Source organism: Amborella trichopoda, chromosome 1 (assembly GCF_054954075.1).
Source record: "Amborella trichopoda isolate Santa Cruz 75 chromosome 1, AtrichopodaSantaCruz75HAP2 v2.0, whole genome shotgun sequence".
Classification (NCBI taxonomy): domain Eukaryota; kingdom Viridiplantae; phylum Streptophyta; class Magnoliopsida; order Amborellales; family Amborellaceae; genus Amborella; species Amborella trichopoda.
The window spans coordinates 34402739-34546917 of NC_142336.1; the positions used below are offsets into that span (position 1 = coordinate 34402739).

The window sequence follows — 144179 nt, forward strand, 5'->3', positions numbered from 1 at the left end:
AGTCACCAAGGTCGATCTGACAAAGGGGTAGTAAGGGCTAGACTGACACAGTATCTAGACCAATACGGTGATTAACCTGACACGATAGCAAGATGGGCACGGTAACTCAGACCGGCATGGCGGCAATACTACTCGACGACAAAACCAACACCGACCAGCTTAGCACAATGGCTAGCCTGTCATGACAGCAAGATGGGCACGATAACTCAGACTGGCACGACCGCAATACTGCTCGATGAAGGGACTACCATGACAGTGCTAGTCTTAGCATCCCTTGATCAAATGAAAGAGGAAGAAAGGAAGAAGAGAGAGAATGAAGAATGAAAGGAGAGAAGAGAGAAGAGAGGAGAAATGAGAGAAGAAGAAAATAGAAGAGAAGAGAAGAAAAGAATAGAAAAGAAGTGAATAGGGAAGGAGAGAATAGAAGAGAAGAGAAGAAGAAAGAGAAAAAGGGGGTAGAAGAGAAAAGAAGAGAGAAGAAGAAGAAAAAGAGAAGAGAGAAGAAGAAGAAAAAGAGAAGAGAGAAGAAGAAGAAAAAGAGAAGAGAGAAGAAGAAGAAAAAGAGAAGAGAAGGTAGAAGAAAGGAGAAGAGAGAAGAAGAAAGAAGAAGAGAAGAGAAGAAGAGAAGAAAAGAGAGAGAAAGAAGAAAGGAAGGGAAGAAAGAGGAAAGAAGAATAGAAGAGAAGAAGAAAAGTGAGAAACAAGAGAAGAGAAAGAAAGAGAAGAGAAGAGAGAGAGAAAGAAGAAGAGAGAGAAAGAAGAGAGAGAAGGAAGATGAGAGAGAAAAGAGAGCAGAAAAAGAAGGAAGAAGAGAGAGAAAGAAGATGAAAGAAAAAAATGTGGAAGAGAGAGAAAGGTGGAAGCATGGACAGCGATGGGGTTCCGCCGTCCATGACAAAGGAGACAGAAGAAAGATAAAAGCATGGACGGCGATGGGGTTCCACCGTCCATGACATAGGAGATAGAAAGAGGGAAGAAGCATGGATGGTGATGGGGTTCCACCATCCATGATAGAAGAGAGAGAAACAGAGGAGGAAAGAATAAACATGGATAGCGATAGGTTCTGCCGTACATGACAAGGGAGAGAGAAAGAAATAACATGAACAATGACAAGCTCCGTCGTCTGTGTCAAGGGAGAGAGAGAAAGAAAGAACATGGACGGCTCCATGTCCATAACAAGGGAGAGAGAGAAAGAGAAAATAGGGGTGGTGACATGCCCCACCGTCCATGGCAAGAGAGAGAGGGCAAGAAGAAAGAAGACAAAGGAAGAAATATGCGGGAGTAGAGAGAGAAAGTAGAGAGAAGGAAGAAGAGAGAAAGAAGAAAGAAGAAAGAAGAAAGAGAGGGAAGAGAAACATGGACGGCGATGAGGTTCTGCTATCCATGATGAGAGAGAGTCAGGAGAGAGAGAGAAAAAAAAATACATGCACAGCGATAGGCATTGCCGTGTGTGTTCTAAAGGACCCAGCCATGACCCGACCCGTCAATTTGGCAAAGGGCCCGATTCAATGTCCTTGTCAGGGAATAGGGGAAGAAATGTCACGCACGATGATCGGCATCACCGTGCACGATATGAGGGAGAAGGAACTCTGAGAGAGGCTCTGCCCGCCACTCAGGTTAAGGCCCAGCTCACTATGCATGTTCAAAAGATAAGAAAAAAAAGTGAACATCATGCTCGGTGATGAGCATCATCGTGCATGACTGAAGATGAGAGAAAAAGGAAAGAGTGGAGAGAAATAAGGAAAGACAAAGAAGAGAGAGGAAGAGAGACATAGAAGAGAAAGAAAGTTTAGAGAGAATATGAAAGAGAGAAATGAAAGAAAGGAAAGTAGAGAGAGAAGGAGAGGGAAAAAGAGGCACACATGACAATAGTTACTGACGTGTGTGTTTGAGGCAGAGAGGACAGAGTTATAGAAGAAAAATAAGAGAGAGAAAGAAAGGAGAGGAGAGATACGAGAGAAGATGAGAGAAGAGAGGAGAGGAGAGAGGAGATAAGAAAGAAAACAGAAGGAGAGAGAAAGTTACCTTCACCGAGGGGTACCATACTTTTCTTCTCTCTTCTCTCTCTCTCTCTCTTGGACGTGGCTCTCAATCTCAAAGCTATCTCTCAATTTTTTATTAATCAGAATGAAGGACCTTTACAATGCAGTATAACGAGGAATTTATAGATTTGGACCCACAACATGGGTGAATGCCCAAAATATGACCTAATTGATGATAATTACAATTTATTTGAATTAAAATAAATCCTAAAAATGGGTGCAAAATGACGGTTTTGCCTTGTCCAACAATACATAAAATTCCAAAACAGTCCCTGCTGCACCAATGGAACGTGGGCGATTTTTCTAGGCCAATTTGGGGTTGCTTCGACACCCGTTTGACTAAAAGATGATCACTTTCTTATTAGGCTCGGCATAACCATTGATTTGGTACCAACTTCAAACCACAGATTCGATATTTAAGCCATGATCATGTAACTCAAAATTTGTATGAATTTTGGAAACTTTAGCTCGATAGTGACCTCATTTCTTGATGTATTTCTTTGCTTTCTTTATTGAATTGCACTAATCATGTCGTCACGGTCATGTTGCAACAAACACAGCTCGATTTTGTGCCCGAACGAAGATTTTGCCATCTTGGGTTTTTGGCCGAAATTTGGAATCCACCGGCCAAAATTTGTAGCAACTTCGATGTCCTTGTATGCTGAATCCAACTGGTCATCACCCACGGGGTTCGGACCAGACATAGCCCTAGACCTTACGCACACAATGCAACTGGTTTCCCGTCGATAGGGTACACGAGCGCCCTGATACGGACGCTTGAGTGGGTCGTTTTACTGTTGATTTTCCTGCATCTATCTACACAAATTGCCAACTTATCTCTAGCTTTTTTCCCTACTCGGACGTTGTTATGGGATGTCCCACATATCAAAACTCTTGTCTTGACGAGACGAACATGCTCGCAAAATTTGAGCACGATCCGACTCGTAATGAGGGAGATATGAGTCTTCAAAGTTGCTACTCGTGACTGTGAAAAGCAGTCTCCTTTAATAGAGATTAGTGCAGGGAGGCCGCACGGGAATAGCGTGCGGCTTACTCCTTTTTAATGTTTCACCCATAACTTTGTCTTAAAATGTCTGTTTATGCCGACACTTAGCCCCGAGGGTTTTTCTACCGTGTCGGATCTAATGGTAGTAGTTCCACAGCCTTTTGACGCACTGAAAATAGGGTTCCAGTTACAGGGTCCATTTCAGGGTGCTAGAGGCTGATTTTTTTGAAACTGTTTCTTCGTCTGCACTACCTTAGACATGTGGGATTGCGACAAACTTGGAAGGTTGCCTTTTGGAGTCCTTAGGAACATCTTCACTCATTCTGGGGTAATTCTGAGACTGTCAGGAATTTCACTGTAAATCAAGGCTTTATTGATCAGCTTCTCTTTTATCCCGCATCGAGGACTCAAGGTGCTGAAAGATGTGTTCAAACACCGATGTCTGCACTTAGGAAATCTAGCCCCTCTATCTGCACATCAAAGGGAATACTTAGGTGTTCTGGAGCAACGCCCCCTGGTGTGAACCAAGCGGGATGGATGATAGGAAATCCATGCCTAGAATAGCCTTTGAAAAAATGATTTTGAGAAAGTAGAAAAATGATTTTGAGAAAGTAGGAAAAAAAAAAAGGGACACTGCAGTCCAAGTGTTTCATGCCATGAAAAGGCATGATAATGCCATAAGAAGGAATAAAAAATGGGGGAGAAAAATCCTTCAAAAAAGGAATTAAAGGAAAAACTAATTCCTGGAATTTTTTAGTTAAAAAGACATCAAGAACATATGCCAATTCCTACTCCAGAAAGCAAGTTGAAAAAATTTTTCCAAAAGCAAAAACTTGAAAAACCAATTTACAAAATTATCAAAGAATGACCTGACCAATGTCCTATCTTTATCTGTGAGATAGAAGTGGGAGGAAGAGAATTTTCAGGTTTATCTAAGAATACAAGAAAAGAAGCAAAACACAATGCAGCTTATTTTGCCTTAATGTGATGCAAAATTGTAATAAGGTTAAGTGTGATTTAATCTCTCTCACTATATGTTAGTGGGTAGTTATCCAGTAGGAAGTTATAATTTGTGGGAAGTTATGAATCATGGATAGTTATGAGTTAATTTGTGGGAAGTAGTTATCTAGTAGGAAGTCATAGTTGTAGTGGGGAGTTATCTAGAGAATTTGGGTCACGTAGATGTTTATGGCGAAGTTAGATAACTGTTGTAAAGGCTTATAAATAGGCCCAATATAATGGACATAATGCACGTGCATAGCACTAGTGGAGCATCTGTGAAATGAAAGTGTGCATGATTGGCCTTTTTGAGTTCATAGTTATCTCTCCAAGTCGTTGTTTAGGTACTTGGAAATCTATTACATGACAATCGATTATGAGGAAATATGACATTTCTACCGTTTGGGTATACTTTACTGTAAGGAAATGGAAAGAGATTAACGATATTTTCTAAAAAATCATGAAACACATTAAGCGTGATGAAAGGTGAAAAATCTATTACGCGCTTAACGGATAGTCTTTAGAAATATTTCGCTTGTGTCTCTCTGTCCTATCCCAGCTTAATAAAATGTCAATCCGCCTACTCGATTTGCATAGGTACTCCCTCTCTCTCTAAGCCCGTCACCTCTGTCTTGGACCCTAATAACTGGTTTGTATAAGATGGTCTTTCTCTCCTTAAGCCCCTTCTTCTCATCTGTACTCGTTTCTTTTAAACCCCTTTTATCTTTAAGCGCCTTCCTCTTATCTGGACTTTTTCTTTTTTTTTAAAGCCCCTTACTCTACAATCTACACTTTTTCCATTCTCTCTCTCTTTAGCATATCCATTATCCTTAGCATATCTAATCAATGAGAAATTACACAGCACAATTATAATAAAAATTTTCACCCAACATAAGACATTACACAACACAATTATAATAAAAAAATTTCACCCAACATAATCATCATAACATATTAGTAAAATCTCAATTTGAAATAAGATACCTCTTTAGTTTCCTCCAATACCTCAAAATTTTCCACGGCAATTACCAAACCTTCTAGTTTACTAATCAAACTTCTTCCCATGTTTTAACTTGTTCCATAAATATTTTTAATTTTGTATCATAAATTTATTGCTTATTTGAAATTATATAGATAGACATTTGAAAGACTTCTATAAAAAATAAATAAAAATAAGGCTTATCATTATAAAAACATATTATTCCAATTATATTATTCCAATGATTTATCATATTGAAACCAAAGTCTAATCATGCTATAAGACATGTGATTCCATGTAAGTGCCAAAGGCATGCAAAATAAATAAGAAATTGTATGATAGTGACTTTAAAATGGTACAAGTTGTTATTACAAAATCTTTTTGGAATGGTGATGATGTTATTATTAGAAAATATTTTTGGAATGATGTGATGATGACTTTAATTCCACATTTCAGTGAAATTTTGTAAATAAAAAAATGAAAGAACTGATAGTTTATAGGCAAGTGTTGGTAAACTGTTGGTAATGCATTTCTCATATTTCTTCCAGACGTAGCCAAATAGTAGCCATGTATTTCTCAGGTTGCATCTAAATACTACCCAAACAGTAACAATCTATTTGCAGGCAATATATCATGTAGTAATATATTACTGGCAAACAATATATATCCAGGTATCCAAACAGCCCCTTGATGTTAATCTCTCCAAGAAAAATCGTGTTTTGCAAAAAAGAAAGAGTGTACTTTTTAAAGTAACCGCAGTGGTAAAAGCACACACGCATATTTTAAAATACCAATAATTGTATCAGAGCTTTAAAAAAAAAACCGACAAAGCATAGCTAGAAATCAAGTAACCCTAACAAAGCTCATAGACAGTGTACAGTGGGTGTTTCAATACTGGAAAACCCTCAAAACAATCATCTCGACCTTGAGATGTATCGATATGAGAAAGAAAAAAGAATTTCAAGTCATAAAATAGTACATAATGTTACACATTATCTAAACAGTCTATTTTCAAAAAATTTAATTATTTATAGATCGGCTCAATTTGCACCATTTTTGGAGCTTTGAATTTAATAATTAAGGGTGACAATAAATTTCATGTCCTTGCAAGGCTTTCCAACACCGGAGCGGCATTTTTCGTCATGTTTTAAATATGTGCCTTCCTTTGATTTTTTAAGGTCGACTCTTTATACAAACCTCATTCAAATTTAATTTGCATAAACAAACACCAAAAACCTACAAATTAAGAACTCTGATAAGATGTCACTCTTAAGAAGCCAACATCGAGAGAAGGATACAATGTCACTCTAAAGAAGCCAACTTAGAGACACAAGGAAAACGTTTATACAAGTGCGAGGCTCTAAACAATCAAATTAGAGTGCACCTCAAACTTCATTAGAAGTGGTTGTTTTGATGCTCAAATATCTTCAAATTGATCATCTCGACATCAAGATGCATCGACATGAGAAAAAAAAATGGATTTCAAGTTTCGGAAATTGTGCATCTTGTAAATCTTATAATTAAAGATGAAAATACATTTTAAGGCTATCATAAAGATTTCCAATATTAAAATTACATTCCTAGACACTATTTGAAGATATGCTTCACTTTGATTGTTTAGAACATCGGCTCTATACAAACCGCACCCGGGATACAAAGAGAAGTGCTACATCTATTATTTGTTCAAAATTATCTCAAAAAAACCCAATCCAAAAAGCAAAAAATAAATGAAAAGTCTAGTGTAGTTTGGGTAACTTAAGGGTTTGCTTTTTTATCAATTCATTTTTTTTATTTCGTCAAATAAGTCACTGATGAGTTTGTTTTTTTCTGTCTGATGAATAAAATCAATTCATGGAATTCTAGTAGTGAGTTTATTGAAGACATGAGGCATAAGTAGCCACTACAATCAAATAGGAATTTGATGGAGAGATTAGGTGATGGAAAAATCAAATAGGAATTTGATGGAGAGATTAGGTGATGGAAAAAGTTTATATAAAGTTAGAGGCTCTAGACAATGGCGCACCTCGAAGTTTCAATGTTGAAAAACCCTCAAATCCAATCATCTTGAACTTGAGATACATGGACATAATAGTACATCTTATAATGCATTATCTAGACCGTCAATTTTTAATATTTTAAAGTGGTCATAGATCTACTTGATCTACACTATTTTTAAAACTTTAAATTTTATAGTTATAGATAAAAATAATTTTTAATTCATCATAAAGATTTTTTATACTGAAACGAAATTTTTTTATACTATTTGAAAGTGTGCCTTCCTTTGTAAGCCTTGTATGAACCACACCCTTAGGTGATTAGGGTGATTAGCTGAATGGAAGGAAAGTCTGCTTTATTTGATGGATCTTTTTTGTGTGAGGTATATAACAATACAAAAATATATATTTCATGTAAATAACTAATTGCAACAAATCAGTGATTTAAATACCGGCGATTTGGATCGGCATCCCAATATGGATTGAGAACCTATAGTGACCATGTGAGTTCTGGTTCTGTCAAGGAACTGGGCCAGTTCCCATATGTTTTATTTTTTATTTTGGTTTTCAATTTGTTTATTTTCTTGTCAGCCGATTCTCTCAGTCGGATCACCAATCTGGATTGGTAATTCGCTGATCCGGACCGATTTCCCAATGGCTAGTTCACCAAACCAATCTAGGTGTTTAAACACTGTAACAGACTATTGATTAAAAATAGTCAAAGCGATAACCATTTACTTCCTCAAACTATCCATTTAAAATGATAAAAAAGAATTACAACTTAAAAGGAGTGGCAGTGTAGAATTCCACAATATAAAATTAAAAATTTTCTTTTTTTTCTTTTTATTAATTGCTGAAAATTCTACTTAAAGGTTTCACAAATACAATATATGATGAAAAAGAATTCCAATTTGACAGGAGTGACAATAAAGAATTCCAGGCTATAAAATAAATAAATAAATAAATAAATTTATTAATTGCTAGAAATTCTACTTATAGGTGCCACAATTACAATTAATTCAGCCTATTACAATCTAAGATCTTTATAAACTTATTGCCAAAATAAAATTTATTCAACTAAATACAATACTGAGACTTTAGAAAGCAAAATAAGAATAACACAGTAGAAAATAAAACTAAAATATATAATAAAGGAAGACGTACTGACTTTTGCCTAGGGTTACCCCTCTAAGGCTTAGCATACTCCACAACCCAATCACCTGACCAATGGTGCATTTGAACTTCTAGAACCTATTTGAACTCTCAAATATGAATTGGTAAGCACCTATGTGACACCCTTGCTGAGCTAGAGACCAATAATACAATTAGGGTTTTTCACTAAGAAAACCCCCTTAAAACATGAAGCATACCGCAAAGGCAACTCCCCTAACCTAGGGCTAGGCGTGTCCCTCTTGCACTCTCCTAAACTTGGACATGCCACCCAGAGAGAAACTTACAAAAAGAGGCATGGAGAAAATAGAGAGATGAGAGAGAGGAATGGTGTGATCTCCAAAGGAGGAGAATGGCCCCTTTTATCTAGGCCTCTAGGGCTTAGGTTGTCCAATCATACTAGAAGCTTAACTTGATCTAAATTTATTTAGGTGATATGTGAGGTTAAAGAGAACTTTAAATCTGAGCTATACATCTCCAAGATCAGTCATCATGATCTAGAGTGAATATTTAGGAATCTTTGACATGTCAAAACTTCTCTTAGAATTATCTAGAACAATATAGAATAATTTAAAAATCCTATTCCCTCGCAAAGAAATAATTAGGAATTCAAATTCCCCCCTAAGAGCAAGTTAAATGCACACATAGTGCAAGGGACTGCTCCCTTCATATAGGGTTGCTTCCCAAAATACGTTATCATATATACATGCCGTGTGGAAATGTTTTTGAGGATTTGAACCTCTCTCACAAGCTATTCCTTTGCACACATAAAATTACACAACTCTCCTAGCCTAAAAATGACATTCCTAGCCATCTCTCTAACCTCGATAAGAGATGACCTATAATAAATCATCTACGTTAGTGCCACATGCACATTGTTTTCGATATAACCTGAGCCATAAACCACCTAACCTAAGTCAGTCAATCACAGTACACTCCTACTGAAGTACACAAATTACTATAAAGGATTTTATGTACAAGTTTTCTAAGCCTTTAAAGACCACAAACCCAAAAAACACTCCATAACACAAACAAAATCATGTTAGATTATTATCATGCAGACGAAAACAAACAAATATATACTAGACTCCAGGACATTGATGAACACAACTTAAAGAAATTCTCCATATTATTAATTTAAAGAAGAATCACAAATGGTTCACACAGTTTTCATATGTAACACTGAAATGCTACACACCGCGTGAAATGTAACAATAAAGAACCAAAGAGAATCCAAACAAACCCCAAATCAAAGCTTTTGACAATCACATAGCTCCTAAATGGTTTTCAATGCTATTTCACTTATCAAAAAGAGCTCCTTTATAATAATACTTTCCTGCATAGCATTATTAAAAAACGAAAGAAATTACTTGAGCTCTAAGAATAGAGATGGCACCAGAGCTTACCTTGAGCTTGAGGTGAACAAGCTTTAGTTGAGAAAGCTTATAGAGAGATAATAAAGTGATCAAGATCAGGGAGAGTATACCATACCCATATGACTACTTTCCCCAGCAATTTTGGGAACCGCAGTGCAGTTTGTTAATTTCTTCGCTCTTCCACCCTTTTTTTTGTAGCTCTCACCTTATCAAACAAGTTCAATCTAAAGGATTGGGAAGAGAGAGGAAAATTGGAGGCTTTTCCCTAGAGAGAGAGGATGAAGAGAGGAGAGAAAATGGTGAACGAGGGTGGAGATGGTGGAGGATAGGTGTGTAGATCCTTCACTCATCACTTTGGAGAAAGAGGATATATCTGATACTTTCAAAAGAGATTTGACGATGGTTGTGGGTTCATTCTCACCTCCATCAAATGACTTGTTCGGTCTTTAAAATTGGGTTAAAAGGGCTTGGAGCTTGTCCCATGAGCCGGTGGTTCGAAAGGTAGAAGAGAATCGTTGTGTGTTCATTTTAGCATCTCCCGAAGATGTTTGGAAAGCTATGTAGATACCTATACGACGAGTGTGAGGTAGGCTTTTAACCATCACAGTCTAGAGCTCTTTGATTCATTCATCTTATATTTGTAAATATTTCTGTTGGATTAGATTTTTTGATATTCCGTTGCATTCTTGGACCTTTAATGTTTTTCATAAACTTGGGAATCTCTGTGGTGAGTTTGTTGGTATGAATAGGACGGGTCTTAACAGTGGGGAAATGTCTTTTGCTCGAATGAGAATTAAGAGGAATTATTTATCGCTAAACTAGAAGTCATTAGACTTTATGTTCAAGATGAGGACTTCTTAATCCTAATTCAGATTGAAGGTCAAAAAGCTAATACCAAATCAGTTGAGAGATCATGCCCAATGGTGCATGAGAAAGCTGATTGGGAGGTAGTTGAAACGGAACGGCAGACTGTAGTCAGGAAAGGACGTAGAGATGACAATGATAAAGTTATACTTGGAGAAGGTTCTGTGGAAAAGTTGCAGCGAACAATGGAGTTCAATCCTCGAATGAGTTCCAACCATATATGTGGTGGATGTGATAACGTAAGTTGCAAGGGAGGCAACCTATTCATTCGGTTTCCAAATTCAAAAAGAGGTGGATCCCAACAAGTAGGCAAGATAATTTGGGTGACGGTTCTACAAATTTGAAAAAGATTGAACGACTTGACCGCCCAAGGGGCGTGCTGGGCTCCACAAGTCAAATTAGAAAGGGCAATCTTGGAAATATCTCAAATTGTGATAAAGACAAAGATGGAATGATTGTAGATGATTTGGGGAAAGGGAATTGTCAATCAAATGAAGGTGGGGATATACGTATAGGAGATATTGTTGTCCCTATCAATAGAGTCGCTTTAAGGAGGGTCTTTTGCCCATTTGTTGGAAAATGCAGTTTCGGCCATTTTCTAAGCGTTAACAGGAGTAAAAAGGTAGCCCTTATTTTGTTCTTCCTATTTCGTCTACACAAGGGTATTTCTCTGGTTCTTGCAACTACTTGGTGTGTTAGATATTTTTCGTTCCGAAGGGCAGCTCATATGAGGGCTATACGAGGGTCGAGGGTTCCTATTGAGGACCAAGGGCTGCTTATTATTGTGATTGATGAAGGAGTTGAGCTGATATTGTGCTTTTACAGATGCTTCCGGCAGTTGAGTCATTCACCTTCTCTTCTGAAATGGAAGGAAGTGACTCTGAATGAGAGATTGAACATCCGGCTCTAGGTAACTTGAATGTTGGGATGGTGGGAGAACAAGTCTGCTGGACGCTACGAATCTGCCAGAGGGAGGTGTGGAGGCGTCGGAGGTGGGTATCAGTAATATGATAGGACGTGTGGAGGAGTTGCTGATGAGAATGAGGATGTTGTGCATGTGGCTATGCCTGGAGATGGAGGCGAGATAAGAGAAGAGGGGGAGATAGTAGAGGTTGAAAAGGTTGTGAATAATATTGTGGAGGATGTGGGTGGAGAAGGAGAAAAGGTGGAGCAGGGAGCTCACAGCGGTGTTATTGTGGACCAACCTAAGGAGATAGCTGCTATGTCTAATGACATAGGGATGGCATTCAATGTGCCTATTGCTACAGTATTTGAGGTGATTAAAGAAAGGGTGAAGGAGAAAGAAGAATAAGAAGAGAAAATCTGGTGTGGTGATTAGAAGATGGAGGTGTGGGGGAAGACCTTAATGGAGTTGGTCGGGCTGTGGCAACCCCTACTAGGTTCTCCCTATGACAGGTTGCAAGATGAACATGGAAAGGATGTCGTTGCGGTTGTTGAAACTAATTCATCCTCTTCTAGCTCTAAAGATAGTCTTGGTCTGCTCATGATAGGAGACTGTTCACACCTTAATGAAGATGTGTAGTTGGAATGTTCGTGGACTTTGGAAGGCGAGAAGAAAACGGGAAGTTTTGCTCATGGTCATGTCCCTAAAACCTGACGTTGTGCTACTGTAGGAAACTAAGCTACCAAGTTTGATGGTTAGATCAGTTAAGGATATTTGGGGTGTAGGGCTTGTGGCCTTTGTAGGTGTTGATTCAGTAGGAGTGTATGGCAGGCTGTGGTCCTTGTGCGATCCCACATGTTTTAAATTAGTGGGTTCCTTTTTGACAAAAAGAATATGGATGGTGATTTTGGAGGGGATTTTGGATTGTTTTACTTAGATGTGTTGCAATGTATATGGTCCAAATGCAAATGAATTGAAAGAAGATTTTTTAAATGTTCTATCCAATGTTATTGCAGATGTCAATGTGCCTTTCTGTATTCGTGGAGATTTTAATAGGATTCGATGGCCAGCTGAAATCTCTTATGTTACTTCTCTTAATCAATCTATGAGGCTTTTTAATCAATTCATTTTGAGGCATCAACTAATTGATTTGTCAATTAATGGTGCGCTCTACACTTGGTCGAACAATAGTGTTTATAATCTCATTCAAAGTAAGATTGATTGGTTTTTAATTTCTAGTGAATGAGAGTAGCAATATTTGCTGGCTCGTGTAGTTGCTTTCACCAAATTGTCTCGGATCATATCTCAGTATGTCTACATAGTGAAAATTGTCAATTTGGACCAAAACCTTTTCGGTTAGATCTGGTTTGCTTGGAGGAGAAAGATGTTGTCGACATAATTAAACATACTTGGGAAAATTCTATTATCATTGGATGGTATGGATTTCGTGTGCACAAGAAATTGATTAGCATCAAACATAAGCTAATTCAATGGAAGATAGAAACTAAATTTTAGATCAAGAAAAGGATTCAAGGAAATTTGTTGGAATTGGAGGCAATTGAAGCTCAAATTCAAAATGGGGGGAGCTTTACTAATGATCTTCATGACGAGAATGTGGGTTTGCTAAGCTCTTTCTATGAGAAGCTGAGAGCAGAAGAAATACATTGGCGTCAAAGATCAAGAGTGAAATGGTTGGGAGATGCAGACCTAAACACGAAATATTTTCGTGCAATTGCAAATTCAAGAAGGAGACATGACTTATTTGGAATCTGTTTTAAGGGAGTCATGGAAGGGGATAGATGGCTGGGAACTGAAATTTGTCCATCATTTTCATAATCTATTTATCAAGGAGATGACTCTTTTTCCCACATTGCATGGGCTGAATTTTCAAAGGCTAACGATGGAGGAGGCAAGTTCCCTGGAAGCTTGGGCAACTATAGAGGAAGTCAAAAATCCGGCCTTGACGGATTCCCCCTTAGATTTTTCCAAAAATGTTGGGATGGTATGAAGTTGGACTTGCTGATGATGGTCAATGAATTTCTTCATAGAGGTGTCTTAAACAAGGCAATCAACTCTACTTATGTGGCACTTATTCCAAAAAGTGGATCAATTTCTGGATTTTCAGACATTCGCTTGATTAGTTTGCTAACAAGCATGTATAAGATAATTGCAAAACTTTTGACAAAAAAGGAATAATATCAGAGCACAATCGGTGGTCTGGAAAAATATCTTGCATAACACATTCATGATTAGTTGTTCTAGATGGGAGGTTAGGGATGGTCTTAAAGTTCCTTTCTGGCATGGGAAACGGATTGAGGAAGCTCCATTGAAGTATTCTTTTCCATTGGTATTCAATGCTACTGCTAACCCTATGGCTTATGGCTAAACTTAGTGATATGTTCTGCAGGGAGAGAAGAGCTTGGCATATAACTTGCATTTACAATAGGATTAGTGATGAGTTCATTTCGCATATGACTGAATTGCTTACATGGCCGGAAAGGGTCGACTCCAAGATGAATTGGTGTGGGAGGCTGAATGTGACCAGGTTGCACTGAGGTGAAAAATATATTAATAAAAATTACCCTTGACAGAACCCCAAGGAGGTTGAGCCCCATATTACATTTTCAACACTCACAAGTCAACAAGTGTTATCATAACTCTGTCAAAATCCATTGGTAATTACAATCTTTTCAAAAAAAAATTGATATAGACAATCAAATCAAAGCTCCTTGCTCTATCCTCAATCACAGATTGGCGAGGAGAGGCATCGATTTACCAATTCCAATTTTGCGAAGCCAATAGACTTGGCCAGCCGTCTTCCTATTGCTTTTGCTTGGGCAGCTTTCAGGACGAAATCTTTCTCACACACTAATCAAGCGCACACTCCAAGTGTTGGTATATCAAGCAACATCTTAGCAAATTGCATATTATGATGCCAGTATTGCAACCCCAGGCCATCATCAAGCTCACGCGCATGATAATTACACAAACTTCTCAACAAAACTGCCTGATTAGTTGTATCTAGTTGAGTAAGCATCATCTGTGTATCTCTGATTTACAGATTGCCATGATCCTCGCCAATTCCTTCTATTTGCACCCCTCTCAAATGGGTAACCATAAGGATCTGATGATGCTTGGGAACTATGGCTGCTACTACCTTTCTTTTGAAGATTCCTCATCTCCTCATTATTGTCATACTTTACACGCTGCAAGTAAAAAGCTCTCAAAATAAGTCCATTAATATGATGCATAGAACATGTAAATAATGCATAGCACGTAAGGTATCACGGAGAAGATTGCAAATAATGTATGAGACGTGAATATTTGGTAGCTTCATGGAACGAACTGCAAATACTGCAACAAATATGACGAGCACAGAAAATTGTATGGAACATGATATAATAGGCAGCGATGATCAACAAGACTGCAAATAATACATGAGTATGACTGCAAATAACTCAGATAGCCGCAATGGAGATAACAAGTATAACAGATGTATGGAACATGAAATATTAGGAAGCCATGTTCGATAAGATGACCGATCGCAAACAATGACGGGAATGCCAAATAATGTCTAGCCATGTATGGAACATGAAATATTAGGGAGCCATGATCGATAAGATGACCGATCGCAAACAATGAAGGGAATGCCAAATAATGTGTAGCCATGATGGACATAGAGGATGCAACAAACATATTGAATGAGAACTACTAGGTAGCTGTGAATGACATAATGAATATGAATAGGAGTGTGCAATCTGAACACAGGCCCAATGCCATTGATACTGAAAAAAAGAATAAGCTCAATTTTAGGGGCAGGTTATCACTGAATCATTTATACCCCACAAAAGACAGATTCAATGGAAATAAAAAATTGGTCAACAATAGAGCCTATAGGGAGAAGATAAACCGAAAGTTTCTTTGCATGCACATCTTACATTGAGATTACATTCTGCAAAGTATATTATATTGGCTGGGTTAATCTAGAGCTCATACCGAGATTAGTATGCTCTGCGTCTGCCTAGCTGGTCTAGGATCTCTCGCATCAGAAAACATAGTATGAACTAAAGGTTGATTTTTAGTGTTGATGTTATTCCACTGTCAATACGTTCTTAGTGTTAATATAGCAGGAACTCTGTTGAAAGCAAGAAGGCCGTGGAAGGAGTTCATACCTTGTTAACAGGAAAAAGAAAGTTGGCCTTACCATTTTTCAAAATTTACAGTCAATATAGTAAATTATTTTAAAAAAATTAAATTTAAAATGGCAGAGGATAATGACTCAGATATCTCTTTAGATGGTACCCCTTCAAGTACAAATTTCCATCCAATGTTTTCAAAACAAGATCATCTTTTTGAAATAACCTATACCCCAAGAAAATTTTCTGAAACCAATTCTCAGTTAATTAATCCTTATCATGTTTATGATAAATCTAGCCTAAATTGGACCAAAAGAATCAAAAAGCTGTGTGGAAAAAAAAATCCTGAAGCTATTAAAGAATATGTTCAAGCCTCTTCTTTTGACCAACACCAAATACCTGCTACCCAAGCTGTACAATACATTACCATTACCTTACCCAGTAACCTATTTCCCCAATGGCTTAAAGATGGTTATACTCATATTCATTTTGGAGCCATAAAACTAGCATTGACTTTTTATGGAAGAAAAGGTATGGAAGCGGTTTCCGAATTGCTTTGTTAGATTCCAGATTTTTAGAATATCAACATGCATGTATCGGAACTGTGCAAACAACCTTGAATGCAGGAACCATATTTGTTACCTTTTTCCCAAATTTTAATATCCCAATTAAAGACCCTCATTTAAGTTCTGCCTTTAAAGTCCAGTTACAGATCACAAGAACCAAACAGATTGAAACAGCCATTGTAGCTACACTCCATTATCAATGGTGTATAGACTACAAAACCATGCTTTTGATATAGTTACCCCTTTACCCCCTGAACAAGAAAATACAACCTTGTTTATCAAAGTTGACAATAATTCCCAACCTGTCTGTCATTATATTCCTAGACAAATATCTCGAGAAAGGTTGCTTGAATTGATTCCACCTACATGGGCGACAAATTATGAAACTTTTCAAAATCAAAGTCAACCATTGATGCAATCTGATTCCAGAATGACAAGAATGCCTGATGGAACCGTACAGCTAAGTTTTCAGACCTCAAGAGTCATTGAGAACGAGACTAGAGAAATATTTCCTACTCAATTCCAATGATTGCTTGAAAACGTCCCAGTAGTTGCTTTTGACAAAACAGGAAAGCCAATTTATGAACAAAAAACTTCTAATGGACATAATTGGTTTGACTCCTGTAATTGCTCTTCTTGTCTTGAAGATGATTTGGATGCTCTGCCAAAAACAAAAACTCATCTCAACAAAACCTTCATCAAAGATATATAGAAGGTGATCCATCTGTTGGATTACTTGGAGAAAGTTCAGGAAAATGGGATTATTATGTGACTTATGGTTGTCCAAAATCCAAACACACTGATTCAGAAATCGTCCCTAGTGGATGGGATGATAAAAAGGATCCAAAAAAAAACCATATCCCAGAATGCTTAGCCCTTGATCCTCTAAGCTCAAGTTATGCCTCAAATTTTCCTCCATTACGTGACTATGAAAAACTTCAAGAAAATGAAAAACATGTATGGAAGATAAAGAATCCCAATACTAGAGATGCTACTGGAGCACAAAAGTCCATTTCTCTAGCTGAAGCCAGCCTGAATTGGCAAGCTGAAAATGCTAAGTCTCAGAATTTAGCATTATTTCGAATAGAAGAAAAGCAAAATATTATGTCTTCTCAGTTGCAGGGATTATTTGGCATAATTGTTCAATTAAAAGAAAAAAATCAATTGTTGCATGAAGAATTGATGCAAATTTTGTATACAATGAAAGATATTCATGAACAGTCTTACTTATTGAATCAAAAGGGAAAAGAAAAAGCTTTTTTAGAAAAACAGTTGCAAAGCCTTGAAAAAGATCTTTGGATGAAATCCCAATACCCTCAACACCAATACCAGTCCCAATTCCAACCTTTGTTAGCAAATCCATATACCCAGAACTACCCTACCTTAAGAAGTCCTGATCCCTTTCCACCCACAAGAACCCTTTACCCGCCTACTGGTTTAATTCCTCCCAGACATTATGGTTTTAGGGCATTAAGTTCTTTTGAAGTAGAAAGACGTTTTCCTGAAGAAATGTTCTTTCCCCAATTAAGAAAAAAACCAAATGTATCAATACCCAGTTTACCAAAATCCAATTCCCAGACCCCTAACATCACCACCACCAACAGTTCAACCTCCTACTGATCCCCAATTACCAAAAAAAGAAACCCAAATGTTCCAAAAATCTGATACTGAATCAGATATCGTAGCCTCTTCTGTTCCAACTCATATTCATACCACCTCTAAACCCTTGAATAATATGAGCTCATTTCTCAAAAATTTGACAAAACAGCCTGAAGTTAATCTACAATCTGAAACTCAATCTTCAGATGATATGTCTGATACATCTGAAACTTTTATTGAAGATAATTCTTCTTCTTCCAAGGATTCAGAATCTTTACTAATGATGAATCCTCCAGAACCTCCCCATGAACCTGACCCAGTAATGGAAGAAGATAGCAATCCTCCTGACCACCAAGAACCTCAACCTATCCCTACCTATGATGACTCATCTAAAGGCATTACAATTGATGACATTCCACCATCAAGATGGAATGATAGATTCAGAGAGATTCAAGGATGGATGCATTCAGAAATGCTCAATCCAGCAAATACATTAGCTAGTACAATTTCTAAAGTTAGTGTTAGGCTAAGAGGACGCCTTTTTTATTGTTATATAAGTCTTGGAGAATACAGGCAAACACAGTTGAGAAATAGTCAGTCCATTGTTGAATTTCTTAATTATTTAGTCTCTGAATTCTCAAGCCCAGTGAAACATGAACAAATTGCTGCAAGAGAAGAATTTTTCTAGCTCAAATGTTGTTCTTTTAAGAGACAAGATCTTGAAAAACATTTTTCAAAGATGAATAAGAGATACCATAAGACAGGAGGAATTGATGATGTAAATTTAAAACAATTTTATCTTGAATCCATACCTCCTACTCTTGGTAAAGAAGCAACAAAAACAATGGAAAATCAAGGACTTACAATTCAAAACACCAGTTTTGGTGAATTATATCAATTTGTTCTCCATGCTTTGGAAAGATTGTGCAATCAAGTTGAATTTGTGAAACAAATGGAAAAAAATAAGTATTTATTAAGAAAATCTTGTGATAAACCATATCTCAAGATCAAATGTGATGCAGAAAAACAGTGTGTGTGTCCAACTACTTCGAAAGGCAGCAAGAAGCTTGAACAAAAAAGAAGACAAAAGAAATTCAAAAGATTCAGATATCTTAGAAGGTCAAGATTTCAAGGTTCCAGGCACAAGAAAGGAGATAGATGTTATGTATGTGGAAAGAAAGGGCATTATGCAAAAGACTGCCCTAATCAGAAAAAGAAAAAAAAGATAATGCACTTGCTGTCAAAGGTTTTGGATGAAGAAATTGATGAAGATCTAGAATCTGTATTTTCTCTTGATGATGAGCAAAGTCAAGAGAAATTGCTATCCATTTCTTATTGGCAATGAGGTAATTGAAATAATCAACACACAAATCCCAGAGATAATGTCTCCACAGGAAAATATTTCAGACATAAACAGTTTACCCATCCAGCCTACTCCAATAGCCCTGGTCCAGATACTCCACGAATACTATTCCAAACCTTTGACCATACCAGCATTCTTTGATACAGGGGCATCAGCTAATATCTTAAAACCTGATTTACTACCAAAACAGTTTGGAAAACATGTAACCAGACTTTTAGAGCTGCTAATGGAGAGAAATTTACCATCAACCAGATTAGCAAACCCATTTTGATAACGCTTTTTCCAAAACTAGTTATCCAACATAAACTATTAGGATCCTATTTACCCAATAAAGAACTTTTACTCGGATTTGATGTTTTACATCAAGTAAAACTTCAATGGACTTCCAAAGGACTGCATTATAGGAACCTAACCTTACCCTGGATAGCTTGTATAGATCAACCCTATTCCCTGAAAACCATTCGACAGAAAATTGTGTCAGACTGCTGTGCCAAGTCCCACTCTGAGTTTCTCAAAAAATGTACCAACCCACTTTCGAGAAACCAGAATTTTTATGTTAAACTGCCTTTTAAGAAAAATGAGGACGTAAATCCCACAAAGGCTTCGCACAGAGGTTTAAATCCAAATATTTTGGAACAAGCCAAGCTAGAAATACAAGATTTGATAAAGGAACAATTAATTAAGCCAACTAGTTCTCCTTGGGCTTGTGAAGCTTTTTATGTAAATAAAAGAGAAGAACAAATTCGAGGAAAACTTAGGTTAGTTATCAATTACCAACCCTTGAATGTTTTTCTTGCAGATGATAAATTCCCTTTGCCAAATCAAATTGCACTATTTTCTCAGATTTCTCACGCACACATATTTTCAAAATTTGATTTAAAGTCAGGATTTTGGCAGATGGGAATTCACCCAGGTGACCGTCCTAAAACAGCTTTCTGTTTACCAAATTACCATTTTCAATAGACAGTCATCCCTTTTGGATTGAAAAATGCACCCACATATTTTCAAAAAGTCTTGAGTAACATTTTTGAACCAATCTCAACAAAGGCACTGATATATAGATGACATACTCCTCTTTTCTCCTGATCTTAATAGTCATATTCTCCTGTTAGAGAAATTCCATTCCGTCTGTTGTAAATATGGTATTATGCTCTCTGAAAAGAAATGTGTTTTTGCTACTACAGAAATTGATTTCCTTGGTATGCACTTCCATAATGGAATGTATAAACTTCAACCCCATATAGCAAAACACTTGTTAGAATTTCCAGATAACCTATCTTCTGTAAAGCAAATTCAGCAATTTTTAGGAATTATAAATTATATGTCCCCTTTTATTCCTAAACTCTCTCTCTTCACTAGACCCCTTTATCTTTTACTAAAGAAAAAAGCACCACGATGGACAAGAAAACAAACTGAGTGCGTTCTAGAGCTCAAATGATTATCTCAGAATTTACCTTCTTTGAAAATCCCATCTACAGGAAAACGGACTTTGCAAACAAATGCTTCAGATGAATTTTGGGCATGTATTTTACTTGAAGAAAAGGAAAAAGACAGAATGATTTGTGGATATTAAAGTGGAAAATTCAAGGAATCTGAACTTCATTACCATTCTACTTTTATAGAAATCCTTGCAGTAAAAAGAGGAAGTGAAAATTTTCAATTTCATCTAATAGAACATACTTTTCTTATAGAGATGGACTTGTCAGCTTTTCCAAATATGCTTAAATTCAAAAATAAGATGCTTCCAAACCCACAATTACTCAGATGGGCAAGTTAGTTTTCTCAATGGAATTTTGAGTATAAACATATTTCTAGAAAGAACAATATCTTAGCAGATATATTTTCTCGACAGAAATTTTCAGAAGAAACTGTTCTCCAAGTTGCCCCTTTTATAGGAGCAATAATAAGAATTGATGATGAATCAAAAGATGTTCCTGATGAAATATTTGAGATCATCCTCACCAAGACAATGGAAGCAAGAAATGAGAAATGCATGAAATATTAATCAGAAATCATGGAGAATGTTTTCAAGGAATTCGATGCCATCCTACATATCCATTTTTATCTTTATTTCAAACCAGACATTTTTATAATATGCCAAGGGAAGCTCTTTGTTTCTTCTGGTATCTTACCCAAAACCACCATATTTGTTTTAATTTCCATGTCAGGAAATTATTATCCTATCTCAGACACTGTCATTTCCTACAATGGAACAATTATATCCATCCCAATCCCAAAGCTTTCAACTTTTATAAATTACTTTTAAAGCATTACCATTATGATCAATTGATAGAATCCTTTGGTTATCCACACAAGCCTTATATCATTATAGCCTTCCACCTAGACCTTAGACCACAAATATATCCAAAACATACCTTTTTTACCCAACACCCCCATATCCGGACCATTGGATGGTATGATTCTAATCTCCTAAATTTTTGGATATTTCAAACAGAACTCTGGAAAGAATTAAAAATCCTCATGTGCTACATTAACAGAATCTAGCCATAATGGATTCCTTTGGATGTCTATACAGGAACTACAATATGGAATGATGAGACTCCCCGAAGAGCTGCACTGCTACATGAAGTACATATATGGCATGTTGATCACCCTCCTCCTGTTGAATCACCAACAGATAACTCCAGTGATGATACCTACATTGGACCCTCACATAGCCCTTCCAACCATTCTTCACCAATTATAATTCTGATGGCTTTCCCCTAGACTATGACACTGATTAAAGAATGGAATCACTGTTCAAGATGAGGACGAATCACTGTTCAAGATGAGGACGAATAACTGTTCAAGATGAGGACGAATCGACTTTATATTGTTCATGTCGACCACCTGTGCACTGTTCATCGGCTTTATACCGTTGATGTCGGCCACCTGTCCACTGTTCATCGACTTTATATTGTTCATGTCGGCCACCTGTCCACTGTTCAACTTTTTACTGTTCATAATGGCCACCTGTACAGGCCAGCTTTTTAAATTATTATGGTTTAAAGTTCGGATTTCAAATCCGGTGCCTATAAAGGCCCCTTAGGTTGTTTGTAAAGGCAGAGTGCTGCTTAGAGCCTCTCAGCTTAGTTTCCTGTTATGGTGTGCTTTATCCTTTTGCTTCTGCTTTTGTGTTTGTATGTCTTGCTCACTTATGGTTTATCCTTCATCATACTCTATTATCCTACTCTTTGTAACATCTTTTGTATTTCTTTGTGATTTCTTTGTATCATCTGTATTTCTTTGTATGCACATCTAAACAATATTTTATGTTTCTTTTTTGGAATTTTTGTGCAACTTGTCATGTTTATGCAAACTTTATGGAATTTTTCGCAGAAGGGAAAAGGAAGAGGAGGTTCAAAAGACGAAGAGAACTACTTTGTGACAATTTGTTATCATCAGGATATTATAGGTCAGGTATCTTATCGGGATATTATAGAACACATCTTTTCTATTGGAAATTTATCAGGAGTTTATTGTAAATTTTACTTACTGAACCATACAACGTTTCTTATGGAATAATGTTTAACATGGTTTTTCTATGGTTAACACCTCTCAAAATCCTATACGTTATACATAGAATAGAGTGTGAAATATTAAATTACATTATTTGCTCCTTTCATTTTTCCATGTCTATAAAATGATATGGGCATCTTTCTCATTGTGACAGTACAATTGACATTTTCAATAAAAAACAAATGTATTTTGTTTATAAAGAATTGAGTTTCACTCCATAATTATATCTTTTAGTGAAAATATAAAGTATCCGTTTTCTAATGACAGTGTCATATACTCGTTTTGTAATCAGGGAAGAAAAAAAGGACCAAAAATATAACTTAAGGATTCGCACACCATTCTAAGTATGACGTATAGGATTAAGGGGTCTTTTTATAAAAAAATATCACTTTCGGGCAAAAAATTGTATTTTATAAGTAGCTTAATCATTAAGGGTACATTTCAAATTTTCATGGCAGTTTCGAAGTAGTATCCTGAAACTTCATTGGTATAGGTATTTTTCTCTTTTAGTAAATTTTAAAATATGTCTTTATGATGAGAAAAGCACCACTTTATCTTAACAATTACACTTGCACCGTTGTTTAATAAGCAAGCTTCCCCTAAAAAGTAACATTATTAGAAAAAGAAACCCTGCTTTTGATAAATCCCCCTTTCACAACCCCTTCTAATATTAACTTTTGTATTTTGAAAGATTGTTTAACTATAGAATTATCCTCTCTCTCTCTCTCTCTCTCTCTCTCTCTCTCTCTCTCTCTCTCTCTCGCTCTATATATATATATATATGGGAAATGCTAGCATAGGCCAGTGGGCCTACAGCTACATATGAGCCTAAGACCCAGAATCAATCTGGGTCGATCTAATAGACACGATTGCATTTCGTATTTTAATTTTAATTTTAATTTTTTTCTATAAATCCAAATCACGTGAAATTTTGAGCGCGTGTTCTTTAAAAATAAGAGAATCCAATAAACATATCAAAAAAATATTTCGTGAGAAATAAATTGGCCAAAATACCCATGAAACTTTTCAGGGGTATTTTGATCTGTTTATATCTTGCGAATTATTTTTTTATATTTTTTATAAGTGTCCCTTGATAAGAACAATAGATACCTAAAATTTTACATGATTTGAATTCAAATACAAAATGAGATTGTGTCCATCAGATCGGCCCAAATTTAATCTGGGCCGTTGAGCTCATATGTAACACTGGCCTACACTAGCATTTCCCTATATATATACATATATATATATATATATATATATATATATATATATATATATGTATATATATGTATATATATATATGTATATATATATACATATATATACATATATATATATATAGATATATATACATGTATATATATATATGTATATATAGATATATATATATATATATATATATATATATATATATATCTTATCATCATCATAGCCTTTTTCTCATTAGTTGGGGTCGGCTACACGAATCCTGGTCTGCCATTCTGCTCCATTAAAGGCCATACCCTCAATGAGGCCATAAGTTCCCATATCTTTTCGGACTACTTTCAACCACATCCTTTTGGGCTTGTCCCTTGCCATTTTCAGTCCTTACACTTGAACTAACTTGCACCTCTTAACAGGTGCTATACTTGGTCGGCTTCACACATGGCCAGCCCACCTAAGTCTACGCTCTCTCATCTTATCGCCTATTGGTGCCACACTTAAATTCACTCGAATTGATTCATTTTGAATTATATCCCTTCTTGTTTTGCCACTCATCCATCTCAACATCCTCATCTCTGTTACACTCATTATATGGGTATATTGTTTTTTGTCCGTCCAACATTCAACCCCATAGAGCAAAGTTGATCTCATTTGTCAAATAGAACTTGCCCTTCAGCTTCATTGGTATGCGGCGATCACATAAGATTCCAGTTGCACATCTCCACTTTACCCACCCAACTCTAATTCTGTGTGCGACATCTTCTTCATTCTCTCCATTTTTTAGGATAAACCCAAGATATCGAAAGTGCGATCTTTTTTGTACTTCATGGCCGTCAATCATAACTACTTCCTCGTCTCTATTACTATTATAACTAAACTTGCATTCTATACACTTTGTCTTAGTCCGGCTAATTTTAAAACTTTTGGATTCTAGGGCGTCCATCAAAGTTTTAACTTTGTGTTGACACCGTTTCGGGTCACATCGATCAAAAACTATCATTTGCAAACAACATGCACCACAGTGCCTCATCCTGTAGGTGCCTAATTAAGTCGTCCATAATTAAGACAACGAAGTATGGGCTCAATGTTGACCCTTGATGTAGACCTATTGCCACTGAAAACTCACTTCTCTCCACTAGTTGTTTGTCACTAGTTAGAGCTCCATCATACATATCTCTCTCTCAGTCAATGTAGTGCCTGAAGACTCCTTTGTCAACACCCACCAAATCAAATTTCGAGGTACTCTATCATAAGCTTTCTCTAGGTCAATATATCAAATCTCAAGTACTCTATCACAAGCATTATCTAGATCAATATATATATATATATATATATATATATATATATATAGATATGGGAATTGCTAGCGTAGGACAGTGGGCCTACAGCTACATATGAGCCCAATGGCCCAGATTGAATTTGGGCCGATCCAATGATCACGATTGTATTTCGTATTTTAATTTTAATTTTTTTTTGATAAATCCAAAGCACTTGAAATTTTGGGTGTATGTTCTTTAAAAATAAGAGAATCAAATAAAAATATCAAAAAAATATTTCATGAGAAATACATTGACCAATATACTCCTAAAACTTTTCAGAGATATTTTGGTCAATTTATATCTTGCGAATTAATTTTTAAATATTTTTATTAGATGTTCCTTGATGAGAACAGTAGACGCCTAAAATTTCACATTTATTAAAAAAAAATTAAAATTCAAATACAAAATGAGATCGTGTCTGTCAAATCAGCCCAAATTCAATCTGGGCTGTTAGGCTCATGTGTAGCTACAGGCCTACTTACCTACACTAGCATTTCCATATATATATATATATATATATATATATATATATATATATATATATGGGGAGTATAAATATTTTAAAGTCATCAATGCATGTTAAATTCAATTTTAAGGGATTACTTTAAACCCTTTTGCTCATACAACTTTTTCAATACTTCCATTCCACTTAACTTGATTTCAGTATCATTCAGTTTCTAAGTTAAGATATGCAATATAGATCCTTGTGAAGAGCCCAAGGGCCATCGAACAAAAGATTATCCCTGGATCTACACCGATGTATTGACTTGATAGTGATTCTCAAATATAGCAGAATGTATATTTAGGAATTTGTCCCAAGTTTCCCATTTTAGATTTATTTTTGGTGAATTTATTTGCAATGTTTTTAAATTTAAAATTGGAATCCAATTAATATTGGAAGTTCTTTGTTGTTTTTGTTTTGGTGAATCATATTGAAAATTCTTTTCATAGGAATAGGATCATGGAACCTTAACTTATAATAATAAATTCAATTTACCCAGATAATATTGCAAATATTGCCATGAAAAGTTATCATGATAAACCCTGGTACATTGAATTTAACAGCAATAATTGTCACCAAGGGTACAAACATGTCGCAAAAGAGTTCCTGCCCTAGCATGTTACACAAATATTAGAATTCCTATCTGGTGGTCAACCTTGCTCTTAGAATATGATATAATTTATAAGTTTAGTTTTGAAATCAGACTGGTGATTATAATTTATGATGAGTGAAAGTACATAAAACCCAATGAACTATGGAAAACCATAAGCGACAGGTTATCACCTTCATATTTCAAGGGATATAAGATGATTGGACTATGGTTTCCACTAGTCCATAAGGTTACGTAAAATATCCATTTTTGGCATGTAGATTATCTGCCCATACATGTTCAAGAACAAAACAAGTTCTATATATTTTCCAAACAATAAATGCCGAACCTTTACAGGATCCGAGAGCACTGCATATGCCTCTCCAATCATTTTAAATAGTCTGTCTGCATCCTTGTGGGCCTCATCTGCAACTTCTTTCCAGAGCCTCTCATCTCCATTTTCATTCCTTGCCAAAAATTGACCAGCCTATGACAACACAGCATCATAAATATTTATGGAAGGAAACTAATAAGAGAAGAATTTGAAGAGATTTAAAAGCAAATTTAAGGAGTCAAAGTGAAATATTAAGATTTAAGACCTTATCTGGGTGATGTCTCAATGCTGCTTTTCGATACGCCTTCTTGATCTCTGAAGCTGTGCTAGATGATTCAACCCCCCTGTGTGGATTGACCGAAACAATGTCAGTCCAAGTGAACGAGCTTTTCACATTTGGTTATACAACACACCTAAAAAGACTACAGTGCATCCAAAAAAACCACAACAGCTCATAGCATATGTGGAAACAGCTTTCGACTTGATGTGGATCTTCACTGATCCGTAGAAGAATCAGCAGAAAATAAAACAAAAGAAAGCATTGGGTTCAACATAGCTGTAACTTGCAACAGCGTTCTAGAAAAAAAAGAAACAGCAATAGGGAAAATGCCAGATTGGAAAGGCATAAAAGAAAAAAATTATAAGGATATTCTCCTAAATCAGTTATGAATGATTTTCAGGGAGCTTGTTAGGTGGGCACCATTAGAGCCCATTTGGAGTGGCTTCCAAGATATAAGTATCATATGGAGTCCAAGGTGCTCCCCTTTAGAGCCTATTTCTTCAAGCACACAGAATTTCTATTTCTGAGTTTAGCAGCTGTTCCCAATCAATTATCCAAAATCACCCTTCTCTCAAAATTTCCATTTCTTTTCAGAAGTAAAGAATTTGCTAAACCTGTTTTCACGGGGATGTCAAGGTGGTATCTTGGTAATCAAAACCTCCTTGCTTTTATGTTGAAATATAAAAGTATCCCCTTATCTAAGGAAGCAAATTGTTTCCCTTCAGCTATCAAAATCAATTTGTTATCCGAATGAATGTGAACAATTGGTTTTACTCAGAAATCTCATAACATGAGAACCAAATATTCCACCATGCATCTACAGGAAGCTTTAATAGGCATTAAAGAAGTTGGTGCAAACTATTTCTGTGAGACTCACGATTCAATGAATGAATGTTACCTTTTTCCATAATATCATGAGAGTTGCACTTAAATTGTCTTGTGAAAAGGTTTCCCAGAATGAAACCTCATTTAACTGTCTATTTAAAGGGCTCCAAAAAGATGAGAATTCCAAGAGAAAAAAACAAGGATTTGAGGAAGAAAAAGAGCTAAGAGAATTTCTGGAGAGATCCATAATTTGGGATCAAAAGCAAGATATTTGAAAGGACTGCTACAGTGTATCCTCTGAAACTTTCTTAAATTTCATTGGATCAAAATTATCTGAAATGTCTCATCTCATTCAAGGAAGCTTAGTGAAGCTAAAGCGCTACAAACACAAAGTCTGTGGAATGTAACACAACATCAAAGGTGCATGTAGCAAACTTACATTGACCATATGCATTTGATGAGCACTAGAATATATTCGCATCTACGTGTTACATCACAATCGTTCAATGAACTAAAATACTTCCAAACATGCATGACAACCAAACCTCCAAATAATGTGATAAAATGCGGCATAACTTCTAAGTGCTTGTTTGGATAAACTCGTTATAACTAATAATTCACTATTTCAATAAAATCAATCCTGATAATGAATTATCTGTTGCTTCACAGTGTCCATATTAAAGTTACCTGAGATAAACAAATAAGCAGTTTTACAAATAAATTTCTCTCTTTTTTAAAAGCAGTTTTTACTTTATTCACAGTAATGTGCTGAATCTCACATTTTTGGGCCAGATATTGCTAAAAATAGCTGGAGCTCACCAAAAAAGCTAATTAATTAAATAATATTAAACATATTAAACACAATACAAGATACATACCAAACAACAGACAAGACAATATTATATATAGAATATTAGTTTTATATAAGATAGTCTATTAGATCTAAATTAAAAGTTATCCAAACAGACCCTAATGATGATGCACAAGGTTATAATTGAACTCACAAGATCAGATATAGATCCAATGGAAGTCCTTTTTTGGCTTCTTCTTCTAGTACAGCAAGTCTCCCACGAGCTTGTCTCAGATCATTTAAAATACTTGATCTTCCAGTTTTACCACACCCCTCCTGCTTTTCAAGAAGTGAAATAAGCCTCTTAAGATCATTGATAGCTTGCCCATAATCTCTAATCAGCTCATGTAAGGTGGCTCTTCTAGAAATTGCCTGCAAAGACATTGTCATAGTTATTGCTTAAAAGATTAAGTAAAATATGATGCTTGTGAGTGAATTGCAATGCATGGCAGAAAGAACTGTAATATGCATGAATAGATTGTGAGACTAAACTACACCACATTGAATGCTTTCATAAATATAACAAAAACAACATTTTTAAGCACGACCATTTCAGGCAAGTCATGATAGAAAGTACTGCAACATAAATACAACAGAAACAGCATTGATTGCTTATAACAAACATAATTTTAACAGAAACAACATTTGTTAGGCACGTCCATACACCAAGGCAAGTATTCCATCCACCACTGAATATCAACTTCAAGTATTCAAAAAATTAGATGATAGAAAACAGTAAATATGTCTGCACCACACCTTTGATGCATTTTTCCATAAACATACTGTTCATTCTTTATAGTAATATGGAAAATAACATCATTTAAAAAATAATAGTGACTCCATAGAACAGCCCAAGTGAGCAGTAAGAAAGCATTCAGCATTATGAGTCATATTCAGCACTTTGGCCTTAGCTTCAGACTTAGCTTCAGGTCCCATGTTACCCAACTAAAAAACATTGAACGAAAAAACAGCTCCCCACAAGAGCTGGCAAAAGCTAAAAAATAAAAAATAAAACTGACTTTAATGCCCTTCACTTAATGAATAGTATGATTGCTTAATCTCATGGTCGAATTTCTATAGCATAATTGTTGGGATCGGGAGTGCGAGACCGTGAAAGCATAGAAAACACCTACGGATGAGACTAGAGTGCCATTCGTACAATGTATATATTAGGGATTGTGATCCCAAAAGTTATGGATCGCAATCCCAATTTTTTGGGGATCTCAATCCCAACCTTTTAAGACCTTAATCCCAACCTTTGAAGGATCTTGCTCTCAACTATAAAAAGTATCTATAATGGAGAACTATATGCTCTTGAAAGTATGGACCCCTTTATTTATAGTCAGCAAGCAACGCAACTATATTAAAAGTACAGTTGCATTACTAGCTGACTTTAAATAAAAAAAATCATCAATTTGGTTGTTATCTTGGCCTTTAAGAAAATCCCCTTACAATGAGGATCTAGATCTCTAATAGTGGGGATCGGAATCCCAAAATTTAAAAATCGAGCTCCCTTATAGATTGTTTTCCAGGAGTGTTCAGACAAGATTCAGATCGTCACCTAGGTAAGGGGATCCCCACAACTATGTTCTATAGCACTAGCTCACAGCTTAAAAACTACTAAAAAAACCGATCCAGGCGAATTTGTTGGAGAAAATGATTTTTTTAGGAGAAAGGAAATACGACGAATACGCACAGATCTATCTCAAGAAAGAAAAATGGTTGTTAGATTCAAGCCTTGAATTTGTTTAACACCAAACTTTGTAGAGGCCTAGATCTACAAATGAACAATTTGAAAATCAAAATTTAATTTTAAAATTCTAAAGAAATACATTCTCTAGGTTCTTTTTTATTTTTTCCTTTTTTTTATAAGATTATTCACCAAGTTCAAGAGAATTTATGTGCAAAATTTGTTGCCAAGCAAATCCCTCTAAAAAGGATTTTTTAAGAGTTTTTGAGCCATGAGCTAATGAGCTAATGCTACAAAAATTAGCTTATAGGAGTATGCAAGTATTCCCCATACACTTCATAATCATGCACAAACTAATTGAGATGCAAGTATTCCCCCATACACTTTATAATCATGCACAACTAATAGAGATGACGAGGGATATATCATTCTTTCATCTAGTGTTATCGTTAACAATAGAAAAGATGCATTTGGATGGTATTCCCAGCCTCAAAATAATGCACATATGGTACTCCCTCAACAAATTAAACGATATACTCATCCCTTCCTCTCCCACTGGTAGAGTGGTTGCATAGGCATTTCTAATAACTTAGGTGTCGTCAATCATAATCTGGTTGACACATAATCACGCCACATGACTATGACAGCAGGATTCCTTTTTGGTACCCGAAGAGAAAATCCTCGATTACATTCCAAAATAACAATGAACGAAACATGGCATTGAAAAATGTCAATATAGCCTCGGAACTGCCAATAGCCATAATGTTATATAACATTTCATGGTAAATCAGAGACATACTTTTGAAACGAAAAATATCATACACCATATCATGGTATATGGCAAGACTTAACTAGGCACCTGTAGGATGAGGTACCGCAGTGCATGTTGTCCGCAGATGATATAGTTTTGATCGATAAGACCCGAAATAGCATCAACGCAAAGTTAGAACTTTGGAAGGATAATCTAGAATCCCAAGGTTTTAAAATTAGCCAGGCCAAGACAGAGTATATAGAATACAAGTTTTGTAGTAATAGGAGTAGAAACCGGGAAGCAGTTAAGATTGACAGCCATGAAGTACAAAAAACACCGCACTTTCGATACCTTGGGTAGATAATCCAGAAAAATGGAAAGGAGAATGAGGAAGATGTCACATAGAATTAGAGCTGGGTGGGCAAAGTGGAGATGTGCAACTGGAATTTTATGTGATTGTTGCATAACAAGGAAGCTGAAGGGTAAGTTCTATAAGACAACTGTAAGACCAGCTTTACTTTATAGGCAGAGTGTAGCGGAGATGAGGTTGTTGAGATGGATGAGTGGCAAGATAAGAAGGGATAGAATCCGAAATGAATCCATTCGGGAAAGTTTAGTTGTGGCACCAATAGGCGCGATAAGATGAAAGAGAGTAGACTCAGGTGGGCTGACCATGTGTGGTGTCGATCTAGTACAGCACATGTTAGGAGGTGCGAGTTAGTTCAAGTGGAAGTATTGAATAGGGAAAGGGTTAGGCCCAAAAGGACATGGTTGGAAGTAGTCTGAAAAGATATGGGGACGTATGGCCTCACTGAGGGTATGGCCTTAAATAAAGCAGAATGGCAAATCAGGAGTCATGTAGCCGATCCCAAGTAATTGGGAGAAGGCTATGATGATGATCATGGTATATGGAAAAACCAGAGCTTTAGCATCTATTCTCATCGACAACTGGCAGACATCATAGAATGATCTAGTATAAAGTCAGCCATTGTAGATTAGCAGACAGAGGGTGGTTGGCTTATCTATACACTCTTTTACGAAACCTTTTCAGAAATTGATTTTTTTTGCTAAATAATGGTTGTTGCATAGTTGAACAGCTATTATTTACCCAAACAACAAATTAAATTTAAGTCTTAAATAATGAAAAGATGCCACTTCATTAGAAAATAGATGTTATTTAATACATATTTCAAAAGCCTTACAAAACAACAGCCTTCATTCCCATTTTAATGCACAAACAAGGCATCTCTTTCCTTTTCTTATCCATTTTGTTTTGTATAGTGGCCTTTAATTGTTCAAAGCAACGTTCATGCTACAAAGCAGCAAAAAAAGCCCTGGTAGGTAGAATGGCATTATGACATTTTGATGATTTCAAAATCTTGATTGCAATTATTAGACATACAGTTACCAAGCAAATAAAAATAAACAATATTGATGAGAACAGTTCCCCCCATGTAACTTCTAGTAACCCAGAATCCCATTATGAATACATTGGACCCAGATTGTAAGAGAAGACTCTTGTAATCTGTTACCTAACATAGCATATATCATCACAAAAAATGCTCAAATTTGCCCCTCAAGGAAAAAAAGCCATGATCTACACAATACATTTCATCTTCTTTCTTACACACCTTTGCATAATTTGCATCAAGAGCTATTGCGAGGGTGCAATCTGCTACAGCATCCGTAATGTTTCCTAAAATTTGATGGGCAGCTGCACGATTGCAAAAGCAAATGGCTGCAAAAGGGTGTGATTCAACAGTGCATGCCAAAGCAGCACCATAATGTTCAACTGCTTCGGCATGCTTCCCTGATTGAAATGATTCATTCCCTGCAGCCTGCACCATAAAGCAGATTGAGAGGTCATATAATCATGCAGATTTTTTTTTAATAACAGTAATCATGCAGAAATCCATATACAAAATTAAAGGAAATCATATAAAACATCATAAAGCAAACAAATCATTGATTGTAAACATAATCTCGTAAACAGTTAGGTCAGGTTAATGTTGATTTGTTTGCCAGACAAGTCAGTCATTTTATTTATTTTCATACCAATGATATGAAATGAGATTTAAAAGCTCAACTGAAAGTTGGTTGTATTTTGGAATTGAAATTTATGGGTATCAGGGGAGAAAAGGGAAGAACTCAAATCCAATCTAAGAAAATTGATTTGACATCAACAAGGACAGTGAGAAGCAACACTTGGAATTAAAGGTTGCTCATCGATTATTTCTTTAAGAACATACATTTCATAATAAAGCATATGAGACATTTATATTAGTAATCCTCTCTTCGGGATTCGTCAGAATATACTTTATAATAAATGTCATTTACATATGTATGTAGACATCTTATTCATTTAAATAAGTTGAACAAAATTACATGTCTACATGCACGCATGGGTGCACACACACACACACAGATACATATTTCCATATTCATATGCATGTATGCAAGTTGTGTACTGGTAATTGTCATATTATATATGATTGTGTGCGCACATGTATCTACATCTCTAAAACGCCCAGATTCAGATACAGACACAGACAAGGATATAGAGAGCATGGATTGCAATCTAGGACACAGATACAAATATAATTATCCATGTGGCACATACGTAGATACACATTCTAACTTGTCTAATTAAACATACAAATACAATATCTATATTTTATTCATGTTATATCCATGTTCTTATTTTACTCAAATCATATGTATTACTGTTATATCATATTACATTTACAAAAATATATGCATCATAATACATGTAGTTTTAATCCCATAAATCACTTCTAAAAGTCATGGAAAATGGTGAGAGGGCACTCCCTAGTTCACCTTTTACGAATTTGTAAATTTTAAAATCCCCTCCCATGGGCCCACCCTCAACACATGCAATTCTACCTCATCATGCGCATTTTCTTAGCCTGACGGTTGAATGGGGAACAATTTATAAAAGCTGCACATCTCCTAAACTTTCGATTTGGAACGAATCTCTCTCTCTCTCTCTCTCTCTCTCTCTCTCCAACAAAGATAATGCCAAGAGTGGGCGAACAACATACAAAGTTACTCATTATCATCATCAATCATCATCATCATCATCGTTTTAGCCTTTTCCCATTTAATTGGGGTCGGCTACATGAATCCTGGTTCTCCATATTGCTTTATTAAAGGCCATATCCTCAATGTGAGGCCAAAAGTCCCCATTTCTTTTCGAATCCAACCACATTCTTTTGGGCATACTCCTTGCCTTTTTCAATCTTTCCACTTGAACTAACTCGCACCTCCTAACAGGTGTTGGACATGGTCGACGCCACACACCAGTCCAACTATGTCTACTCTCTCTCATATTATCGCCTATTGGTACCACGCCTAAATTCTCAGTATTCCATGAGAACAAAGCATATTGAAGTGTGTCATTTTATTTGGGAGAAAGTATTAAGTGATATCAACTCCTTATTTGCTGTTGGAGGATCAGCAGGCTAATATATTCACCAAGGCTTTTGATCAAAACCAGACTTGGATAATTTTTTCTAGGCATTGTGATAATTATGCTCGAGCTTGAGAGGGAGTGTCGAAGATCAGTTCACTTAGGTATGTGCATTGTTTGTGGGCGAATAGGGCATTCTTGTCCTTTTTTTATATACTTAAGGACACTAGTATAATGAATAAGCGAATTAAGGGCATAATTTATAAAGACTACAGAGAAGGCTGTGGAGGCTAAGCCACCCTAATGGGACTCCGACTGCCTCCAGCCACCTCTCTCCATCTTCTTGCCTTCTCTCTCCCACTTTCTTTGCCTCTCTAACTTTTCTCTCAGTTCTTCCTCTCAGCACTCTCTTCCTTCTCATTGATATTATACTTCTAACAAGCATCAACAAGAATTTTGTTGTGGCCAAAATTAATAAACCAAGTGAAAATGAAGTCTGATAACAATTAAACAGCATATTGATATTAAATAATAAATGGGAAAATTAGAAACATGGAAAAGACATGAGGGAATACCTTATGACGTAATAGTTCCTGTATAGTGATGATGAGTGCACTCACAGATTCTAAACTCCTGCTACTACACCAGGACAGTTTTATTTGCATTAGATACGCATAAAAGAGCATCATCATATTCAAATCCACAAGAAGATAGATGAAAAAAATTTCGGAACAAGTATTAGTTACTTTTCAGAACTCGCTTGCTGGTGTTTTTGCAGCAAATCAAGTGCCTCCTCGAGTTTTCCCAAATGAAAGTATGATTTGGAAATCATGTGCCACCGCCAAAGCCGTACAGATACACTTTTTCTGCTTGCAGAATCATCCACACTTTTCTGGTCACCTTCAACACTAACAAAGGGAAAATTCCTCTCTGCAGAATCAAGAGTTTGCTCACAAAATTGAATTACATCCTCATACTTCCGCATCTGAGACATGCCAACATTACGTACTCTTAGAATCTGAATTTAATCTTTTCAAGTAAATGAAAGTAACATTTTTATATGCACTGACCAGCAATAACATTTAACGGGAGAATTTAATCTCAGTAATCAGAGAAGCATAACAAAGTATTAGACTAGTACAGAAATGTAACAATCAGCAAGAATCACAAACCAGGAAAAGGGCATCTGCCTTCATTTCAATCAAGCACTCAGAGTACGAACTTAGTGACAATGCATTGCTAATAACAGCCAATGCAGTTGCAGCATCTTTAGATGTTCTCGTCTGTAGAAGTTCGGCAGAACGGTCCATGTACTCAACCACTTGCTGCCAGACAGAAGAAGCACAAATTAAACCCCAAGTCAAAACTAGACCACCACCCAAGAAAGAGAAACAGCCGCAAAAAGGAATATCTTTTAAACTCCAGGCTGTAATATCAAGGAAAATCGAACAAGAAACATTCACAGCAACAACAGAACCTTAAAGCAGTTCTTTCAACATGACAGTCAGAAACCAACATGGTCAAGCATGAAGAAGGACAAACATGAAATTAGTTCAGCAATCTGGAGGCAGTTCAAAAATCTAGGCTTGTAATACATAACCCCATAACAAATTAGAAATCAAATCGTATCACCACCAGATGAACCTAGACACTCCTACTTTCTTTTGGTCTAGCATGCATACCAAGACATGGGAATGAGACGAGATCTGCACATGTCAGATAATCTTATTGCTTATTAGGATGTATCCACACTTTTTATAGAAGTGTCTTGCATCTCATTATCAGCAATGGTATTTAGACTGGACTGCTCCCTGTTGGTTCACCAATTGGTCAATTTAAAAATTAAATATAATGGAGAAAAGTATAAAGGGAATGTAAAGGGAAAAGGACAAAACAAAAAAAATAAATAAATAAATAAGAAACTTCTTAAAAAATAGAAATAAATATAATCCAAAACATGAAGCAATAAGTCAAATAGATTCAATATTCTACTCATTTAACAAAGAGAAATATCAAATATGTAAAAAATAATTCAACTAAATGTTGAAGGCATAAAATAAAAGTCCACAATCAACAGTGGCATAAATCTTTAAAGCCCTTGAAATTTAAAAAACGAAAATGCTAAAAAGATGCACAAAACCGAATTTTTCTTATTTATTCTTATTTTCACAAACCAAAACAAAAAATAAAATAAAATAAAAATAAATCACACACACTAGCTTGGGGATTGAATATTTCATCGTTTTGGCAGGACTTTTGCTCTACGACAGTTTTTTTGTTGCGAGAGAAAAAAATCACCAAAAGCCCTTCTCTCTCACTAAAAGTGTTGTTCTTTTTCTTGAAAATGGTGACTATATATTACTATGTAGTAATGAACTCCAAAGGTTCTCACTTCTCACAAGCAGTGGAAGGAGCGCAGCCCACAAGCCCGGCTCTTGTACAAAAAAATTGCTTTGGGATACGGGTGCAAGAAAGGTATAAGGAGAGAGGTTAAGGAAGGAAGGAAGGACGAGAGGGAGGAACAGTAAGACTTCAACAGGAAGAGAGATGAGGTAAGGGCGAAAGAGAAGTGCGGGAAGAGGTTAAGAGAAGGAGAAAAGTGACAAAGAACATGAGGAGAGAAGGCAACCAACATGTTTGGGTGCACTGTACAGATAATAAAAGCTTAAAAAGAGAAAGAAAGAGAGACAGGGGAGACGGCATCAGCATGATGAGTACATGTGTCAAAAAAGGGAAAAGGTCACCCACAAGCCCAATGCTCAGCAACTCAAGTCTAGTGTAAGAGGGGGAGAGAAGTGATAGAGAACTTGAAGTGAAGGCAACCCACGTGCTTGGGTATTCCATACAAATTATAAAAGCTAAGAAAGAAATAAAGAAAGAGAGGAGAAAAAGCACGCATATGACGAGTGTGTGTCAAAAAAAAAAAAAGGGTGGAAGCAACTATGAGAGGGGTGCTTGGCCAAAATGGGGAGGTAGAAGGGGGCAACCCACAACTCGGGTGCTCAGAGTCAAGGCAAAATTGTGTCCAAAAGCCCATTAATGAAAAGGATGTGCCTGTAAAAGTCAAAGGGAAAACAAAGGGAAGAATGGGAGGAAGACAGACTTGGACAGTGAGTGGGAAAGTATAAAGGGGAGAGGAGGGAGATAAATGGATCGAGGTAAGAGAGGGAGAAGAGGTGGAAAGGAGGAGAGAAGACACTAAAATCTGGCCAAGATGTTAAAAAACAAAAATTCATGAGATCGTCAGGGACCTGAGATGGCAGCACCCTCCTTTGCTAAAGCAATGGCCTCCACATTCGCCTCCCACCAAATATGGCAAAAGCGGACTACAAGCCGCCTGCACAAATGAAAATATGGTTAAAAACTAGGAGCAAGACACTAAGGACAATAAGTGCTCTTGTTGGCCCAAAGAACGATATGACATTATCTCCTTCTGCAATAAGTTTCTCCCCATAGATATGGTAAAACCTAGAGAGACATTCGAGCAAGGTGCTGGCCTCAGCCCAAGTGGAGTCACAGGTGCCACGGAAGCAAGTACAGGAGGAAATAGTATTTCCATAACAGTCTATGAAGATTCCCCAAAATCGTATGGTCCCAAATTTCCTAATGAGCAACCGTCAAAATTTAATTTGAGGGTATCCTGGTTGAGGGTATGCCTTAGGGAAGAGCAAGAGAGCTTTGGAGTTTAAATTTGATTATGTCTAGTGTTCGCAAAATCGAACCGCAACGGTTAACCGGACATGGGGCCGAAAGCAGTTTAATCGACCTAACTGGTAAAACCAGCCAATTCAACCATTCTAACCAGGCAAGTCCTGAGCGATCAAAAAAGTGTTGAAAAAAATAAAAAAGATACAAAAAATCTACTAAAATAAAAAAAACATATAAAGAATGATTAAAACAAAACACATTCAAATGAACTTGAAATTGTGATTTTCCTAGTGGAAGAGCTTACTACCTCTCCATGGGTGAGATAAGAGTTCAACCCTCGAGTATTACTTTTTACCTTCTAATATTCGGTTTGGTGTTAGGACGCCCACCTAGGCGCAGAGGTGCCTTAGAGCCGCCTAGGCAGCTTGATGGATCCCCTGGCCCGAAAAAAGTCCTCGACCAAGGGCTCCAAGTGTTTGATGATGCGCCTCTCTCCCTTTCACACACACAAACACTGACCCATGTGCTCTCTATCTCTCTACCAAAAGAAAAAGAGACAACAACCTTCAAGTGTTCGATATGAGGCCTCTTTCTCACATACATATGGACCCATATGCTCTCTCTCTCTCTCTCTCTCTCTCTCTCTCTCTCTCTCTCTCTCTCTCTCTCTCTCTCATATAAGAAAAATAAGACCTCCAAGTATTCGAAGACTCCACTTTCTCTCATGAACACATATGCTCTCTCTCTAATAAAGAAGACAACTTCAAGCGTTCAATGCGAGGCCTCTCCCTCTCTACACACACATGAGGACCCATATGCTCTTTCTTTCTGTACATAAAAAAAAGACAAGAGTCTATGAGTTATGATGCGAGTTCCCTCTCTCTCTCTCTCTCTCTCTCTCTCTCTCTCTCTCTCTCTTGGACTCATATGCTCCCGCTCTACATATATGAAGATGAAGCGAAAGATAAGTGTTTGATGTGAGGCCTCTCTCTCACACTTACACACACATGGATGCATATGCTCTCTCTTTTTCTTCATGCAAGAAGATGAAGAAGAAAAAGAAGACCTTCAAGTGTTTTCAGCGAGCCCTCTCTCCTTCTCTACCATATAAGAAGAAAAAAAGGGAGAATACAGCCCTCTATCCATCTCACGCTTCCACATGGACATCTACTTTCTCTCTCTCTCTCTCTTTCCATATATCACCCCCCCTTCTCTGCTTTAGGGCTGCCCTAGTATTTTGACCCCGCCTAGGTGGCCGTATCCGCTTATCGGGACACAATATGATATCCTATTCACATTTCTCATACATGTAAGTATCACTCATGCCGTAGTAGATTTTATCATGACTCTTTGAAAGGTCATGTGTACCAAACTTAGGGCTACGAATTCATTTTTTATAGCCTCAATTTTTTATCTCAAAAATTGAGCTCAACAAAGATGTTTATTAGCCATGGGATTTGAACCCTCAAACCCGCTATATTAATGTTCACTTGATCGTGTAAACCATTGCACTTTGTTGATGATCAGTGTTGTTTAGATTCGACCTGACCACTTGGCTTTGACTTGGAACTGATGAATCGCTCTGGCTTATCCTATCTGGTCTAGCCCCTAGATTGAAGGCCTAGTCCATTGGTCCAATACTAAACCATCTGGTCCCTCTGGAGGTAAAAAGTGTCTTTTTTTATATTTCTTTTTTAGGGTTTTTAATACAAAGGTTTTTAAGGGTTTTTTTTTTTTGTCTGTTATGGTTTGTGTAGGAAATTGTGGTAACATGAAAGGTTAGTGTGTTTTTTTTTTTTCGTCTGTTATGGCTTGTGTAGGAGATTGTGTTAACATGAAAGGTTAGTGGTTTTTTTTTTTTTTTTTTTTTTTTTTTTTTTTTCCTGGAAACCAAATCAAATTTTGATTACCTTTGTTGTTCTAGGTGGTTGTCTTTCCAAGTCTTTGGTTGTGCAGGTTTGAGATTATTGAAAGATATCCATCCCCTCAAAAATAATTTCAAACTCTAGGGCTGAAGTATTCTTCAAATTTCAATTTCGTTAAGAAATCCTACCTCTTTGAAATTCAAGCCCGAGGCTTCCCTATCGCCCTCTTTTGTTGATTATGGGAGGCTATTCTTCCTAATTTCTTGCCTTTTTGAAGTGAGATCCATCACCACGGTGGCTAGCCCAGCAGCTTCACTCTATTTGCAAGCCACCCACAAGGTTCGTTCCCCTTCTTCCACCAAGCCACTTTCCCTTCGGACCCGCCCATTCTATGAGCAAAGAGAGCCGCTTACGCTCACCACCTTCTGCAACTCTCCTTCACTCAATGAGCTAAGCCGCTATCACTCTCACCCGAACTGAGCACACCTCCGGCGGGAATGAGCCAACCCCATGGGAATGGACTGGTTAACCCCACCTGCAACCACCCATCTCCATCCCCTAGAACCCAAAGGGCTATTGCATCGCTCCTTTATGAAATTCAATAGTTATTAGCTTTTCTTCAATCCTAAAGCTCCCCATACATCCATAATTATTAATAGAGATACCCACCACCTGCATCACTTTAATCCCTAAAAGTAGAGGGAGGCAATGATTTCAAAGATTTTTGTCCAATAAGCCTTCTAAATTCCTCCTATAAGATCCTTATGAAAGTCTTAACCACTACGCTCAAGTCAGTCCTTAGTACCATCATCTCTCCCAACCAAAGTGGTTTTCTGCAAAACTGCCAAATTCTTGATGATGTTCATATAGCGTATGATGTCCTTCATTATAGAAACCTTACCAAAACCCCTAGTTTGATTCTCAATTCAGACTAGGAGAAGACCTACGACCATGTCGACTGGGGTGTCCTTGACTAGGTCTTGGCCAAGATGGGCTTTTGCTAGATACATGGATGTATTTCCTCTGCCTCCTTCATCCTTTTTAATGGCTACCTTGAGGGCCATTTATCCTTTTTAAGGGGTCTTCACCAAAGAGCCCCATTTTGCCATTCCTCTTTGCCATTGTCACAGAAGTCTACAGCAGGTCCCTTGTAAGGTTGTACCAATCGGATCTACTCTTTAACTTCAAATATTTCAAACTTTGTGAAGCACTTTGTTGCCTCCAATATGCAAATGACACCCTTGTTTTCTATAATGCTTTGTACTCTGAAGTTGACAACCTTTGGTTCTTCCTTCACTGCTTCGAGTTGTCCACAAGGACGAAAGTCAATCTAGCCAAATATAAGCTCTTTGGTATTGGGTTTCTCTTTGATGCCCTTTTGATTTCGAATCTACATGATGTGGACTTGACACCTTGCCCGCCAAATATCTTGGCCTTCCTCCGTGTAGTGAAAAACCCCTCAAACTAGAACATGCTATCAAACAAATCCAATGCAAGCTGCCGCTGTGGAAACATTGTTTCCTCTCCCTTGGATGCCGGATTACCCTCATTCGCACTGATTGCAAAGCAGCCAAAGATATTTTTCTCACAGATGTCAAAAATCTGGTTTCCAAACAAATCTTTGCGCGTTGGCAAGCAATTCTTTCTTCCTTTGAATTTGAGGTGGAACACATCAAAGGAAACACTAATTTCCTTCTTGATTTTCTCACTCGTGAATTTTTGCAAGGGGGACAAAGACAGGAATAACAGAGATCGCCGTATAATAATTCATACAAATACAAATACGAGTAAAACAAACGAAGTAGTCCCTTTAAATATGGGAAAAGGGAAAGAAATAGTCCCATCTTCATCTGGAAGCCCTCTTATACACTCTCCTATTACTCCCAACCACCTCATAACGTGGCAAGCTCCTAGCCCAGCTAGAACTCCAGCATCGGAAAAATCAATATTTATAGAGACCACTTTCTTATCAGATTCAGTAATAGAAGATGAACATATGGACATGGATCCAGTTAATTTGGCCAACCTACATTTAATAAACCATATGAGCCCTTCCAATAATAATAAGACTAGAGAATGGTACAAGGCCATTCTGCTTGAAACCGGCTCGATAACCCTAGTACATTTTTGTCAAAAGAATACAAATACCATTGCTTATTCTAAGTTCCAAATAAGGAAAATCATTTCCTATAAAGAATGGGGATTGGACCCCACAAGGAGCAGAAAGCTCAATGCACCAGAATTCAATAACAAATATTACAGGTATTCTGAGTACATAGACGCTTGGAACAGGGTATTCTATCTCCAAAACAATACTAATTCCCATACTTGGTTTATACAAATAAAACTTCCATTAGTCTCTGAACTTCCAAATTGGTTCAAAATATGGTTCCAAATTTGGGGATCTGGATCTGATATATTACCACAAAAAATACTGCTTTCTCAACAAAAGTTTGCTGAATACAATAATAAAAACCCCAAGCTTGATATGCATCTATACTTCATGGCTTTTTACCAAATCCCATGGATAATGAAATGGACATATGCAATAACTGATGACTATACCCAAAATTGGGAATATATTCCTAAACTAGGAAAACAAGTTTACATTAAACGGTGGGCGTATATGAGAATAAAGTTGTAGACCCTGAGAATATAAAATTAAGAAAAATTTCTACTCCAGTCCAAGAGAAAAAGGAAGATCATTTTTCTGAATACCTAAATAAAATGAAGCAGCAAAACCCAACTGCTTATAAAGAAGAATTAAAAAGAAAGTTACTACAAATGTTTGAAGAAGAAGCTGAAGCAATGTCAACTTCAACAAATGAGGAAGATCTTACCCCTAAAGGAGAAGATTGCGCGCTTATACTACCACAAATCGACTTTCCATAAAAGCCAGTTAGCCCGAATAAAAGCCCAAAAAGTCGCCAGCTGCTACTACTTATCTGCCACCTGTCCATAGTTACTATTCTACCGACACATAATACCAAAAAGTTATTGTTTCAGATTCCACCATACTACCACCTGTCAGACTCACCGACAGAAGTTACTATTCCAGATGCCACCATACTACCACCTGTCAGACCCACAGACAGAAGTTACTGTTCCAGATGCCGCCATACTTCCACTTGTCAAAATCATCGACAAAGGTTGTTCCCAGATGCCGCCGTACTACAGTGGCACCTTTTAGTCATCTCCAACCACTGTGCCTTACCTTTTAGTCATCTCCAACCACCGTGCCTCGCCTTTTGGTCACCTCCAACTACTGTGCCTGCCTTTTGAGCTGGCACTCTAATAATTGAGCCGAGGATTTCTACATCTATAAAAGGAAGTCATTCCTTGGAAGGGAGGCATCCGGAGTGTGCCTAACTCTTCTCTTCTCTTCTTCTCTGCTCTTCTCTAAGCTTTTCCTCTTCGAGTTACTCATCTTCCTTTGTGCCGTAACTCCTGTAAGTTTTTATGTTTTCTATCTCTTGGTCATTCTTGTCTGTTTATTGTTCTATAACTCAGAGTGCCCCTACTCTGTTTGGTTAGCGTCTCAGAGCATTCCTGCTCTATCCGTTTAATCTTTTCATAACCTCTCTTCTCTAAAACCATCTGTTCTTCTTTAAGTCCTTTCTAAACATCTCTGAGCACTGCTTCTCTTCTTTCTCTCTTTGACAAAAATACTATTCACTCTGATAACTCTGCCAATCTTACTCTATCTCGTTTATTTTTCATTTTAAAAAGCCTGTATATCGGGTGGTGTTCATAAAGCCACACCGACTTTGAGTGATTGTGAGGATTGTATGTGTGATTGTAATTTTGATAGCTTGCCGAGTCAATGTCCTGAGGAGTGGAAGCTCTTCACCAGTCTTTGTATTTGTAGAATGTAAGTACTCTTTTATATTCTAATGATAGTTTGTTTCAATGCAATTAAAGTTCATTGTTAGTATAAAAGTTACTATTATAAATTGGATTGTTATTGATATTTCTTTTCCATTATTATTATTTCTGATAATTGCCTGTCTTTACATTAGATTTATCAAGCCATTATTATCAATATAAGCTCTAAAATAACTTCAAAAATAGATCTTGGGTGTTATGGTATCCAATCTACTTCATTTCCCTCTTCATCATGCTTTTTTCAGTTGTCGATAGCCTTGATCGCCGCATGGAATCTTTCTTGTGTTGAGTGATATCTCCGAGTGCAAAATACACCTCGTCGCCTGAGACATGTGTCAACCTAAATCTTCTGGGGTTCTTGGCATATGTAATCTTAGAAACATGAACCTAACGTTGTTAAGAAAATGAAGGCGGTGGTTTGCCAACCACCAGCAAAGCTGGAGAGAGTTTCTGCTTCACGAGTATGGGTTTGATCATAACAGTTGGTTTCCCTTTAGAAGACCTAATCAACACTCTTTTGGGATTTACACAAGTATCTACTCTTGGCATTAACAGTTATTGGCTTTCACTAGGGTCAAGGCAAATCGTAGAGAGAGGTCAATATGTGAAAAGGTGAAGGTGGCCCAAATACCTAGGCGCCCTAAGGTGTTGGGGGGCAATAGGGGCAGGGGAGCAGGGGCATGTATAGGGGTGTGGTGTGTGTGTGTGCATGAGCGCATGCACGAGACCTTGAATCAAACACCTAAAAATCATCCTTTTTTTTCTTATCTTATAAAGTGTGAGAGATGTTGACGAAATGGAGATGTGCTTTTGGAGTCTTATGTGATCGTCACATATCAATGAAACTAAAGGGGAAGTTCTATAGGACGGTTGTAAGACCAGTCACGCTTTATAGGACGAATGTTGGGCGGTCAAAAAATAACATATTCATAAAATTAGTGTAGATGAAATGAGGATGTTGAGATGTATAAGTGGTAAGATAAGAAAGAATAGAATTCATGATAAATACATTCGAGCGAACTTAGGGGTGGCTCTAATAGGCGATAAAATGATGGGAAGTTGACTTTGGTGGTCTAGTCAAGTGTAGCGTCGACCTAAAACAACACTAGTTAGGAGGGGTGATTTCGTTCAAGTAGAAGGCTTTAAAAGGGTAAGGGGAAGGACCCAAAGAACATAGATGGAAGTAGTGAGAAAAGATATAATGGCTTATAGTCTAATTGAGGGTATCGCCCTTGATAGAGCAGAATGGCGCAACAAGATTCGTGTAGCGGACAAATAGTTGGAATAAAGCTCGTATGATGATGATATATGGATTGTGAGAGAGCATATGGGCCCGTGTGTGAGAGTGGTTTCACATTAAACACTTGGAGGACATGTTCATCTTTTTCTTCTTCTCATGTCTAGAGAGGTAGAATATGAGTCTGTGAGAGAGGGGGAGCCTTGTATCGTACACTTCGGGGTAAACTTCTTCTTTTTCTTCTTCTTATATGTAGGGAGATTATATGGGTCCATTTGTGTGTTTGTGCTTGAGAGAGAGAGAGAGAGAGAGAGAGAGACTTGGAGCCATATTATTTTTGTTCTTTTTCTTTTTATATATTGAGAGATAGCACATGGGCTTATGTGCAAGAGTAGGGCCTTAACCATTTTTAAATGCTTTAACTATTTTTTTTTAAGGAGGTTTACATTTTGTTTTGTTTTTAAGGGGTAGCGTTAGGCACAAGGGGTTTTTGGGGTTAGAGTGCCCCTCCACTCTACCCCCCCCCCCCCCCCCCCCCCCCCCCTCTCTCCCTTCTTCTTTTAAGGAAAGGGAGAGAGGGGATGGGGGATGGGGGTTGGGGGTTGTGGGGGGGGGGGGGGAGGAGAGAGTGTACTTTGTTGCCCTTGGCCGTGGCTTTTTTCTGAGCTCAGCCAAGTTACATCCAAGCGACGCCCATGCGCCCTCTTTAAAGCGAGCACCTAGTTGGCGCCTAGGAGCACATCCTCCTAGGCAGCAAGGCAGCCGAATTTTTCAACCTTGATGGAGATAGAATATCTTTTTGGTCATATTCTTGGATAGGTTGCAAGCATCGTAAAAATTATGTGGCCAAAAATATTCCTTGTAGCAAGTCTTTAGGATATCACTTTCAACTGTGTAACAGAAGACCTAATTGCCCTCCTTAACGTGCTCTAAACCTCTTTTTCTCCCAAACAGGACATGAAGAGTCATTGGACTCATTCCCCTTTAGGGAACTTCAGTATCCTGTTTCAACCAACCGTGCCTCCCTTTAAAACAAAGTTTGGATCTCCCCTTTCCCACCAACGTCTTGGCCTTTAGTTGGGTAGCGCTATTCACAACCGTAAACCTCACCATTGACTAGTTCCAAGAAAGAGTTTTCCTCTTGCAGATCATTGTCGCATGCACTTTGAAACTGAGGAATCCATTCTCTCATTTTCCTACATTGTAGTGTAGCCTCTTTCTATGGGACTTGACCCTTAAGGACTTCAATTGTAGAGGTTGCTGTAACCTCAATCTTTTTGGCGTCTAACTGCAAACCTTTGAAGCATCTTGCCAAATTGGAATTTGTCTCACATTGGTCAGACATAATCCATGTTGGAAAAACCGGGCGATCTAACCAGTAACCGCCCAATTAGATCGGAACCAGCCATTGGCCTGTTCCGGTTTCGGGTGGTTTTGGTGTTGAGCCCGTATTTAAAAAAAAATGTATATAAAATCCCAAAAATAATCCAAACTTTATTACATAAATTACTTATTGTTAAACTAAAATTTATGTGACTTCTCCTCTAAACTTTGGAGTAAAATATTGCAACTACAATTTAAATAAATTACTTATTGTTAAACTAGAATTTATATGTGACTTCTCCTTTGAACTTTGGGGCAAAATATTGCAACTCTTTGGCATCGAATGGGTCACCCATCCTTCTGTCAAAGCGCTCATCGCTTATGATCTACATTCTCAATGACCGAAGGCTACAAGAGTCTTGTGGAAAGCAACCTTAGCGGCAACTATATGGACCATTTGGGTGGAAAGAAACAAAAGAATCTTCCAAGGTTCAAAACTACAAGTCTCAACACTCCTGCACAAGGTAACTTCCATGGTCACATTCTGGGCCTCGAAGCACAAGGTATACTCAGGCATACCAAGGAGTTTGTTCTTCTCTCAGTGGAAAAATATCCTCTACCACCAACCGCGACAGCCACAAAGAACCAACAATTGGCTACCACCCCAAAAGGAATCATTAAGCTAAATTTCGATGGTTGCTCCCTCAGGAATCCTGGCTCGGCAAGGGCTGGGGGGGTCTTTAGAGACCATCAGTATAAAGTACTCCTTACATTCTCAGAGCATCTTGGCATCAAGGATGCACATGACGCAGAAGCCTTGGCCCTCCTACAAGGCCTGAAAAGGTTCAACCGTTCCTGAGGCTTACACCTCATCATAGAAGGAGATTCAAAAAACGTTCGCTCGGGGGCAAGTAGGACTACCTCTCCACACGATGGTACCTAACCACTATCTTTGATGAAATGGACCATATTTGCAGGGATATGGACGTCTCTTGGAGGCATATAGGGAGGACATCCAAGGACTTCGCAGATCTCTTGGCGAAAGAGGGAGCTAGTATGCGAGTAGAAGATCAAGCCGGGGTCGACTCCTTTTTTGCACAGGACCTTTGGTACAGCTCATCAACATAGAGTATAAGCTGGCAATTTTAGGCCTTCTGTAATTTTTGTAATTTTTGAAAGCTTCATGTAAATCCTTGAATTCGGGAGGAATCTATAAGCCCTTTTTGCATATGATACGCTGATGGTTTTTACCGAGCCACCCCTAGCGGGTGAACTAACTCGGACTTACCAATACTTGTACTTATCTCTTTCAGTAATACAATGTTAACTCTTTCAAAAAAAAAAAAAAATAAGAAATTTTATATGGATGTATCTTCCCATACCGACTTTTTTTGGCAAAGCACTTGACGATCTTAGTACATGTTAGACACCCACACGAGTGTCGGTGTCCATGTAACACTGCTTATCAAACAGATGACAACCAAGTGTTCGCAATATCATACAACAAACTCACCACAGAATAGTAGTCTATACTCTATAGGAGGACTAATTTCAGCAGAAAATGATAACCAACAATAGATTCCTACTAGATCTAAGGTTTGGGCTAAAGGTAGAGATGCCCCACCTGACAAGTAAGTTTCAGTTTGTATCGTTCCCTATAATGTCATTGTTAGGGTAAAATTCCCATTTACAATGTCAAACAAGTGACACTTCACACCTATTGCTGCATCAAAGTGAATGTTGAAATAGACCACAGAAACACCGTATCATCATGCCTCGCAATTTAATCTATAAAAGTCAGGAATGGAGACTCTTGAGGTACTACAAATCTTATTTCATTGAGCTAAGAAAAAAGTGCTCACCTGGTAACAGCATAGAAAAGGCTTCCATAACCCACTTGTCATCTCCATATATACGTAGGGATATCTCTTGCTGCCAGGGTTTTTTTGTGACAGAAGAGGCAATACTTGAAAATGCTACTTTTCCAAAATGGCCTATAGTCCTATGCAACTGTTTGAGGTAAATTTTAAATAAAACTTGCAGTTCAACATGTAAGTTTTTTGGAAAAAGAGATAACACTCCAAAGAATTTATCCTAGGCCACTAAAAATGCTCGAATAAATTTAGCATACTGACTTTCCTTAACGTATTATTTCTTTTTGCTACATAATTTCCATTGCACTGCAAATTACTACCTGTAGGAAACTTTATACTTTCTTTTCAATTTGGAAAGATTGTAAGTTTCAGTATCCGGCTCATTTTCTTCCAAGGTACTAAGTTTAAGAAACCAGAAGCTAATACCCATGTTTATTCCTACATGCAGCACGTAAAGGATAAATCAAATCATAAATCCAGCAGACATTGAGGTTCCAGTGGATAACATAAATGTAGGAATCCTAGAAATATCTCCCCTAGTGGCCCAAACTTAAATTGCAATTTCTAGCTTTCAATAAAACTTTTGCTACTTATCATAAAGAAAGAAAAAACAATCCTGGAAATTACTTGAAGATATAAAAAGAGCCTATCATTCACCATCTCAAACCAAGAAAACACAAACAAGGAATGCTACAAGAAATAGCTAATATATTTAATACCTGAGCCTTTTGCAGGCCATCAGAAGCTTCTGCTAAAACTTTATTATCTTGACCCAAATCATTTCCAAACTGCAAGCACTTTTTAAACCATGCCAATGCATCATCAATTTCCCCAAGTGCAAGATGACAGCTGTGAATAACAAAGATAGAAAATGAAATAAACAAACCATACTAACAATACTTCAAAACATGCAATAATACATCGCTGGAACAACTTTGATACATAGAAAGTATCAAGGCTTTCATCATTGGCATCCTAAAACAAACAATAGGTAATAGTTCCAACCAAAACATCAGCTTCAATCTAGCACAAACACTAGTACAATTAAAACCAATGCAACCATTTCTTGATACAAAATTAATGGCTGGATGAATATTTCAAGGAAGTTGTCATACAAGGTAAAACGCACATTTGGAATATCCATTTCTAACACAAATCTCAAGTCGAAGGAAAACTGTGGCAGGAGCTTTGAGACACCAAACTTAGTAATTTACTTAAAGTACACAACTGCATCTTTTTGTAGTGGATCTAGAGTTCTTCACTAGCTCCAAATAACAGGCTTCTAAACGACAGAAACATCTTGTTCTACCACAGTTGCTGGAAGCACGAGAGATCAGAAGCGTTTTAGGAATTGGAAGTGCGGAATCACAAGCAGCTAGAAGATTCCTACGGTAGGAAGTATTGTATGTACAATACATATTGCAGGAATCGAGATTCCTACTTTCAGGAATTGCATTCCAACCCACAGCCATTGGGACTGGGAGCAGATGCGAAAGCTGGAGCGGGAGCCTAGGATTGACCCATGACTGAAGTTCCCTACCTTGGGAAAGCTTGAGAGCGCTGTTTAAGCAGCACGCTCAGGAGTCGCTTGATATATCTACTATATTGGAATGCTTGAGGAACACCATATGTATGTATGTATGTATGTATGTATGTATGTATACATATATATGGTCAGATTTGTATAAGGGGCCCATCATATACCATACAGATAAGGCACGCCTCTAATTTTGCCAGAAGATCCAGTTTGGTGTGGAAACCCTATAATGGCTTGAAAATTCATGTTCTACCCCAATTATGAAATTTAAATCCCAAAAAAAGGTGCATATCGAGTAGATCTATAAACATTTGAAAATCTTGAAAATAAATGATCTAGATAATTTGTTACATGATGCACTATTTTTGGGACTTGAAATTCTTTTTTTCCTTTGCATCCATACATCTCGAGATCTATAAACATTGGAAGGTTTTTTTACCTTCAATCCACTCTTTTCTACTAGATTTTTGAGCTGCACCTTAATTCTATTAGTATAAGGTTGCAACCTTATATGAACTATATATATATATATATATATATATATATATATATATATATATATATACACACACACACACACACATACAATGAGATCATTTACCTTTGGTACAAGGTGATCACAATTAATCTTGACCATTGGATGCGAAATTGGATGGTTGCATTTGTTCCAGTGGTTTAAAAAGCGGATAGGGCACCTCAAAAACCATCCAAATCGATGAATCGGCGTTTCAGATCGGGAATCAGTCAGATTCGGCCTTAAAAAAATTCCAAAAAAAATATTAAAAATCATTATAAATGTTGTTTTTTAGGAATCCAATAAAATATGGCGGTACTACACTCAAAACTTACATTTTTTTTATCAATATACGAATATTGAGATGTTATTTCCCTGCATGAATAAATTTAAAATTTGTCTTATAATATCATCTATTTTTTTAAAAAAATTATTTACAGCTATAATAAAAATAATACATTATATAATTTATAATGTAAATAAATAAATACATGAAATACAAGATTTGGTTATCAATGTATAATTATTAATAATAAACAAAGGTGTGACCCTTATAAATAAATCTACAAAGTATAGAATTTAGAAACGTAAATTTGTAATTATATTATAATAAAATTACAAAAATATATAACTATCATACTTGCAATGTGGGATAATTGACAAAGCAATTTTAAAATAGATTTTAAAGTGGTTTGGGCTAGTGTTATTTTTTTTATTTTAAAATGTCTCATAAACTAGTAATTTTTTTAATGGACAATAAACTAGTATTAATATTATTTCTTGTTGTTCTAATATCCTATGAGTTAGTACTATTTTTTTCTTTTTAATCTCTATTAACGAATAACTTAATGCCTAGTATCTAATAAAAGGGTTATTGTTTATAGCAAAAGCTTAATTTAATTTTAAGAATAGACATTAATACAATAGAGTGAACAGGCAAAAAGCATTTGCCCCACATCAAAACGATGAAGGAGCACTTCACCGTATAAAACACATGGCACAAGTCTGCATAGCATAAGGCATGCAACTTGAGTTATCAAGGGCATGGTGCAAAGCTATATGTGGCAAGGCCACCTAGCGTAAAAGACGGTGGACATGCAAGAAACTGTCAGCGTTGTCAGTTTTGTTCACGTGTAACGATGCCAAAAAGCCAGGAGTGCAAAAGAAACCCAGATTTCCAAAAAAAAAGAGTAGAACCACCAGGTATTACCGATACCCGATCTGGAGCGGTATCACCGATACTCGATCCGGATCACCCGATTCCAGATCGGATCGATGATTTTTTAAACACTGATTATACTATTGACCATGCACAAACTTCAAAAGAAATATTTTCGAACTTTGTGAAACACCCAAGCTATCAGATTTCTCATTGGATGGCTATAAATAAATGCGACCTCCTTGTAGTAAAGGTAAATGGTTTCATTGTATACAATCCCAATATATTATTTAAATATATATATATATATGGAAAGGTTGGCATTAGCCCACTAGCTAACAGCTACAATGTCATCCAATGGCCTAGATTGAATCTGGGCGCGATGCATTGGTCACGATTGCATTTTGTATTTGAATTTTAATTTTTTTCTACAAATCCAAATCACTTGAAATTTTGAACGTTTATTCTTGAATAATAGTAGAATCTAAAACATATATAAAAAAATAAATTAACAAAAATTCCCCCAAAACTTTTCAGGGGTATTTTGGTCAATTTATATTTTGCAAGTTATTTTTTAATATTTTTATTAAGTGCACCTTGATGAGAAGAATAAACACCTAAAATTTCAAGTCATTTGGATTTGTAAAAAAAAATGAAAATTCAAATACAAAATGAGGTGACCGTCAAATTGGCCAAGATTAAGTTTGGACCGTTGGCTAACATTGTAGTTGTTAACTAGTGGGATAACGCCAGCCTATAGAAGTGAATTCAAAATTTGAGAAATGTATAATCTAAATTTTTTAATCCAGTTTTAGCATTTATTACACATGCACAATGAGAATTCTATAGCTTGAATGACCCATTAAAAATTGAGAAAAATGAAATTGAGGGGCCATGATAAGAACCGAACTTAGGAATCATCCAAGTCCCTAACTAGATGAGACAAAGCAATCTGTTATAGCAAGAACTTCCTGGTTCTAGACAACACTCGCAATTCCCTTCTTCGAGACTATCTAGGAGCAAGGAGTCCCCTAGGTCCGAGCTGACTCGGGCGATTTCGATTCCGTTCACCAATTTTCAACCACTTATCCAAATCGCGATTATGAAAACAAAAAACAAGAATCGTCTAAAGTAGTAATTAGCTAGAACGTTGAAGAAAAAAAGAAAAACACAGCACAAAATACAAAACATCGATTTCAAAATTAAAAAACTTTTAAAACTTCTCTTAAGAACCATGATCTTGCCCCATTTTCAGTAGGGTCGTGATCCTCCAAAGCAATCAAAATCCCCTTTAGTCAGGGATTGAGATCCTTACAAGATAGGGATGAAACTCCCTTGATGGCAGGAGCGAGCACTACTCAGGCTTTGGCTCCAAGATCGTCAAAGGGATGCTATGAAATCTAAAGGTTTTAAAACTAGCCGAACAAAGGCAAAATATCTGGAATGCAAGTTTAATAACATGGTTAGAAATAAGATGGTAGTTAAGATTGATGGCGAAGAAGTACCTAAAAGAGCTTATTTTCGATCTTTGGGGTCAATAATCCTTGAAAATAGAGAAATTGTGGAAGATGTCACACGTAGAATTACAACTGGGTGGGCAAATTAGAGATATGCTTCCAGAGTTTTATGTGATCGATGCATACCAATGAAATTGAAGGGAAGTTTTATAGGACGGCTATAATACCAGCCAAGTTTTGTAGAACGGAATGGTGGGCGGTCAAGAAACAATATATCCATAAAATAAGGGTAGCTAAGATAAAGATGTTGAGATGGATGAGTAGCAAGACAAAAAAAGGATAGAATTCTGAATCTATACATTTGAAGGAAATTAGGGGTGGCTCAATAGAAGATAAAATGAGGTAATATAGACTTAGGTGGGCTGGCCATATACAATTTCGAACTAGAAAAGCACTAGTTAGCACTGGTCAGCATCACTTTTCATAATATACATCTCATGTTAGTAATCAAAATAATGATAATTATAAAAACAATGACGCAAGTGAGCAATAATTTACCACGGATAAGCAAATTCATACTTTTCATCAGGAGTCCTAATATTGAACAAGATAACCATTAGCATTCCAAATCATGTATGACGACCTCAAGCTCATAACTGATCCACATCATAATCTCCAAGAAATGTTCCTCAACTTTGTAGAAAGTGCTAGAGGGGAGTGGGCACCACGCTTGAATGGCTAGGGTCTTGATAATTGCAGCCCCACACTTTCTTAGGTTCCCGGTCCCCCACGTGGAAGGTAATCAAGAAGAAAATACAGAAGGCAATAGCAAAATGATTTAATGACATTGTGATTCCATTCAATGCAATAATTAGCGCAGTGCTGATTTTCAGGGGCCTGAGTCCCGATTTTTCATGAGCTTTTAGGGCATGCATGAAGGAGGGGGTGGCTAAGTATGAAATATTTCTTGATGAGCATAAGACCATGTTGTGAAGGATTGGAGTAACCATTATGTCAAACGGCTGGTACGATGGAAAGGGAGGACCATAATGAAGTTTGATATATTGTGCAAGAGACATAGTCTTCCACTCTAGTGTATATGCCACCAACAAAATCAAGAATAGAAAGCTTGGTATTTATGATGCTTGATAATGTAGTTGAAGCGATTGCAAAGGAAAATTCAGCCCAAGTGATTGTAGACAATGTAAGGCATTACACTAAAGTAGGGAACCCTTGCAGAACTCACTATACATACCTCATGTTCGAAGCAATCCACAAACTGAAGCAAGTGAAGAACTATGTTAAGAAAGGGTAAACAACAAAAATTTAATATACAACCACTCATACATCCTTAGCATAATGAGGCAACACTATGGAAGGGCATCCTTAGCATAATGAGGCATTTGGTTTGGCACGGTTGCACAACTCACTATGCAGACCTCATGTTGGAAGCAATCCACAAACTGAAGCAAGTGAAGAACTACGTTAAGCAAGGGTCAACAACAAAAATTTAATATACAACCACTCATACATCCTTAGCATAATGAGACAACACTATGGAAGGGAACTAATAAGGCCAGCAGTCACTAGGGCAATCTCATATTTGCAATAGGGAATCAAGAAGATGGTAGCAACTGAGGTTTGGGTTTATGAACCTATCTCAAAGGCTCAACCCACAAGAGAAGTCGAAGAGACCATTAGTAGCCGTAGGTTATGGGATAAGTTTAAGCAAAATGTTATTACAACCGTCCCACTTGTAGTAGTCCTCAAGTTGGTTGATTATGATGTCAAGATAGCTATGTGATTCCTCTTTGAAGCATTGAACTGTCCAAAGCAGGCCATACAAGCGCATTGCAAATACCACAAGAAAGTTTAGAACATCATCAATGAAAGTGGGCCAACAAACTACAATGCCAAATCCGTACAGCAGGTAACTTTCAATTTCAAGGTTCAATACTATAGATATATCTCAATTTGCTATTTATGTGCTTGTAGGTTGCAGCCCATCAGACCTGGTCATTGACGTTACAATTATATCAATATATCCAGGTTTCTTGTGGGACCCCACATGCCACTATCAACCAGGTAAGAACCAAGACCCTAAGAGCATGGAAGTGGGGAAGTTTCGCAATAGAAGATTAAAGCAAGATGAGGACACACAAATTAATGTTTCAAAAGAGGTAAACTTTCTATTTAAATGTGAACTGAGTGATGGATCTTTGACTTGCTATAGTTTGTAAATTGAAAAAGTGCATTTTGTTCTTTTAGCTTGCTTTCTATATGGATGCACAAAGCAAATCTGAGTCAAATCTCGCAAGAAGAAAACGTGCACAACTAGACCAAGGTCAGCTTTCAAACTCCCATAAATAATAACTCATCATACTAGAACTATTATATGTGATTGTAGATCTTATTTTGACTAATTCATTTTCTCCCTTTTTCGAGCAAGTCGGACGGAAGGATATACATGAAGGCGACACCCCTCACTTCAAAAAGGATTGCAATTATGATCCTCAACAATACTTATTCCACCACAAGGTGTTATAAAAACTAGAGTACATTGCAATGTATCTACACGTCAAGGGGAGGCTTCACAAATTTGTGTTGGTGCACTACAATCGAAATCCAAGGAAGATCCAAATGAGAAAGGAAAGGCATGATTACTATCCAAACAATTTGAAAACATATTTGAAGAAGTATTGTAAAAGGGCAAAGGGTAGGCCCAAAAGGATGTGGTTGGAAGTAGTCCGACAAGATATGGGGACATATAGCCGCCTTGAGGGTCTGGCCTTAAATAGAGCAGAATGGCAGACCAGGATTCGTGTAGCCGACCCCAATTAATTGGGACAATACCATGATGATGATGATGATGATGATGATAATGATGATGATGATGATGATTTGAGGAAGTATTGTAGAGGAATAAGTAGTCGAAAGCTAAGGACCAGTCATCAACAACAGGATCCTTCAACAACACGCTAGTCCAGAACTAGAGGAGGGCAAGAAGAGGTGTCCCAAGGAGACTCGACAACAGGCACAAAGTAGACGAAGATGATGAGCAAGATGATGAGGTCAATGCTAAGGAGACGAGCAAGAAGCCCAAAGTATTGGTGTAAGCATGAAGGCTAGAATCATAGTTGTTGGACACGCCCGAGATTCCTAATCATTTTAGGAATCGAAATCGCGAAATCATGGTTGGCTAGAAGATTTAAGTTTTCATAATCGACGTCCATACAAGGGGATTGCAGGAAATAAGATTTCTACTTTATAGTAATCGAGATTAGTCTCAAATGGAATCAAGATCCTTACATATATAGAATCCACTTATACAGATTCCATCCTCTTTGGAATCGAGTTTCTAACCTTTTTGGGATCGACCTGTATGGAATCGAGAACTTGATATATGGAATCGAGATTCTGATATCTTTGCATCGAGTTTTAATTTGACACTTCTCATAGGTTCTGCATTGTTTATTTGTAGTTCATGACCATTTGTTTGTGGTTCTAATTTGTTAGAAAGAGTATCATTACATATAGAATCCAAATTCAACAAATTTAGAATCAAGATTCAACAATTGCGAAATCGAGACTCAAAAAATATTAGAATTGTTTTTCTACAAGTGTTGAAATCGAGATTCCTAAATCACGCAAACCTAGTAGCTTGGAGCCAGGGTTTAGCAAAGAATAAGATAGGGAAGATCCAAAAATAAAGAAAGATTCAAAAACCAAAGATAAAAAAAGATCACTTGCTGCTCTAGGATTCTAAATAAAAGTCCATAGCAAGATCACCCATTATGCTTGAGTACATCTCTTATATAAAAAAACCCTAAACGAGACTTAATCCTAGCCATCTATCTAATCTAATCATGCACTTTATTGTAACAGACTCTAAGTGAATTAAAAGACATAAAAGTATCTAGATATTATTATTTATACCCCTAAGTGAATAAAAAGACTCAAAAAATAAATAAAAGACATAAAAGGATCGACTCAATGACTAATTTGCCCTTCTGTGGTTCCTCTTGTAAACTTCAAGCTTCTCTCTCTTGTCTAGATGCTCGAGAGCAGTATTCTAAGCTGCATCAGCCCCCCCTTCTAAAAAAGAATTCGCCCTCGAATTCAGTAGCTCGTCGTCAGAGGTATCACCAAGATACAAAATAACGGAAGTGTCAATATGGCCAGGAAGCTTCAATTTATAGGCATTGACATTAATCTTATGCAGCACTTCACATGGTCCAATCTTGCGTTGGCTCAACTTATGATATTCCCCAACTGGAAACTTATCCTTAGTCAAGATTGCCCACACAAAATCTCCAGGCGATGCTTGTCAGCTACTGTCTTATATTTGGCATCATACTCCATGAGTTTTTGAATGCTCAATTCCAATGAATCGTCTTCAACAAAAAACACAGTCACATGTTTTGGACCAAATAAAATATTATATACATCGCAACCTCTCAATAAAACATGAGAAATTAATAAGGGAAAATAAGTTTCCCAATAAGAAGCTTCATTCTGCCATGGTACATAATTTACTACATCGCCCCCATCAAGAGCATACTTCCTTGTCCAAACAAGGGAAGCCCATTTAGTGCAACATACCATTCAAGAGATAACCCATCTTGTCCATAGATTCCTACTAACTCAAATCCATGATGTACAAGGCCATGTATGGCAGGAATGCTATACGCATACTGACTTGCATGCCAACAATATGGACAATACTTAACTATCATCAACAATAGTGCATGATTTACATGTCCATCAACGAGGAATATGCACTTTTCCCCAATTTTGACAAGATCTAATTCAAGAAACCAGAGAGAAATGTGTTCCAAATTACTGCATCTCTCAAAGAAACTTTATCCATTATGTACATGTTTTGTCCACTTGGAAAATTGTAACATTTCTAGTAGATATGCATAGTATTATTGTCCATGAACATACCTAAGATATCTCGCTTACAAACTTTAAAATGGGTTAAGATGAATGCATTGCAGCCATGAACTCCTTCTATTTGAACTTGGTGAGTTATTGTTGGCGCTCTCAGCATAATAACCCCCCTCTTCACCATCATAAACATCGTCACGACCACTATCTTCCTAGCCAATAGCATGTTCTGCATTGAAGATAGGACCTTGTTCTTTCTTTTCATCAAATGTAGGTTCACCAACTTCTTCATCATAAATTGATTCTTCCACCAAACTTGAATCCTCATAAGGGTATGATTGAATCCTCTTCATCAACCGGCATATCGTAGATGGGATCCACTTCGAAAGAATGTTTGTTGTCCTCATCCAAAAGTTCGGGATCTCAACCTTGGGACTAGTTTCCCACCTCCTAGTGTCCCTATTCGTACGATCCACTACCTCTCTCCTCGGAGCCTGATCATGGAAAGGATTTATGAATTCATATCTGCCTCGATCTCATACTCCTGCTTCCATCTATGCCAAACGTACAACTAAGTTTCCACCAATCTCCTCAGATTCGCAATCCCTTGTTGCGAACTACCATCAAAGGCTTCTATCGTTGTTTTTTTTCCTCGTTTCCTCTGTGTGGAGGCATGTTTGTTGATCTAGGGCACAAAATCTATGCTACACTAAGTATCCTACAATACCGTCTTTACTGATCGCCGGGCTTTGATACCAACCTAGCCCGGATCTGGTAGCTTGGAGCTAGGGTTTAGCTAAGAAGACGATAGGGAAGATCCAAAACTAGAGAAAGATTAAAAACTGGAGATAAAAGAAAGCACACTTGCTGCTCTACGGTCTTAAATAAAGTCCATGACAAGATCATCCACAATGCTTGAGTACATCCCTCATATAAGAAACCCTTAACAAGACTTAATCATGGCCATCCATCTAATCTAATCATGGCCCTTTATTATAAAAGACTTCAAGTGAATAAAAAGACATAAGAAACTCTACAAATTACTATTTATGCCCCTAAGTGAACAAAAAGACTCAAGAAATAAATGAAAAAATATAAAAGGTTAGACTCAATGACTAATTTACCCTTTTGTAGTCCTCTTGTAAACTTTAAGCTTATCTCTCTTGTCTAGATACTTGAAAGCAGTATTCTAGGCTGCATTACAAATAAAGAATCCAGATTCATGACGTCATAGAAATGGATTTCGTGAATCGGGATTCCAAATCAGAATCGCAACCTTTGGTGAGACATTTCGATAACTATGGTTGGAATAGCCATGGCAAAATTGAATTAAGCGCCATCCATCCCATAACAAAAATTGGGGGAATCACCACTACTAAGAAACCCAAGGTGATTTTGACCCTCTAAGGCATTCTTATTAACTGTAAAGTGCATACCGATGTTAAAGATTGGAATGCCTCTTGTTTCTTTGTATCTCTCTGACTCTCTGTGGGACAATGACTATGAGACTCACACTACTACTATATGTATGTACCTTATGTGTATGACTGTTGTAATGGAACTTCGATTTGTTTATATTTATTACATAATATAAAGTTGAACTTGGATATTGATGGGAGTTTTTTTTTCTGAATTATTCCTACTTTTCAAAGATTTTCGTGGGCGACTATCCCAACTCAGACCACACTCGGCAAGTCCACTTGGAACTTGCTGAGCTAACTTGCTTTGAGCACCTGGTGAGGCTCAGACCAGATCAGGAGGGAGTCCGAGTTTTGAGCAGGTTTAAACTACACCACAAGGATTCCAAATTGAAGTAACAAACAATCAATCGACAATTGTATTTTATTTTTACAAGTTCCATCTAACCAAAAATTCAAGGGAAACAATATGATCCATAAGAATAGAAAAGACATAAGTTTTTCAATCTTCTAGACAGAACACACTTGGCACGTTGAACCAAAACAAAGCATCACCCAAATAATTCTGTGAATAACTAAATCAGGCATAATTTCAAAGAAGATGAGAACTTGATTTGAAGAACTCCTTACTTTGCAGCTCTAATTTGAGCTTTCAAGAAGTTCTTATCCATGGCAATGGCCTTTGAACAATCCATAAGCGCTTCTCTCACCCTACCAAGAGCCATTCGGGTCGCAGCACGGTTGCTATAGCACAGCATTAATGCCCTGATGCACGCTGTGGACATTTCCTTTGGAGGAATGCTATTCGCCCCACGTGAGTAGTAGTCTTCAGCCTTATGTAAATCTCCATTTGCATAAGCTTGATTACCCCTGATTACATGAAATCAAATATCCTTACTGACAATGAGGGAAACCCCCAATTTTCCGGATGATAGAAAGATTCGACAGATATTTCATAATCATATGAAAGTGCAAATAGCCGACCCCAATTAATTGGGAAAGGCTAAAATGATGATGATGATGATATGAAAGAGTAAATCTAGGAAAAACAAAGAGAAGCTGATTTCAAACAAGAAGAATCAGAAGCTACTAAACAATGGACTCACCTAAGTCGCCACTTCTCACAAAGTTCCTGTAATTCAGCAGCTTGGGCAGTGGAAGGTCGGTTCACTGTCTGAGTAGGAATAGCAAAGGTCATAGATTTTCCTGCACCTCTATCACCACGTGGCATAAAATCTTGCTGTGCTTCCTGTTTTGACGAAGAAATTGCATTGCCTTTTGACTCTTCTGCCACTCCTTGAACCCCAGCTGATCGACCAAGGAATACATCGCCTTTTTCAAATAGCCCAGCTCCCTGCATCCCACTGCTAGCAAGTGGGAAGGGCTGGATAGAAGGGGAAGCAGGGTGAAACATGGGATTCTGATTGAGAGCATGTGGTTCAACTTTCAAGCGGTGCTTCTTCCTAAAATGGTGCCTTGCTGATGACAATGGAGTTTGCGTCGGGGACGATGCAACAAAGGTAAAATCAGTCTTCTTGGTCTCTTCCAATTTTAAAGAAAAGCTAAACTCTTTATCACCCTTGGCCTCGGTCTTTTCTACTCTTTCTCTCAGACACCCATCAGTTTCAGAAGCAGCAGCACTAGTAACATCCTTGATATCCACCTTTTCAAGTTTGGCTCTTAAAGCCTCATCTTCAGGCTTTGGAGGAAAACCTTGATCATCTTCAGAACTGCTCGACTCAGAACAATGATTGGAACCCTCCTTACTAACAGTTTGTACCTCACCTTCATTGATATACAAGTTTCTAGTTGCAGAACTGAGAATTTCAACCTTTCCATCTATAAAATCCGACTTTCGCATAGGTGGAATCCGATCAGCAGTACCCAAGTGGAAAGAAGAATCAGATGCAACTGACGATCCTCTCGAGCTTTCATTTGCTGAAAGAGTTTCTCGATACGGAGAGAAGTCCATTGGTGAATAACTTTCTGAAGCTTCAGGCTCTAAAGATGCTTGGCCAGGTGTTTCCCTAGACCCAGTTTGTCCAAGATGCTTTGGAGCATGGTGCCTAACATTTTCCTTCTTTTTTCGATTCCTTATACTCTTGGATGGTGTGCCCACATTGGCATTGAATTCAAACTTTGGTGGTAGGCTTGAAGATGGAAAGTCATCATCAAATTTTGGAGCATCATTTTGGAGAGGAGTTTCTCCCTGTTTTGCTCCCATTGAGCCAGCAATGGTTGCATCCACCCCTCCAAGAAAGCCTGAAAAACTAAAGTGGGTAGCTCCCTCCGACCTTTCTTGATTAATTGATGTGAAAGAAGCTCCAGATGATGATGATGATGAATGCAGAGAAGGTGGAACAAATGCACATTGCCCAACAGATGATGATGGCGACAAAAATGATGATTGTATAGGAGGAACAAATGTTCCATTCTCAACATCCTCTTTCGAACGATTAGCTGTGCTTGGTTTCACACCTGACTCCCCCATTTGAAAAATGAAAGACATTGGAACAGCCACTTTGGCTTCTGTTAAGCCACCAAATGCCGCACTTGTCGGGGTTGTTGAGTTGGTATCTTCATTCGAAGCTCTGGACTGAGAATTTGCACTCTCCCTAACCTGTGAATTCTGAGTACTACGCAACACATGGCGCCTTCTTGTGCCGGCGAAAGCACGAGCTGTCCTCTGTGATCTACCAGAAAAAGAAGCTTCATTTTCAGAGCTCTTGCCATTACCCAAATGCATCTTCTTCATCTCATCTTGAAGAGTAGATCGCTTGCTGTTGCCATTGAAGTTCTCAGTTAAACCCAAGCCTTTTCCCCCATTTGTTCCAAATGTGAAACCATTCCTTTCAAAGCTTTTGTCAACTTTAAAGCTGAGCTCTGGGCCTTTGTTGTTAGTAGTCTCGGTCTCAATCTTCAACTTCCTCAGTTTATCAGGGAGCATAGATGGCTCATTTTGACTAAAAGAACCCGTTGATGTCCCTTGAAAAGAAAATAATTTAGCCTCACTTCCACCCCCAAAACTAAAATTTTTCCTCTCATGAATATTTTCTGTAGACTCAGTAGAAGTTTTCTCACCATTAATGGTGAGACCATGGTCTTTAGCACCCAAATCATCCTTTGAATAAGACTTGCCAGTTAAGCCCGACGAGAAAGGGTTCCAGCCATGGATACAATCCTGCACGCTCTGTGCTTGCTCACCAAAACGAAATTCCTTTACATTACCATTGCTGGTTCCCACAAATCTAAACCCATCAGAAGAATCAGCATTACCCAACTGACCAGACTTACCATTGTCCCCAAATTTCCCAGAAAAAACCCCTGGTCGATCAGAATCCATTGTAAAACAAGGGCTAGGTCCAGTTCCTCTAAAAGAACCAGAACTCTCTGCATGTTTAAAGGGATTAAAGGCCCCTGAATTCTCTTTACCATCTGAACCAGAAGACAAAGACCCCAAAACTGGAGGCCTTCCTTTTCCTGAAATCAAATGCCTCCTGGACTTTGCAAGCCGAGGCCTCCATCGAAGCCCTGATTGATCGTTCCTCAAATCCGACTGCCCTAATTTTCCATTAAAAGAAGATGACGTTGCAGAATTTTTAAAGAATGCATTATCTGGATTCTCCCTAGAAGCACCGGACTGTGAATCCATGGCACCATTCCTAAAACCCATGGATTCAAAGAAAGAAGAAGAAGCAGAAGAAGTTGAAGAAGAGAGAGAGGACGAATCAAAGGGAAGGTTTGAAGGAGGGTTTTTGGCGTTCTGAGAAGTACCTCTTCGAAAATCAGGGAAAGAGAAAGGAGAAGGATTGGCCTGATGAGAGCTCGAAGCTTTGGTTTCCATTTGAGGCTTGGCTGAAACTCTGAAATTTAGCATGGCCGACATTACGGCGAAGTCCTCATCAATTACAGGTCGCTTTTCCAGCTTCCCGTTCTCGATCACTCGCCAGGAAATAGTGGGATCGGAAGAAGAGAGAGAAAGAGAGACTGTATTAATAGATAGCGGTTTGGATAGATTTCTAAACGATTCAAGATTCAAGAACAAGACATTTTCTAGAGAGAGAAAGGGTTTAGGGTTTTGTGTGGAAGAGAGAGATGGCCGGCCTCAATGGATTTGCAGACGGACGAAAACCAGAGGGAGGAATCGGAGGAGAGAGAAAGGGTTTTCTTTTTATTTTGATACGAGGAGGAGCTCGGAGGTTACCTTACACTACATGTTTTCTCTCTCTCTATTAAACTGAGGGTTTCTCTGCTTCACATATGCACTCAGTTTGAAAAAATAGGGAGACAAGGTGAACGTTAGAAGGAAACTTATGCCCTAAATGCATTGTTTTGGTAACAAAATTTGAGTAGGTGAATTTATACGTGTAAATGAATTGCCAAAAGATATTCTAACCCTGCCGGAGTAGAATGTACAACTACTCCCGCGGATAAAACCTCATCTACCGTTAGTTTTAGGTCCTCAAATTTTAGAGATTAATGCTTTCAACCTATACATTAACCTCAATGTCTCGAGATTAAAAAAAGACTATTAATTTTTTAGATAGTAAGATCTAAGTGTTAGAAAACTTAAATAGCAATTTTTTTCTTTTAAGAATAATCATCTAATAATTCTTAAAGAGTGCGGTTTGTATAGAGCTAAGGCTCTAAATAATCAAATTAGAGCTCACCCTCAAATAGTATCGAGAAATATGGTTTTAATACTAAAAATCTTTGTAATAGCCTTAAACTCTATTTCATCTTTAATTATAAAATTTAAAGTTTCACAAACACTGCAGATCAAGCAGGTCTATAAAAACTTAAAAATTGACAGTCAAAAAATGTATTGCAAGATGCACTATTTTTAAAATTTAAAATCTATTTTGTCTCATGTACATGCTTCTTGAGGTCGAGATGATCAATTTAACCATATTTAAGCATCAAAACAACCTCTTTTAATAAAAACTTTTAAGTGCATTCTAATTTAATTATTTAGAGCCTCGTACTTATATTAACCTTTTTTCATCCTTAAATGGCTCCAAAAATTTAAGATATTCCACTATAAATCTTTTCACCGAGGGAGTATAAGTAAACTATACTCTCGAAAGAGCCTAGTTGTAAAAGTGTAAATAGTGTTGAAGGTTAGAACTGAAATATTAGGCCCCTACGTCATTATTGTGTTGTTGTTTGTGTCCTTGTGGCAGTAGAAGCTGAGTTGTCTCTCTCACTTGCTTCCACGAATCCAAAACTCAGCACATTTGAAGAAGTTGGGTGTTGATCTAGGACATTTAAAACTTTAATATACTTTTTTCCCTTAAAATGTAAAATTTTGTGGAATTAATTTTATTTTATAAAATTGACCGCGGTGTAATGGAGAAATCTGACTGGAAATCAAATTTCGAATGATAAAAACAATGATATTTGACTTAAAATGAGGAAAACAATTATGGACAGAAATATTTTTCAATCCTAAAATTTTGATCCAAATGTGAGAAATGTGCCAACTCTACTGAAAAATATATCTGAAAATGTATTTCTAAATACCCAAACGACCCCTAAGTTTATAAGAAGCTCAAATTATTAGCTACCAACACCTTTCACTATCTCATCAGCCTAAAGTTTCAAAGCGATAACTAATTCAACAAAATTAAGATGGAATAATAAATTTAAGGTAAATTTTAAAAGTCTTTTTAGTAATTTTTTAGCTTTTCAATTTCTTTTGCATTGAGAATATTTTCAAAAGATTAAAATTATGGATACCCCTCCCACACAAAATAGTTTTCTTACTTATTAAAAAGAGTACGCTATATGCTACAAATGAACTTTTATTATGGTGATTTGCATGCATCGATTTTAGGTTCAAATTTGAGGAGATTGTAATCTCTTGTTCTCTATCAATCATGACTATTTTAAGATATTTATAGGGAAAGCTTTTTATGTTCCCCTACAACATAGAAGTTCTATCCTTCCCCTTATCCAACCGTCCATTTTTTAATGGAAAGCTAAGATTTCCCCAATCACACGTCTCTATACTATTTTTTTTTTATTTTTTTTTTCTATAAATTATTTTGACACCAAATTTGGGACTTCAATTCCTCTATTAAACTTGCACTAACAAAAATTATAAAAAAAAAAATATTTTAGCATCAAAGCATGATCGTTGATATAAGTCCCCGATTTTTTTTTCTATTATTACCAACCAATACTACTAGATTGATGATATGCAGCATGATAATTGTCGGTATTATTTTGATATGAAATGTTGGGTTTCCTCGTATTTCAGGATTTTTTTCTTAGGTCCAATAATTTAACGTATCTTGAAAGTATGCCCTAAGCATTATTTTCTATTTTTTTGTGTACGCATTATTTTTGTACTTTTTGTTGTTGAAAAAAATATCCATGAGGCATTATTTGCACATGATAATTAAGAAACTTCTAATAATCCATTAGTAATTATTTATGATAATGTAAGTAGCTCTCGAACTTTTTACTTTTCTAATTATTGCCAATTTGATTTTGGTTCTCTCCTAGACTATATAGATGGAAGTCTGAAAGAAATCTTTGTAGCATTATTTTGTTTTCTTATTGTAACATTTAATCCCAAAATATTTGGTCCACAAATTTTATTTTGAAGAACTTTTTGTTTGATTCCTTCTGATAAATTTTCATACCCTAAATTATTATTACTGATTGGTTCCTTCTAAGACTGTTGTTATTTGCTATTATTTGGTGTTTCATTTAAGAAGTACATGGATTATGATGTTTTCTTAGTCAAAGACAAGAAGATTTGTTTTGATAATGTAAGTAGCTTTGTATCTTATTTTATTATTATTATTATTACCCTAAATGATAGATCAACTTGAATCCCAAACACCTTATTGAAAAATGTGTTTGGTGATTTTATATTTATAGCTTCTTCATGAAAGATGTTATTATGAGATTCTTGGATTCTTATTGCTGATTTTGTACTTTGGATTTGAGAATACGCTTCGATCTGCGTATATGTTTTATTTTGAAACTATTCTTGAAGCACCTATATTTTTGTGTATCATGAAAGCATGAGGTTTCTTATTGCTAATTTATATTTTTGGCTCTCATAGGGCGTGTTTGATAACAGGAAGCAAGAACATGAACTGAAAATTGGAAGTTACTGAAGAACTGTAAATTAGAAGTTACTTAATAAGTTAATGGTTTCTGTGTTTGGGAAGTTAAGAAGTTCATAGTTTCTGTGTTTGATAACTGATATATGATAAATATCTTATATTTATATTTACATAGATAATAATTTAAATAGAAATATATAATATTATAACATACTATAATATATTATTTACTGTATTTTATATTTATTTTTAATATATATATATATATATATATATATATATATATATATATATATATATATATATATATATATATATATATATATATATATATATATATATATATATATATATATATATCATGGACAAAATAAAAAAGTTCCCTTTTCAAGTTCCATGGTTTACCACTGAACTTTACTCAAGCCTAAAAGGTGGAAACTTTAACAGTAAAAGGGAGTTCTCAAATTATCTTCTACTTTTTATCAAACACATAACATGAATAGTAATAGGTAAAGTTCTTCTTCCTCTTCTAACTTCCTGTTATCAAACGCGCCCATAGTGTAGAATCTCCTATTAGTTTCATGAAGGCATGAGGCTCTCACATTTTCAGTTATTTATTACCATAAAAAACTGATGATAGCTTTTTTAGGGCATGTTTTTGTGCCATTAATTGTAATAGGGCTTAATTGCATGTTTTCTAAATGATTTTTACCAAGAACTGGCCGAAGGCATACGCTGTGTCCTTAGATTCCTACATTGCTCACAGGACAAAATAACCATATATCACAGAAGAAGGACAAATAGGTACACATCTTCAAAATCATATTCTTTGTTTATCATGTTGGTTAATCATATTTGTTTTAATATTTGAGATTACAAATTTCATTTCAGGAATAGGCTAAGGCCCTCAGGATTGATGAGAATGACATTGCACTAAGTTTATGGCCTTTAACTAACGATGCTCAAATTGACTTAGTCACGAGATCAGGGCAGTATCCTCTAATCATGGTTGCTATGACTCACCACGACCGTGGCACATTGGCTATTATTGTTGAGAGGTGGCACTCAAAGACGAACATCGGGTACTTCAATATAAATGTCAGAGAGATGCCTACTCTTGAAGATGCATGAGGAATTCTCTGGTTAAGGGTGACAAGTGTACTTGTAGCTTTTAGGAGAATGGACAACTATGGAGAATTTATAGAATAGATGCTAGGAGAGTTGCTAGAAGGTACTAACTATTATGTTATTCAACTGACTTGGTTGAGGAAGGAGTTTAATCAGCTACCATAGAACTGTAATCGGCGTACCCTGTAACGACACACCCATGCCTACCTCCTGTATCTAGTCAGCTGCACAATCTTTGCAAATTCCACAGATGGTACGGTGTGCATTATATTTGCAAGGTTTTTAGGATATTGACGTTGTTGGTCAGTATGCATGGAGTGCAGCTGCCCTAGCTTATTTGTTTCAATCCTTGTCAAAGATTATTCATCTTGATGACCAACACCTAAGTGGATCCGCCCTTATTTTGCTAGTAAAGTTATTATTTAAATGTTTTGATAGATATTTGGTTGTAATACTTCTTTTTTTATGCATGCATTCTAGTGTTGGGCGTACAAGAACTTCAAATTGTTGCGCCCAATACGCAAAGACATCCAGGCATGGCTCCCTAGATTCCTCAAGTGGGCCCCTCCTAGAGCATGGGATAACGCTCACAAATTCCATCTCGTGGAGCACCAAGAAACCAATAATACACAGATAAATGATGTTGGTATAAAAAAAGTTTTCACTGACCTTGTTTACTTAAGTTTCAATAAATTTTTGGTAGAGGTTATTTACTCTAAATTTTTCTCTTTTTTTGTGATAGGTCATATGGATTCCATATGATGATTTTCTTGATTTAAGAGTAGAATCTTAGGAGGACAAAGCGTATGACCTTCAGGTTCGGGAGACTGCTTTGTGTTGTACATTTCTCATTTGTGAACACATTTGTAAGAGGTACATGTATCGTGTACTCCGACAGTTTGGACTCCACCAAGGGACACCAGCAGATCCCTTGCAGTGGGAGAGGAGGGAAAGAAAGGGGAAGAGGCCTGAGATTTGGGAAGATGTGCTTCAAGCTCAAATAGATATGTGGCATAACAAGCTAGAGTATATATGTGAGGCAGAAGATGACATGTTTAATGGGAAGCCAACACAAGAATGCATCGAGTGTTACGCGTCAAGGTCTAAGCTCCTATATCCATAACCCATATAGACCATGTCTTGCAATATTCACGCCTCAAGGTTATCATGACGAGGATAGAATGGTATGACTAAGTTTAAAACTTTCACTTTGTTATTCTCATATTGATCTACTTGTAAGGGTCTTTAGAAGTCTCACTGGTCTATTTTCATATGACTTGATGCAACCGATGGAACATTGGCTATGCAACAAAACTTGTACATGAAGGTTACAGCTTAAGGAATTGGGACCTGATTGGGGAAGCATTAGAAGTATTGAGATTATAATATCCAAACATAGGTCCTCAAGATGTTGGGCCGCATGCAGGGGAGACGATGAGTGGGGATGAGGAGTCATTTGAAGAAATAGAGGTGGATTATAGATATGAGGAGAGAGAAGATAGGGTTCCAGTATGCGAGAGTTCTCGACCATATGAGGGGCTGAGTAATATACAACTTATCCCCACACTAGCTCATCCAGAGGAGCCTAGATGGCAGCTACGCCCTCACGTGATTAGAAAGGAAGATAGTAGCTCAAATACAGTATAATTTGAGCTACAACAGTGGGGTCAGAAGTGCAAGCCATGATGCAAGCGTCCTCAATAATTTGTATAGTTTATTATTTGTTGGTCAAGTAGTTATTGTAATGACGCCAATAGTGCATGTAGTGTATAGATTCTAGTAAATGTTAAACTCTTGTGTGCCCAGTAAATTTGAACTTTGTTTATGTTGTTATCTCAATTTTTGTGTAGCTTTTGTCGTCACTGAAGTAGTGCATCCATGAATGTCTTTTGGCTTTTTTATTCTTGATACCTCAATTTATATGAACATTGATTTTATTTTGACATCATACTTGGAGCAATTTTATATTAGAAGAAGTCATTGTGGAATTATATATGCCTTTCAAATTGCAGAACGACCCTTTGTTGAGCTACCATATCTTTTTGATGTGTGGGTGTGTTTTTGAGAGAGAGAGAGAGAGAGAGAGAGAGAACGACTCAAATTGCAGAATGGCTCATTGCCTTCTAGACATGCTATTGTTCATCTCTATGACCGATGTTACTATCTAATAAATATCAAATTATGGAAAATTCAAGCATCGCGATAGTCAAAATAATGTGATATATTCCATGAGCATCAAGACACTTTAAAGACCATGGGGCTTAAAGTTCTAGTAACTTAGAGCATCACAGTGTTTAAAGTGTCGTGATGCTTAAGGAAGTCATCACGATACCCTTCAAACCGTGATGCTTGAAAAGTTATTGGATTTTTCAAGTATCATGGTTTTTAAAGTACCGTGATGAGACCCTTTAGCATTATTGTTATTCCCAAAAAATTTAATAAATAAAATCGATAAACAACTTACTCGGATTTGTCTTTAAATCACACAAGGGACTTAAGGTTCTATACCAAAACCTATAAACCAAGCCATTCGGTGACAATTACCTTAAGAGTCATTTTTGGTGAATCTGATTCACCATTTTTCCATCCTTCTTAATATTTTATTCTCTTATGGGATTAACCTCTTTTTATAGAGAACCATTTGGTTTGTAACTCTTACATTCATAGTCTAAAGGAGTTGAAATCCAAGTATAACTTTTGCCTTAATTCCCTTAAGTGTAGCTAATTAGGATAAACAAGTTGTCACCAAATTATTAATCCTATGTAATGAGCTAAACATGTCATTAGTCCGCTAATGACTCACATAATAGGATGTCATCCAAGTATTCTTACAATTTAAGAAAAGATATTTTGAAATTAAATAATTTTGTACGTCTATAACATAGAAAAATAATTTTTACAAGGAATCCAAACACACAACTAGGTTTTCCCTCCAATGACACTGGGTTTTACCTCCAGTGCAACATCCTATAAAAGCTCCGAAATGGATCCCATTATATGGCATTGTCTCAAGGTAACCACATGAGATTTCACATATATTATACAATATGGTTTTTATAGCATTATTGAAAAATAAATTCTCGAGAGAAAAGGGCCTCAAAAGCCCCATTTCCAACATCTACCACTCGGCCTGAAGGCCCTTTAATATCTTGTCCATGATGTTGCCTCATGCTTTCCTCATGGCCTGAAGGCTCTTTGACTTCTTGTACATGGTATTGTGTCACAGCCCCACTTTGCTCCCTTGTCCGGAGGGCAATAGGGTGCGAGATCGTAATCAAAGGTAGTGAATGCCACTCAGGTGGGAGTGCGCTCAACACTTTTTAATAAGACCGAATCAAAGCAAACCACGAAAAAAAGGCAAACTCCAATCACAACCATACATAAAGTTGGATAAACAGAAACCCAATTATATATACAATATCCATAGTATTACAAATTACCAAAGGCACCAAGGGCCCAACAATAAAAAAATACATAACTTCACAACAAAACAACTATATGGCCACTTGCCATCAGACACCTATAGTCAAAAGGAAGTATCTTCGTCAAGTGTGCGTCTTCAACCGCTAGTCGCGATCACCCAACTGTCCGTCCTCGATCCACGAGCTATCTCTCTCTTGAGAAAGCACAACAACAACAAAAATCTACATACACATCTCAACCTCGCTTGCTAACAGTTGGGGACCTCCATGGCGATCTCCAAAAGGCCAAACAAGCTCAGAAAATGGCTAAAATCTTCGATGAAAAATTATTCACTAGATTGCAAGCAACTCCATGGTTGTGAAGCTTGGTGATATCCTTGACATAGGAGGAGAAGAGTTCAAGCTCCTTTATTTGTTAGAAAAAATCAAGAATTCAAGAATTCAAGAATCGGGATGCCTGATTTTCTATGGGAATTAAAATAAAAAACCTTTGTAAAGGATTGGAAACGCAAATTAGCATTTTTAATGGAGTACCAAAAAATTACACATATGGAATTAGGGCTAGAATAGCTGTTTTGAGTCTTAGAGGCCCAATTTCTAGTGTTTTTGGCTGATAACCCTACTATTTTAATGGTGGGTGGCTCTATTTTTGTTCATGGTAGGATCCTCCCTAAGGATGGAGTTCCGGGAACGTAGGGATCACAATTATAAAATTATGGGAGTAGGGATCTAATTTGTTCGAGAACGCGTTCCGTGGGACAGTGGGAGCGAGATCCATGCGGTAGCGGAAGCGAGCTCCATTGTGAATAGGATCGAGAATCCTAAAAATAAGAATAAGCTCCTAAAAAGTTGAGAACGGGTTTCGGACGAGATCCCGGCCATGAAGCGTTAGAGCTGGGTCCCGGAGCGGGAGAGCCACCCTAGTTGGGTGTTCCCGGTAACTATGAGCCAAACTCCAACCACAACCATACATAAAGTTGGATAAACAAAAACCAAATTATATACAATATCTAGAGTATTACAAAGTGTCCAAGGCACCAAGGGCCCAACAACAAAAAAATACATAGATTCACAACAAAACATCTATATGGCCAACTGCCATCAAACACCTACAGTCGAAAGGAAGTCTCTTTATCAAGTGCGGGTCTTCAACCATCAGTCGTGATCACCCAACTGTCTGTCCTCGACCCGTGAGCTATCACCTTACATTTAAGAAAGTCAAAGGAATGAGCTATAAAGCCCAGTAAGTTGATCAAAGCCCCATCCATTCCTGGCTAAACGCTGTCATTTACAACCATCCCCAAGATTCATACAGGTTTCATAACATGGCATCATATATCTCAATTTCATTAATAGTGTGTCGTGAGTGATTTCTTTCATGGTGAAGTGAGTACGAAATCAGATATCATATATCCCATGAGCTAACAGTCCATCAAAACTTTTCCATTAAAATAACAGATCAATAAATTTAGACAAACATATATTAACTATATGCAATCCTAATGTCGCCTACGACCAAAGTAGAAGCCCTATCAATTAGGCCAAGTCAATCCCATCGCTTAAGACTTCTACCATTTTTCAAGAGGGAAGATAATGACAAATGGATGACCCATTTTGTAATGTCTTCATGCACACATACACAATCCCCAATACATTTTAGGGTGTTTGATAGGCAGAGGCCTTGCAAGACACGACCCTCTCCTTATGCCATTCAGGCAAGAGAGCGTTACACTACCACTGGGTGACACAATACATAATGCTCATATGGATTTGGGGGGCACAACCCACCCAAATATTCATATTCACATCTTAACTCTCGTCCTATCATGGGGAGTCAGGGAAAAATCTCAACTGTCGGTACAACTTTCTTATCATATCACATTACATTACACTACCAACGGATGACCCATTGCGTAGTGCCTTATATTTTTTCCGTGGCATGTCTGATTACAACTATGCATATTCGTTATCACATAGGTATGTCTTATTAAAACCATACACATTCATCATCTCATAGGCATATTTGATTGCAACCATGCACATTTAATATTTCAAAAGCATTTAGTATTTTATAAACATTCATCATTTCATAAGCATGTCTTATTACAACAATGCATATTCAATATTTCATAAGAATTCACTATTTCATGGGCATGTCTTATTTCAACCATGCATAGTCAATAATTCATAAGTCTTCACTAATTCATAAGCATGTCTTATTTCAACCATGCATAGTTAATAATTCATAAGCATTCACTAATTCATAACCATGTCTTATTACAACCATGCTTCTTCAACATGTCATGAGCATTCACTATTTCAAGGGCATGTCTTATTTCTACCATAAGAGAGTAAAACCTTCAGTATGATTGCCCCTTAGATAAATGGGCATATCCATAGAGAATTTTGTCATGGTTCCGAAGCTATTTTGAAAATAGACTCACTCATCTTTCATTTAAAAGTGGTTTGGCCTTAATTAGAGATATATTCATCAGTAAACAGTTCCAATTAAAAATATAAAACAGTCCTAAAAAATAGCAGGAATTTTAGTGTGATAGTCTCGTAGAAAATTGGGAATAACTTCCAATCCACAGAGAATTTGGTCATGGCTCCAGAACCATTTTAAAATAAACTCACTTATCTTTCATTTAAAAGTAGTTTGCCCTCAATCGGAGATATATTCATCAGTGAACAGTTCCAATTAAAAACATATAATAGTCTTGAAAAATAGCAGGAATGTCAATGTGACAGCCTCTTAGAAAATTTGGGCATAACTTCCAATTCACATAGAATTTGGTCATGGTTCAAAAACCATTTTGAAAATAGACTCACTCATGTTTCATTTAAAAAATAGTTTGGCCTCAATAAAAGATATATTGGTCAGTGAACAATTCCAATTAAAAACATGCAAGGTTCTTGGAAATTCATTTCAAAGTTTTAGCATACTTCAAAGAATAACTGATAACTTCCCAACCAAATAGGGATTAACACAAGGTCTTTTCCATCTTAAAATGGATTCACAGGGGCGCTTTCCTACCAAATTTCATAACCAATAGGTATGTGTTCAAGATTCAAATTATCACACAAATAAGAGTCACAGTTCTGGAAAAACAGGGCACGCAATATAGCATAATTTCCTCAATATACATCCACCCCATATTTACAATTACATTCACATACATACTTGGATTTCATACTAAGAAATCAAACAAAATGCTAGGTCTACTTATATGTACCCAAAAGAACTCCAAGTTCCTCACACAAGTTCCCCTCAAATGGCAAGTTTCCAAGGATGGCCAAGCTTAAGGTTCTAAGTGTTTGAAAGGGAGGTCGTGAGTGAGAGAGAGCAAAACTCTTGAGGGGGGTTTTTAAGGGGGGGTTATATAAGCAAAGAGAAGGAGGCAGCAAGCAGGTGCCATGCAAGGGGCTACAAGTGGCATCCAAGTGACTTACAGTAACATACAAGTGGCGTACATGTACCACATGGTACTCATAGAAGTTCCATAGACGGCCCTATACATTCACTCTCAGTCGGCAACAACGTACACGGTGGTGACGCACACGGCAGTGACGCACGGCGGTGACACACACAGCAGTGACATGCACGATGGTGACACGTACGATAGTGACGCGCACAACAGTGACGTGCACAGCGGTGCCCTCGTCATGCACGATGGCGTCACTTACACGCAAGACGGCTTATAGGCACAACGACATCCCTTGCACACACGACAGTGTCACTGCACGCATGGTGGAATCCCTTACACACACGGTGGTGTTACTTGCACGCACGATGATTTATACGCATGACGACATCCCTTGCACATACGACGATGTCACTACTTAATGCCGAAAAAGTCTGGGTCCTCACACATTGCCTCATGCTTTCTACATGGGATTTCAATATACCCACCAATTGCTTAAGGAGGGGTTATATAATCAATTATTATATCTTCATATTCCACTACATCTTGCATATGGTAGTACCTCCTGCGAATGTGTTTGGATTTAGAGTTTATTTTTTAATCATTGATAATGACATTGGCTACTTGATTATCACATAACATGTTTATAGGCTCATTTTTAATGCATTCCAACTTTAAATCCATGATGAAATCTCTTAGCTTAATAGCCTCTTATGATCCTGAACTGCAAGCCACATATTCTCCTTCCATGGTTGACAAAGCAACACAATGTTGTTTGTGACTGCACCATGATACAGCACATCCACCAAGTGTGAAAATGAAACTCGAAGTGGATTTACTATTATTATAAGCGCCACTCCAATCTGCATCAAAGTAGCCATGAGGCCCAAGGGAAGAACATTGATAGTGCAACTTGTATTTCTTTGTTCCTTGGATATATCTTAATATCCCTTTTCACTGCTTGCCAATGTATCATTTTGGGGATTTCTTTGATACCTGCTAGCAAGTCCAACAACAAAATATAGATCTGGCATAATGCATGACACAACATAATTAATGCACCCATTTGCTTGAGTATATGGAACATTTCTCATATCATCATTATCATTAGTAGGACATAAATCAATGAATAATTTAACTGCTTTATCAACAAAGGTGGAGACCGGCTTGCATAAATTCATTTTAAACTTTTTAATAACAAATTCTAAATAACGCTCTTGAGATAAGCTGAGCATTCTATTTGATCTATCTCTTGTAGTTTCAATTCCTAAAACATATGATGCGACCCCATTTATTTCATTTCAAAATTAGATTTCAACTATGATTTTTTCATTAATCACATCCATGTCATTTCCAGTAATTAAAATATCATCTACATATAAAGACAATATCACTATCTTACTCCCACTAATCTTAATACAAATACAATGATTGCTTTCATTAGAAACAAAACCAAGTTTCATAATAGCATCATGAAATCTTAAATACCATTGTCTAGAAGATTGTTTCAATCCATATAGTGACTTGATTAATTTGTACACTTTATTTTCTGTGTATTAATAATGTATCCTTCCGGTTGTGACATGTATATCTCTTCATTTAAATTTTCATTGAGAAATGCAGTTTTAACATCCATTTAAAACAATTCTAAGTCAAGATTAGTCACAATAGACATCAAAATTATAATAGAAGTAAATCTTACTATAGGACAAAAAGCATCAACAAAATCTATACCTTTATTTTGGTTATACCCTTTAGCAACAAATCATGCTTTATATTTATCTATACTACCATCAACCTTGAGTTTTCTTTTTAAAATCCATTTACAACCAATAGGTTTTCTCCCATTAGGCAAATCTACTAACTCTCATGCATAGTTTTTAGTTATAGAATCCATTTCTTCATTCATGGCATTAGTCCAACAATTATATTCATCAGAATTAAAACCTTCTTTATAATTAGAAGATTGATGAGTATCTTGACAAACAAAGTTATAGTATTGATCTAAAGTGTCCATGCAAATAAAACTTTGATATGGTTCTAGATGATATGTTGCTCTTCTAATCCTAGAACTTCTCCTAGGTTCACTGTCATCTACAAAAGTAGGTTCAAATATATCACTCCCACTATCCATGTAGTTATCAAGGTTTTCTATATTAGGTTCATAATTTTATTTGTTTTCATTGACCTTTTTGTTTTTATCTAATTCATGTATATCTATGAGAGTAGGTTTACCTATTTTCATATGTTCTTCTAAGAAATGTGTATCTCTATATTCAATCAAAGATTTGTGCTCATGGTCATAAAACCTATAACCCTTAGAGGTGTCAAAGTACTCTATGAATGAGCATTTTCTAGTTTGCCTGCAAGTTAGATCTCTCATGGCTCGGGATAAGTACATGAGCATTATAACTTCAAAATTTTAAATGATCCAATCGAGATTTACGTCCATACCTCATAAGGTGTTTTCTCTACAGATTTTAAGGGAACTCAATTTAATATATATATATATATATATATATATATATATATATATATAGATATAGATATAGCAGTATGCAATGCTTCACCCCAAAATATTGAGGACAAGTTGGCATGACTCATCATTGATCATAAAATTTCCATAAGAGTTTGGTTACACCTTTTGACAGCACTGTTTTGTGAGGTACTTGGGGCATGGTCTTATGATGTATTATCCCATTTTCTTTACAAAAAATATCAAATAAATTAGAACAATATTCCCCCTTGGTCCGTTTTAAGGATTTTAATTCTTTTATCTAATTGATTTTCAACTTCTAATTTAAATTCTTTGAATATTTCAAGTGCATCAGATTTTTTACTACGCGGATAGATATAACCAAAACAAGAATAATCAACCATGAATGAAATAAAATTTTCCAAACCCCGATGTGTTTTTACATTAAGTGGCCCAGAAATATCAGAATGAATAATAGACTATGAATCATAAGATATAGTTGTCTTACTAAAGGGTTTTCTACTCATTTTACCAGATAAGCATGGTTCACAATTTTTAAAATCTAAATTTGTCATTTTAGGAATCAAGTCATCATTAACAAGTCTAGAAACTCTAGTTCTACTAATATGACCCAAACGCATCTGCCACAAAAAAGAAGTTTAATCATCACACACATTCAAGTAAGCAAAAGATGAAAAATCATTTATTTTATCAAACAAATACATATCCACTCGAACTTTCCTCTATACAATGACTTTCCTATTAATCTCAATTGCCCTTGAAACAAACTTCATATCCCATAGCATCAAGCCTCCTAACCAAAAACAAGTTATAACGCATGAAATGAGCATAAAGAGTATCAGAAAGGAGCAAAAAATTTCTATTTGGGATGGCTAATTTATAAGTGCCAATACTCAATACATCAGAATTAGAATCATTGCTCATATAGATGACATGTTACTCAGCTTTAAGCTCTTTAACTTCCACAAAGCCCTCTCTAGACATGGATATGTGCTTAGCAGCCCTGGAATCCATCTACTAATTATCAATAGACATATTAGCTATCCCCTTGGGTCTATTGTGTATAGGCTTCTTGTTTTTAATTTCAAAATTTTGCCTTTTATTAGTGTTCTAAGGTTGACAAGGTTTTTATTAGAGACATTTTGAGGGTTTTGAGTTTGGGCAATGCAAAGTGCATCAACCCTCCTTGAAGATCTACGATTTCCTTTAGATTTTAATTCAATAGCAAGATTTTGAAGTGTAAGATCCTTGCAGTTTAAAGATAAAGTAGTCACAACAAATTCCCAAGAACTAGGCAAACTATTCAGTATAGTTAAAACTTGTTGTTGATCATTCAAAGCATAACTGATACTAATAAGTTGTTTGCCCAGCAATATCATTTTCCTAACATGTTCAACTACAGAGTTGTTGTCCTTCGTCTTAAAAGAATAGTACTCTTGAGTCAATACTCTTAAATTACTCATTAAAATCACCCCAAATTGTATCTCCAATTCATCATAAATATCTTTATCACTTTAATTCATCAAAGTTCAATAATAATTCATTATTCATGTTTATCAAAATTATGTTTTTACACTTCTTCTTCTTTTTCCCTAATATAAGCTGATTTTTCTGCCCTATTGCAAACATCAATAGGATCAGTAGGAACTTTAGTTGAAATTATATGATCTAAATTTTCATGCTCTAAGATCAAAGCCAATCTTATTCTCCACATATTATAATTTGCCAATTGAGTCTTTCTATCTTCAATTCTAGCTTTTGATCCATGAATAATAATAAAAAAATACAAACCAAGTAAAGTAAATATGCTTTTTATTTATGATATTATTGGACAATAGTATGGACTATCAAGAAATATCCCTCAAGAAAATTTAGAGCATTTGGTGATATGAACCCTCAATGTGTTCCACCCCTCTCAACAGATGAATATCATATTGTAAGCAATAACATTATCAAGATTTCTAGAGGAAAAAAATTCTCTCTCTATATTTTAATATAGAGAAGAACGATAACAACAAAATGGGTGATCCCAAAATGGATCAAAACAGCAATAAATAATTTTTTTTTGGATATATGAGAACAATAGAGGAGAATATTGTGTATTATCTCATAAAGGGGGAAAATATTGATTGAAAGACTTATCTTGGTATAATGATTTAGGGCATCTATAAATAATGCTCAACAATGGCCCAATATAACAAGGTAAACAAAAAATTCATACCTGTTAGAGAAAGATTTTGAATTTGCAGCTTGTAGATGTCCCGATCTCGACTGGAGAAATTATGAATAGGTTGAAATGTCCCAGGCAAACCACCCGGATATTTTAAACCATTCACCCAACCTGAGCCTTGTACGTAAACCTAGCATCCCCGATGGGATCAAAAGCACCAAGATGCGAGACAAGGCAGACAGACTTAGGATCACCTGACTTAGAAGCATTTTCAGAAGTGAAGGCTCTAGTGTTGCCCCAATGGCCGCCAAAACCCTACCTAGAACCCGAAGACAAGGCATCAAAGGCACCTTAGTCAAAAGGTAGGCAGTCAGGAAGGATAAAAGTTTGGTGGCATTCCTTGTGGCGCTAACGCCACTCCAAAGGTCACCAGACCCAAGGCCCCTCATGAGCATCCAGAACGACCAGAAGTCTAGTGATATTGTCAATATCGTCAGCTCCATTTCAAAATTCACTAGACCCGAAGACCTCCAACAGACGAGAAACAACTTGGCTAACGAGACTGAGGAGACACACTAACGTGTTAGATTGTACTGGTAGACATGCTAGGGTCGTACTAACATGTCAAATGTTAGTATGGACCGTGGCTGTCAAAATGTGATAAACCGAGGATCAGAGACAATAAAACCAGAGCAGTGTGGCAACTAGTGTTTGGCAACACTACAAAATTCGTCGACACCATTCAGAACAGCTTCAAGCTGTGATTGGTCCATCAAAACCATATCAGAATCACCAAAAAGTGACACATGTCCAAACAAGAAGCTGAAGGCAATCGAAAGGCCACTGGTGCAATTACTAATGGCGTCAGATACTGATTGGGCTGTATCAACCATATTAAAGAGCAATTAATACTTGATGACCATCATTAATACAACATTACTGATGTGGCGCTGATCCAAGTGTCGTCGACACCACTCAAAATGTCGCTAGAACTTTGGTGGTCTGATAGTCACACAAAATTGACTTACAGGCTGTGCAGGGTATGTCTTGCCTATAAATACCTCCTTTTGCCTTGGGTTAAAGGTCCGGGTCTTTAAAATTTTTTAGCCTAAGCTATTTCCAGGTGTTCAAGATTTTTTAGCCTAAGCTATGTCCGAGCTTCCTTAATCTTGAGCCTAGACTATGTTCAAAACTCCTTGTTCTTGAGTTCAAGCTTAAGGTTGTGTGAGAAAGCCCCAAGGTGAGCCCCTTTGAGCAACCCCCAATCTCTCCTAAACGCTTGAATCCAAAACTAAGCTTCTAACTCTTTCAAGCTACCCTACCAAACTGAAGACGATCCAGATAATATGAATTTTCAGGCCTTCTTCCTCCTATTTCTACATGCCTCATTAAAAACCAAAAGTTTTGGATTGACTTTGTAGTTATTCGATTTGAATCAACACCGACTATGGGTGTCGGGCTAGGGGGTCCGGCCTAGACCTTCATTTTCTATTTTATTTCCTTTTATCGTTTACATTTATTTTCTTTTAGTCATATTTATGTGTGTTTCTCTATTTTTCCTTTATTTCTGTTTATTTATGCTTATTCTATCTTACCCATTTTCTACCATTTTTTTTTTTTAAAAAAGGAATCTCCTTTTCAAACCCCTTTAAAAACCTTCTTGTTAAGTTCCAAGGCTGAAATAGGAGAGAAGCTGGCATTGCCGGCGCTCCGAGAGGGATTAGGTCTAATGGTCCGACTCTGCTCGGAACATAATTTGACGAGACCCATTCTCTTTTAACTCTTCAATTTGTTTGCACGGGAAACCATGACGGGATAGAAGTCCCTTACCTGTGTTTCTAGTATAAACACAACCATCATAATGAATTTTGGCAACAAAGAAAAAGTCATCTAGTAACAGTCGCCCGTTGAAGAAAAACAATCGTCTGTTGGAGAGGAAAAAAAAAACAGGCATCCGTTGGAAAGAAAAAAAATCTAACTCCCCTCTCTCCTCTTCCTACTATTTTCCATCTTGAATGGTAACGATCTCTTGATTGGTGATTTGCCAAAAAATTTGGGGAGAAACTCTCCTCTGCAATGAAATTTTAGAGAGAGGAAGGGAGTAGTAGGTATTCCTTTTCTTTTTCTTTTTTTTTTTCCACGGGATTTATGGATATGGATCGGGTATGATCCCTTATAAGTCTAAAAAAGGGGGTATTATAGAATGGGCGAAAATGCCCTTATAAAGACTTTTGATAACTAGGCAATAAATTGGAATATGATAATTTGCTATGGGCATTACAAAGAAATCAGTATAGAAATAGTAAAAAGACCCCAAAAAATAGCCTCGATTTTTATTTTTTATTTTTATTTTATTAGCACAAAAAAATGTTGTGTGTATAGATCTTTCTAACAAGAGATCAATGAAAACAAAGCAATAATAATAATATAGACAATAATAATTAAGAAAAATGATCCAACAAGTTACACATGAGAGTAAGTGTAACAATCTGGCTCTGATACCATTGTTAGTTTCAAAAAATATTTAATAAAAAAATAAATAAAATCGATAAATAAATTACTCAAATTTGTCTTTAAATCACACGAAGGACTTAAGGTTCCATACTAAAACCTATATACCAAGCCATCAGGTGACAGGCTACCTTGAGAGTCCTATTTGGTAAATCTCATTCATCCATTTTCCATCCTTTTCTATAGTTTATTCTCTTGAGGGGTTAACCTCTTTTTATAGAAAACTATTTGGTTTGTAACTCTCATATTTATGGTCTATATAGTTGAGATCCAATTATAGCTCATGCCTTAATTCCCTTAAGTGTAGCTAATTAGGATTAACAAGTTGTCACCAAATTGTTAATCCTATATAATGAGCTAAATATGTTATTAGTCCACTAATGACTTACATAATAGGATGTCATCCAAGCATTCCTACAATTTGAGAAAAGATATTTAAAAATTAAATAATTTTGTACATCCATAACATAGAAAAATAATTCTTATAAGGATTCCAAACACATCACTGGGTTTTTTTCCCTCCAGTGACACTAGCTTTTTTCTAGTGCAACATCTTGTAAAAGCTCCAAAATAGATCATAGTAAATGGCATTACCTCATGTCAATCACATGGGATTTCACCTATACTATACAATATGACTTTTGTACCATTATTGAAAAACAAATTCCTTGGAGAAAAAAGCCTGAAAGGCAACATTTCCAAAAATTATGGTACTTTAAATATCGTGATGCCTAAATTTCCAATAACTCTTGAACATCACGGTATTTAAAGTGTCGTAATGCTTAGAGGTCATGATGCTCAAGGGACTCGTCACGGTATCCTTCAAACCGTGATGCATGAAAAGCTATTGGATTTTTCAATCATCATGGTTTGAAGGGTACCGTGATGACACCCTTAAGCAACACGACACTTTAAACACCGTGATGCTCTAAGTTACTGAAAATTTAAGCATCAAGGTCTTTGAAGCGTCGTGATGCTAAGAGAATACATCACAGAATTTTAACAATCATGATATTTGAAATTTCCAAAATTTAAGATCTTTCTCAGATCTAGAAGGCAAAAGGGACCACACCAACACAGTCCAAGATATTGACTTAGCAATGTTAAACACAAGGTACCAGTCCCCTACCTAAGAACCTAATAACCTAGTGAGAGAGAGAGAGAGAGTAACGACTACAAAACGTAAATTAGATGTCACAAAACTATTTACAAGGCACCTAACATCAAAATAACATTTAAATTTCAAACACGCCGCAAAAGGCATATCAACAGGCACTACGGACCTCTTTACATCATGAAATGTTTTGAAACATAAATTAAGAAACAAAAAGGTATATCAACTGGCACTACTGGCCTTTTATACTATATGCATTTCATAGAGTTGATTTGCATGTCTTCCGGCATGGCCTATGACCCCACAATACTTAAACTTAAAGATGTTATATCTCTTTGTACTCTGTTTGTCTGTATCATTTCTTTGGACGACTCGTGGTTTGCGTTGCGGTTGGAGGCAATAATGTTGTATAGACAATCACTGGCAACTTAAGTCCATCAGGCACATAGTTGAAGGGAAGAGAATGTGCTCTACGGTAGATATCCACTATGAAAAAAACACCTCAAAACTCTATAAAATAGTGATGCCTATGATCTATAACAAAAATCGCATGACTACACGACAATCCACTAACCTGCCACACCCGACCGTTACATGTATATGTCGCTGGATTAATAATATATTTTTTATCTGCATGGATCTTATACATACCACCATGTACCCATAGGCTTGTATGAATGAATCTTGACTTCTTCCTCCTCTTATTCATTATCTCTTGGGCTTTTGGGATAAGCACCCCTCTTCGTTCTAAGGACTTGGCCATCTTGTTAGAAAATTTGCCCATGAGACCCTTATGCATTCAAGGAGCTTAATGACGGGCTTCTCCCTAGCCTTTAATATCCACTTGTTAAATGATTCGGGGATGTTCAATGTCAGATGATTCTATCTACATCCTGAAAGTATGCATGTGCCCAATAATGTGTAGGCGGTTTTATGATCCATTCATAAGGCTCAGCATTTGCGATCTTAATCTTGGACATGTACTCAAACTTTGATTCAGTCAATGCACTAAAAGAATTGTTAAATAAAAAGTTAATAAATTCTATAGCAAACTTCTTGTTTGGCTAATCTCGATGGACTGTTTTTTAGCAGTGTTGGTAGTCGATATTTCGTAGAGTCCAACTTAATAGGTCCGTTTGATAAGTACATAGCAATGGGAGCAAGCTCTTCCAACATATTTGCGTCATCATTGCCAATACGTACCATATTCATGTTACTTGAAAATTCTGGGTCAATATACCTAGTAGTTATAGTAATTTGGGCATAATTTGTTACTTTTGACACGAGAACCTTTATTTGGTCGAAGGAATCAGTCTGCCTAAAAAATGTAACCTTCAAGTCCCCACCATAATAGAAAAGACGTCCATTATTAGAACTCCTCTTGAAAGAACCACTAAAATATAAAGCGATTTTCCCTCTATCTTCACCCGTTATTGGAGCATGCAAGCCTAATCACAGCTAAGATATCCAATTTCAGATGGAAATAAATATGAAATGAAAATATTTGAAATCAATAACACATTGTAAGAGAGCAATGCAAGTATAAAAGTTTGAAAATATTTATACATAATGCAGAGGAAGCATTACAGAGGGACATTAGATTGCAATACAGACACATGTCTAAAACTCATTTGTGCAATATTTTAAATGAAAAAAAATCCAATGGCCAACCCAACTGCATCAAGTATTATGGAAAAAAACTACATAATATTTTATACAAAATATTGTCATCGCACATCCAAGATAATATAATTAAATGCTTGACGATTTTGAGGACATAATTGTAAAATGATGTTGGTGTGTATATTTGGCGCTCACAGATTGGGAAATAGCTCTTATGGACTTTGTTCAGAGATTGAGGAGTAGAAGAATAGGATAACAAATGGATGAGAGGTTAGAGAGAGAGAGAGAGAGAGAGAGAGAGAGAGAGAGAGAGAGAGAGAGAGAGAGAGAGAGAGAGAGAGAGAGAGAGAGTGTGTGTGTGTGATGGATGGGAGTATAGGGTTTTGGGAAGGAGAAAAGCATGTGAATGTTGTTTAGAAATAATCATAGGTGATTTATAACACTATCTAATACCATAAAGCGCTTTAAGTACAATGATATTTCTCATGAACGTCACGGTATACTAAGTATCGTGATATGCCTTGTGGTCATTATGACATTTTAAGTGCCGTGATACCTTTCATGGCTATTACAGCATTTTAAGTGCCGTGACGGTTCAAAATAGTAAGATCATCATGGCATTGAGTATACCATGATGCCTTCACGGTCATACGACTACCGTGAAGGCTATTTTTGGCTAAAATAAGGCAAAAAGTGAAAAAATGGCAGGAATGAGGTTTTGGAAAGTATGAGATTTTTTTATTCTAATAAGCCAAAAATTAAGGTATATTTTTTATAATTCCCCAATTTTCATTTTGCAACATATTTGTTTATGTCTATTTTTTAGACTTGTATGAGAAATGCCAAAAATAAGCCATTGAGTCCATTTAATCTCTCTACAAAATAAAGGGAAACTATAAAAAAATATCTCTATTTTTCCTCAAAATTAAAAAGTACCATAATTTAAAAAAGATTACCTCCTTACCCAATTTTTCATTTTTTTTATAACCAAAATGCCCTCTATATACTATAGGCACCAACTTGGGTGCCCAAGGTACTTCCCTCATGTCGTGATGCACCATCACAATCAAATTAGGGTCGTGATTCATATTCACAACTCCAAGAGGCACATGATGGGCAAAGATGTAGTTGTTTGGGCATCATGCCCTGTTAGTGTTGTGAAATGCATTTTGGGTTAAAAAAAAAATGAAATTTGGCTATAGGTGTAATTTTATAAAAATGAGGGCTTTTGAAATTTTAGAAAAAATCGAGCCATTTTTTTTTTATAATTTCCTCAAAATAAAACATTTTTTTATTTGACTCACATTAAATGCTAATTGTAGTCCAAACTTGCCCGTAGTGTTCAAAAAGTTCATTTAAAACTTTTTCTTTTTTCTAAGGTAAAAAAAAAGAAAACCATAAACATGACAATAGTTTCACCTCGCTAAAGTGGAATGGACTAAATAAGTTGGAATCAATCCGCTAAAGGTCCTACAATTGAAACATCACCCGATAAAATATTATCCCTAACGCTCTGAGGATTCAACAAGAGCAACTACTGAAACCTATCTTCTCTATCAAATTGCCCAACCTTGTCAAACACCTGTAGGTGGTGCTTATCGTATATAAAAATAAATAAAATATAAAAGGTGAGGTTTATATAAGCTACAAACTTATTTAAAGAAGTAAGATTGAAATGTTTCACACCGTTTATTTTAGCTGGTAGTTAGATTTAACATACTTTTTAAGATAATGTCAAAAAGTGGGACATATTTTGAGATAAAATTAAATCTACAAACTCTACAAATAAAGTTGTAATCTTATTCATATTTTTCCAAATTAAGTTGTAAACTTATTCAAAATTTTCCAAATTAAGTTTTTTATTTTCAAATTTCCTAATTAATAAATTTCATGTGCACATATACTATGTTGTGGGAGCATACTATTTATATACTCCCTCAAGCAAACAACTCCTTGGGTGGATTTTTTGAATCTAATTTTTTGGGAACGAACTAAAACTCACTAGATGATTATTTCCAAAAGATAAAATTTTAACTTTATATTTACTAACACTTAAATCTCACTCTTAAAAATGAGATTTGGAATTGGAATGGTTTATAAATAGATCATTTACTTTTAGTGCAAGGAGGTCACAAATCGCAGTTATCCGCTAGATTTCAAATAAAGAGGTTGTATGGGTGTCATTGACTATACTCAAAGTTCAAAATGAATATCTCAAACTTCACAACACACCTCAAACCATCTAATTTGGTATCTAATGGCCAAGAGAAATTGTGATATTGTTGTAATAAAATAAATTGTTATGTTAGAGTACTCATATATATGAGTATTCCATTAAAGCACTCAATGTTTGGACACTTGATATTTTTATCTCACCATGTAGTAACTTTTTTTTATCCAAAGATATTTTAGGTAATTAATTATGAGCAAAATAAAAATTTGTGATAGAAAGAGAAACATTCATTAACTAATACATGAGCTGTGACATCAACCACATGGAACAATCGTTGCTTCTTAACCACAATTAAAATACCACTAGTTACTTATATAAGTACCTATCCTATCCCTCCTAGTGACAAAATGCCTTACTCAAAAAATTTTGTATGACAAATTAAGGTACAATGAGTGTTCATAAAGTGTTGAGTAAATTAAGAAAATAATACTTATATATATATATATATATATATATATATATATATATATATATATATATATATATATATATATATATATATATATATATATATGCATCGCCCAATATTCCCCGATAATAAATGGTCTCAATGTATACAATCCCTTTGGAATTTTTCTCGTTTTTAGTAGGTTAATGATGCTACACCTCAATAATTTGGGATCCAGAAAATTATCCTAAATTGAATTTCACTGGAGGGAGTAAATGGACAGTATACTCCCGCGGGAGCATGAAATCTTTTGACTCCGGAGGGAGCACAGTATCCTTAAAATTTCAAAAGGATATATCTGTCATTTCTCGATTTTATTAGACTGCGTGAGCTCTGAAGGGTTGCTTGGCGTTACCGTTTCAATTGTGTAAATTACTGGTTTTTATGGATCTCGATATCCGTTTCTGGAATCTGGACTAGGGTTAGGATCAGGGCACAAAGCTCGAACTGAGTTTGCATGGGTTTATGCTCATTTTGAATTTACTCACTGAAGCTCTCTGTAAATCTTGAGGGACCATTATTAGGTTGACTGCACGAAGTATTGTGAGCTGGGGCTCTTTTTCATCAGAATGAAGCGAAGATATGAACATGGTGCTTCAACTCCTCTTCCTTCAAATTCAAAACCTCGAATCAGCTATCATGATGGTCTGTGCCCTAATTCTATACAGAATAAGCTTTGGGAAAATCTTGATTTCTTTGTAGAGCTAAAAAACTTTATCCAGAATTAAAACTTCCTCTCTCTCGAAATTTGAAAATTTTCTTGATTAGAAGCTGTAATTCAGGAGCTTCAGTTCAAATCGCTGCTCAATTTTATGTTTTCTTAGTATTATCCTTAGATTTTGGATGAAATTGCCGAAAAGAAAATGGAAAATATCTGAGACTCTTCTCAGATAAAAGAAAAACCAATTTATCCTGGAACTATGCTTTCGTTCCAGCTGAAATTGTGTATGCAGTGCCTTAGATTCGAAATTCAATTCCGCTTGAATTACAAAAATGCTGCATATAACAATGGTGTTTCATTTATTTTTATATTTCATCTCTTGGAATTTTTTGCTTTCTAATCTTACATGTATTTGTCTTTGTAGATGAAAATAGGTTCTCAGAAGATGAGAACACAAAGGATCTGGCAAGGAAAGTTGCAGAACATTATAGTGCGCGGACGAATCAAACACTTGAAGAGCGGGAAGCGAGTCCTATTATTCATTTGAAGAAGCTCAATAACTGGGTATGCTCAAAATTATCTGTTTTGTTATTATTTTTTATTGCTTTTTTTGTGGTTTTTAGTAATACCTTCTAAGGTTTTGGTCGTCTATTGTGGATTATCAGTTGGACTTTCAAAGTAATCATAAAAGTCAGTATTTTTTACTCTGGCACGTAGCTGAAAGTTTGTTTCATTCCCACTCAATTTACCTTAGCTGAAGTTTTGAAAATTTTCAAAACCAACTGTTGTGCAGGAATTGCTCTCCATATTCTCTTCATTCCCACTCAATTTATCTTAGCTGAAGTTTTGAAAATTTTCAAAACCAACTGTTGTGGGAATTGCTCTCCATACTCTCTTCATTCCCACTCAATTTATGTTAGCTGAAGTTTTGAAAATTTTCAAAACCAACTGTTGTGCAGTAATTGCTTTCCATATTCTCTTCATATATTCATTGCCAGTTAAATTGCACTTGTTGTAAAATCGGGATAACCTAATCCCCCCTTTTGAGCAAATCGGGATATCTCAATTCTCAAATCCCACTAGACGTAGTAAGCACACACCACAATGATTTCAACACTCAAATAACATGTCCAAAATGCAATAACAAGTGCAATATAATTGGAAAAAATATAAAAACAATAAAACATGCAATATGGGAAATCTTCAAAGCACAACACAAATGAAAGTAGAGAGGGACACACACATATATGTGGTTCACTCAAGATGGGCCGCGTTCACGGGCAAGACGACAAATATATATTCACTATCAAGAGGAAAACTTACAAGATTGGGGTTATGTAGAGTTACCTCATACAATCTCAAGGAAAGCTCAAACAAAAAAACTTCCTATCATAAAACCACCTACAATCGACTCCTTTCTTCGATTCACTGATGCCGCGAAGAAATGTCGACAAAATGGCCCAAGATGAGCCCCAAATGGTGGTGTTAGGGTAAAAAACCCCCAATTTTCAACCCCAAGCTTCTCTCTCTACAACTTCCCTCTCTCCCTCGCTCACCCATGTTTCTCTCTCTCAAAAAAACCCTTTTTATGGGCCTCCATTAAAAAGACTTATTTTAGTGACAAAAATACCCTTTAACAAGGGGGAGAATACCATAAGGTGTGATTTTTTTTTGCATCACATCCCAAAAATATCCACCTTGAAGCAAAATCACACCCATTCCTTGCCAACCCCTCACTTTTTTCCTTTCTTGAAACCTAGAGAAGTAAGAATCCATTCAAACTTTTCTATTTGGATGGGCTTCATAAGCATATCCGCAAGGTTGTCTTCGGTCTTGATCTTGATCAATCGAATCCTTCCATCTTCAACAATTTGCCGGATATAGTGATATTGAACCACTATGTGCTTGACCTCTTGTGGTGAACTGGGTTATTGGCCAAATGGATAGCACTCATATTGTCACATAATAGTTCCATGGGCTTGCACATAATGCCCATCTCACCTATAAACCCTTGAAGCCACACAACTTCTTTTGATGCTGCTGTTGCCGCCATGTAATCGATTTCCGTAGTTGACAATGCTACCGTGTCTTGGAGCCTTGACATCTAACTTACCGGTCCATTTGCAAACCGAAAAACAAATACGGTAGTCGACCTACCTCTATCAAAATCATCGATAAAATTTGCATTGACAAAACCTTGCATTTGGGTTAAGTCCTTGTCAAATGTGATTGTATAACTAGTTGTGCCTCTTAAGTACCAAAGCATCCTTTTTGTTGCTTCCCACTGAACATTTCTGGGGTTTGCCATAAACTGACTTAGAACACCAACTGCATGCGCGATATTCAGTCTTATACATACCATGGCAAACATTAAACTTCCAATCGCATTTGCATAAGGAACCTTAGCCATGCTGCTTCTTTCTTCTTCCGTCTTTGGATTTTACATTGAAGAAAATTTAAAGTGAGGCACTAGGGGTGTCTTCATCAGCTTTGCATCTTTCATACCAAATTTTTCAAGTACCCTTTCTATGTAACCCTTTTGAGATAATGACAAAATTCCATTTTGTCTATCCCTTTCAATTTCAATCCCAAGGATTTACCTTGCCGGACCGAGATCTTTCATCTCAAATCTTTTGCTCAAAGAAGTCTTGAGCTCATCAATTTTTGTCTTATCTTTGCACACCAAAGCATGTCATCCACATATAAGACTAAAATCAAGTATATACCATCATCAAAGAACTTTAAATAGATGCAATGATCATACTTACTTCTTGTGTACCCAAAGCTCATCATGAACATATCAAATGTTCTATATCATTGTCTTGATGCTTGCTTGAGCCCACACAAGGACTTCTTCAATTTGCACACAAGTCCTTCTTTGCCCTTCTTTATGAAGCCTTCCGGTTCTTGCATGTACACTTCCTCTTCAAGTTCTCCATGCAAAAAAGCCGTCTTCACATCCATTTGCTCAAGCTTTAAATCATGCATAGCAACTAATCCAAGCACCAAGCGAATTTAGACCAACTTGACTACCGATGCAAAAAATTCATCAAAGTCAATGCCTTGTTTTTGCGAAAAACCTTTTGCCACCAATCTTGCCTTATATCTTTCAAGCTTGCCATCAAGCCCCTTCTTTATCTTGAACATCCATTTACAACCAACGACCTTTCTTCCTTTTGGTAGCTCCACAAAATCCCAAGTCTTGTTTTTTTGAAGGGTCAAGATCTCTTCTTCCATAGCTCTTTTCCAATGCTTGGTACCATTGCTATTAATAGCTTCACGGAATGATGTTGGCTCTTCATTTTTGGCTATCAAAGCATGCAAAGTATTTGGATCCACATAATCTTTGTGCCACTCGAGTGCATGAGTTTCTCTAGTAGAGTGCTTATGTGCCAAAGGCGTAAGTTCATCATGATGGCCATGTGGTTCTTCATCTTGACTTCCTAGTTCTTCATGCTCTTCACTATGATCAATGGGTATATTCTCATAAGGCATAGTTGTACTTAGTGGAAGTATTTTAGGGTTGCTTTCAAAGTCTTTGTTCTCTTGTTGCACTTCTTGACCATTGTCCATCATCATCATCCCTTTTGTTAATACCTTGGATTCATCAAAATGCACATCACGACTAGTGATGATTTTTTGGGTACTTGGATCCCATAGTCGGTACCCCTTCACACCCTTGCTATAACCTACAAAGATGCACTTCTTTGACCTTGGATCCAATTTGTTCCTTTGACAACTTGGAATAAGTGCATATGCATCACAACAAATTTTTTTTAAATTGGAGTAGTCACTCGGAGTTCCATATCATACCTCATTAGGAGTTTTGCTTCCCAATGTTATCGAAGGTGATCGGTTGATAAGATAACAAGCCATTGATACGGCTTTTGCCCATAATTCTTGTTCTAGGCCGGCATTGTTTAACATGCACCTTGCACGCTCCTTCAAAGTGCGATTCATCTTCTCGGTCATACCATTTTGTTGAGGATTGTAGGCATTTGTGTAATGCCTCGTAATTCCGTTGGTCTTCCAAAAATTTTTGAACTCCTTTGATACAAACTCTGCACCATTATTGGTCCAAAGAACTTTGATGTGATGCCCCGTAGATTTTTCAACTTCGGTTTTAAAATTCTTGAATGCACGAAACACATCACTTTTGGACTTGAGAGTTTTGATCCAGACCTTTCTTGAGAAGTCATCAACAAATGAAACAAAATATAATGCACCGCCATAAGATGTAGTTGGTGAAGGGCCCCATACATATGAGTGAATGTAATCAAGTTTGCACTTGCTTGTATGCTTCCCGGCCTTGAAAGTTTGTTTATGTTGTTTCCCATAGACACAATGCTCACAAAATTCGGATCCATCAACTTTAAGTGTAGGAATAAAATTCCTCTTCATTAAGACCTCCATACCCTTATCACTCATATACCCCAATCTTCTACTCCATAGGCGAAATGGAATTTCCTCACCTTCGACCACGGAATTCATTTCATCATTTATTATTGTGCTTTTCAATAACTTGTACAAGCTCCCAACTAGGACTCCTTTCATCACAATTAGAGCCCCTTTTGATACTTTGATTACTCCACCTTGACCGGTGGACTTATAACCTTTCGAATCTAGGGAAGAGAGGGAAATCAAACTCTTTTTTAGTTCCGGCACATGCCTAACATCCTAATTGCCTGAATAGTCCCGTCAAATATCCTTAGCCGAACCGAACCCATTCCAACCACCTTGTTAGTGAAATTATTACCCATGGACACCGATCCTCTTTCACATGACTCATATGAGTCAAACCATGATCTATGTGGGCACATGTGATGGGTGGCTCTACTATTAAGTATCCAATTTTGATAGAATATTGAATTATATGCCACCATCAATACTTCATCTTCAATGAACCTGGATGTAGACTCTTCAACTTGATTTGCTTCATTTTTGGATTCACTTGGTTTTTCGCGTCCCGTATTAGGAGCTTTGGAAGAATTCACTCCATTTCTTTTAAAACAATTCTTCCTTATATGACTGGGCTTCTCACAATGCCAACACACATTCTTGTTATTGGGCCCTCTAGATTTTGATCGAAATCTTGAATTACTTCTTGAATGATTCCTCAATAAATCACCTCGTTCATTCGATCGACCTCTTGCCACAAGAACTTCCATCTTCGATTTTATCGAACTTCCCAAATATGCATTCTTTCGAAGTTCATCGGCAAGTAGGGCACTACACGTCGAGCCCAAATCAAGAGAATCCTCTTTACTACAACTCAATATAGTAATAAGGTTATCATAGGATTCTGGTTATGAACAAAGTAAGGTGACTGCCTTATCTTCATCGTCCATTCTCGCACCAATACTCTCAAGTTGACAAATGATGCTATTAAACTCATTCAAGTGTTGCGACACATTTGCACCTTCTTTCATTATCAAGGAATACAATTTCCTTTTTAAGAAAATTCGATTTGTTAGAGATTTTGTTTGATGCAAACTTTCCAATTTTTCCCACAAATCTTTTGCCGTCTTTTCGCCAACAATATTAAACAAAACTTAATTCGCTAAACACAAGCAAATAGTGGCCCGTGCCTTCATATCGAGTTCGTCCCATTCATCATCGGTCATATTGATCAGTTTTTTATCTTTTCGAAGTAATGCTTTGTGTTGCCCTTGATGTACTAATAATTCTTGCATTAATTTTCGATTTTCAAAATTGTCTTTCCCATTAAACTTTTCCACCTCAAACTTGTGAGATGCCATTTTTTCAAAAATACTGCATTAATTCCTTAAGCTCTGATACCACTTGTTGTAAAATCGGGATAATCCAATCACCCCTTTTGAGCAAATCAGGATATCTCAAATCCCACTAGATGTAGTGAGCACTGCACCACAATGATTTCAACACTCAAATAACATGCCCAAGATGCATTAATAAGTGCAATATAATTGGAAAAATATAAAAACAATAAAACATGCAATATGGGAAATGTTCAAAGCACAACGCAAATGAAAGTAGAGAGGGATACACACATATACGTGGTTCACCAAGATGGGCTACGTCCACAGGCAAGACGGCAAAGATGTATTCACTATCAAGAGGAAAACTTACAAGATTGGGTTTATGTAGAGTTACCTCATACAATTTCAAGGAAAACTCAAACAAAAGAAGTTCCTACCACAAAACCACCCACAATCGACTCCTTTCTTCGATTCACCGTTGCCGCGAAGAAATGCCGACAAAATGGCCTAAGATGAGCCCCAAATGTTGGTGCTAGGGTTTTGTTGCAAAAAACCCCCAATTTCCAACCCCAAGCTTATCTCTTTACAACTTCCCTTTCTCCCTTACTCACCCATGTTTTTCTAAAAACCCCTTTTATGGGCCTCCACTAAAAAGGCTTATTTTAGTGACAAAAATACCCTTTAACAAGAGGGAGAATACCATAGCGTGTTATTTTTTTTGCATCACATCCCAACATCACTTATGCTGGTTATTATAACCTAACTAGGTTGGCATATGTATACCTGGATTGCCATGCATTCTATTTAATTAATTATAGTGAATTTTATTTTATCACATAGGTTGTTCTTTCCTGCTGTTTGGTTTCTGTGAATTTCGTGGATTCATAATGCATATGGTATATGTGATTGTGAATAATATCAACATTGCAGATCTATTATTCCATCACCAAGTTGACACTTATCTTATTGCTCTGGACCTTTATCATAACAGATTAAAAGTGTCCTTATTCAACTATATGCACGTCGAGGAGATGCTGTTCTAGATATGGGTTGTGGAAAGGTATATTGACATGTTCGGTGATGTGGTGCTATTGTGTAATAGCTAGTCGATAGACCAAATATAAAATTTTAGCCAAATGAAGTTTATTTCTTGCCCCAAATACTGCAGCCCTCAGTGTCAATGGAAACCTAACAGTTAATGTTATTTTAAGGAAAATTTACTTTTTCTAACAATTACTTTCAGTTGAAGTGTCTGTGTGGTCTTACATATTTCACTTAAAGGGTATAATTCCATATTTGCACTAGATTGTATCATTTGTCTTCTAATTAATCTTCAATTGATTACCAGGGTGGAGATCTAATCAAATGGGACAAGGCCCAGATTGGATACTATGTTGGGATAGATATGGCCGAAGGCTCGGTAAGCGGAATCTTTTGATTATTCCTTCATTTGATTAAGCATGTGGAGTGTTCTATGCTGGCTTGCCTTTTTTTTTGGACACATGTATCTTTCCCTGGTGAGGAAGAAAAGGTATATATAGGAAAAGTATACAAAGAGACCATTTACTAGGTCACAATCACTCTTGTCCGTCAGATTTTAAATCGGGTGGTTGTAAGTATGTTATTGATTAGACTCAAAGTTCAAAACATAATTTATCTATTATTTTCCTGCCCACCATTTTTTCTGCGACTGAGATCGAGTGCATGATGTATGCTATTTACTTGGGGTCTTGTTTCTTTCTTTTGCTAATTTGATTTTGGTTCGGGTTTTGTGATCTGCTTCTTCTGGTTAATTTTATGAGTCACCATGTTTCCCAGGTGGCAAATTCAAGTTATGCATGCTACATTTTGATGATATTTTCCTTTTAGTGTTTCAATACATGTTACAGTGGGGCACTAAAATTAGACTTTCTTATTTGCTAGTCTCATTGATGCATCATCTCACCGTGCTTCTTATTTCATTTTTCCTTTTTTTCATTCTCTCACTACATTTTTCTTCAGATTGAGGACTGTAGGACACGCTACAATGGTGAGGCTGATGCCCGTAGGAAGAAATTTACATTTCCAGCACGCCTTTTATGTGGAGATTGCTTTGAGGTTAATAACATAATTTTCCTGAGTTGGGACCATTGCTTTCACTATTTACGAATTTGGTGAATGTTCTGTTGGATAACTCTCTTTATCATTTAAATTGTTGATTGATGTTGATTTAAATTCACTAAAGATCTGTTTTGGAAGATATCATTAAAAAGTATTGATAGATTTCAAAAAGGGAAATTAATTAAAATGCACCAAAGGGATGAGCTATTTAACATTTCACACATTTTATTTGATTTAATTTTTCAAGAGTCCCATCAAAATACAGCTTATCATGAGTTAGAAATGGAATAGTTGAAAAAGGGTAAAATGTTAAATAGTTGATAAGTTAGGTGTATTTTGATAAATTTCTCTTTCAAAAATTAGTTGTGCTTCACATTCTTAAATGATTGGCATAGTTTCCATTGTTTGCTTTTGTCCTAGTTTGTTTTTAATTTTGCAAGGCAGAAATAAATTGTAGTAAATGCCTATGCAGTTGATATTGTATTGTAGTTTGTGATTCCCTTTTGAGGCTTTGGGGTCAGTTTGTAACCTAATCATGTTTGCAAAGTCACCGGTAGCTCCATATGCAAAAATAGATTTTACAAGTGGTAAACAGAATATTTCTTTTTTTCCTCCACCAACAAAAAATCAAACCTTTTTCATGTCCACTGATATTTATTTGAGCATTGGCCACAAGTCAGCCTACACCTAACAAAACAGTGTAGTGTATGTTGTGGTGGATTCCACCCTGCCCCTTAGTCTCTGTCGAAGTTGTGGATTTGTATTCCCTCTAAAATAGCATCTAATGGTCATAGTCTCATAGTCATTGTGAGGCTGATTGGAACTTTAAGCTAATTAGGGCTAACTTCACAATATTCATACACCTCAACAAAAGGTTTTTGATAATGATGCACCTAGAGACAGGTTCTGAATTAGATGATGTATTTTCATTTCCAGTATTATAATGCATTCATGATTTATTTTGGTGTCATCAAATGTGGTCCATTTGACAAGGGGATCTGGTTTAGCAAGGGAGGGATTGAGTATAAAGATCAAAGAGATTGAGAATTGAGTAAATTGATATTGTGAAAAGATCATTTTTGGGTGGATTCCCTTGCAGACCTTAAGAGAGGGTATATTCTCTCAACCTTTTATTTTTTTTATTTTTATTTTTATTGTTCCTGCATCAGTTGGTATCAAAGCAATTTAGGTCTAGAGAGAGCAAGTTAGACCTAAAGAGATTTGTTTTTGCAATGCCACCAAAAGCTAATCAAGCTAATCCTACTGATGCTCCTGCTATGGATGATCGTCGGGGACAAGCTATAGAAAATTTGACTAAAGCACTAGAGGATGTTCGAACTGAAGTACGCGAGATGAATAAGGGGATGCAACGGTTGGATCAGAGGTTACAACGGTTGGAGAACAGAACAATGTTCATTATGAAAAAGGTGCTCGCCGCCACATTGATCATGCACCAGTAATTCCACGACAAACCCATGGTGTTGATTTCAAGCGTAACGAAGAAATTTATAGGCCAAATCTGCGTCCTATAGAGCGACCATGAGATTTTGATATTAAAATCGATCACCCAAAATTTCATGGTCAAGGGTGTTCATCGATTGTATATGGTGCTTCTTTTGAGCTGACCCATTCCTAGATAAGAATAATCATAATCAGCCCAAGCTCGTATTCAACAATTACTCTTGAAACACAGCCGCAGGCAAATAGTCTTACATTAGTCTTGAAGAAATTGAAGAAAAGGTGCTGAGGCGTATGGTGGGATTACATCACCAATTAGCAGATGGTGATTGGCTTGAAGCTCGAGGTCGAGCTTTTTTCAACCCCGAGAGAATGATGTAGATAAAAATTCAAAAAAAATAATTAAAAAAAGAATTTAATTTAATTTATTATTTTTTAAATGGGTTATAGGTGTGGCATGAATGCTTTTGTTAGGGGTTTGGATAAGCTATCTCTTAGTTGGTTTTAAAGAGATAAGTTAGGCATAGGTGGATTTTTCAGGATATACACTTGGGGTACCCTAGGCTTATCGAAAATGTCCTACCTTTATGAGCTTACAATCTAGGAAGAGATTTTTATGGTGAATCCCTAAAGATTCACGTGATAAAGGAATAGGGAGATGAAGAGAGAAAAAATAGGGAGGGAGAGGAAAACATTGAAGAGAGAGAGAGAGTTATTGTATTGTGGGTTTTTTTTTTTATTTGTTTATGTTTTTCCTAAGTGTATTTAAAGGGGAGAACCCCTCATTGTAAAAGATCAGAGGGATTGAAAATTGAGTAAATTGATCTTGTGAAAATATCGTTTTTGGGGTGGATTCCTTTGCAGACCTTGAGAGAGGGTATATTTTCTCAACTTTTTTTTATTTTTTTATTTATTTATTTTTTATTGTTCCCGTATTATTTTCTCTCTGCATCATTAATTTATTGGGTGGGGTACCCTTACAAAGCCCTGACTATGTAGCGAAAAACATTTGCAAAAAAGAAATTAGAATTTTGAGTGAAAAATTAATTGCAGCTTGAAATGATCTCTAACATGCGCTTCAGTTGTAGTGTAAACAAAGTTGTGAAGCCAGTCCATATAGCTAGCTGAAACAAATCCAAAGATCGTTTTACTTATCGAAGAAAAAAATATTTTAGATGGCAAAGCTATGGGTCCTGTGACCAAGCAAAGCGTTTCTGCGAAAAGCGGTGTTGATCTCTCTGCACCGGTTGCTACACTTGATTGTGACCCATAAAATTTCCAAAAAAAAAGAAAAGAAAAGGTAAACCATCGACTTTTTTTTTAAAGAAGTATTAAGACTCATGGAGTGAAACGGTTCATTGTGGACTTATTTTTCACAAATACTTGGATTCCTATTCTCATACATTTTCTGTTGCACTATGGTAATATTTGTCTTGCATGTATGGTTATTAGGTACCTTTGGATAGAGTTTTGGAAGATGATGCACCATTTGATATATGCAGTTGTCAGGTGAGTTGTTTTTAGCATTACCAAAAACTCTGGATATTTTTGGTTGCATTTCAAAAGGCATTCGTGTGGGTGGGATAACTTATACATCATTTGTTTTTTTGCAAGTAAAAGCTTCTTTAGTTTTAAGGAAATTTCAAATCAGATATGTACTTATTTTAGTATCAAGAGATTATAATGAATGTCTTATACATCTTAGATGTAGCACGATATTGTAAATAGACACAGACATCAATAAATAGAACTTGATTGGAATGGTTTTAAATCGTGATCTTGTTTGGACATGGAAGAATGAGGGCATTGTATGCAGCTTTCTAGTATGAGAGGCATGGTTGGTGAATATTTTATCTACTCATCCCCTCTCTTTGATGTTTGTTGTGTCAAGTGGCAATTTGGACCTTATAGTCCTTGGTAACTGAATCCTAGATACTTCTGGTCTTGGTTTGACCATAGTTGCTTGAAGCGCTTGTGGGATGCAAGCACGCTTCTGAAGTGGAAGCTTCAAGTGAAGCGCAAATGGAGCATGTATGGAGTAATGTGAAGCCTGTGGGAAAGGAACAACACGTGAAATGCTTGTGAAATAAATGTGAAAACACGTGTCATATGTATATGAAATATGGGTGAAACCAGCGAACGAAAATTCGGCTGCCTTGCGGCCTAGACGACCATTTTTCCAAATCACCTAAGCGTGGACTAGGCGCTATGCTCTAGGCGGTCCATTTAGGCGCCCGTCTATGCGGCCTAAAAAGCGGGCACCTAGGCGTTGCCTTGACCTGCACCTTCATTTAGCTGAATTACTACCCCTAACAGCCTTCATATACATAGCAAAACATGTGATGGCAATTTATTGGTAAACCAAATAATAATTAATAAATATATGGAAGGATTGACTTTTTATACTACTTGGCAAAAAAACTTTTGTATGTAACAGTAACCATGAGTAGCTATCTTCCATTTCCTCCATATCTCAATTCTCAATTAGCTATGGAAGCTTTTATTAACTTTGGGAATCTCTTATTTTTGGTTTCGCTACGTCCCTCTCTCTCTCTCTTTCTCTCTCTCTCTCTCTCTCTCTTTCACTCTGTCTCAAGTGCACTGTTCCTTCATGTTGTATTGGTACTTTGGTAGTTCTCCCTTCTCCCTTCCTATAGTATATTTCCCCTTCATATTATTACAAGTTATTCAACTCCTTTCGTCAGTTGTAAATCCAAATGTCTTGAAGTGCAACTTAGGTTGGAAAATATAGGAATCATCCAGGCCGCTTTTGTGTTTGGGCACCTGCCTAGGCGGCTTAGACCCTTGACCGCCTAGACGATCGCATCTGCTTTCTTGAACATTGGGTGAAACATATGGGAAACAATTGTGAAACAAAAGGAATTGATTGGCATTTTATCTTTTTCGAGTATTTTGCCCTTAACTCTCAAACATGATCTTTGATTGAGGTGTTTCTTGAACCATTGGAAAGTATGAAATTCTCTACGCCTTGGAGTATGTTTGAGCCCATTATGGAGAAAGGATAAGTTACACTGTTAGAGGGAGGAGATAGACGATATGCTAAGATGACCTACCACCTTCAATACATGTGTGTGTGTGTGCATATGTAATTTGATTTGCTCGAAATACCATGATAAATAATGTAGTAAATAAGAAAATGAATGAGAAAATATGACTATATCATGCTATTAGACATTTATTTAGTGGAATGACTATAGCATTTATGTAATATCTTATAATAGTGCATAAACTTTTGATACTTCAAATTGAATAATGTAAAGTGGATATTGTTTTAATTATAATTAATTCAATTTTGATTATATTTAATACTCACACAATAATTCAATTGAGATTATATAATTGATATTATTAATTAAGTATTCTATTATAAGTTATAATAATGATAATTTTGTTAATAATAATATATGATCACTTAATTACTTATATGAGTGGAGCACATTCATATAAGTAATTATATTAATATTAGTTACAAACCTACAATTGTATCGCTAATATTGTTAATAATATTTATTTATAAAATATATGTCTATGATAATAAGTTTGACTTAAAGACTTCTATCAATAGAGAAACTAATTATAATCATATTAATTGTTAATCATGAATAAAATTATTGATTAATATAAAATTATAATGGTTACAATGATTTAGGGGAAATTCACATATAAAATTATAACTGTCACATTAATTTTTTTTTTTTTTAAATTTGTTTTTTTTGGTGTATAATGTTGGACATACCAATTTTATGCTCAATCTGATAGAAAAAGAGATAAAATTAAAATGCACTTTCCTTGATTGTAAAATATGAAATACATTGGACTATTATTTAAATATAAAAAATAAAAAATAAAACAGGATTCATTGTTTGGGTATAACCTAACCTAGACTTTGTCATTCTACATTCTTGAGAAAGCCTATTTCTTACTCAAGTGATGCAGATAAGGACTAGATCTAGAATAAGTGTTGAACCTGCACAATTCAATTTAATACTTCGGCATTCTTCTAAAAAGTCAGGAATAACTTTTGAAATGACCCTCAGTCTCCATCTTTGACCTTTAGTTGCACTTTTGACATTCATCTACCCTTGACAAGACCCTTTGGTGAATTTACACCCTTTTACGAGGTTCTCTAGTGAATCCAATCCTCATTCCATTATGTTCTGGTGAATACTTTCTCTTGTCACAAATTCTTTGTTATTGCCCAATATACTCATTTTCTCACGCTCCAGTGCATAGAAAATACATAAATTTCCCTTTTTACTCATCTCAAAACATGTTGTTGACAAAAATTACTCTTTGCTGTCCTTTTCATGAGGTCCGGAGAACTGTGATTGCATTTCGGATAGAAACAACTTTATACTTGCAGGAGGGGCGAAGTGGAAATATAAGCCCAAGTCACTCCTGATGGAAATAGTATATCCTTCTCGAATGTTATGCTGGATAAGGAATATACAACGCATGTTCAATACGGGATGACAAGACCACGTGTCATTACAAAAAGTGGACACGAAGACCAATATGCACACTATACGGCAACTACTGGACACGATCGTAATTGTTAATCATAGGTGTTCAATGGTTATAAATAGATCACAAACAAAGCAAATGAGACAGACAGATGCACACAAGAGTGCATGAGATGCATGGTAGTAAAGTAAACGAAAGACCCCTTTGGCATACAAAGGAGGTATCCTGTGTTATATTCATCTATAGTCGATTAAACAAAGGTTTTTCGCTTCTCCATTGTATGAGACAGTGAATGTCGTTAACAATGTGTTCACAGGTGCCTTGGAATTGCTTGACCCAAAAAAAAAAAAACGCTCAACACGGATATGCTTTGTTAGAGTGATTGTTTGAAGTTCCCTTGGGTTGTTTTGTGTTTATTATCGTATAAAGTGTAAGATTGCTGCAAACATTAATATGCAAATTTCCCATAATTTTATTAGTTAATGAAATTAAAACATCTACTTTAATAATTACAATTGATTGAATACTATTGTAGCATAATTTTAATAATTAATTAATAATATTATAGAATTGTCACAATTCAAATGAATGAAAATGAAAACTAATAATGTTACAATAAGCTATAATTAATAATATTATATAATATAATAATAAGCAGTATAAAAAATAATAATATTGTAATAAATAGTCTATTCTTATTAATATTTGTATTCTAGTTGATTTATTATATATCAATAGTATTAGAACAATTTTTTAATATGGTATACATTATGTTTACTACAATAATTGTACTATTTTTATAAATATATAATTATGGTAATATGTGTAATGATAAGTGGATAAATGAGGGGGGGTTAGAGAGATAGAGTATAGGAGAGATAATGATTAAAGATAAAAATAAAAATAGCTAGAAAACTGGCAGAAATGAAATAAATTAAAAATCAATAAGATAAAATCGATATTGGAAAGGACATTTTCTGCAAAAATGAAAGGGGTCCCCTTCTTGCTTAATATGTAATCAAGTATGATAATATGTGTTATTATTGATGAACAATACTATGTAATTGTTATAATTTTCTACTAACTAGAATTTTTTATTATAATGCTAATTTGACTTTTTACTATACATTACATTTGTTATAATAATTGATTGATTTTGTTAACTATTTCCTCAGAAAAAAAAAAGTCGATTGCTTTTTTTGTAAATGGGAGAGGGTTAGAGATAGAGTTGGTGTCTATGAGAATAGTGACTAAAGATAAATATAAAATTAGATAAAAATACAAAATTGAAGTAAATTAAAAATCAATAAGACAAAATAGGATTGAAAAGGACACCTGTCGCAAGAATAAATGATGTCCTCTTCTCGCAAGAATGTATATGCATATGCATTTGTTTATGTATATGTATGTATATGGGGTGGGGTGGGGTGGAGAGAGAGAGAGAGAGAGAGAGAGAGAGAGAGAGAGAGAGAGATGGTAATCATAGTTCTAGAGAAAGACTGAAAGCACAATATGTTAAGACCTAATGCTTTTACACTCCATCTTGTTTAACTTATATACTCTTGTTCAATTTATACATGGAAAAGATTATTTTGTGTCCCTGTATGTATGAGTCCAGATATGGTTTTCATGGATTTAAGATTTAAACCACATTTGAAGTCACTCTAAATGCACTTCCGCTTTAGATCGATGATTCAATGGCTTGAAAATAAAATAGTGCAGATCTGATGATCTGTAATTGACTAAAATGAATGGTCTAGAAAAGAAGTTTGAGATAGACTATTTTAAGGTTCGAAGTCCTTTTATTTATTTAGATTCATGATCATAGCGGTCGAGATTATCAACTTGTGAAACTTTGGATTCAAAATCCATCTCTAAGATGGATTTTGGAAGAGCATTTGAATCTTAGGCTGCCACACCAAAACCCTACTGTTTTTGTACTCTGTCCAAACAATTATAATCTGCCTGTTTATGCTCTCACCCTCTCACCCCTGTACTCTGAGCACCCGTTTTTTGGGCTGCCATTTTTACCACACTTTGTGGTCTTGTGCATTTTCTTTCTGTTTAACAAGTTAACCAGTTTAAAGAGAAAAAAAATTCTAATCTGCTCCAGGAATCTGTCTGGAAAAGGTCCCCTACATGTTCTTTCCACTTCTCTATTTGTTTCTTATATGCTCTCAGAATGCTTCCTAAGAGTTTTCCCCACATGTTCCTCAATGCGTTTCTCTAATGCTTTGTAATCATTTACCCGTTTCTTGTTTCTCCTAACCTTTTTGAGTTCTGTTTATTGCCTCCATATTTCGCTTCGCTTCTCACTCTGATTTCTCATCATTGTAACCAGGATTTCACCCTCTTGTAGACTTATCAAACAGTTAAGTTTTCCACCTTGTTCTGGAAGCTCAGTTCAAATTTTTGCTTTGGGACAAATGCAAACATGAAAGAACCACATCAATATAAAAATAGAGCTGGCATTCAATATCTGTGGGGATTTATGCATCTGGCTTATGGTTAAGGTATTGAAAACTGCAACAAAAGACAACAGTCTCGAACCCCACAGATGACCTACAAAAGCCGAGCTCCAACTTTTTACTTACAAATGCCTTAGGGGAAAGATGGATCACGGATATTGGTGATTTCTTGTGATGTGGTGGTGTTTGAAGACCTTGTCAATGAAAGGATCTGAAGGTGGCATGGGACATATAGTAGTCCTAATCAAATATTATTAACTAGAAGCTATTGGTGAGCAATTTAAAACAAGGACCAGACTGGGGGGTCAAGCACAAAAAACGATATTCAGTAGTTCTTAGAGTTGGAAATGTGGAAAGGGACTCCAAAATGGTTCACTTTCCTGTCTGACCCTGATGATTTCTTTCTAGGAAAACATAGGCAATTTTATAAGGTTATGGTCTTTTTCTGTGTTCTAGTGGTGCCCAATCATTAACTGATATTGGATTATTGATTTGATGTTGCTTATAATGCAATCCAGATTAACCAGTTTGGTAGTCGACTCTGTTGGTAGTTGCAATGCAGATTAACCAGAATTGATTTTCTTTCTCTCGTGTCTCTTGATGGACTTAAGGAGGCTGAATAGTTAGGACCAGTGGTTTAAAAAAAGGATCGGTGCCCCGGATCGGGCACCCCAAAAACCCATCCGGATCGGTGAATGGGCGATCCGGATCGGGGGTTGGCTGAATCGGTCGGATTAAGCCTTAAAAAAAATCCAAAAAAATTATTAAAATTCATTATAAATGTTTTTTTTAAGAATTAAATAAGAAATGGGGGTACTACATTATTAACTATCATGTTATTTCATCAATATGCGAATATTGAGATGTTCGTTCCCTGTCGTCAAATATTTATTAAAATTTAACTAGAGACAATATTATATATTGGAATTAGAATTATTGGTATGTGTTTTATTATTTTATCATCATTTTACCATACAAATAAAAATAAATTTTAAATTTTCCTTATAATACCATCTAATTTAAAAATCTAAAAATTTAACAATAAATTAGGAGAATCGGACAAATCAGAAAATTGTCTCAAAATATTTTTTAAAAAATAATTATGAATATTTAAAAATAGTGTTCTTTTAGTTTCTAAAAGACATTAGAAGTGATGCATTATGTATTCTCATTACTTTGTAAAAATAGATGAACATTGTGACACTGTTTTCCTGTCTGGATGCCTGTATAATTATTAATTATAATATTATAATAAACATGATTTCAAAATTATTAGAAAACAATTCCATTTCTTTTCTTTTTTTTGGGTAAGTAATTCCATTTCGTAGGATTAAAAAAAAAAATAGAACCCCTTATAAACATTAATATGATGATATTAAAACAAAAAAAAATTACCCTAAAAAAATAGAAAAAATAAAGATAATACAGTTAAGAAAATAAAAAAGTGGCTTGTTCATTGCTTGACATTGCCACAATCCAATCATGTTTATTTATGTGACAAAAAAAAAAAAATTGTATCAATTAGAAGTACTAGCTAGAGAAAAAATGGCATTAGTCTTCCATTGCACATGAAAAGCAAGTAGGGATAGTCCCACATCCGACGATTAATTCCCTAAATAGCCATATAAAACTTGATCTGTTAGCCCATAGATAAAGTGTTGTGCTCATTATGGTGGTGGCTTGTAGGTACTAGGTACTAGGTACTTGTGGTAGACATGTAAGAAATTCATATTAAAATAATGTAGACATTGGCTCATTACGGTGGTGGTTTGTAGGTACTAGGTACTTGTGGTAGACGTGTAAGAAATTTATATTAAAATAATGTAAATGGTGGCTGCAGGTATGTATTAGAAAAGGAAAATTTTACATTAAAATAATATAAAAAATCCGGTTCTTCTGAATCCCGATATATTACTAGATCCGGATCGCTTTGGATGATATCCGATCTGGATCTGGTGATTTCGATCCAGATCGGCGATTTTTCAAACACTGGTTAGGACTAAACAAATGCATGTTTATGCAAATAACCCTCAACCAAATAAAAAATAAAAAATGCCTAAACTACCCTTCCTTACTTTTACTTTACCCACACCTCTCTCTCCTCTATCCCACAAAAATATGGGCTCCGGCACTGTGTAAGTGCGTTCCAGCAGTAGGGCTCCGGCATTATGTAAAGTGTGGTCCGACAGTAGGGCTCCGGCATTGTGTAAAGTGTGGTCCAACAGTAGGGCTCCAACACTGTGTAAAGTGCGGTCTGGCAGTAGGTCTCTGACACTGTGTAAGTGCGGTCTGGCAGTTGCAAAGGGCGGTCCGGTAGTTTCAAAGGGCGGTGTGGCAGTAGATGTTACTGGATTCCAGGGCTCTGACACTATGTAAAGGGTGGTTCGGCAGTACTTAGTTTCGGTCCAGTAGTTGTCTTATGGCGGTTTGGCACTTGTGCGCTTTGGCAATGTGCTACTGGGGTCCAAAAGTTAACGTCTAATCTGGCTAAAATGATTTTTTGTACCGGGAAGGGCATTTCCGTCTAAAAAAAATGAACATTTTCCTTTGGGGGGGCATTTGCATAGAAAGTTTGTTTTGGGAAAAAAAGCGAGAGAAAAAGTTAGGTTGGGGGTAAGTTGAATAAAAAGTGTGATCTTGGTTGTTTTTTGTAATTTTTCCAAAAAAAAAAGGATACATGTCTAGGACAAATTTTTCCTTCCAAATAGAAATGTGAAGGACAAGCCTAGGATTTCTGTATTTGATCTAAAATGTGCTATACTTCAAGCCTACTTAGTTCTGCATGTCCTCTGGAATTTTGAAACCACTTGAAGCCGACTTAATATATCCATTAGTTGCAAAGCCATCCATAATGCTTAACTTTCTGACTTAGTATCAAAATAAAATTTGAGGTACACACGGTGATGTTAGTAAGTAGTAGGAACAGAAAAAGTTAGTCATTAGAAGTAATTACAGGGCCACTGATAGGAACAGAACACGTTACAATGTCCCTATGTTATAATACTGGACTGTCATTCATAGATTGCTCTTCAGTTTATCTAATTAGTCCAAAGCAAATTCTGTTTATGTGATAAGCATTGAGCAGTTCAATTCATTTTCTAGATAATTGACATCTGGTCCGTTACAACATTTGTGAATTTCGATGTGATACTTTTTCTGAGTCATTTGGATCCAAATTTTGCAGTTTGCCTTGCATTACTCATGGCAGACTGAGGCACGTGCCCGAAGAGCCTTGGAAAATGTAGCTTCCTTACTTCGTCCCGGAGGCATTTTTATTGGAACAATGCCAGATGCCAATGTTCTCATCCAAAAGCTTCGCAATGGTACAATTTATTACTGTGTTTGTCAGTCCTTTTCTTTATTTAAACTCTTATTTTTGGGAGCAATTATGAAAAAAGTTCTGAATTTGGATTGGAATTATACAGTAATTCCAAAAAGAAATTTTTTTCCAAGTTTTTTTTACCTCATGTATATACATTTCTGTCATTATATAATTTCCTTGGCTTGTGCGCTAGTCCAACTCTTTGAATATTTGGGATACACATTGCTTTAATAAGTAGAAAAGTCTAATAAAATAATGGAGCTCTCTCACATTTAGTGGACAATTACTACTAGAGGGCTGTGTTATGAAGATTCTCATACGAGGAATTCGTTTTATTATCCATGTAGGCACATTGATGCGACACGTGTCTAATTACATTACTCCTTTATTGTTTCATGTTGGGGATCATCATGTCATTTGATGTACCTGATGGGTATTTATTTCAATTAAGTTATGATCTCTAATTTCTAAATTTGTGTGACGAAAACATGCATGCATTTTCTCTAATGGATTGGGACAAGCTTACACTTCGGAATTTCCATCAGATCTGTTTCATTGATTTGAAACGCCAATGGTTTTCTATATTATTTTTTTTTGGTTTTAACCATTAACCGGTCTCCTTGCTTGTTGCTTGGCCAAGAAGGCCTCCATCAGATCTGTTTCATTGATTTGAAATGCCTATGGTTTTCTATATTTTTTTCTGGTTTCAACCATTATGCAGTCTCCTTGCTTGTTCTGAACTTAATTATGTGTTTTATTTAGATGGTATATTGATTGGTTCAACTTATGAATTCCCTTTTTGTCATGCTTTCCCAGTTGAAGGGCTAACATTTGGCAACAGTGTGTATTCTATTTCTTTTAATGAGGCACACAGTCAAAAGGTGAAGATTCTAATTTGCACATCCTACTGTTTGAGATCCTTGGTTCTCTGTCTCATTGCCTGTAATGACTTCTTTATATCAATTTGCCAACATAAATGCTGACGTCATCTTTTTCTTCTTTGCTGACTACAGAAATTCGATTCTTCAAAGCCCTTTGGCATCCAATACACGTTTCACCTAGAGGTAATTTAGTGCAATGCGTCATTATGATATGTTGAATTTTTATTATTTACTTCTCATAGATCAGAAAATGTGTGCATCCAGTTGCATAACAGTGCGGAAAAGTGATATACACAAATGTCATCAGAAAATGAGATAAAGTGCCCTCTCTCTCTCTTACTCCAAAAATTTTATGCTCTCTCTCACTTGTCCAAAAAAATTGCTCTCTCTCTCTCTATCTCTCTCTATTTCTCTCTCTCATACAGATCTCAGACATACACAGGCTTGGACGCACACACGTACTCACACACTTCTATGTGAACTAAGAAATTGAGATATCTTGTGTTTGAAATATTCTTGGATTAACCACAAACTTCTATGATGTCTTAGTCATTTATTTTTAAAAAGTGGTTAACTATGATATTTTATACATGCACATGTGGATGCTCATTTGTATTCACAGTTTTCCACTAGTATATGAATTAGGAACTTGTTATACTTTTTGTTTGAATATCTTGGATTAACTAATGGGAATATATTTAGAAAGGCCCTAGCCGTAGGCGGCCGACCAGTCGTGGTGCATGGAAAGCCTGCAGATTCGCAGATTCGTCATCTCTACCTCGATGAACATGGATCTGAAAATAATTTTTTTGAAAAAAATTGATTTCAAGCCCTAAAAGGGGTTCATCTTGCTATACATTTTCTGGACAATCAATTGCAAGTCTTCATAGATTCACCAGATCTGCACAATTTGGAGCTCCAAGTTCTATAGCTGGGCAAAAATGGATTTTCAGGCTATTAGCCTATTTTCCAGTGTGGCAACTGGTCTTTCCAGCGATTTGGGCTCGGCCTTACAGAAGATTCACCCTTGACTAATTCTCATTAAAGTTGTGTCCTTAACTGATTCTCATTGAAGTACCTTGGATTAACAAAGAGCTTTTATGATCTTCAGGTGATTTCCCTGTGCTTAGAAATTGTGCTTAATAGTGCAAAAATGAGGTAAAAGTGATCATGACGACAACCTCAAGAGATAAGCTAGTACCAACATGTGGGTTTAGATTGACATGTGAGTGGAATATAACCCCAGAACTGGGCTGGCAAGTTCAATAGGCAAGGGGCTGTTAAGGGGGAGGTTCCTCCCACAGGGTCTCATCCATTGGACCTCGATACCGTAGATGAGTTCTTTGCCGGTTCTGCTAATCCACAAGCCCATGTCATGAACAATTGAAATGAAGGATTACTTGAAAGGGTGTGGTTGTGCTGTTAATATACAATGCATTGTGGACATCTGTTACACCTAATACCATATTAGAGAATTGCTTGTGATGTTGAGGAATGATGCTAAAGAATTCTTTAAATGAAAAAAAATGGAAAGTTTATTATATTCCAATGGACTTTGGAAAACTATAGTCCACTAGAGTCATCATCAGCCAATGAAATGACTGACAGTGATGGAGAGAGCAGTACCCACCATTAGGGTCAGGTCCTCTCTGGTGGTACCCTCTCTCTTCATCACTGTTCATTTCAATGGACGGCGATGATCTAGTGGACTAGATTTTTCCAGAAACTGTTGGACTAGCCTAACAATGTATTTTATGCATGTGTTTAGAGAACCATATGATTTTATTGATTATTTCTAAGGATGTAATGGATTTGTAGATGGATTCTATTGGCTTGTTAAAGAAAATGAAATGGAATTTAGTCAGAATTTACTTGAGGTAATTGAGAAATCTCAAAACTTAAAAGGATAGAGGGGCTTCTCACAGAAATTGAGGTAAAAGTAAAGTTTCACTAGGATTCCATAATGCGTTTGGTTCTGTAGCCAAGCATCTATAATGTATTTGTTATGCTCTGGAATTTTAGGACAGAAACAGTTCGCTTGATGGTTCAAACTACCAGTTTAAGTGGAATGTTTTAGCATTGATTTCCAGATGAAGCATGTTGCCACCTGAAATGCTTCATATTCTGTGAAATTCAGCTTTATTTGATGTATCATTAGGGGTGTTTGGAAACCGGTTTACCTAATACAAAAGGTAATTCTATTAGAAATAAAGGCCAGTCAAGTTTAAATGGATGTAAATGAGTCAAGTCATATCAAGTTGCATGTTGGATTACTTGAAAACCAAACTGCAGTGGATGTTCTCTGTTACTGCACTATTTTATGTACATTGTGGTTTTGCCATCATTAATGTTTACTAGCCAAATCTACTTTGCATATGAGTTAATATCTGCATATTGGTTGAATTTTTGGATCTAATAGAGGATCACATTTGAGTTGGGACAGAGATTTATCATTTGCTAATCGAGAGTACATTTCATTGCAGGATGCAGTTGATTGCCCAGAATGTATTGTTCCCTTCCGCATTTTCAAATCATTAGCAGATGAGGTGCATCAAATTACTTTATTATGTTAATCTGCTCCCCTTTCTTTCTGTTCTTTAAATTTTGTCTTTATTTCTTATATATGTTTTATCTGTATTGACATGTGTCATTAGGTCACCTTTAATATTATCCACCAAAAGGATGCTCCTTGGGGAGATCTGTTAGGTCTCTGGTAGTAAATTTTTGTCTATCCTGAACTGTATTAGTGCCCTCTAGTTAAGAAAGTCCTTGCTTAAATTTTGACGACTTACAAGAGTATCTATATCACCCCTAATTATGTCCAATGGGCGAAACCAGATCAAATTTGAGGAATTTTGTATTGTTGTTCGGTTCTTTTTATGGCACGTTGCTTTTTCTTGCACGTGATTTTTTAAAAATTTCTGTTAAATTTACCCGCAGATTTTTTTGCTCATTTGCATATTTTGCCATCATTCTTTTGAATCATCTGAGAATATCATCTAAGCTTTATATGTCATCAGCAACTATATAATGAAGAAGTTTATATAAGGTGTCAATCTTATACTATAAAAGTATGGCCCACCTCAAGAACACACCAGAAAAATTTGTTTCAATGCTGGAAAATCCTCCAATTGATCATTTCCATCTTGGAATGTATGGATGTGAAAAAAACAGGATTTGAGGTCTTAAAAAAGTGCTTCTTGGAACACATTATTTGGTCCGTTTATTTTCAAGTCTTTTAAGTGTTTATAGATTTGCTCTGTATGCCCCATTTTTGGAGCTTTAAATTTCATAATTATGTTTGGAAGTAGATTTTCCGGCAGGGTTTGGAGGTTCATGTAACCTTTGTCTGTTTAAGGTTGATGCCTTCTCTAAACCAAAACCATTATATAATCACCATTGTAATATCCATTCCGATACTTTGTTATCACTAATCGTCTTTTATATTTTTTATTTATCCTTTACGCTAGCATATTTGAGATTCAGCTTCCGTCTTCTCAATTTGGCAGATAAACTTGTTGAATAGAAGATTTTTCTTAAAGAAACAACATTTTGTTTTTCCTTGCCAACAACCTTGCTATGCATAATTTTGCATATAGTGTGTCCCTAGCTCTCTCTTGAAGTCGTGTCTTTTGTGACATCTGATGAGAATTGTTTGTGGTGTCCAATGCAGTATGGTTTAGAGCTTCTTCTAGTGAAGAATTCCCATGAATTTGTGGATGAATACTTGAAGAAGCTGGAATTTGTTGACTTGATGCGCAGATTGGGGGCCTTGGGTGATGGAAAAAATAATCACAGTAAGTCAATAATATGTATTTTTTTGGCGATTACCTTTATTCAGGGAAACATAAGGAATATCTAAAAGAAAATACGAAAAGTTACCAAAGTAAGAAAAACTGTGTACTGAATTCAGGGGAATAAAAGGAATTTCTAAAAGAAAATACAAAAAGTTACCTAAGTAAGAAAAAATAAAAAGATTTCTTTTTTTGAGGGAATCATCAGGGGACTATGAGTAATATCTAAAATAAAAAGGACAAAATCTGACGTTTAAGTTTGTTTGGTTTTATTTTCAAATGTGTTCTACTTAGATTTTGGAGAAAGCGATAACTTATTTTATTCTTTATTTATATTTAAACTGAAGCTCTCCCTTTAAAAAACTACAGAAAACACCATGATATAAAAGGACTTTATCTCCCAACATTGTTAAGGGAATTTCTAGACATCCCCCTTGTTGCTAATTGCACCTTATATGTCACATCATTGCTTGGTTTTCAAGTAACTTGAACATAAAGATGGTTCTATTTACTGCATCTATCCTTTTCACAAAATCTTATTTTCATGGCACATTATAAGATTGAAGAAAATGGAGATTATTACAACCATGCTATCTTATTTGGAGTTAATGTTGCTATGTTTACGGGTAATAATGAAACAAAGTATCTTCTACTGTAGTTTTCACAATCATCTATTATATTTCTGGGCCATTTTTATGCAGGCACGATATCAGAGGACGAATGGGAGGTAGCTTACCTATACCTGGTATTTGTTTTTAAAAAGGTAATTCACGAACCTGCCCAGATCATGAAAAACTAAACTGTTTTTTAATGTGTATGAGCTTAGTTAATACTAAAAGAAAATATTCTTGGTGTCGGTTATGATAAAGATGAACTCCCCCCCCTTCCTTTTTCTCTCTGCTCACACGTTTCAGCACATGTATGGATGTATGAGAAAGATGTCTATTAGTTTAGTTTGAGCACATGTATGGATGTATGAGAAAGACGTCTATTAGTTTAGTAAAGAGAGATTCATCTAGAGAGAGAGAGAGAGAGAGAGAGAGAGAGAGAGAGAGAGGGAGGTAGTTTCGGAGAGCAGTGTGTGTATAGAGATATTCATTAGTTTAGCGAAGGACTCTTTGTTTTGTATATATGAGGGAGAGGGATTTCTGAGATTGGTAAGAGATCTTTCGTTTGTTTTGTGTACATGAGGGAGAGGGATTTCTGAGTTTGGTAAGGGGTCTTTCGTTTGTTTTGTATACATGAGGGAGAGGGATTTCTTAGTTTTTGTTTGTTTTGTATACATGAGGGAGAGGGATTTCTTAGTTGGGAAAGGAATTTTTGTTTGCGCATGCGCAGGCAAGAGAGAGAGTCTCAATATGTTGAGAAAGTCAATATTTGGGAGTGGTTTATTAATCAAGTTTTGTATTTGCGGAAAGTCAATATTTTAAAGTGGTTTATGCATCAAGCTTTTGTATTCGCAGAAAGGCAATATTTTAGTGTGGATTATGCATCAAGCTTTGTGTTTGCAGCGTGGGCAGCCAGACACACAACAGAGAAGCAAGGGAAACAAAGGAAGAAACGGTCTAACACAAATCTCAAAATCAGACATCATGTTCATTAAAACTGACAGATGAGCTAAAGAGTGAATCCTCTCTCTCTACACCTTTTGATCACACATGCAAGCCACCTAGATGAGAGGTCGAAGGCTGCTCTTCCCTGAAAAAGGTCAGGATGACCTCTTCAATCCATCCATTTTGTGAAATTCACTTTTTTAGAGATAGTGAAATTCATTGTAGCGTAAGCACTCTTTCCCTACAGAGCAGAGCATAATATTTTTTCTACTTTCATGTAATGCTTTTATTTATAGAGGAATGATGCAAAATATTGTCACGTTGAATTTGGTTGTGGATGTAAAAAGTTGTCTTGAGAAAGTGTGCGATTGGGCATGTCACTTCAAAGTCTCTGGGTTTATGAATCATAATGAACTTCCCCTAAAACTTTTTTTCTAAAAAGTTCTCTTGAGAAAAGGTTTGTATAGAACCGAGGCTCTAAACAATTAAAGTAAAGCGCTCCTTCAAATAGTGCCGAGAAAGGTGGTTTTAATATATGAAATTTTTGTGATAGCTTTAAAATGTATTTTCATTTTTAATTATAAAATTTAAAGCTTAAAAAATAGTGTAGATCGAGCATATCTATGAAAACTTGAGAATCTTGAAAATTGACGGTTTAAAAATGCATTACAAGATGCACTATTTTCAAAACTTGAAATACATTTTTTTCTCATGTTTATGCTGACGATCAATTTGGGGATATTTGGGCATCAAAACAACCTCTTCTATTGAAATTTTTGAGGTGGGCTCTAATTAGATTGTTTAGAGCCTCGGCACTGTATAAACTTTTTCCTTTTATTTATTTATGGTCTACTTGCCAAAATTGTTCCAATTACTGCATATTTCACAGTAGAGGTAGGTGTCACAACAGGTGTGATTTTGGAAGAAATAATAAGCATCTTTAAATACAATGTGTGGTTTCTATAAGATTGCAACCTTAAACAATCCAAATAGGTCGCATTTCTAAATTTTATCATAATATGTAATTTTAGTGTAATTGTTTTTAGGATTATATCAAAATCTATTTTCGTATTTAATTTTCATATTTAATTATAAAATTTTAAACTCTGAAAATAGTTAAGATCAAGTAGACTTTTAAACATATAAAAATCTTGAAAATGCAACTTATTTGGATTGTTGCATAATTTATAAATAGTTGAGGGCGAATTTGGAGGGCGAATGCCTGTAAATAGTTGAGCCAACTCATAATTTGGAGAATAGAGAATCTTGAAATTTAGAGGGCGAATGCCTGTAAATAGTTGAGCCAACTTAAATTTCAAGATTCTCTAAACATAATTTCTCCCAACTCATAATTTCAAGATTCTCTAAATTTATGTTGCAACCTTAAATTTTAAATAATAGGATTTGGAGGGCGAATGCCTGTAAATAGTAGAGCCAACAGACTCATCACAACCTTAATTACAAAAGGCGAAAAAAAAAATTGAAAACGTTGAGCATAAAGCCATGGCTTTTAAAGGCTGGACCTGATATTTTGCCAGAAAATACAATTTTGGCGCCATAAAACTCTCAAATTAATCAACCCCATTTAGGCCCTATTGGATACGGAAAAAAAAGAGTTCATGCATTAGAAGTAGTGTATCTTGTAGCACATTATTTGGACCATACATTTCAAATACACATTCATATAGAGCACATGTATACAACCCAACCACTTTAACTTTGATTAGGGTACATGGGCCACAATCCTTTTATGTCGGTATCCCAACTAAAACCATCCAAAAAAATAAGAAAAGAAGAAAGAAATCACAAAGCACTTAACCAACGAGTACATGCAATAGCCAACTTCCACAGAGCACTCATGTGTAAGGATGGCAACGAGCCGGGCTTGGGCCAGGTCAGTCCTGGCCTTAGCTTGACTCTTGTCCCCATAAAGCAGGCACAAGCCCGGTCCTCGCTAGGCCTTGCAAAAAACAAATGAAAAAAAAAAAGAAAACACAAGAAATAAAAGAGGGCCCGGTAGAGCCAAGGCGGGTCGGCCTTGGTCCTAGCCCAGCCTTCAGGCCACCGTTTGTGGCCCAGATGTACTTTTTCAGGCCGGGCCAGGCCACCCAACCCATTGCCAACCCTACTCACATGTTCCGGAGATGCATATCGGATGCCCACTCACAAAGCAACCGAAATGTTTTCTTGCATAGGTCCGTCCAATGCTTTCAATCTCCCGACTCCAAATCCATCTCCATCGTATACAAATAGAAAAATGTTTATATATGGGTGTGATGTTTATATAAAAATTAAGGCACGCCTAAATAATTCATTAGAAGAGGTTGTTTTGATGCTCAAAATTTCTCAAATTAATCATCTCGTCCTCATGATGTATGGACATGAGAAAAAATATAGATTTTAAGTATCTTGTAATCTTGTAATGCATTATCTAGACCGTCAATTTTTAAGGTATTCAATCAAATATTCATAAATGTGCTCAATGTACACTATTTTTGAAGTTTTAAATTTTATAATTGGAGATGAAAATAAATTTTGAGTGAGAAACTATCTCAAAAATTTTTAGAGAGAGAAACGATCTCAACTTTTAAGTTTTAGTGAGAAAAACTATCTCAAAATTTTTAGAAAGAGAAACGATCTCAAATTTTAAGTTGGATTGGCTTAATCAAGTTGTATTTTCCAAAGATTACCTGAAAATTCTTAAAAGAGAAACTATGCAATATTTTATGTTTTATAGAGAGAATGGCCTGGGCCTTGGCGGTAGTATTGCCAAGCCTCATGGTGAGGTCACCATCTTTCCCGTTAGTACTGTGGAATAAATTTTGAAAAGTACGAGTCCGGTTCGACTCGGGATTCAGCACCTGATTCCATCATAATATGTGAAATCGCCCTTGTCTAGAGAGAATAGAGTGGAAAGTGCGAGTCCGGTTCGACTCGAGAATCGGCACCTGATTCCATCACAATATGTGAAATCGCCCATGTCTTAAGAGAACCGGGCGGGTTCGTAGTGATAACTTGACGAGTCGCTACAGTGACATGGGAGATTTCAAAGTGTTTATAGAGAACCAAGCAGGTTCGTAACGATAACTTGGTGAGTCGGTACAATGACACAGTGACATGGGAGATTTCAAAGTGTTTAAAGAGAATCGGCTGGGTTCGTAGCGATAACTTGGTGAGTCGGTACAGTGACACGGGCGATTTCGTCAGAGGCGATTTCAAAGGTTAGGGGTAAAGTCTGAAATTTTTTTAAAATTCAAGGGCATATTTGTTGCCACACATCAGGCACGCATGTGTCTTAATCCTGCTAAGTAACCAACGCAATGTCGAAAGCATTTATACAATGCAGTTTTAGATTAAATCTTCGATGTGAGATAATTCCCACATGGGTGCAAAATGATTATAATGTTTATACGGTAACCAAAAGCACATTATTTTTTCGTGGTGCAGTTGGTTATGACTCTCAAAATCTTCTTGGACGTCTCATCTTCGAGCCCCTTGGGTGCCATCCAACTCTTTTTTCTTCCCTTGGGTGCCATCCAACTCCGTTTTCTTCCTCTACGAGGAAGAAAACGGCCCCAACTCCTTTTTCTTCCTTGTATTTTGTAGGATAAATACAATTCTTTTTTTAAAAATAATAATCACCCCTTATAATTTTGGCAATAAGATCACTCACAGATGGTCTTATTACAAACAATAGAAATTCCAAAAAAAATAAATCTCAACTACTTGATGCCATTCATACAACCTAATACTGTGCTTGAGAATATAAAATAAAAGAACTTAACAAATAAAAAGAAAAGATGCCAGAGATTACCTCAACAGGGCTATTTACACCCCACACTTAGTCACCACATCCAATGGCGCAGGATCTGTGATCTAGCTTCAATCTAAAACCGGGATAACTGATTTCGGCCAAACTAGAAAATCACCCCTTAAAGACTCTACTAAAACTTTAACCCCAAAAATTAACTTAGATCTAGAGAACTAGATCATTAGCAGATGGTCTTATTACAAACAATAGAAATTCCAAAAAAAATAAATCTCAACTACTTGATGCCATTCATATAACCTAATACTATGCTTGAGAATATAAAATAAAAGAACTTAACAAATAAAAAGAAAAGATGCCAGAGATTACCTCAATCAGGCTTTTTACACCCCACACCGAGTCATCACATCCAATGGCACGAGATCTGTGGTCTAGCTTCAATCTCGAACCGGGATAGTTGATTTTGGCCAGACTAGATGATCACCCCTTAAAAACTCTGCTAAAACTTTAACTCCCAAATTAACTTAGATCTAGAGAGGAGAGAAAGTACCACTTAAAATTTACAGAGAGCGAATTAGAGAGAGAAAGATGGAAGAGTGGAAAGATGGAAGAGTGGAAAGATGGAGGAGTGAGAGTGGAAAGATGTAGGAGAGAGAGAAAGATGGAGGAGAGAGAGTGGAAAGATGGAGGAGAGAGGTCAGAGAGATGTTATGAGAGAGAGAGAGAGGTTGTGTTGAGATTGGGGTGAGATCACACCTATTTATAGTGGATTGCATACCACACTAGCTTTATTGAACCAACCTAGTATTTTCCTATGACCCACAGTCCAAGTAGGGGCTCATTAGCGGGTTACCAAAGTCAAGTCGAAGAATCAAGGAGTCGCAATCCCAGTCTGTGGATTACAGGTCTTCCCCTAGAGATGAATCACGGTCACCGTGACTTGATGCGACCACAGCTTTATGGTGCATAGGGGTATCTCTCGCACATGCATACACTTCACCCAAAGGTGGATATCTGGCTTTCCTGAATGATAAGTCAATAAGCGTGCTGTGTGATGGAACATGGATGAGGTTTTGGTCCCGTCTCAGTAAGCCTACTATCATACACAAGTGTCACACAGTCCCTCGGCTCACTCATCTAAGCATAAGCTCCGACCTCATCAAGGGCTAACCCAAAACCCTCCTCGATTAATTATTTATGCCCAAGTACCTTGAGTTTTCCAGCCGTCTGGCCTAGATCGAGAAGCACAGTCCGATATAAGCAAACATCATTTGCTTAGTATGGTCCGCTAGGGACTACACTCCTACGGAGTTTATGTTTCACTATAAAAGTATTTCAATACACACTCATAAGGCCTTTAAAGGCCACATAAACCCAACATCTCCCACTTAGCCTTTGAAGGCATTACATTCTCTCATCCCCATCTCTCTCACATGTTTTACAAAAACATTGGGGATAACTCCCTCAGTCAGAGGGTCTGCAATAATCAAATCTATAGATATGTCGATGATCTCTTTCAATCTCACCTCATTTCTCAGGTGATAAAAATAAGGCTTAATATGCTTGGAGTTCTCGTGAAACTAAGGCTCCTTAGAGACACAAATAGCCGCAGTGTTGTAGAAAATTCGCACCGCCTCACAACGTACATGATGAAAATTAAGTTGATTAAGAAACTTTTTAATCCACATGGCCTCCTTGGCTGCTAGACAACATGCCACATACTTGAATTCCATGGTGGACAAGGCCACAATATCGTGTTTCTTTGACTTCCAAGAAAGCGCACCCCCTCCAAGCATAAACACATACCCAGATGTAGACTTTGGATCATCTGTATCCGTGAGATAGGTTGTATCTGAATATTCATCTATTGCTATTTTAGTTCCCCCCTTATATGTGAGCGTATAGTTCATGGTCTCCTTTAAATATCTGAGAATTCTTTTTACAGCTTTCCAATGCTTATCTCCTGGATTACTTTGGAAACGGCTTACCTGCCTTATGACGAAGCACAAGTCAGGCCTTGTTCCCGTCATGGCATATATAAGAGACCCAACTGCGCTCCTGTATGACACTCTCTCCATGGCTCTTATATCTATCTCTTCGGTATGACACATATTATTACTAAGTTTCGTCTTTTTGTCAATTGGGGTGAACATGGGCTTACCCATACTGATATCAAACTTTTTCAGAATCCTCTTACAGTAGGTTTCCTGGGAAAGTTGGATAGTCTTTTCTCTCTTGTTTCTTATTATCTTGATGCCCAACACATGTAAAGCTTCTTCAAGATCTTTCATATCGAAGTGTTGTGTAAGGAAATTTTTCGTCTCCACTACTAGGGCAATTGAGCTACTAACAATTAACATATTATCTACATATAACGATATAAAGACCACATCACTCCCCCTGACATTTTGATATATGCAATAATCCTCATTATTTGTAGAGAGCATTGCAAGAGCAAGGGTCTCCTGAAATTTTATGTACCACTGTCGCGATGCTTGTTTCATGCCATAAAGGGATTTATTAAGTTTGCATACTAGGTTCTCTTTCCCTTTCTCCTCAATCCCTCAGGTTGGGTCATGTAAATTTCTTCTTCTAAATCCCATTTAGAAAGGCTGTTTTGACATCCAGTTGATGAACCTCAAAATCAAAATGGGCTGCTATAGCTATAAGGATTCAGATGGATGGAAATTTGGCAACAGGGGAAAAAGTTTCCTCATAATCTATTCCTTATTTCTGGGTGAAATCCTTTGCAACCAACCTAGCTTTATATTTTTCTATTTTCCCTTCAGAGTTCAACTTTTCCTTGAAAATCTACTTACAACCAATGACCTTACGTTTTTTAGGTAGAGGTATTAATTCCCATACATGGTTTTGGTTAATGGAAGCATACTCATCTTTCATGGCTTCTACCCAGTATTCCCTTTCAGGATAGGTCAAGGCTTCTCGATGATTTCTAGGTTCCGAACCTGGATATTCCCCAACCTTATCAAAATGTTCTCCAAGGTAGACAAAATGTTTTAGGCAAAGATGTGCTCTACTGACTCGGTTACTTCATCTTGGTTCAGGTCAAGATTTAGTTGCGATAAATCTCTCTTATAATTTTGAAGAATCCCATCCCTTTTTAATCTTTCCATTCGTTTGATATTAATGCGTCCTAACCTCATATGTCATATGATAGCATTTAATTCATTAAGGGACGAGACATAACCAACGTTCTCTTTTATTTCAATAGTAAATAGCCTGTCTACAAGTCGTCCAGTCATGATATCATCTTTCCCCTTCTTGACGACCACTTTCTCTCTAATGAAAGTGGTTATGAATCAAGCCATAGACATCTTAGGAACAGAAACCAAACACTTCCTCATATCAGGAGTATAAAATGCTTGCTTTAGGATCAAGGTGCTTCCACTCTTCAGTTTCAGCTCAAATCTCCAACTCCAAGTACATCTGTCTTCTGATTTCCTCTCATATAAATATGCTGCTGTTCTCGCCCCATGGGAGTGAATGAACAGTAACCTTCGTTGGTGTTTGTGACATGGGCCGTAGCCCCCTAGTCAAAACACCAAGAAGCTCCCTTGGAGTCAGCTAGTATGGACTCGAAAACCACAAATGCTAATTCCTTGTTAGTTCCGCTAGATTTGTTGAACCGACAACTATCGGCTATATGACCCACCTTCTTGCAAATAAAACAAGCTCAAGTCTCTCTCTTTGCTCCCTTATTTCCAAAATCTCTTTTTTTGAAATATCTTTTCTTCTCAAAAGTATTTCTTTCATTTCCTTTCTTAAATTTAAAAGATGGTTGAGATTTTACCATATGCATAGCATCCCTTGGGGTTTCCTTGAATTCCTCATTTCTTCTTCAGATTTGATAGTCGTGATGAGTTCCTCTAATTTTGGTGCCTTTCTTCTAGTAGAGATGGAAGATATGAAAGTCTCCCATGAATTAGGAAGAAAATTCATTAAATGAATCACTTGCATAGATTCATTGGGCTTCATGCCTGTATCTTCCAACTCTCTAACTAACGCACGAAACACGGGTACATGATCTGCAAACTTGTTACCTTCTACCATTTTTAAATCATTGTACCTTCTCATAGCCATAGTTTGCTTCATGAGAGAGGATTCAACATACTCTCTTTCAAGTTTATCAAAAATCTCACTTGCAGTATAGATTGATTCGTACTCAAAAGGATACGAGTTAGTCATGGCATATAAAAGAATGTGCTTACATCTCAAGTTCCTCTTCTTCCAATTGGCGTACTCATCTTTGATTATTTGAGATGAGTCGTTAGTTGGATGACGAGGTCGGTCCTCAAATAATACCTCATGCAAGTTTTCTTCAAAGCGCACAAATTTGATTTTTTTTTTCCATGAGGTAAAGTTGGCCCCATCAAACCTTTTGGTTTTCAGGATCTCAGAGATGAAGGTACAAGCAGCCATATATTTCTATTCTCAAGCAAAAATAAGAAAAGACTCTTAATGGCAAGAAAGTAAAATTAGCTCTGATATCAATGAAAGAAATACTTATGTGATCTTTTGCCGGGGAAATACAATTTTTTTTTTTTTTAAAATAATAATCACCCTTTATAATTTTGGCAATAAGATCACTCATAGATGGTCTTATTACAAACAATATAAATTCCAAAAAAAATAAATCTCAACTACTTGATGCCATTCATACAACCTAATACTGTGCTTGAGAATATAAAATAAAAGAACTTAACAAATAAAAAGAAAAGATGCCAGAGATTATCTCAACCGGGCTTTTTACACCCCACACAGAGTCACCACATCCAATGACGCGGGATCTATGGCCTAGCTTCAATCTCGAACCGAGATAGCAGATTTCAGCCAAACTAGATAATCACCCCTTAAAAACTCTAATAAAACTTTAACCCCCAAAATTAACTTAGATCTAAAGAAGAAAGAAAATACCACTTAAAATTTGAAGAGAGCAAATTATTGAGAGAAAGATGGAGGAGAGAGAGGTTATGGGAGAGAGAGAGAGAAAGGTTTCTTTAGGGTTTTTCCATAGTTTGCCTCTTTCATGAGATATCTAGACCATTGATCAAGGTGACTTGTGGGGTGAGAGATCCGAGTCATCTATTCCATAGATAGGCCATCAACATTATGGAAGGTGCTTGGACTATTATCCCCTTTTTCTTAAACCATTTTCCCATTAATATATTTTAAATAAAATAAATATCATGCATTCTATAAAATTGCACGATCCATGTCACATATGGCATAAAGATATGTCAAATAATATCAAGCAAATAAATACTACCAAATATAAATAAGATAAGATCCATATCAATTCAAATTGACCATATCTGTTTAAAACAAACTTGCTACAAAATAGATAAAGCCATGGTCAATATATCCCTTCCAAAATTTGACCACATGCCACAAATCAAACTAACCTTATCTTAAAAGCAAACAAGAGAATCCAAAGAGGGTGGGGCGTGCCACCCTTTTGTGGCACATGTGGGCCCCTACCCACATGCCACATGGTGGGCCCATATGCACTATAGGCCCCCATGGAATTTTATATAAAAAAAATATTATTTTTAAAATTGGATAAAATAATTTAAACTATACATTTGAATTTTTATAACTTTGTAAGAACAATAACTGTATTTTTTTAAGTCCAAAAATCACAAATAAAATATTGAGAGATTAATAAAAATTCAAATAATAAAACTAAAATTATTTCAATAATAAAATGAACACAATTAAATTAATATGATGGAAAAATGATTCATATGGTTTTACGAATCCAATCTATAATAACGGGGTACTTCACCTTCAACTGTGGACTACAGACCACATTAGTTTATCGAACTAACCCAATATTTTCTTATGACTCACAGTCCAAGCAAGAGCTCATTAGCGAATTACCAAAGTCAGGTCGATGAATCAAGGGGTCGCAATCCCAGTATGTGGATTATAGGTCATCCCCTAGAGACGAGTCAATGTTACCACGACCTGATGCGACCACAGCTCTATAGTGCATAGGGGTATCTCTCGCATATGCATATGCTTCACCCAAAGGTGAATATATGAATTTTTCGAACGATATATCAATATGGATACCGTGTGATGGAACATTGATGAGGTTTTGGTCCCCGTCTCAGTGGCCTACCATCACACACAAAGGTTACATAGTCCCTCGACTCACTCATCTAGGTATAAGCTTCGACCTCATTAAGGGCTAATCCAAAAATAGGTAATATAACAAGTATCTCTTATCAAAAAATAAAATAAAAAGTACAAAAAAATAAAAGGTACTTTGATAGCACCATTTTCTTATTTTTGTTATAAAATAAAGAAAGAAAGGTAATACAACAAGCAAAAAAATGTAGCACAACATCTTTTTATTTTTTTGGATTTGTTATTATTTGTATAATAAAATAATTATAAAACATAAGCCAATGATTTCAATTTCAGTATATAGTATTATAATTAATTAGGATGTAATAATTTGGAGTTTTTTAGCGGATTAAAGTTTTTCGTCAATTCGATATTTTAGTTGCCATTTTTTCATCGATTTAATTCACTCTTTATTGTAGTCTGTGTATGATTATATATTTTATCCATGATAATTTTATAATTTTTCTTTTGTATGATGTAAATTTAATGGTTAACATAAGTTCATATAGGAAAATAACATCTCAATATTCACAAATTGATGAAAAGAATAAAAGTTAATAATGCAGTACCCCGTATCTCCATCTTAAAATAAATCTCTCTTTAAGGCCCCGCATCTTCATCTGATAATAAAGTACGGGGATCGATACCCCCCTGCATCTCTATCTTATAATAAAGTTCTCTTACGGCCCCGCATCTCCATCTTATAATAAAGTTCTCGTAATTTGGTTTGATATGATTCTTAAAATAAAGTTCTTTTTAAGACCCCGCATCTCCATCTGATAATAAAGTACGGGGATCGATACCCTCCTGTTTCTCCATCTTATAATAAAGTTCTCTTACGGCCCCGCATCTCCATCTTATAATAAAATTCTCGTAAGTCATTTGGTCTGATATGATTCTCGCTTAGGGCCCTAAAAAAAATTTATATAGAGAAAGTACCTAAAAATTTTTAGAGAGAGAAACTATTTCAAAATTTCAAGTCTTAGAGTGAGAAACTATGCCAAATTTTAAGTCTTATAGTAAGAAACTATGCCAAATTTTAAGTTTTAGAGAGAGCAAGCATATGAGTTTTTTTTGACAAGCATACATAACTTCATTATTCAAAATTCAAAACCACGGTTACGACAAGATAGGAGAAATAAACAACCCAATAGCCTGGACCCCATCTATAGCCAGAAAATCAGCCCTCCCATTGGCCTCCCTCTTAACGTGGTTGAAAGCTACAACCTGATTCATGCATAAATTCATCACCTATAACCAATACTTTCTCAAGCTCTATGGAGGCTTACTTTTACCCGAATACCAACTAATTACATTAAAAAAGTCTCCTTCCACCTCCCAACTATAACCGGATAACAATCATTTAATATTTTGAACCCTTGCAAAATTGCTAAGAACTCAGTAGTATTGGCTGTAGTACTTCCACTCGGCCCACAAAAACAACATAACTCCACGCCTGAAGAATAAGATATAATAGCTCTTATCCCCGCAGGCTCAGGATTCCCATTTGAACTACCATCAAAGTTCAGCTTCACACAATCTCTACAAGGCGGTATCCATACCCTTCATACAGTACGACGTTGATTTTGGATAAGTATCAAATCACGAATGTTTAACATAACATTAGTTTTAGATAACCCAAGCCCATCTTTAGTGATAGACAACCAAAGCCAAACATTATGGATAACTTTTTTTTTAAAACAGGCCAAATCCACAACTCTATCATAAAAAATTCTTCTATTTCTCTTGAGCCAAATCTCCCAAACTAACGAGGCTCTAAACAATTGACAAATCACCACCCCTACTTTTGGAAAAGAGGGATGGATAATTGATCAATTATCCGAGTATGTTGTCCAGGCAGCGGTAATGCAACACCAATCAATTGACAAACCCAATTCCACAAGGCAAACAAGAATTTGCGATGTAGGAAATGATGATCACCTGTGTCCTCATCCTCTTTGCAAAGAATACAACAATTAACAATGAGCTTACCCTTCATTCTAAGATTATCCATAGTCAGAACCTTGTTTTGTGACGTTGTCCACACAAAAATCTGAATCCGATGTGGTATACGCCACTTCCAAATAGCTGATAGGCTTGGCTGTGCCCACTTGACCCTACCATGATACGACGACAGATAAGTTGATTTCATCGAGAAGACACCATCATGACTGAGTTCCCATACTACTTCATCATCATGATCAATGGATATATACACCAAGGCTAGCTCCCTCATTAGCTGGCAAAACTGTGATAGGGTACTCTTAGTCACCCTATTATATATAAGCTGAGTATACCAAATGAGCCTTCCAAAAGCAATATTATAGGCATTCTCCACCGTCAAAGCTTGAGTAGCAAATTTATCAAATAGCTCTTTGAATTGTACTTTAAGACGATTAGGCCCGAACCATTTGTGGTTCCAAAAGTCAATGGATCAGCCTCTTCCCACTTCCCATCTCAAATTCCTGACCACCACCTCCTTCTTAGCATAAATACCTTTCCATATTAGAGAGACCCCTGGTTTCCTCTACCTTTGCCAATGAATCCTGCTTGTTCCCCACCATACTTAGCAACTATCACCTCCTTCCATAGAGAATTAGCTCCCACTATCGACCTCTACCACCATTTTGATAATAGAGCTTGATTCATAAATTTAACTTTACAAATACCCAAACCTCCTTCTAATTTAGGGGCACAAAACTTATCCCATCCTACAAGATGGTATTTACGCTTACCATCCATAGAGCCCCAGAGGAAATTTCACATAAGATGCTCAATCTCTTTAACTACATTAGCCGACATATGCAATAAAGAGAGCAAATAAACCAACATATTAGATAAGGAAGATTTAATCAAAGTCACTCGTCTCCCTTGGTGACAAAAATTTAGACATCCAAAGATCCAATCTAGTATTGGCCTTTTTCAACACTAGATCTCACACCCCTCTATTAAGTTTAGAATAAAAATTAGGGATTCCAAGATAAGTAATAGGAAACTTACCCACAGAACACCTAATACCCTGAGACAAAAGCATATTCAAAGACTCCTCACAACCCACCCCCACCAACACGGTCTTAGCAAAGTTGACTTCACAACATCTAAGAAAAAGGGCAATAGCACGTACTTGTTGCAGATTAGCATTGCAAAAGATCAATGTGTCATTGACATACTGTAAATGTGAAATACTTGGAGCACCAACAACCACTTTGAAACCTCTAAAATGCCCCCTAAGTTCCACCCTTCTCAACATTAGGCTAAACCCTTAAGCGATCAGGGTAAGAAGGAAAAGAGATACCCCTTGTCTCAGTCCCCTTGATGCTTTGAAAAAACTTTTAAGATTACCATTCACTAATACTGAGATATGTGCTGACGATAAAGACCCCCTAATCCAAGTTCTCCACCTACTCCCAAAGTTCATACGTTTCGCAATTTTATCCAATATACCCCATTCAACCCTGTTATAAGTTCTCCATATCAATCTTAAGAACTACTCCAGGCTTTGCTGTAACAACTCTTGAATGCAAACATTCATGAGCAACTAATATACTATCTGTAATAATCATCCATTTGATAAACGCTGACTGCAGTCTAGAAACAACTTCAGAAAGTACTCTTTCCACATAGTTCCATCCTCTTCAACAATTCCTCCAAAAGAAATAGTTGAAATATCATTCTGACACTTCCTAAAGTTAGCAATGACATGAAAATAGGTTGTATTTAAGTCGCCTTCTTTCAGCCACTTCCCTCTGGAGTGCTACCTCCAAAAAAATGTCTTCCTATCTCAATAACTCATGTAGCTCCTTATCCAACTGAACCTTCAAACATCTATTTCGAACCTCATCCTCCAACAACTTCAGATTAGACAAAACGTCGCCTAACTTTGCTTTTAAATAAAATCTGTTAGTTTTATTCCACAAGATCAATCTATGTTTAACATTACCCAGTTTCTTGTGAAGTCTTATACCCACAATATCCATACACAATAGTAGTTGACCACGTATCCTAAATCAATTGCAATACATCTGCCTCAAGCAACCAACCTGCTTCCAACTGAAAAGGCCTAAGCCCCATAAATTCTTTACATGGATTAAGGCAAAGTGGAATGTGATCTGACTAGAGTTTAGGAATAGAAAAAACTTGGGCTAGAGGGAACTAGTTTTCCCAACCGTTCGAGACTAAAAAACGATTGAGTTTGCTTATAACCAAATTAACAAGACTATTATTAGACCAAGTAAAGTCTACACCACTCACAGGTAATTCCATCAGCTCATTAGACATAATAAAATCATTGAACATTCTCATGCCAACAGTATAAGAATCGGAAGTAGAAGTTTCATCAGAGTGTCGAATAAAATTAAAGTCTCCCCCCAAGCAAACATGTAAATTAAATTATCTTAGGCAGATAGATAAATCAAGAAGAAATACAGGCTTAAGAGAAAGTTAGGACCATACACATTTAGCAGAAGCTATTTGAAATTAGAGAACGGTCCGTCAAAAACCAAACAACAAAAAAAATCTTTGATAATAGTTTGGGAGCAAACTAGAACCGTAGGATCCCAAATTGCCCACAAACCTCTAGAGGCATCCACCGCATCCACCCCAAAATACATCACAGGTTTCAAACCCCATAGTTCTCTAATACAACTAAGGGAGACAGGGACTAGGTAGTTTAGTATCTTGCAGAAGCAAAATATCAAGCCTATACTTTTGAGTAAAAAACTTTAATTTCAGTCTATGCTTACTACTACCTAGCCCCCTCACATTCCATAAAATGACTATCATGGAAAAGAAGAAGAAGCCGCCTCAACGACAATCACAGTTCCAACATGAGATGGTGTGAAGTCTCCATTGAACTCATCATCATGATCATCACTAATGAATAAAGTCTCACCTAAGTTCATGTTTCACCAAGGTGGAACTTGCTACCAAACGTGCCGAAGAACGAGTGGGCTTAGCAATCAATTTGTTCTTATCTGTCACTGCCTTGGTTCTTTTTTATTATGCATAACCAACACCCGAGTCTCCCTCTTTCTTTACAATCGACCCATTCCTTCTGATAGCCTCATAAATCACCGCAAAAGGAACCTCCAAATCAACACGCATATCTTTGAACATCTCCGCCACATATTTTTGAGAGAACTCCGGGTTAGCTTTAGGCATCATTTCCTCCCCAGAACCCACAGCTGCTACCACTACTGCCATCTCCCCCCCAGCATGATCAGCAAGCACCTCTTCAACTCTAACACCTAGCTCTTCAGGACCACCTCTCAACCCGAGAAACATTGGTGGTGGAACTCCCCCATTCCCAACCTCCTCAGCCGGAATCAAGTTTAGTCGGGTTATGAACTTCACCTCCTCTTCCTGATCAATGTCTAGCTCGCCCCAAGATGGACGGAGGATAGATAATGGCATTATCTTCTCCCTCCTCACTGAGAACCACAATCGGAAGACCTTGATCTTCCAGTGCAATACAAGGTGCTTCCTCCACCATTCTCTTGTTTGCCGCCTTACCGAAGGGCAAAAAGCTTATTATCATCTCTATATAGAGAGCTTGTAACACCTTAACCAAAGCCTTTTGATATCCCTTGGAGGACGACCAGCCTTCTGTGAATCTTCTAGAGGCTCAGTCTCTCTATTCTCAGAGAAAGAAGCCTTGAAATGAGGAGAGCTTTCGTCCCAAGGTATTCCTTCTTAGGGAAGACTCCACCACTAGAGCTCCCAACCCTCCCACCGCCACTTGTCAAACCAATCCCATCACCTTCCACAAAATCTTCCTTACTATTGTTATCTACCTCCAAGGACACTGCCACCTTCCCTTTATCTCTAGTAACCGTTGGACTATTAGTAGTAGTAGACCTATCCTGCAAAATAGGCCTCCTAACCTTATGTTGACTGGTACTGCTTTCAGTTTCTAAAGAGACACTTTTAATCTTAGGTCTCCATACTTTTTTGATTTTTTTAAAGTAACCCAAATCCTTAGAAATCTCCCTACGATCCTTAAACCCGTGGTAACTATTCCAATGTGTCCTCTGCAAGCAGCCCAAATTTTTAGTTGAGATTCCTACCATTGGAGTCTTCTTGGGAGCTTGATTGTTACAGTCGGTAATACGATCCCAAACATTTTTCTTATTCCTTTTATAGGTCATCCTCGTCATCCACCTTATTTCTTATTGACCCAGTCACACTTATATTCTTCACAGGAATGACATCACCTCCTTCCATGCACAATCAATTAAAAAATCCTCATGGCTCACTGATAATCGAATTTTATGAAGTCAGGGAGAATGCATATTCCTATTGACCTTCACTCTAACAAAAGACAAGTCATCCCTTTTCAGCCCCTTCCAATCAATGTCCAAAAATTCCCCACAAGAATTGCTTAAACGCTGAAAAACATTCAGGCTCCACACATAAATTGGGGTTCCCCAAAACCTAATCCAAGAAGCACACTTAAGAACTAGGGACATATGATAAATACTCTTCCACTTACCCAAAGATAACAATCTACCATGAACCCTAACCACCTGAAGCTTAAGAGTGGCTTCAACATCCATGACTAAACGTAAACAAAAAAAAAACTTATTATTGCCTATCCATTTCACTCCTAGAGAGTAAACAAGACCCCAAGTATGCCTAGCCCAGTCCCCCAAACCAAACAGATCATTGGGAGGAGAGAGCGAACTTACCACCACACAACCTACTCACTTGATCGCTTTAGCAACCTCACTACACTCAACTGAGATGAAAGTGATGTCATTTTCAAACCGCCTACCCCTCCTACAATCATCTTCCTCACCTTCCTCATAGACCTCCATCTCTCCATCCAAAATCCTAGTACCTGGAATTTTTTAGAGAGAGAAACCATCTTAAATTTTTTAGAGAGAGAAACTATTGTAAATTTTAAGTTTTGGAGAGAAAAACTATTTCAAATTTTAAGTTTTAGAGAAAGAAAATACCTGAAAATTTTTAGACAGAGAAGCTATTTCAAAATATTTGAAGAGAGAAACTATCTCAAAATTTAAAGTTTCAGGGAGAAAAATATCTTAAGCTTTTAAAAATAGAAACTATATCAAATTTTAGATAGAAAAACCATCTCAAATTTTGAGTTTTAGATATAATATTTAATTTTTAGAGAGAAATTATTTCAAAATTTTTAGAGAGAGAAAATATCTCAAAATTTTTAGAGATAAACTATCTGAAATTTTAAGTTTTAGAAAGAAAGTATTTGAAAATTTTTAGATAGAAACTATCTCTACATTTTATAGAGAGAAACAATCTCAAATTTGAGAAAGAGAAACTACCTAAATTTTTTTAAAGAGAGAAACTGACTCTAAATTTTTAGAGAATGAAATGATCTAAATTTTAAGTTTTAGATAAAAAAATATATTAAGATTTTATAAAGAGTACTTGAAATTTTTACATAGAGAACCTATCTCAAAATTTTTAGAGAGAAACTATCTCAAATTTTAAGTTTTAGAGCGAGAAAATATGTCAAAATTTTAGATGAAGAAACTTTATCAATTTTTTGTAAGAGAAACTACTTGAAATTTTTTAGAAAGAGAAATTATCTCAAAATTTATATAGAGAGAAACTATCTCAAATTTAATGAAAAATGATATTATAATTAATAATACAATCAAAATCATTGAAACCAAAAACATATAAAAAATCCATGAAAGTATTATGCATCCACGTACCATCTACACAACATAAATCTATTTTATATGAAATACTTTCATCAAGAAATACATTTCAAATGAAATAGATTTTTCTATGTAATCTTTTTCATGGATCCAAATAGTCCCTTACAGTTGTAATCACTGCGGCTAACACTATACAAACCAAGATTACTCTAAATATGCAAGATTCTAGGATCCTGTGGATAAATTTGGGTGGAGGTAATATGGTTGTTCATGGAACATTTGAGTATATCATTTTAGGAGCCATGACATTTGAAATTGTGTGTAGTTAATAAGAAAAATTATCGATACCCCCCCCCCCCCCCCCCCCCCTTATCCCGAAATGAACTTTATAAACATTCTATCCTTAATACTTTTAGTATCACATTCTAAATCATCATTGTTTTTTTTGTTTGTACCCTAATGAACAGATAAATTATTTAAAAACTAAACTACCCTTCCCCTCTCTTCTTTCTCTCTACCCCACCTCTCTCTTTATCGCTCTACCTAAACTCTCTCTACCTACCCTCTCTCTCCTACTACCTCTCTCTACCTGCCCTCTCTCTCTACCTGGCCCTTCTATCTTCCCACCCTCTTTATCTCTCTCTCTTTGGACTTAGCTTCAGAAGTCCCATAAAATGGCCCGAGATACTTTTGTGCCGGACCGCAAAAAAAAAATCAGTTCGTCACAAAATTATTCTAGACCTATCACAAGCTCCTGGAAATCCAGAAGCCCCATAAGATGGTTCGACATAGTTTTGTGCCGAGCCAAAAAATTTTATTTGTTTTTTTTTTGTTTTTTGTCCAACACAAGCTTCTGGATTTTTAAGAGCTTGTGACTGGTCCGACACATTTTTTGTGCTGAACCACAAAAGAAAATTTTGGTCCAGCACAAAAATGAGACGGACTGGTCGTAGGCTTCTAGAATTTTAGAAGCACCATAAGACGGTTCGACAACGTTTTATACTGGACCAAAAAAAAAAGAAAAATCAGTCTGGCAAAAGAATGAGTCGAACAACCTTATGGGGCTTCTAGATTTCCAGAAGCCTATGACCCGTATTTTGTGCCGGACTGAAATTTTTTCACACTGTCTTATGGGACTTTTGAAGCCAAGGTGAGAGAGAGAGTGAGGGTGGGACGAGTAGTTAAATAATTTACTTTTTAACTGGAGGTAAAAGTAAAAAAAGACAATAAATGGGTTTTGAGTGTATTACTAAAAGTATTTGGGGTAAAATGTCTACAAAAATTCATTTTGGGGGTATCCATAATTTTTCTAATTAATATCCGTTTATGACACCTTTATATGTCTCATTTTGAGAGGCATGACATTAAAATTGTTGCATACTTTAGGTCGTTCTTTCTTAATGTGAACATATTGATATTTCGATACATAATTTGAATTTTAAATATTTGTAGTAATTCTTTAATAGCACATATACTATGCGCCCACGGGAGCATACTATGAATTTACTCCCTCCCTCTAAACTTTTGGAGCCACGTAAGAATTACCATATGGTTATTAAAAAACAACTTAATTTCTAGGTTTCGTGGCACTTATATTTAGCACTTGAAATTTGAACGACGTCTATTCAATCTTAAGTATTAGTTTATACCATATGCAGAGTTCATTTTTGAATTTCTAGATTATTCTACATCCTCAAACAAAATTTGAGATCTAAAAAATATCTCTAACATATATTTTGACTGAGGCGATAAATGGATAGTATATGGGAAAGCTTTTTACGTTCCCCTACAACATAGAAGTTCTATGTTTCTCCTACCATTCACCGGTCCATTTTTTATCAAGAGAGCCACTCACCGTTTGATCTTAGATCCGACGTCTCAAAGTATTTTATTTTTAGTTTTTTTATACAATTTTTTTAATATAAAATTTGGTATGTGTCATCTTCTCATTGGGACGCACCTATAAAAAATATTAACAATAATTTTTCGATAAAAAATAATGACCAAAATACCCCTTGAATCTTTCAAGGGTATTTGGTCATTTTATTTTATTGAAAATATTTTTTTTATATTTTTTGTTAGTGCGAGTTTAATATAGGAATGGATATCCAAAATTTAGTGTCAAAGCAATTTATAGAAAAAAAATTAAAAACAAAAAAGTGTAGAAACGTGACATTGTTATTGAGGCAATCTTAACCCTTCATTAAAAAATGGACGGTTGGATTAGGAGAAATATAGAACTTGTATGTTGTAGGGAAACATAGAAAGCTCTCCCACCCGCAGAAGTAAAAAATCCATGGCCTTTCTTTCAATTAGGCCAAAGGGCACGTATACCATGCTTCCACAGGAGCATATACTGTGCATGTACTTCCTCACACAAAACGCGTATTTAGGAAAAACATTTTGGTCTAAAATTTTGGGGACCACATAAGAATTACTCTATGATTGTTTTTGAAAGGAGAACTTGAATATTGTGTTTTGTGACACTTAAATCTAGTCATTCAAAATGTACAATGTCTCTATTCAATTTTTTGGGCATTATTATTTTTAGTACATGGAGAGTTAATTTCTGAATTTCTGTTTTACCGAGATTAGTCAATAGATTGTAGAGGTTACATCCCCAAAATTTCAGATGTAAACAATATCCCGAGAATGTGTTATTTTTAGTGAGAAAATGGATACTATACTCCCGAAGAAATAGGCAATCTTTTAGGATTTGAAAAAAGTGTATGGTGCGTCATTTGTCCCCCTAACTCACGCACAAAGCGTCCATACAAAGATGGATGCAAAAAATTGGTCCTCGTAGAAGAGACCAAACGAATGGTCAAGATTTATTCTTGAAAAATATAATTTTAATCTTTAAAATTTATGTGTTGGGAAAATATATTTATACACCCCGTTTTGGTGTACTGTTTTCTTTTGAAAATTGTTGGGTGAAAAAGGGAGAAAAGGGATAGTATAATTTCAGAAATTCAAAACTTGATCCCTTATTATTTTCGGGCACACATGAGCGCTATCTCAAGACAATATTTGCCACCCTTCGATAATGTGTTTGATATGCATAAGAAACGCAATTGGTCTTTGGGATACAAGAAAATAGAGATGTCTCTTTGATGTTCGTAAACTCCATGTACTCGAGCTTGGATCCCACACACTAGACACAAGATTCCTTCTTCATTTAGTGTAGTGGTGGTTACATGCACCATCAAACGCACATGCACACGAACGCGCACGTGCATATGCATGTCGCACACTTTGTGTGCTCTGCATATATACCATCTCTCTCACCTTGTATTAAGAGTATAAGACATATGAATGCCTACTCTTAAATAGTGCTCAATTAACTCTCTCGTCTTCAATATGGACTCAAACCCACAACTTTTTTTTTACAAAAAGGTTTACTACACAAGTATTTTTCAAACCAAAATACCAACATTTTCCTTTACTGTTTCAAAATAACATGAAAAAAAAAAAAACATATTATTTACATACCATGAAAGTATCTTTCGATTTGAACTTTCACTTAGAGTGTACACCACAAAGTCCATCAAATACCGTGGTAGCTTAGAGCTTTGAACGACGTTGCTTATCTAATAAACCGGTAGTGAAACTCACAAACAATATTAAATTTTGGTGCCTTTTAGGTGCCAACACATTTTGGGCCTTATGCTTATATCCCGAATTCATAAGTGCTTTAGAGACAAGTCTCATCTCATAGGAAGAAGCCTCATTTCCACACTTAAATAGGTGTGTCTATCAAGAGTGCCCTTATATTTAAAACAATTCAACTTATATATAGCCTATAGACAACATTACCCTATTAACATACAAGTCATCACTAGACTTATCCACCGTATAGATTTTCTAGGAATGGATGCTTACAAAATTTTGTAGTCTAGTGACCAAACTAACCATATGTACAATTTGTTGTTATCAAATTGAACTTAAAATTTTTGAGGTTACAAAAGACTAGGTTGGGTTTCCACTTTGGATGATTACTCAATAGATTCTAGCTCCATTTGTTTTGACATCTTACTAATGTCATCCCTTGCAAAGCTTCTTGTCAAAGGATCAACCAAAATTTCTTTTGATATTACATATTCCACACTAATTACTCCATTTTCAATTAGCATTTTAATGAAGTTATGCCTTCTCGCAATATGTGTAGATATTTTATTATAGATATCATTAGAAGCTCTTGCAATAGTAGCTTGATTATCACAATATATTGTTATCGCATGCATTGGTTTTGGCTATATGAAAATGACACATTCTTTAGCCATTATGCTTTTTTACCAACAAAGTCTAAAACAATAATTTTGGACTCCATAATAGAGCGTGAAATACATGTTTGTTTATTTGACTATCTATTAGTGTAAACATCTATCCAGATGTTGATAGTGAATATTTGATTTCTTTGTTTCAATTAGCATCACTATAACCCTTCTAACACTTTGAGATAATACACATATTTTATGTCATAATTGATAGTTCCTTTCAAGTATCTTAGTACTCAAGATATTGCATTCCAATGTTCTTTACTTGGTCATCTTGTATATCTATTAAGTTTACTCACCACATATACCATGTCAGGCTTCTTGCTAGTTATTGCATACATTAAACTACTGATTATCCTAGCATATTCAATTTGAGATATACATCTCCCATCATTGTTCTTTAACTTAATATGAGGATCTATCGGGGTAGAGACTGGCTTACTATCAGTATGCTCAAACTTTTTAAGCATTTTCTCAATGTAGTGAGTTTAAGATTGATTTATTTTCTTTTCTCATTATTTTGATACTATCACATTAGCATTTCATAAGTCCTTCATTTCAAAGTTAGATATGAGGAATCTTTTAGTTTCCACCCACAATTTTTAGATTAGTACCAAAAATACACATGTCATCTACATATAGGCAAAATTATGACATAGTATTTAATTGCTTAATATATACATATTTATTAGCGTCATTTCTCTTAAAACTATTTAACATCGACATATTGTTAAATTTCTTATACCATTGTTTAGGTGATTGTTTAAGTCCATAAAGATATTTAACTAATTTACAAACTTTGTTCTCATGACATGGCATCACAAACCCTTATGATTGTTCTATATTTATTTCTTCATCTAAAGTCACCATTTAAAAAAACAGGTTTTACATCCATTTGATGTATGACTAAATGGATGATAGAGGCTATTACTAATAGCAATCTAATAGTAGCAATTCTTTCCACAGGTGCATATGCGTCAAAATAATTAATGCCTTCTTTTTGTTTTAATCTTTTAGTAACTAATTGCCATATATTTATTAATTGAACCATTAATTATTTTTTTTTTTAAAATATCAATTTACAACCTACGGGTTTAGAACATGGTATAAGATTTACTAATTTCCGAGTTTTATTTGCCATTATGGATTCCATTTTACTATTTATAGCTTGTCCCCAAAAAATTGCATCTTGAGATGCCAAGGCTTTACTTAGTGATGTAGATTCTTCTTCTACATTTGAGACTATAGGAATTGAATTTAGTATCTTACTAGGATTAACTTCAACTGAAAGAAGGACACGCGTGACCTAGCCGGAGTAGGTAACATTTTTTTTTTCTTTTTTCATTCTTTTTTTTTCTTCACCGTCTAGATCACTCACAAGAAGTCCTTTTACAATATAATAACTTCAAATAAAAGAAAAAAAAATAATACAATAGCATCTCAAGAACTTGAAGCCATTCAAGCCATACTTTTCATTAACAAAAGAAAAGACAACATATGCTTGAGAATAAAAGATAATAAATAAATATGAAAGAAACTAAAAGAGGGTGTCAGAGATTACCTCGATCGGGCTTTTTACACCCCACACTGAGTCACTCCTCCTCTTTTGACCGGGAAAGCAAGTTTGGACAAGTCACACTAATGGAATGTGAATCCCTTTGATCATAAACTTAAACCCTAGGTAAATTCCCTTAGCAACCTAGTTTGAGAGAGATGGATTCTCTTTTTGCTATACCCTAAAACCTTTAGCCATAAATCCATAGTTGAGAGATGAGAGAGAAAAAACTCTATAACCTAAACCCTTAACCCCTTTTCACAATGTGGGAGAGTGAGATCGAAGAGGTGGAGAGAGTGGGGCGTGCCCCTAGATGGATGAGAGAGAGAGAGAGAGAGAGAGAGAGAGAGAGAGAATTTGGTGTCGAGACTTATGGGCAAGGGATCCTTATTTTATAATGCAAAAATAGGATTTAGAGTTTCTTTAGGATTTCTATGGCCTGCCTCTTCTTGTGAATTGAATAAGAACCATTGATGATGGGTGACTTGTGGGGTGAGAGATTTCAGCTCTTCATTCCATATATGTGCCATCAACTTGCTATGGAAGGTTCTATAACTTTTATCCCCTTCTTTCCTTTGACCATTATCCCATCAATACATTAGAAATCAATATCTCCATTTTTATAAATCCAAGTTTTATACATGAAATATCCAAAAATCTAAAAATATTCAAATAATAATTCTAAAATCATATTATCATAAAATAAACACAATTAAATTCATTAGATGGGATAAGGATCCTTATGTTCTAGGAATAAACATTTGGGGCACTCCACCTTCAACCGTGAACTACGGTCCACACTTGCTTTATCAACTTACACAGTGTTTCCCATGACCCACAGTCCATGCAGAGACTCATTAGTAGAACACCAAAAAGCCTAGTCGATGAGCTAAGGGGTCGTAATATCAGTTTTGTGAATTTCAAGTTTTCCCCTAAAGACGTGTCAAGGTCACCTAGACGTGATGCGACCATGGCTCCTATGACACATAAGAGTATCTCTTGCACATGCATGAGCTTCACTTTAAAGCCTTTAATGACCACACTTACCCAACATCAACTAGATAACTATAAAAATCAGGTCCAAAGTTGTAAGATGGATCATCTCCATTTCTTTTACTTCTTCTTGGTTCTACTTTCTCATTATCGTGATTTTCTACATGTTATTCATCAACATTTTGATCATATTCATAATTATTTTCATTTGGTATGCTATTTGTTTCATCCAATTCACTTTTACAAGTGAGATTTTTTAAAAAAATCAGCATCTCTAGATTCCATTATTGTATTAGAATTTAGATCTAAAAATCTATATGCTTTACTATTTAGTAAATATCTTACAAACACACATTTAGTGGTTCTAGGACCTAATTTATTTCTTTTAGGATCTGAAAGTCTAACATATGCAAGGTAATCTCATTCTTTAAATTTTTTTTTAAAAAAGTTTTCTATTAGACCAAAGTACATAAGGGGGTTCTTTTTATATGGAATTTAATTCACAATAAAACATATAGATAATAAAGCTTCACCTTATAAATTTAATGGTAAAAAAGAAGCAATAAGCATTGTATTCACCATTTCTACTAAAGTTATCTTTTTATTTATGTTAGTCCATTTTGTTGAGGGTTATAAGAAGTAGTCGCTTGATGAATAATTCCATTATTTTCGTAAAATTTATTAAAGTCATTTGATCAATACTCTCTATCACTATCACTTCTTATAATTTTAATTTTCTTACTAAGTTGATTTTCAACTTCTGCTTTGAAAACTTTAAATTTTTCAAAAGTCTCATCTTTATGTCTAAGCAAATAAATATAATCAAATCTCAAAAAATTATCAATGATAACATATCTTTTACCACCTCTAGTTAGAATATTATTTAAACCACATACATCACTATGTATAAATTCTAACAATTCACTATTTCTTTTGATTGAAGGAAATGCTTTTCTAGTTATTTTAGCTTGTGCACATACTTCACATATTTCCTTAGACAAATCATCATAATTAGAAACCAATCCTAATTTAACCAAAGATTTAATAGAAGCATAATTAATATGTCCTAATCTACCTTGCCACACATTACAAGAAATCACAATATAAGTACATGACTTACTTATTTCATTAACTAAATCAAACTTAAATATCCCATTATAAGAGTATTCTTGCCAACAAATACACCATTTTTTGTCAAGATGAGTTTACTAGACCCAATGACCATTTTAAAGGTGTTTTTTTTTTTTTTTGATAACCCATTTTAAAGGCTCTCTTGTTCAAGATACATCTTGATACAATGTTTCTTTTTATATCCGGTATGTAATAAACATTTTCCAAGCTAAGAACGTTGCCCAAACTAAATTTTAGTTCCACTGTACCATTTTCAAGCATTTTTGTCATCTCCAAGTTGAACCGAATTTCCATCACCCATTGGTTCAAAGGTCTCAAACATATCTCAAGAGTTAGACACAAGAATGGTAGCGCCAATATTGACCCACCATCAATTATCTTTATAGATCATGTTTACTTCTATGACTATTGCTACAAAATTTATATCAGTGATCATGTTCACTTGGTCTCTAGGCATTTTGAGCCATTTCTGGTGTCGATACTCTCATGAATAATGACTCAATTTTCCATATACATAACAAGAGGCTTTACTTTTATTTTTGTTGGCATAAAACTTCTTATCCTTTTCATTATGGACCTTGGAAAAGAAAGCATTCTTGTTATATGGAGCACTTATTTTTGCTTAACAAGGTTTTCCTTAGTATGAACATTTATAGTTTCATCTTTCTTTTCCTAAAGTCTATTATCTTCTTCAATTCCAAGAGGTTTTTGAAGTTGAACTAAATCACGGTCCACTTTATTATGTTTCATTTTATTTTGATACTCTTTCCATGATGGGGTTAACTTGTGAATTATAGTGCTTACTAGAAAAAATTCATCTAATAAAATTACACAATATTTAAGTTCATTGACTACAAGTTGTAATTCATATACTTGAGAAAGAATTGACTTGTTTTCAATAAATTTAAAGTCTAAAAAATTAGAAATGAGAAGTTATTTGTCACCAAATTCTTCAGTGAGCTATTTGGTTTCAAGAAGCTTCCATAACTCTCTTGCTGTAGTAATTGATGCATACATGTCATATATCTGATTTATAAAAGTATTGAGGATGTGATCTTTGTAAATGTAGTCATCATCCATCCATCTTTTGTATGCTTGAATTTGCTCATCGGTTGAATCATCAGATAGTGGTGGTGTTGCAGGCATAGATTCAGTGACTATGTAAGCCACCTTGAGTGTAGCAAGGAAGAAGGTGAACTTTTGTTGCAATCTTTTGAAATTAACCTTGTTGAAACGCTTGAGTCTTATAAAATTGTGGTTCATGACTTTCAAAGAAGCCATGACAGTCTTCTTGTTTTCACCTATAAAATATCGCCTAGAATTGTTGGAAAATTGGTGGTTCAATAGGGACAAAAAGAAGTACAATTTCATAAATTTGAAGTTTGATCCCTTATTGTTTTTGGGCACGTAGGAGCACTATCTCAATATGATATTTACTCCCCTTCGATACTGTATTTGGTGTGTATAAGAAAGGCAATTTGTCCTCAGTACAGGAAAACAAAGATGTCTCTTTTGATGTTCCAAAGTTCTATACAGCCGAGCTTAGAACCCACACACTAGACACTAGAGTCTTGATATTTTAGAGAGAAAAATGAGCAAAGAGGGACAGAGAGATTAGTCCACTGGTTTTGCTCCAAAGCTCTATACAGCTGAGCTTGGAACCCACACACTAGACACTAGAGTCTTGATATTTTAGAGAGAAAAATGAGCAGAGAGGGAGGGAGAGATTAGTCCATTGGTTTTGCTCCCAGGTATGGAAAAGAGGGCCTTTATTATAGAGCTATAAGAAGGCAGCCTGTAGTGGCGGTTACATGCAACAACAACAACTATAAGTTGCATGGACCCCTTTAAGGGACTATATTTTAGGTATGGAAAGAAGGGCCTTTATTATAGAGCTATAAAGAGGCAACTTGTAGTGGCGGTTACATGCACCAACAACAATTATAAGTTGCATGGACCCCTTTAAGGGACTATATGTTAAGTGCAAAGTGCACCATCAAGCGCCCTTGCATCCTCTTACATACACACGCACATGCACACATGTGCGTCACATACTAGACGTGATGTGCATATGCACTATCTTTCTCTCACCTCGTACTAAGATTATAAGGTATGAGAATGCCTATTATTAAATACAGCTCAATTAGCTTTCTCCTTGTCATTGTGGGATAAAAAACCCACAACTTTCTTTCTCTACAACATGCAGCTTAGAAAAACCATAAAACCATATTGTTATTTTGAATTACACACAAGTATTTTTCAAAACAAAAAATATTAACATACCTTCCCTCTCTTCTCGCTACCCCACCTCCTCCATCTCTCTACAAAAACACTTTCTTTTTCCTCACCCCATAATCCCCACATAACCCCCTCCTTTCTCCAACAACTCATAACCCCTCCTTGCTGCTCTGAAAGCTCACCGAACCCTTTAGGCCTCCGAGTCCTCGCATTACCCTCTCCAAAGCTTCAAAGACAATCAAGTGTCTTAGATAAGCAATAGAGGTTCACGATGGTCTCCCAACATATTCATCCCCACAGAATATGCAAGACTTTGTTAAATATTACAGGGGTATATGACATAGTTATAATTAGGGCGTACCAAAGTAAAATTTATGCTAAATAAATTGTGATTCTAGCCTTAGTCATGAACTAATTTATGAGATGCACAGACAAACCGAGATCATCAAAAAGTCTTTTACTTGGTTTAAAGTTCAAACAAATTTGAACAGTATGATTTGGAGGAGAAATCTCTAAAAAAGAAAGATTAAAATAGAGTAACACTAAAACCAAACACTCAATAACCTAACAAATCTTCCTCAAATCCATAGATATCTCAAAAGAGATCATAAGGAATCTTTTAAGTTTATCTATGCCAAAAGTCTTATTTAGGAATGAATATTATATATTTCTCTATTTTATGTATCATGCTTTAGGAAGTTTGACATGCCTGTATATGACCTGTTTGAGGTCATCAAATAAGATAAGATCATTTGGATGATCCAAAAGGCCAGCTTTTGAAGGATTGATGGTATTTGGCATCAATAAAATGACAAGACTTTAGAATAGGATTATGTGGTCACAGTCCCTCCAACCCAACAATCACTTAAGAAGCTCAACTATAACTGAACTCCTAAAGAGAGCATGATCCTGCTGATTTTGGTGGCAATGACTAATGAGTGAAGGGGACACTGTTATGTATTGTTTGGCTAAATTGGCTTTTCCAGGAAACAAAAAAAAATTTGCCAGATAAAGGATTCGGAAAATACAAATTACAAACTAAACATAGGTGGAAGCACAAGCTATTCTGGTCAGGAAGTAAAACTATCTTGGAAGTTTTCCCAAGTCAAATGTTATCAAGTCCAACTCATATTGTCATCAGCTGACTTCGGCGAGATAATAGATCCCTTGGTGAATCGAAACCGTCATTATGAGCTCTTGATCAATACTGTTCGTGCATCCAAGAAGGCTAATTTGGTGGCAAGTCATTCACCAAACTTGTTGGAACAAAGAAGAGAATTGGGCTGTTGGGATTTTTGGCCCCAACAAGGTTACATCATTTTCATAATTCTCTGTAATTGTCACTATCATCTGAGAAAAATATTCATTATTAAAAGATAAAGAAAAATGCACGTAAACCAGGACTTTTAGTTCAATAGATACTAAGATTCAGAATAAAAAGATGTGCATTCCCTCAGAAAGTGATCTCATGTAAGTGGACCATCGAGTAGAAGGGCTAAACAGCTTCACTGGTGTAGAAACAATAAGGTGGTATATGATTCGGAGATTCCAGCATTTTCTCAGTCAGGTCCATCCAGAGAAAACTTAGTTTTGTGATGACGAGAATTTTTGTCAGCTAGATTTGGAGGAAAGAACCCATCAAAAAGTTTGATCATCTCCCTAGTTCATCATCATCATCATTTGAGCCTTATCCCAACTAATTTTATTTAGGGTGGGCTACATGAATCATGTTCAGTCACTTCGCCCTATCAAGGGTGATACCCTCAATCAGACTATAGGTCACCATATCTTTTCGTAGTACTTCCATCCACATCGTTTTGAGCCTTCCCCCTATCTTTTTAGCGCTTTCCAATTGAACCAACTCGTCTGTCCTAGTTACGTCATAAAAATAAAATCTTGATGATTAGCAACTCTAAGCATAGCTCATGTTTTTTAAAGATGAGGAAGAGACAATGTAGCATCACTTCGACGATAGTAGACATAGACAAGAGATTTGGAAAGAAATGGTGGTATTTTTTAGTTTTTCAGCGTTAAATATATTTTATCCTCTTTCTCGAAGTAACATGCAACAACTATATGGAAAGAAATGGTGGTCTATTGTATCTTCTTGTCTACATCCACCTCCCCTCTTCCCCTTACTTTACTATTTCCCTCTGCCTTCTCTCCCCTCTCTTCCTTCTTCTCCTCTTTCCTTGCCTTGCTACTATGTATGCCTCTTATTCTTTTTATCACCCTTAGATGCCTTTATGGCTGTTTGAACTACTCTCTAAACCACCTATTTCAACCCTTTCCCCCTTATCTGAGAGAACAAGGCTCTCAACCCCTGGTACACCTCTGATGGAATAGCAACTCGAAGGAAGGCTGCCTGTCGCCCCTCTAGACCAATGAGCAAGATAGTCTAACCAAACGCTAGACTTCCTCTACACTTGTAGCAGGTCCAGCAACGGTATCCTCGAACATCCACAACTTCAGATCGAGAGCTAGCAAATTTCTCCCAAACAACACCTACTTTTCCCTCTAACCCCTGTCCCTATATTTCTTTTCTGAGTTGGCAATGGCAAACTGTAATGAGACTACCTCAAATGCTTACACTTTTGCTCCCGCTGTAATAGAGCTCTCAGTAGCATCTTGTACTTAGTCTTTTCTCTTTCTCCCCCGTGAGCATTCTTGCTCTTTCTGTTCGTTTTGAATGTATTTTGAGCACCCAATATGAGGGATGCCAATGCGTCTTCATGTAAATATCTTTTTTATTAATACTAAAGTAAACCTTCTCAAAAAAAAAGAAAACAAAAAAACCAAAAAAAACAACTATTCGAAAACCAAGAGGTAAACCTTTGGCGGTTCTGTTTCATGGACTACTATTTGGATGACAAGAAAAGAAATGAACAGTGGAATCCATTGTCAACGACATATTAATTAAGGATACACATTTTCCGCCGTTTTGGGCAACCACAGAGGGGCCACAATGTAGAGAGGCAAACTCCATCCCTATGAATAAATTTTTTTAAATCTTAGCTCTAGCACTGAAGACAATCCAAGTTGGGCGTGTAGGAAGAGTTGTTGCTGAGAAAAATGGCAAACTGCAATAGTTTTACATGGGAACCTTAAGGGAATGGATACTCCACTTGTGTAGAAGCAACTGCACAGGAAGTTGGTAATAATAATTTGGAGACTAGTTTCATTTAAGCCATGTATAATCAAGGAGAA

General features: G+C 36.2%; 2 protein-coding genes across 7 annotated transcripts; one reads left to right on the forward strand and one right to left on the reverse strand.

The window, feature by feature from the left end:
- Positions 1 to 13872: 13872 nt before the first annotated feature.
- LOC18433326 (uncharacterized) lies at positions 13873 to 63434 on the reverse strand. Of its 3 annotated transcripts, none has more exons than XM_020666562.2 (11): positions 60207 to 63434; positions 59731 to 59970; positions 48845 to 48974; positions 35466 to 35618; positions 35040 to 35278; positions 34869 to 34926; positions 32495 to 32701; positions 28577 to 28794; positions 26733 to 26811; positions 26483 to 26620; positions 13873 to 14540 (listed from the first exon to the last, which is right to left on the reverse strand). In XM_020666562.2, exons 1-11 carry the CDS (start codon positions 62984 to 62986, stop codon positions 14346 to 14348), a joined length of 4437 nt encoding a protein of 1478 aa, XP_020522221.2. In that variant the 5' UTR covers positions 62987 to 63434; the 3' UTR covers positions 13873 to 14345. The 3 variants fall into 3 exon arrangements, with proteins under 3 accessions (XP_020522221.2, XP_020522220.2, XP_006843483.4); XM_020666561.2 differs by having other exon boundaries at positions 34869 to 34929; XM_006843420.4 differs by having other exon boundaries at positions 34869 to 34932.
- A 23619-nt stretch (positions 63435 to 87053) lies between these two features.
- Positions 87054 to 113573, forward strand: LOC18433323 (mRNA capping enzyme family protein). 4 transcript variants are annotated; one of them, XM_006843417.3, is made up of 13 exons: positions 87054 to 87398; positions 87839 to 87978; positions 94144 to 94212; positions 94501 to 94572; positions 95154 to 95249; positions 98163 to 98219; positions 106848 to 106986; positions 107802 to 107866; positions 107999 to 108049; positions 110350 to 110412; positions 111540 to 111663; positions 112362 to 112423; positions 113172 to 113573. In XM_006843417.3, the coding sequence occupies exons 1-13, from the start codon at positions 87323 to 87325 to the stop codon at positions 113274 to 113276; spliced, it is 1119 nt and encodes a 372-aa protein (XP_006843480.1). In that variant the 5' UTR covers positions 87054 to 87322; the 3' UTR covers positions 113277 to 113573. The 4 variants fall into 4 exon arrangements, with proteins under 4 accessions (XP_006843480.1, XP_088718981.1, XP_088718988.1 ...); XM_088862855.1 differs by having other exon boundaries at positions 87063 to 87398; positions 113124 to 113573; XM_088862862.1 differs by lacking the exon at positions 98163 to 98219 and having other exon boundaries at positions 87064 to 87398; positions 113124 to 113573.
- The last annotated feature ends 30606 nt before the right edge of the window (positions 113574 to 144179 follow it).

What these genes read in the sequence shown, in the direction of transcription:
- LOC18433323 (XM_088862855.1), top strand. Translation starts at nt 87,323, where the DNA reads ATGAAGCGAAGATATGAACATGGTGCTTCAACTCCTCTTCCTTCAAAT. An exon ending in ATGAGGCACACAGTCAAAAG is followed by an intron (nt 107,867 to 107,998) that starts GTGAAGATTCTA and finishes TGCTGACTACAG; the next exon opens with AAATTCGATTCTTCAAAGCC. An exon ending in TCAAATCATTAGCAGATGAG is followed by an intron (nt 110,413 to 111,539) that starts GTGCATCAAATT and finishes TGTCCAATGCAG; the next exon opens with TATGGTTTAGAGCTTCTTCT.
- LOC18433326 (XM_006843420.4), bottom strand. Translation starts at nt 62,986, where the DNA reads ATGTCGGCCATGCTAAATTTCAGAGTTTCAGCCAAGCCTCAAATGGAA. An exon ending in ATGGCCTGCAAAAGGCTCAG is followed by an intron (nt 35,619 to 48,844) that starts GTATTAAATATA and finishes TCTGTCTGGCAG; the next exon opens with CAAGTGGTTGAGTACATGGA. An exon ending in AGGAACTATTACGTCATAAG is followed by an intron (nt 32,702 to 34,868) that starts GTATTCCCTCAT and finishes TTTATGGTGCAG; the next exon opens with GCTGCAGGGAATGAATCATT.